At 40.6% G+C, this 144,179-nt stretch overlaps 2 protein-coding genes across 5 annotated transcripts; one reads left to right on the top strand and one right to left on the bottom strand.

Moving 5' to 3' along the window:
• Positions 1-40,272: 40,272 nt before the first annotated feature.
• PLEKHA8 (pleckstrin homology domain containing A8) lies at positions 40,273-120,184 on the bottom strand. 2 transcript variants are annotated; one of them, XM_049894044.1, is made up of 14 exons: positions 120,107-120,184; positions 95,244-95,360; positions 93,998-94,153; positions 92,292-92,416; positions 90,099-90,257; positions 88,916-88,956; positions 87,064-87,218; positions 85,491-85,647; positions 85,002-85,087; positions 80,748-80,806; positions 79,615-79,745; positions 78,802-78,872; positions 53,708-53,769; positions 40,273-46,324 (listed from the first exon to the last, which is right to left on the bottom strand). In XM_049894044.1, exons 1-14 carry the CDS (start codon positions 120,144-120,146, stop codon positions 46,127-46,129), a joined length of 1,557 nt encoding a protein of 518 aa, XP_049750001.1. In that variant the 5' UTR covers positions 120,147-120,184; the 3' UTR covers positions 40,273-46,126. The 2 variants fall into 2 exon arrangements, with proteins under 2 accessions (XP_049750001.1, XP_049750002.1); XM_049894045.1 differs by having other exon boundaries at positions 46,244-46,320.
• Positions 120,185-122,272: 2,088 nt separating this feature from the next.
• Positions 122,273-142,515, top strand: FKBP14 (FKBP prolyl isomerase 14). Of its 3 annotated transcripts, none has more exons than XM_049894052.1 (5): positions 122,273-122,426; positions 122,580-122,799; positions 126,140-126,291; positions 131,495-131,622; positions 137,824-140,759. In XM_049894052.1, the coding sequence occupies exons 2-5, from the start codon at positions 122,603-122,605 to the stop codon at positions 137,980-137,982; spliced, it is 636 nt and encodes a 211-aa protein (XP_049750009.1). In that variant the 5' UTR covers positions 122,273-122,426; positions 122,580-122,602; the 3' UTR covers positions 137,983-140,759. The 3 variants fall into 3 exon arrangements, 2 of the variants coding, with proteins under 2 accessions (XP_049750009.1, XP_049750008.1); XR_007518453.1 differs by lacking the exon at positions 122,273-122,426 and adding an exon at positions 142,117-142,515 and having other exon boundaries at positions 122,435-122,799; positions 137,824-139,318; XM_049894051.1 differs by lacking the exon at positions 122,273-122,426 and having other exon boundaries at positions 122,435-122,799.
• Positions 142,516-144,179: the final 1,664 nt, after the last annotated feature.

Genomic DNA, 144,179 nt, shown 5'->3' with positions numbered 1-144,179 from the left:
TTCTGAAATGGTTGAACATCAACCAATTCTTTTTGGTACAGTGACACTATATATTCCTTCCATTTTCTTTGATGCTTCCTGTGTCATTTAATACTTTCCCTGTAGAATCCTTTGATATTGCAACTTGAGGCTTGAATTTTCAGTTCTTTCGGCTTGAGAAATCCAGAGCATGTTCTTCCCTTTTGGTTTTCTAACTCTAGGTCTTTGCACATTTCATTTATAATACTTTACTTTGTCTTCCTGAGCCACCCTTTGAAATCTTCTATTCAGCTCTTTTACTTCACCATTTCTTCCTTTCACTTTAGCTACTCTATGTTCAAGAGCAACTCAGGGTCTCTTCTGACATTCATTTTGGTCTTTTCTTTCTTTCCTGACTTTTTAATGACCTCTTGCTTTCTTCATGTATGTCCTTGATGTCAGTCCACAACCCGTCTGCTCTCCAATCCTTAGTGTTTAATGAGTCAAATCTAATCTTGAAATAGTCTCTAAACTCAGGTGGAATATATTCAAGGTCGAATTTTGGCTCTGTGGACTTGTTCTAATTTTCTTCAGCTTCACCTTGCACTTGCATATGAGCAATTGATGGCCCCTGGCCTTGTTCTGACTGATGATATTGAGCTTTTCCACTGTCTCTTTCCACGGATGTAGCCAGTTTGATTGCTGTGTATTCCATCCGGCAAAGTCCATGTGTATATCACCATTTATGTTGGTGAAAAAAGTATTTACAATGAAGAAGTCATCGGTTGTGCAAAATTCTATCATGTGATCTCTGGTGTTGTTTCTATCGCCAAGATCATATTTTCTAACTACTGTTCCTTCTTTGTTTCCAACTTTCACATTCCAATCACCAGTAATTATCAATGCATCTTGATGCATTGTTTGATCAATTTCTGACTTTAGAAGTTCGTAAATATCTTCAGTTTCCTCACCTTTGGCATTAGTGGTTGATAGGTAAATTTGAAGTATTAACTGGTCTTCCTTGTAGTCGTATGGATATTATCTTATCACTGACAGCTTTGTACTTCAAGAGAGATCTTGAAATGTTCTTTTTGATGATGAATGTGATGCTATTCCTCTTCAATTTGTCATTTCTGCATAGTAGACCATATGGTTGTCCAATTCAGAATGGCCAATACTAGTCCATTTCAGCTCACCAATGCCTAGGATATCAATGTTTATGCATTCCATTTCATTTTTGACAACTTCCAATTTTCCTGGATTCATACTTCATACATTCCATGTTCTGATTATTAATGGATGTTTGCAGCTGTTTCTTCTCATTTTGAGTCATGACACATCATCAAATGAAGGCCCCAAAAGCTTGACTCCATCCACGTCATTAAGGTTGACTCTATTTGAGGAGGCATCTCTTCCCCAGTCATATTTTGAGTACCTCCCAACCTAAGGGGCTCATCTTATGGCACTATATCAGACAATATTTTGCTGCTATTCATAAGGTTTTCACTGGCTAATTTTATCAGAAGTAGACTGCCAGGCCCTTCTTCCTAGCCTGTCTTAGTCTGGAAGCTCTGCTGAAACCTGTCCGCCATGGTGACCTTGCTGGTATTTGAAATACTGGTGGCATAGCTTCTAGCATCACAGCAATGTGCAAGCCACCACAGAACAACAAACTGACAGATGCGTGGGGTAAGTATATATCTATTAAAAAAAAAAACAAAAACCCATTGCTGTCGAGTCGATTTTGTCTCATAGCAATCCTGTAGGACAGAGTCAAACTGCCCTATAGGGTTTCCAAGGAATGCCTGGTAGACACATGAACTGCTGACCTTTTGGTTAGCAGCTGAACTCTTAACCATTATGCCACCAGAGTTTCCCAATATATATATGTATGTTTTTATGTGTGTATGTGTGTGTGTACATATATGTATATATGTACTCAGACACCTGCTTCTGGAGAGTCCTGTGAGGCACCCCTTACAGGGATGTATTCAGGCCCCAGGTATAGGACAATGGTCATTTCAGAGTTTCAGCCAGGTATTTGTGTAGCCGAATATGAAGGAATATCAGGGGCTCCTGAACCCCATTTCTAAGCCTTTTTCCATGGTTTGGAAATAAAAGGAAAATTCAAATGTTATCCCCATTTGTGGGCAGAGAGTTGTGCAGTCTTTACTGCTTAGAGAATTGTTTCTCTTCCTTTATAGAGTCTAGACTTTTCCCTCTCTGAGGGCCATTGTTTGTCCTTGGCAGATGTGTGTTGGGAAGAAGAGAAAATATGTCTAAACCCCACAGTGGAAGAAAGATCTCAGGAGCCCACCCTACACTCTGCTGCAAGCTGACTCACCCACCCACCCTTCTTCCCAAAGTTCTCTGTGGTTTTCATTCTAGCCTGAATAATGTTGACTTTAACATGTAATTTTACCTTTTATTCACTCCTACACTGTAAGTTCATTTAATTAGCCCTGCCTTTTGGTAAATCGGCTTCATCCACACAGCCTTGTGGTTATATGGTATGAGGAATTAGGCAGAAAGGAAGTGTGGCTGGTTCCACGTTTATCCTTCAGCAGAGCCTGAGGAGTAGCATTGTATCAAGGGGGACTGTAGACCCCAAGATCTAGGAGGTGGTGGTTAGTAGAGAAGTATATGGTTTGTCGTAGTGGTTCTAGGGAAGGTGTAAGGACAACAGGACATAGAGAAACAACACCCAAGAGAACAACATAGGAAGGATAAGAGCCACTTCTCAACACACTCAAGAGGGGTGACACCTCAGAAGTGGGGTGGGGAAGATAGTATGGGGGATAGTACAGGGCAGACTTGTGAGTTAAGCTTATGCCAAAGTTTATGTTTTCATTGTACCTGGAGTTTGAAAAGAAAAATGAAATTGCAAAAACCCAAAAACCGACATAAATGAGTTGTGTGATTTACCCCAAATGCCCGATAAAGCTCAGGAGAAGGATTTCCTGCCCTGTGGCCAGGAAAATTCATTTTGAATTTTGTTTCTGAATCTGTCAACCTTAGTTTTTTGTTTTTTTTTAAGTATTTATTTGTTATCCCTCTAAAAGGCTTCTATAATTTCAGGGAGCTTATGGGTTACATGGTTTGGCTACATTTGCCTTCAAAACATGTCTATCTGATTAAATTCATCTGGTGAACATTTTTCTTTTATATATGTCAAAGAAATTCAGTTATGATTTGGTTTTTTATTTCTTTTTATTCATTTAAACATTTCAATATTCTTTGTCTTTCCATCGTTCCTCCTCTAGCCCTTATTTTCAACTCAGATAGTTTCTTAGGCTTCCTATTTCTAAACATTTTCCTTGCCTTTCTTCAAAAAAGTACAACACATAAAACTTTCTTTTCAGCAATATCTCATGGGTGGTGCTGAGAGGCAAACACAGACTTTAGGGGGAAGAAACAGTTGTTTTAACAGTTTTCCCTTTCTGGTAATAGTTATAGTTCTGCCTCTATTCTGTTTGTCTGCTGAGGCATGTTGGGAGTATGGTAGCACTGAAAAAGGACCCAGTTCTATTAGCTCATCCTCTAGAGAGGTGTCCCCAGAGAATACTTCAGTACTCTTATGAGGATGTGGAATTTCCTCTAGGAAAAGGCATGTATCCAGGTAATTTGCAAAAAAAGGAGTTGCTGTCATTGTATTAGCAACGAATCTCTTTTGACACAGCCACTCAATAAGATCAGATGACCTGAGTGAAAGCACAGTGTGCTTCCCCTTAGCCTCTCCTGAGCGTGTGTAATCAGCATTGTGGGGAAAGGAGCTGACAGAAGTGTTGCAGCTGAGAGTTGTGATGCAGTGTGAAGGGTTTTGGTGTTAGAAAGATTTCAGATCATGACTTTTCCACTTATTAATTGTGTGACCTTGGATAACCCCTTATCTAACCCCTGTGAACCCCAGTTTTCTTATCTGTGAAAATGAAATAGTAGTATATATCTTGATGAACTTGTTATGAAGATTTGAGAAAATAACTATGCGAATATATATCCATGGCTCCTGCATTTGCAGTTTCTTCCTCTTGGAGGAAAACTCAGAAAAGTAGTTTTTCAGCAAGGCATGTTTTCCAGAGTTTTGTTACTAAAGAATAAATTGCCTGGTGCAATCCTTGTGTTGTAGGCGGAAAAATTAATCAGTAAACCAAAGCAACAGCCCATCAAAATTAGGCAAACTTTGCTAAGACTTTAACACACTACATAGCTACTTTTCAGGCTCAAGTATTATAAACCAATCCAAATGAAGTTCATTTCCCAAGTTTTGCCCTCCATTATACTCTTTCATATTTATTTTTACTTTACTAATATTTTACGTTAGAACGCATCTCAGGGGGTCTGCAAGGTCAAATCTAATTTTATAATACTACTAAGATGTTATTTATGTTAACATGCACTGTATTCATCATTGCTACTTCAAATGAATCAGTAAGATTTTTCGCAGTCTCTATTTTTAATACAGTAAATATTAGTAGTTATAAACCACATAAACAAAAGTTCTTTGGGGTCCTCAGTAAATCCTAAGAGTGTAAAAGGGGTCCAAAAACTAAAAAACAAAAAAAGTCTGAGAACTACTGCTTTAGGACAAAACTACACTTTTTCCTCAAAGAACAAGAACACATTTCTTTGTCATTGTTGCTCCTAATGTAGTCTCAGCAACTCATACTAGTTATAACTATTAATCAAAATAACTAACCTATTTGAAATCATTTTACCTGAACACTTTAGCAGATAAGCCAAGCTTATAAAACAGCTTTCTTTAGTCACATATCCATTTTGTACTTTTTAAGGTGGAAAAATGAGCCTAGTCATTACCATGACCCAAAGCTATAGTCTCTCTGTAGCATATAAACAGAAGCCTAAATATATAAACTTAAAATTATGGTTAATAATGAATGTTCTGGAATTCTACCTTAATTGGTTTTATATACTAGGAACCCAACTCAAACTAGCCTAATTAACCAAAAAAAAAGAAAGAAAAGGAAAAGAAAATGCACTGGGTCAGAAAACTAAGAGGTTTAGAAATTGGATAACTTCAGGGATGGTTGAATCTAGGTGCTCAAATAAAGTTGACAGGCATCTGTCTCTGTGTCTCTTGGTTCTGTTTACTCTGTGCTAGTCCTGTTCTTCAGCAGGGTGTCTTATGCTAGAAAGACAACGCCTAGCAGTTCCAGGCTCACATGGTCCTTAGTGTCTCAGAACTCAGAAAATGAAGGATTCATATTGAACCTACCTGCCTACCTATCTAACTACCTAGGGCTCTGGTGGTACAGTGGTTAGGCATTTGGCTGCTAACCAAAAGACTGGCAGTTCTTTAGGTGAAGGGAAAGAAAACACACAATATAGGTGAGGTCAGCACAACTGGACTAAACCAAAAGCAGAGAAGTTTCCTGAATAAACTGAATGCTTCGAAGTCCAGCGTAGCAGGGGCAGGGGTTTGGGAACCATGGTTTCAGGGGACATCTAAGTCAATTGGCATAATAAAATCTATTAAGAAAATATTCTGCATCCCACTTTGGAGGGTGGTGTCTGGGGTCTTAAATGCTAGCAAGAGGCCATCTAAGATGCATCAATTGGTCTCAACCCACCTGGACCAAACGAGAATGAAGAACAGCAAGGACACAAGGTAATTACAAGCCCAAGAGACAGAAAGAGCCACATAAACCAGAGACTACATCAGCCTGAGACCAGAAGAACTAGATGGTGCCCAGCTACAACTGATGACTGCCCTGACAGGGAACACAATAGAGAACCCCTGAAGGAGCAGGAAAGCAGTGGGCTGCAGACCCCAAAATCTCATAGAAAGACCAGACTTAATGATCTGACTGAGACTAGAAGGACCCTGGTGGTCATGGCCCCCAGACCTTCTGTTAGCTCAGGACAGGAACCATTCCCCAAGCTAACTCCTCAGACAGGGATTGGACTGGACAATGGGATAGAAAAACATGCTGGTGAAGAACGAGCTTCTTGGATCAGGTGGACACTTGAGACTATGTTGGCATCTCCTATCTGGAGGGGAGATGAGAGGGCAGAGGGGGTTAGAAGCTGGAGGAATGGACACAAAATGAGAGAGTGGAGGGAAGGAGTAGGCTGTCTCATTAGGGGGAGAGCAATTAGGAGTATATAGCAAGGCGTATATGAATTTTTGTATGAGAGACTGACTTGATTTGTAAACTTTCACTTAAAGCACAATAAAAAAAAAATCGGCAGTTCGAATTCAACAGTCACTCCTGAGAAACCGTATGGGGCAGTTCTACTTGTCCTATACACTCACTATGAGTTGGAATCAACTCGATGGCAACTTTTTTTTTTTTTTTTTAAATCTATCTATGAATCATTTATCTAACTAATTCCCTAAAAAAAAATCCTTAAACAGCTCTTCTTGGAGCCAAACCCATCCGTGGGCCAATCTCTGCCACCAGAGCTCTGGGATACTCTAGATGGCCAACTTGGATCACCTATTGCACCCTTGTGTTTGGCGAACAGGGCTGGCTCCTTGATGGCCAGGCCTGCCACATCATTCAGAATAGGGAGTAGGTGTTCTCTGCACCAAGAGTGATGCTAAATATTTTCATGAGAAGGCAGTCTTGTTTAGTGGGAAGGCCATCAGACTGGCATTCAAAAGTCCCAAGTTTTAGTTCTGACTCTGCCACCTCCTGTGTAACCTTTGACAAATCATTTCACTTCCTTGGACACCATTGTTTCATCTACAAAATGAATGGGCTGGATTAGATGATTCCAGATGTAAACGTATATAACAGTGATTTATTAATTCAGAAAGAATCAAGATTAATTCTTCTGCATGTTTGTGATTTACGACCCAGCTCTCCTAGCCAGGAATGGACACCTGGCCCAAGATGTGCCAGGCAGATCCAAGTTGAGATTCAGAGCCGATAGAATTGCCCTATTAGTGGGAATGAGTGTTATGGAAGCTGATGAACCAAAGCCACCATCTTGAAAAATCATTCTCATCCATGTGCCTGGAGAAGCAGAGGAAGCATACATTTAAGGAGAGGAATGGAGCTGATGTGCAAAGTAAAGGAAAGATTAATAATAATAAATAATAATAATACTATGGCCAGAGAGAGAGAGAGGAGGAGAGATAAATCAGGACCAAATCAAAGCCATAGCCATAGAGTGGATTCCCACTCATAGTAACCCTATTAAAAAAAAAAACAAAACCATCCCCCCGCCCCCCTTCCCGTTGAGAGGATTCCAACTCATAGCGGCACTGTAAGACAGAGAACTGCCCTATAGGGTTTCCAGGGAGTGGCTGGTGGATTCAGACTGCCAACCTTTTGGTTAGCAGCTGTAGCTCTTAACCACTATGACACCAGGGCTCCTTTGGGCCCAATAAGGTGGAGAAATAGGCTTTAGTCATCTTAGTCAATGGTCATCTGATTGTAAATAACAGAAGCCCGTTCAAGCTAGCTTAGGCCTGGAAGAAAAAAAAAAAAGGCCGTGAGAAACAACCTAAATGTCCATCAACAGATGAATGGATAAACAAAAGGTGGTATAGACAGACAATGGAATGTTATCTATCGTAAAGAGAAATGAGGTCCTGATACATCTGACAACGTGGATGAAACTTGAAAACATTATGGTCACCCACAAAAGAACAAATATTGTAAAAATCTCACACATATGAAATAGGCAAATGTATAGAGACCAAAGCTTATGGGGGGGGCAGTGCTTAGGAAACATTGAGTTTCTGTTAAAAGTGGTTGAATAATTTGGAAAGGAATAGTGGCTCTGACTGCACAATACGATGAACATAATCAACATCATTGAATTGTACATGTAAAAATTGTTGACCTGGCAAAAGTTAAAAGCTATTTAAAAAAAAAAAAAAAAGCCAGGCAACTTTGTGTAAAAATCCAGATTGTCTCACAGAGCCCAAGTACAAGTGTGAGCCTCATGAGAACTTAGAACCAGGAACTTCTTTTCTTCTATCTTTCCTCCTCTGTCTCTGGCCATATTATTATTATTTTAATCTTTACTTTTTACATCAGCTCCATTCTTCTCCTTAAATGTACACTTCCTCTGCTTCTCCAGGCGGATGGATGAGAATGGTTTTTCAAGACGGCAGTTTTGGTTTATCAGTTTCCCTAACCCTCATTCCCCCTAACAGGGAACGTCTATTAGCTCTGAGTCCCAACACCAACCTGATTCGCTCATCTTGGGCCACGTGTCCATTCCTGGCCAAGAGAGCCTGGTCCTCAGTCACAAACATGGCTGCCCTATGCAGATGGAAATTCTCAATGGAGGGCATATTGAGCTGGGAAGACACCCCAAAAGTTATATATTTCAATAGTTTGGGTAATTTTTCTATGCAGATAAGTGCAAGGTACTACCGTAAATAAAGAACTTTACAATTATATGGTTCTTAGACAAAAACAAGCCAAAAACCAAACCCACTGCCACCAAGTTGATTCTAACTCGTAGAACTGCCCCATAGGGTTTCCAAGGCTGTAATCATTACAGAGGCAGACTGCTACATCTTTTTCCCTTGGAGCAGCTGGTGAGTTAGAACCACTGACCTTTTAGATTAGCAGCCAAGTGCTTAACCACAGCACCACCAGGCTCCTCTTAGGAAGATGAGCATGATAAAAATAAAACAAAACAAAAAAACCTCCTTGGAAGGGGGTAAGTTGATAGAGTACAGGAAGCTGAAGATGAGTCATAGTAACACTGTTTTAAAAACACAATGGGAAGTGTATCCAAAAGTAAAACACATAAACAGTTTTAGTGTCTCATCATACAATCCATGTATATTTGGCAGTGAGGACACTGAGAGCTCCATATGTGGATGACATGGTGTTTCTTTTTGGAATCCAACGAGAATAGCCAGATGGACCAACTTCCAACAGCAGCTCCTAGGATAAAGTGTTTTGACTCCACCTCTTAGAAGAAAGGCCCTTTGATGGAGGCCCAGGGAGAATCATGAGGAGTTTCATATTGGAGCTTTCATCTTTTTGATCATAACTCTTATGTTCTTTATATTTAAAAAATCCTAGGCCTATTGCCTTCCTTTATAGGTCTGTAAGGCCCACCTGGAATCCCTGGGTGGTACAAATGGCTAACATGCTCGGTTGCTAACCAAAAAGGTTGGAGGTTTGAGTCCACCCAGAGGCACCTCACAACGAAGGCCTGGTGATCTACTTTTGAAAAATCTTGAAAACCCTATGGTGCACAGTTCTACTTTGACGCACATGGGATTACCATGAGTAGGAATTGACACAATGGCAACTAGTTTTTTGGTTTTAAGGCCCACCTATTTGGGGCCTTCCTCAAAAATCCTTGGGGCCTTCCTCAAAAATCCTTTGTGGCAATCATTCCAAGCTAGATGGATGGAACTTCATCTGTAGAATAACTCCAAACTCTAGACCTGAGAAGGAAAAGTGAAACACCCTGGTACATGGAGGGAAGAGTGATGTTAACAAGGCCAACTTATTTTCCTGAAATTGTTACAGACTAGTTTGGTATCTTTGACCCTGTTTACTTATTGATTTGGCATTTTAAATAGCATCCTCTTGAAAATGTATCTCTGGGCAAAGATACAAAGATTAAAAGTCACAAATGAATGCAGCCACTCATTTTCCATAGAAAGCAAGGGTAAGGAAGTTAATAAAAAGTTTTGTAAGCTCTTTATCCCTTTGGCTGCCCCTCTTTTACCAAGGTGGCCCAAGTCCCTCCCTTGGTCTGTTTCTGACATCCTTCCTGACTTTTTGACTAACCTCTTATGGAAGGAAATGGCAGCATGTTATCGGTAAGAGAAAACACAGGCCTAAAAAAGACGAAAAGATATATGTATTTTTATGTTGTTGTTGTTGTTGTTAGGTGCCGTCGAGTCAGTTCTGACTCACAGTGACCCTATGCACAACAATGAAACACTGCCCGGTCCTGAGCCATCCTTACAGTCGTTGTTATGCTTGAGCTCATCGTTGCAGCCTCTGTGTCAATCCACCTCATTGAGGGTCTTCCTCTTTTCCGCTGACCCTGTACTCTGTCAAGCATGATTTCTGTCTCCAGGGACTGATCCCTCCTGACAACATGTTCAAAGTATGTAAGACGCAGTCTCGCCATCCTTGCTTCTAAGGAGCATTCTGGTTGTACTTCTTCTAAGACAGATTTGTTCGTTCTTTTGGCAGTCCATGGTATATTCAATATTCTTTGCCAACACCGCAATTCAAAGGTGTCAATTCTTCTTCGGTTTTCCTTATCCGTTGTCCAGCTTTCACATGCATATGATGCGATTGAAAATACCATGGCTTGGGTCAGGTGCACCTTAGTCTTCAAGTTGACATCTTCGCTCTTCAACATTTTGAAGAGGTCCTTTGCAGCAGATTTACCCAATGCAATGTGTCTTTTGATTTCTTGACTGCTGCTTCCGTGGCTGTTGATTGTGGATCCAAGTAAAATGAAATCCTTGACAACTTCAAACTTTTCTCCGTTTATCATGATGTTCCTCATTGGTCCGGTTGTGAGGATTTTTGTTTTCTTTATGTTGAGGTGCAACCAATACTGAAGGCTGTGGTCTTTGATCTTCATTAGTAGTAAGTGCTTCAAGTCCTCTTCACTTTCAGCAAGCAAGGTTGTGTCATCTGCATAACACACATTGTTAAAGAGTCTTCCTCCAATCCTGATGCCCCGTTCTTCTTCATATAGTCCAGCTTCTTGGATTATTTGCTCAGCATACACATTGAATAGATATGGTGAAAGGATACAACCCCGATGCACACCTTTCCTGACTTTAAACCAATCAGTAGCCCATTGTTCTGTCCGAACAATTGCCTTTTGATCTATGTAAAGGTTCCTCATGAGCACAATTAAGTGTTCTGGAATTCCCATTCTTTGCAATGTTATCCATAGTTTGTTATGATCCACACAGTCGAATGTCTTTGCATAGTCAATAAAACACAGGTAAACGTCCTTCTGGTATTCTCTGCTTTCAGCCAGGATCCATCTGACATCAGCAATGATGTCCCTGGTTCCACGTCCTCTTCTGAAACTGGCCTGAATTTCTGGCAGTTCCCCGTCAATATACTCCTGCAGCGGTTTTTTGAAAGATCTTCAGCAAAATTTTGCTTGCATGTGATATTAATGATTTTGTTCTATAATTTCCACATTCAGTTGGATCATCTTTCTTGGGAATAGGCATAAATATGGATCTCTTTCAGTCAGTTGGCCAGGAAGCTGTCTTCCATATTTCTTGGCATAGACAAGTGAGCACCTCCAGTGCTGCATCCGTTTGTTGGAACATCTCAATTTGATATTACATCAATTCCTGGAGCCTTGTTTTTTGCCAGTGCCTTCAGAGCAGCTTGGACTTCTTCCTTCAGTACCATCGGTTCCTGATCATATGCCACCTCTTGAAATGGTTGAACATCGACTAATTCTTTTTGGTATAATGACTCTGTGAATTCCTTCCATCTTCTTTTGATGTTTCCTGCATCATTTAATATTTTCTCCATGGAATCCTTCACTATTGCAACTCGATGCTTGAATTTTTTCTTCAATTCTTTCAGCTTGAGAAACACTGAGCGTGTTTTTCCCTTTTGGTTTTCCATCTCCAGCTCTTTGCACATGTCGTTATAATACTTTGTCTTCTTGGGACACCCTTTGAAATCTTCTGTTCAGTTCTTTTACTTCATGAATTCTTCCTTTTGCTTTAGCTGCTTGATGTTCTAGAGCAAGTTTCAGAGTCTCCTCTGACATCCATCTTGGTCTTTTCTTTCTTTCCTGTCTTTTCAGTGACCTTTTGCTTTCTTCATGTATGATGTCCATGATGTCATTCCGCAACTCATCTGGTCTTCAGTCACTAGTGTTCAATGCATCAAATCTATTCTTCAGATGGTCTCTAAATTCAGATGGGATGTACTCAAGGTCATATTTTGGCTCTTGTGGACTTGCTATGATTTTCTTCAGTTTCAGTCTGAACTTGCATATGAGCAATTGATGGTCTATTCCACAGTCGGCCCCGGCCTTGTTCTGACTGATGATATTGAGCTTTTCCATCATCTCTTTCTACAGATGTAGTCAATGTGATTTCTGTGTGTTCCATCTGGCGAGGTCCATGTGTATAGTCACTGTTTCTATTGGTGAAAGAAGGTATTTGCAATGAAGAAGTCGTTGGTCTTGCAAAATTCTATCATTCCATCTCCGGCATTATTTCTATCACCAAGGCCATATTTTCCAACTACTGATCCTTCTTCTTTGTTTCCAACTTTCACATTCCGATCGCCAGTAATTATCAATGCATCTTGATTGCATGTTCGATCAATTTCAAACTGCAGCAGCAGATAAAAATCTATTTCTCCATCTTCGGCTCTAGTGGTTAGTGGGTAAATTTGAAGAATAGTCGTATTAACTGGTCTTCCTTGTAGGCTTATGGATATTATCCTATCACTGACAGCATTGTACTTCAGGATAGATCTTGAAACATTCTTTTTGATGATGAATGCAATACCATTCCTCTTCAAGTTGTCATTCCCAGCATAGTAGACTATATGATTGTCCAATTCAAAATGGCCAATACCAGTCCATTTCAGCTCACTAATTCCTAGGATATTGATGTTTATGCATTCCACTTCATTTTTGACAATTTCCCATTTTCCTAGATTCATACTTCATACATTCCATGTTCTGATTGTCAATGGATTTGCAGCTGTTTCTTCTCATTTTGAGTCGTGCCACATCAGCAAATGAAGGTCTAGAAAGCTTGACTCCATCCATGCCATTAAGGTTGACTCTACTTTGAGGAGGCAGTTCTTCCCCAATCGTCTTTTGAGTGCCTTCCAACCTGGGGGGCTCATCTTCTGGCACTATTTCAGACAATGTTCTGCTGCTATTCGTAAGGTTTTCACTGGCTAATTTTTTTCAGAAGTAGACTGCCAGGTCCTTCTTCCTAGTCTGTCTTAATCTGTAAGCTCAGCTGAAACCTGTCCTCCATGGGTGACCCTGCTGGTATCTGAATACCAGTGGCATAGCTTCTAGCATCATAGCAACATACACTCCCCCACAGCCTGACAAACTGACAGACATGTGGGGGATTTTTTAAGTTACATATATATAATTCAATCATATACTGAGGAAAAAGAAAACCGCTGGTGATGATTTTTTCAGTGAGTCTTAGTCCCAAACCTGCCATGAACTTTTGAGGGATAGTTCTCTGGCTGCCAATTTCTCACTCAGTGTTCCCCTGGCAACTGCGACCATGGCCATAGGAATAGTTGGGCCCGTTGTCCTGGCTTATGCCTACTATCTGGTATCCTTTCTGTTTAGCGTTTGACTTGGATAAAAACTGTTCAAGTTTGGATGATCAATTACATGATCACCGTACCTGTGCTACTAATGTTGGAGAAATAGTAGATTGGAAACCCACTAACATTGTGTTGGAAGTCACTTATTTGATCCTATTATCTTTAACCAAAGCAAGTCTGCTACCAACCAAGCCGGTCTGGATTGTAGGAGAGGTTTCAACTAATGTCCTCAAGTGAACATGATTAATTTCACCCAAGCTAGACTTGACTGGTGATTTTAAAGTCAATCCTTAGGTGTTTTATTTGTTTATTTTAATTGTGGTAAAATACACATAACATAAAATTTGTCATTAGTGACATTTCATACATCTACAATGTTGTGCAGCCATCAGCACTATCTAGTTCTGGAACATTCTCATCGGTCCGTACCTATTAAACACTCATTCTCCATACCCTCCTCTACTCCCCAGCCTTTGGTAAACACTAAGCTTCTTTCTATCTCTATGGATTATCAATACTGGATATTTCATATAAATGGAATCATAACAATATGTGACCTTTTGTGTCTGGCTTCTTTCACTTAGCATAATGTTTTCCAGGTTCATTCATGTTACAGCATGCATCAATACTTCATTCCTTTTATGGCTGAATAATATTTCATTGTATGGATATACCATATCTTATAATCCATTCATCAGATGACGGACATTTGGGTTGTTTCCACCTTTTGGTTGTTGTGAATAATGCTGCAATGAATAGTTGTTATGAGTTTTGTTTGAACACCTATCCTCAGTTCTTTTGGATATATGCCCAGGAGTGGAATTGCTGGGCCATATGGTAATTCTATGTTTAACTTATTAAGGAACTGTCAGCCGCTTCACATCCTTGCCAACACTTGTTATTTTCTTTCTTTCTCTCTGTTTTTATTATTATTATTACAGCCATCCTAGTGGGTGTAAAGTGGTATCATGTGGTCTTGATTTGCATTTCCCTAATGTCTAGGTTCTCAGGATTTGGATGGCACAGAAAAGACTGTTTGCTCTCAGAGGCATGGATTGTGTCTTAGAGGTATTTTGTCTCAGGGCTGAGATACGGTAGGTGATTAATCATTACCCGTTGACAAATAACTCATTTGTCTAACACTTGTAGACAGAGTCTGAGATTTGTGTATCAGCTCAGTACCAACCAAAAACAGTTACATTTAGCTTCAGGAGGTCAGCAGATCAGAGCACATATATACATTCTAAAAGACTGTAACAACATCTCAGCTCCTGAGCTGGCAAATCGACACCTCTGCATGAAGCAGGATGGAAGCTTTGGAAACTCCCTAATCCATTGCACCAATGGTGGCTGAAGGTCAGTTACCTTTAAAACTGGCATTGGCTGCTGTTTTCATCTCCCCCTCTCCACTTTTCATTTTTAATAAAACGTATCTTGGCAAAAACCTCTTGAGGAAGATGTGTGCCAACTTCTAGGAGGTGTTTGGTGGATTAATGTGAGCAAAACACTCTGTGATGATAAGACTTCTGCTGTAATTGAAGGGTGAGGTGCTTTTATTAATAAGACTTTCAATTCTGAGCATTTACTACATGCAAGATACTGTCCCAGGCAATTTATTAATAGCTGAGTATGTAATGCACAGCTCTCAGACATTATCTCAATCTTAATAATAGCTCTTTCCCCTGCTGTAGCACCAAGTTCTGTCTGGGTTCAGATCTGAGTTCTGCCACTTACTAGCTATGAGATTTTATCTCCGTGAGCATCAATTTCCTCATCTATAAAGATGGAAATTAATATGCCCACCTCTTAGGGTTGTTTTCAGCATGAGCTAAAATAAGATAACCTGGTTAACTTTCTACAATGCCTGGTGCATAGAGAGAAGCCAATCTATGTTAGTTTCCTTTTATTGTTGTTGTTAGCTGCCATTGAGTCGATTGTTGTTGTTGGGTGCCATGGTGTTGGTTCCGGCTCATAGAGACCCTATGTAAAACAGAACAAAATGCTGCCTGACCCTGGGCCATGCTCACAATCATTGTTATGCTTAAGCCCATTGTTGCAGCCACTGTGTCAGTTCATCTTGTTGAGGGTCTTCCTCTTTTTCACTGACCCTGTACTTTACCAAGCATGATGTTCTTCTCCAGGGACTGGTCCCTCCTGGTAACATGTCCAAAGTACATGAAACAAAGTCTCACCATCCTTTCTTCTAAGGAGCATCCTGGCTGTACTTCTTCCAAGACAGATTTGTTTGTTCTTTTGGCAGTCCATGGTATGTTCAATATTCTTCCACCAGCACAATAATTCGAAGGCTTCAATTCCTCTTTGGTCTTCTGTATTCATTGTCCAGCTCTTGCATGCATATGTGAGGCAATTGAAAATATCATGGCTTGGGTCAGGCGCACCTTAGTGCCACCTTTCCTTTTCAACACTTTAAAGAGGTCCTTTGCAGCAGATTTGCCCAGTGCAACATGTCATTTGATTTCCTGACCACTGCTCCCATGAGCATTGATTGAGGACCCAAGTAAAATGAAATCCTTGACAACTTCAATCTTTTCACCGTTTATCATGTTGTTGCTTATTGGTCCAGTTGTGATGACTTTTGTTTATGTTGAAGTGCAATCCATACTAAAGGCTGTAGTCTTTCATCTTCATCAGTAAGTGCTTCAAGTCCTCTTCAGTTTAACTTTCCCTTTAACTTCCCTTAAAGGTAGGGAAATTATAGATATTATTCCTCCTGCTTTGTAGGTAGGAAAAGTGAGGCACAAGCTCCACAGTGAATTAGGATTCAAACTTTTGGTGTGTCTTCCCAGCTCAAGACCATTTCCAATTCCCTGTGAATTGCACTGGTCCAAGGTGATGGGCCTACAGCAGCCATGTCTGTACCACGTGCCACTGTCCTCAGGCTACCTGTCTTAGTCATCTAGTGCTGCTGTAACAGAAATACCACAAGTGGATGGCTTTAACAAAGAGAAATTTATTCTCTCATGAAATAGTAGGCTAGAAGTCCAAATTGAGGGCACTGGCTCCAGGGGAAGGCTTTCTCTCTCTGTCGGTTCTGGAGGAAGGTCCTTGTCATTGGTCTTCCCTTGGTCTGGGAGCATCTCAGTGTGGGAACTTCAGGTCCAAAGGACATTCTCTGCTCCCGGCACTGCTTTCTTGGTGGTATGAGGTCCCCAACTCTCTGCTTGCTTCCCTTTCTTTTATCTCTTGTAACATAAAAGGTGGTGCAGGCCACACCCCAGGGAAACTACCTTTACATTGGATTGGGGATATAACCTTAGAAAGGGTGTTACAATCCCACCCTAATCCTCTATAACATAAAATTACAATCACAAAATGGAGGACAACCAAACAATACTGGGAATCATGGCCCAGCCAAATTGATACACACATTTTTGGGGGGACATAATCCAGGACACCACATTTGCTTGAATGGAGAGAGACAGACATGTGACTAATGTGGGCCAATCAGATTCTTGCCCAAGGATTTGGAATTGAAACCAAGAAATAGAAAGTTAGAATCTGTAGGTGGCTACATTATGCCAGGTAATTTAGGATCTTGATGACATTATATTCTGGTATCTGGATGCGGAAAGTGGAAAAAGGCTGGTCCTCAGTGAAGAAGGAAGCATATATGCAGAGAGAAGCAGCAGTGAGAGCTGAGATCCCAGTGGCTTTCCAGTTCTTGGTTATAGCCTTTTCTAAGCTGAGTCTACACTTTTTCCCTTGGATTCTGTGAGATACCCGACTTGTGCTCTTATAATAAATCCCCTCCTTTTTCCTTTTGTTAGTTTGTTAGGCAAGATTTTCATAAACTACAGATTCAAGTGGGCAAGCAATTGAACTTTAGTTCCCTGCAACAGAATTTAATTTCTCCTTGGAGTGTCCATTTCACCTACTGACAGAAGAACAACCAAGAGTAAGCTCCAAGTAAAGGCAGTCATTTCAGCATTTGCTTAGGCATTTTAGGTTTCCCTCAATTCAGGATATTCTCACATGCTTCTTTTTCTTCAGGCTGGCATTTTGGGGCTTGCCGGGTATCCTGGCCTCAGGGACGTATTTCGTCCATGCTCATTCCCTGGATAGAGGTTGCGTCCTGTTTGGTCTCAGGTCCCCATGTCCTTATGGACACTCTCCACCTATTGTATTCTGAGTTAGAGCCCTCCACAGACCTCTGGCCGTTCCCAGGCATTTTTGTGCCCCTTTAGAAAAAATTTTTTTTTTTTAGAAACTCACCAGACTCTTAATTTTTTTTTTAATAAAAAGGTTTATTCTTTTCATTTTCTTCAGTGGAAAAAAATAGTCTTTCAACAAATGGTGTTGAAACAATAGGACATCTACAGGCAAACAAATGAATCTAGACACAGAGCTTACATCTTTCACAAAAACTAACTCAAAGTGGATCACAGACCTAAATGTAAAATGCAAAACCATACAATTGCTAGAAAATAACATAGGAGAAAATCTAGGTGACGTTGGCTTTGGCAATGACTTTTTAGATACCATCCATAAAAGAAAAAAAATGACAAGCTGGACTTTATTAAAATTAAAAACTTATGCTTTGTGAAAGGCATTTTTGTGATAAGGAAAAGACAAGCCACAGTCTGGGAGAAAATACTTGCAAAACATATATTTGATAAAGGACTTGCACCCAAAATATACAATGAACTCTTAAAGCTTGACAATAAGAAAAAAAACAACCCAATGGCAAAATGGGCAAAAGATCTGAACAGACAGCTCACCATAAAGGATATAAAGACAGCAAATAAGCATATGAGAAGATGCTCAAAATCATATGTCATTCTCATTGCCATCAAGTCAGTTCGGCCTCATACCAACCCTATGGGACAGAGTAGAACTGCCCCACGAGGTTTTCTAGGCTGTAATCTTTATTGCAGCAGATTGACAGGTCTTTTCTCCTGCAGAGTAGCTGGTGGGTTTGAACCTCTGACCTTTCAGTTAGCAGCTGAAAGCTTAACCACGGCACCACCAGGGCTCCTTCATATGGCATTAGGGAATTGCAAATTCAAACAACAATGAGATGCCACTACACGCTTATTAGAATAGCTAAAATCCAAAACACTGGCAACATCAAATGCTAGTGAGGATGTGGAGCAACATGGTAAGAAACTGCCAAAGCTAAACATAGACTTACCATAGGATCAGTCATCGTGCTCCTAGGTATTTATCCGGATGAGTTGAAAACATATGTCCACATAAAAGCCTGCACACAGATGTTTACAGCAGCTTTAGTCATTATTGCCAAAAGATGTTCTTCAAACAAACTGTGGTATATCCATATAAAGCAGCTGAACTTTAGTTCCCTGCATCACTAAACATCCACGATACGTTCTGTGAACCAACATGAGATTGGATGTTCTGCCTACAAGTCGAAGCATACACTGTTATATGGAAAACTTTTATTTGTAAATAGGGAAAGTTCACATTAAAATAACTATAGAAAGTACAGTACAGTGAATACATAAGCCAGTAACATAGGTGTTTATTATGACTATGCAGACATACGTATTATAGGTTATATATGCACTGTACCATTATACGCCTGACAGTGCAATCGCTCTGTATACCAAGAGACATGAGATACATGTGTCGCGTGCAGGAAGCTGTTGCGTTTGCTACATCTGCTACCTCCCATTCTCTGATCAAGATTTCTGAACTCTGTTATAACCTTATGGGACCACAAATGTACACGTAGTCAGATATTGCCCAAATGGACGTTATGCAGCTCATGACTGTATTTATTATTCAATGATAAAAAGAAATGAGCTGTCAAGCTGTGAGAAGACATGGAGGAGCCTTACATGTATATTGCTAAGTGAAAGAAGTCAGTCTGAAAAAGCTACATGCTGTATGATTCCGACTATATGACATTCTGGAAAAGACAATACTATACCAAAACAAACAAACAAAACCCATTGCCACCCAGTTGATTCCGATTCATAGTGAGCCTCCAGGACAGAGTAGAACTGCTCCCCAGTGTTTCCAAGGCTATAAATCTTTACAGAAGCAGACTGCCCCATCTTTCTTCTGTGGCGCAGCTGGTGGGTTCAAAACGCTGACCTTTTGATTAGCAGCTACCACTCTGCCACCAGGGCTCCTTGGCTATACTCTAGAGACAGTAAAAGAATGGTAACCAAGGGTTTAGGAGAAGGGGAGGGGTGAATATATGGAACTCAGGATTTTTAGGGCAGTGAAACTATTCTGTATGATACTGTCATAGACACATGACTTTATGCATTTGTTAAAACTCATAGGACTGTACAACACAAATTGTGAACCTCAGTGGGGCCCTGGTGGTGCAACAGTTAAGCGCTCTTCTGCTAACTGAAAAGTCAGCTGTTTGAACCCGCCAGTTGCTCTGAGGATGAAAAGACCTGGCAATCTGCTCTTGTAAAGATTTCAGCCTAGGAAACATTATGGGGTGGTTCAACTCTATCCTATGAGTCAAAATGACTTCAGGGCACACAACAACAACAAGATAAACTATGGACTTTAGTTAATGTATCAATGTTGGTTCATCAATTAAATGTACCACAGGGATGTAAGATGTTAATAATGGGGGAAACAGCATGTAGGGGGGAAGGGACATATGGGAACACTGTACTTTCTGTACAATTTTTCTGTAAATCTAAAACATCTCTAAAAAATAGTCCATTAAAAAAAGGTATTTGAATAAAAGTTGAGTAACCTTTAACTACTAATCTGCAAGAAGTAGAATTGTCTAATTCTTCTAATTTCTGGTTTACAACTTAAAATTTGTGCATTGATTCTTTTAAGGTGCAGCCTTTGAAACGAAAAATTACTTTTTCTCTCCTAAATCCTGGCTGTTGTAAATCAAAAGTGTTGGATTTCTGCCATAAATTTCAAGCCCTGATGTATAACTAATTTAAGTCTCAAACACCTAATTTGGAACGTGGGGGCAGTGGTGGTTCGGTGCTTGGATTCTTGTCTTCCATGTGAGAGACCCAGGTTTGATTTCCAGCCAGTACACTTGATGTGCAGTCAACACCTGTCTGTCAGTAGAGGCTTGTGTGTTGCTATGACGCTAAATGGGCTTCAGTGGAGCTTCCAGAGTAAGACAGACTAGGAAGAAAGGCCTGATGATCTACTTTCAAGAAATCAGCCAATGAAAACCCTATAGATTACAATGGGGTTGCCATGAGTCAGGGGCCAACTGGATGGCAGCTAACAACAAGAACAATAATTTGGAACTCAAATCCACATGACTGTGTAGGGCCTGTCTGAGGCATCGCATAGTGCTGATTTAACAGGGGAGAGACGTGGAGTAACTTACAGAAAACACACAGGCACAATATCACAATGCTGCATGTGTTTGAGTTGATTTCTTGGTTCCTGGGAGCTGAGAACCCAAGTCTCCCAAGCATACTTTTCATCTTTCAGCCCTGCCTGCCCCTTGCAATTTCGAGGAGTCCCTGGGTAATGTAAACAGTTAAGCGCTCAACTACTAGTCAAAACGTTGGCAGTTCAAACCCACCCAGAGGCTCCTCAGAAGACAGGATGGGCGATCCCTATGGAGCAGTTCTACTCAGCACACATGGGATCACCACAAGCTAGAATCGGCTTGTTGGCAAATTACAACCCCTCTCTAATGTCCAATCTGTCTTCTCCAAGCCTTATGCCCATTGGGGCGTGGATGCTGGAGAACAGATGGAAAGAAGGACTGTGCCAAAAATGACATTTGCAAGACCAAGTAAAATGCAACACTCATTCTTTTGAAGCCAAGCTGCTTTTAGAAGGCAAGAGGGGAGTGCCATCCTGTCAGGCATACTTGTCATTCCCAAGCTTGATTTCAGATCATCTTTATACTCTGTCCAGTGGAGAGAATTGCTATTACATTCTGTTCCTTCACAGCCCTTACATAGCAACTGTGTTGGGGGATAACTCAGACATATCAGCTTCACCAAGAGAGCAGTGTTCAACAAGAAAGCTAGAATTGGGCGTATCTAAGATTTGGTTGCAGCAAATGGGATCAAATTATTCAGAATAGTTGATGAAAATTAGATGTGTGGGAGGCATACAACTTTATCCTTCTTTAAACATAAGGCATCTGTCAGCGGCCCAAATTACTTAGTGTACTTCAAATGGCACCATCAAGAAAGTGAAAAAACAACCCACAGGATGGGAGAAAATATTGCAAATCATATAACTGATAAGGGACTTGTATCCAGAACATATAAAGAACTCCTACAACTCAATAGTAAGACAAATAACTGAGTTTAAAAGTGAGCAAGGGGTTTGAATAGACCTTTCTCTAACAATGATATACATATTGCCAATAAGCCCATGAAAAGATGCTTAACATCATTAGTCATAGGGAAAGGCAAATCAAAACTACACGGAGATACCATGTCACACCTACCAAGATGGCTCTCCTAGTTATCTAGTGTGGCTACAACAGAAATACCACAAATGGGTGGCTTTAACAAACAGAAATTTATTTTCTCACAGTTTAGGAGGCTAGAAGTCTAAATTCAGAATGCCAGTTTTAGGCAAAGGCTTTCTCTGTCAGCTCTGGAGGAAGGTCCTTATCTCTTCAGCTTCTGCTTCCTGGTTCCTTGGAGATCTCCATGTTTCTTGGCATCTATCTTACCCCATCTTAGCTTCTCTCACTTGCTTGTTTAACCTCTTTTATATCTAAAAAGAGATTGACTCAAGATATACCTTACACTTAATCCTGTCTCATTAACATAACAAAGACAACCATTCCCAAATGGCATTATAACTACAGGCAAAGAGGCTAGGATTTACAGCACATATTTTTCAGGGACACAATTCAATCCATAGTAAGGGCAAGGATGTAGAGAATTTTGAACCCTCAAACATTGCTAGTACATTGTAAAACGGTGTAGTCACTTTAGAAAACTGTTTGGCAGTTCCACAAAATGTTAAACATAGTTACCATATGACCAAGCACTTCTACTCCTATGTATATACCGAAAACATATGTCCACACAAAGACTTGTATACATTCATAAAGTGCTATTCATAATAACCCGAAAATGGAAACAATCCAAATGCCCATCAACTAGTGAATGGCTAACCAAAATGTGGTGTATCCATATAATGGAATACCGTTTCACAATCAAAGGAATGAAGTATTGATACATACTACAGATGAAACTTGAAAGCATGCTAAGTGAAAGAAGTCAGTCATAATAGACATATCTAGTATGATTTCATTTATATGAAATGCCAAAAATAGACAAGTATATAGAGAAAGAAAGCAGATTAGTGGTGGCCTAGGGCTGGAGGAGGAAGGAGTGGGAAGTGACTGCTAATGGGTATGGGGTTTCTTTCTGGAGTGATGAAGAGTCTAAGATTAGATTATGGTAAGAACTGTGCAACTCTGTAAATATTGCAAAAACCATTGAATGGTACACTTTACAAAGGGTGAATTTTGTGGTATGTAAATTTCACTCAACAAAGCTGTTTTGAAAAAATAAATTAAAATGACATTAAATGCAATGCAGTATCCTGGATTGGATCCTAGAACAGAAAAAGGACGTTAGTGACAGAACTGCTGACATCCGAATGGTGTTTGTAGCTTAGTTAATAGTATTGTACTAATGTTAATGTCTTACTTTTAACGAATGTACACGGTTATGTAAGATTAGGGTAAGCTGGGTGTGGTAATACTGAAATTCTGTACTATCCCTGCAGTTTTACTATGAATCTAAAATTATTCCAAACTAAAACTTAATAAAAACACACATGACAAACCTTTAGTATCCTTGATCAACAGAAGAGAGAGAGGGCACAAATAAATGATTAACCAAAAAAAAAAAAAAAAAAAGTTACCGTCGAGTCAATTTCAACTCACAGTGACCCTATAGGACACAGTAGAACTGCCCCTATAGGGTTTCTGGGGAGCAGCTGGTGGATTCGAACTGCGGACATTTTGGTTAGCAGTCGAGCTCTTAACCACTGTGTCACCAGGGCCCCAAATAAATGATTAGGAATGACAAATGGGAAATAAACTACAAAACAGTGGAGACATAATCGTAATATTAAGAATAAGTATACATCAGTGTTGTGCGAGATAGTTTCCTTCATTGTTCCACCTGTCAGGGCTCAGGATGAATTCCACAATGTGACACGGTTTGAGAAAAGGAAAAGGCTCTCTTGGTGGAAACTTACGACACAGGATCAGCCAGAAGGGAAAAGGTAGGTGATCCACTGTCCTTCCATCACTGCATGGAGATTCAGGTCAGGACCTGGGCGATGAGCTGGACGTTCGGCGGGTTTGCATTTTATGGGAAGTCATTAGGCCCTGGCTACTCTATCTTCTTACAGTGCAAGTACAGAGTTAACCTTGTCAGCGGGGAGCAAACAGACTGCTCTGGATGTAAGTGCTTGCTGCTTGTAGGAGTTGCTGAGAAAGCCAGTTGCCCAACATCTAGAGACCTGGGGGACTGTGGGGAGCCACAGGCTTTCCTGTGGAGCTACTGGTCCTATGGGGAGCTGAGTTTGGGTGCAGCTCGTCCCTCTAGGAGAAGGGGCCAGTCCTAGCTGGCTTCTTATCCAGACTACAAGAGTAAGCTCTCAGGGTCATTTGTGCATAGTTCTACTTGCCCAAACCAGTTAATTCAAAACATAGACAAAACATACAATATCTTAGAAAAACATAACAAAATGACTCAAGAAGAAAGAGAATTTTTTAAACCAGATTTATAACTTCAATCAGGAGTTAAAAAATCTACCTTCCTCGCCCTTCAAATAGGAAACAAAACCATTCGTTAGGCCCGAGAGGTTTTACCAGTTAGACCCAACTTCAAAGAACAGATTCTCATTATCTTAGACAAACTGTTCTAGTGAAAATAAGGTGAGGGAACACTGCCCACCCCGTTTCATCAGGTATGATAATTCTGATGGCCCAACCAGATAAGGAGAGCATGAAAAAGTAAAAATTAAAGACCAATCTTCTAAATATAGATGCTACATTCCTAAAGAAAACTTCAGTCAGCTGAATCCAGACATGCCTGTTAAAAATAAAATATATCATTACCAAGTTGGAGTCATCCTAGGAATGCATGCAGGCTAAAATGAGAAAATGTATGAACGAAATTTACCTTATTAATTGGTTAAAGGAGAAAATCACACAATCATCTCAATTAAGGTAGAAAAACATTTGATAATATTCAACATTGTTTCATAACTAATATTCCTAGCAAACTAGAAACAGAAAGCAACTCCCTTAGTCTGGTAAGTGGTACCAGTACCAGTTGCCGTCAAGTCAATTCTGACCCACGGGGTCGCCCTGCTAAACGGTAGCTACTAAAAAAGCCTATAGCAGAAATTACACTTAACAGTGAAATACTGAAAGCGTTCCCTTTAAGATCGGGAACACAATGAGAATGCTTCTGTCATCACTTCCATTCAACATTGTACTGGAACTTTTATAAGTGTAATAAGACAAGAAAAAGAAATAAAAGTTATAAAGATTGGAAAGAAACAAAATAAGAAATATAGAGGAATCTACAAACTATTTGAAATAAGAGTTTATTAAGGTTGTTGAATGCAAAACAAACACATAAAAGCAATAGCACTGCTATTCACCAGCAGCAAAAATCAGAAAACATAATTTAAAAAAGATATCTTTTTCAATGTAAAGAATAAAATATAAGGTGCCTAGGAATAAATCTAAAAAAGATGCACAAGACTTTCACTGATAAAAAAAAATATTCATTGATGGGAAGATGAAATATTGTTGAGACAGCAGTTTTCCCAAAATTAGTCTATAAATTCCATATAATTCCAATAAAAATTCTAACAGAATATTTTTCAGAATGTGACAAGGCGATCCTTAAATTCATATAGAAGACTAAAGGGTCAAGAATAGGCAAAACAATTTTTAAGAGGAAAAGTAAAATATGTGTGTGTCTCAACTCAAACCTCACTGCTGTTAAGTCAAATTCCGTCATATATCAAGAGTTTCTTTAAAAATAGTGCAGTGTTGGCCCAGAGATAGACAATTAGGCAAATGAATAGAACAGAAAACCTAGAATTAACCCATTTATATGATAGTACCTCAGAAGAAAGATCTGGCAATCTATGTCCAAAAGATAGCCAAAAAAAAAAAAAAAAGAAAAAAAGATAGCAGCTATTGAAAACTCTATGGAGTGCAGTTCTACTCTGATGCACATGGGGTGACCATGAGTCAGAATCTACCTGATGGCAACTGGTTTGGTTTTGATTTTTATACATGTTAGTGGTGGCATTTAAAATCATTGGAAAACGACAGCCCCAATGGTGCTGAGAAAAGTGGCTATCCCTAAGGGAAAAGAGAAAATTATATTCAAACTACACTTGATACACAAATAATTTCCAGGTGGTTTAAAGACTTAGCTCATTGCAACCTTCTAGGACAGAGTAGAACTGCCCTCATAGGGTTTCCAAGGATGTAAATCTTACAGAAGAAGACTGCCACACCTTTCTCCCGAGGAGTGGTTGGTGGGTTCGAACCGCTGACCTTCCGGTTAGCAGCTGAGTGCTTAACCACTGCACCACCAGGGCTGCTATGAGTTGGAATCAACTGGATAGCAATGGATTTAAAGACCTAAAGGTAAAAAAAAAAAAATTTAAAGAAAAAAGTGTTATGTGAGATTTTAATAAAAAACTTTTTTTTCTTAAACCCAACAAAGGAAAAATATTGATGTATTTGGCTATATTAAAATTCAAAATTTCTGTGTAACAAAAGACATGAGATACAAAGTGAAGAGACAAGCCAGCATTTAAGAGATGATGTTTGCTACTCATATAACTGTTGTTGTTAGGTGCCCTTGAGTTGATTTCGACCTATAGCGACCCCAAGCGACAAAGTAGAGCTGCTGCATAGATTTTTCTAGGCTGTGATCTTTACCCGAGCAGACTGCCAGGTCCTTCTCCCGCGGAGTCATTGAGTGGGTTCAAACTGCCAATCTTTCGGTTAACAGCCAAGAGCTTCACTGTTGCACCACCAGGGCTCCTATACATGTAACTGGAATTTTTTAAAAAGATAAGCAACCAAGAGAAAAATGTTAATATATACATATATACATGAACAAGCAAATCCCAGAGGAAGAATTCTGAATAGCCAGTAAACATACGAAACAATGCTCAAACCCTCGCCCTTTTTTGTAGCCATTTGTATTTCTTTGTGAGTTTAGTCATATCCTTTGTATGTTTTTCTGTCGTGTTTTGTGTATTTTCTAACCAGGGTTTTTGAACAGGTTCCCTCTGTTGGAACCTCTCCTGGGAATCAGAATTTCTAACCAGTTCCCAGGCGATGCTAATGCTGCTGGTTAGGGACCAATTCTGAGAACCACTAGTAGAGCAGTGGTTCTCAAACTTTATTACACATAAGAATCACCTGGAGATCTTGTGAAATGGAGATTCTGAGTCTGGGGTTGGAAACCCTGTTTCTAACTTACCAGTTGCTTTGGCTCGTGGTGACCCCATGTGTGTCAGAGTAGAACTGTGTTCCACAGGGCTTTCAATGGCTGATTTTTCAGAAGTAGATCACCAAGCTTTCTTTCTAAAGCACCTTTGGGTGGACTGGAACCTCCAACCTTTTGGTTAATGGCCAAGGGAATTAACCATTTGCCCCACCTGGAGACTCCATTTCCTAATTGATTTGTAGGAATTCTTTATGTTTAGAACTTACTGTCTGATCTGGTTATTCTGACCTTGAAATATTGACCTTGTGTTAACCACACTGTTCTTGGGAATGTGTTTTTTTACTTAATGTTTTAAATTCAGATATAATTTACATAGAGGGAAGTGAGCAGATCTTAAGTGGGCAGTTTGATAAGTTTTAACAAATGCCCGTATCCATGTAACCCACATCACTAGCAAGATATAGAACGTTCCCATCATCCCAGAAAGAACCTTGGTGCCTCTCCTCACGCAACACCCCACCCTTATCACCCAGACAACCATTGTTCTGATGTCTTTTACTGTGGATTAGTCTTGTCTCTTCTGGAATTTCACATAAACGGAATGACATAACACTTACTCTATTGTGCCTGGTTTCTTTGCTCGGGATAATGCTTCTGAGGTCCATCCACGTCGTTGCATATGTCAGTAGTTTGCTTCTTCTTATTGCTGAATAGTATTTCACTGTTTGGCTACATCAAAATTTGTCTACTCACTAACGAACTGAAGAGAAAAGCCAAGATCTAGGAGAAGATGGATCATTTTGGGGCTATTTTTTTAAGAAAGTTTTTATGAACATAAAAATGAAAATGAAACAAGGGTGTCATTTATCCTGCCTAAATACCTAGTGGTGTTATTGCTGAGTCATAAGGTAGGTGCTGTAGTCTTTGATCTTTGTCAGTAAGTGCTTCAAGTCCTCTTCTCCTTCAGCAAGCAAGGTGTTGTCAACTGCATAGCACAGGTTGTTAATGAGTCTTCCTCCAATCCTGATGCTGAGCTCTTCATATAGTCCAGCTTCTCAGGTTACTTGCTCAGCATACAGATTGAATAAACATGGTGAAAGGATACAACCCTGACACACACTTTGCCTGCTTTTAAACCAAATCATTCTAGGTAAAGTAGGGGGTCAGAGGAAAAAGAGAAAGACTCTCAGTGAGATGGATTGACACAGTGGCTGCAACAATAGGTTCAAACACGGCAAAGATGGTAAGGATGGCGCAGGACCAGGCAGTGTTTCATTCTCTCACACGTAGGGCTGCCATGATTCAGAACTGACTCAATGGAGCCTGACAACAACAAACGCGGTAGGTAGGTGTGTGTGTTTAACTTTGTGAGAAACTGCCAAACGGAAACAGCCAGACTGATTTCCGAAGTGGTTATACCATTTCATACTCAGACTAGCAATGTGTGAGCATTTCAGTTGCCAATATTTGGTGGTTTTTGTCTTTTTAATGTGAATCATGCTAGTGGATGAGTAGTGGTATCTCAGTGTCAATTTGCATTTCTCTGATGACTAATGATGCTGAGTCCTGTTTCATATTCACTGGCATTTGTATGTAATCCTTTGTAAAATACCTGCTCAAATCTGCTGTGCATTTAAAATTGCTTTTTGTCCGCTTTTTATTATTGAGTTGTAGACATTGTTTATATATTCCGGATACAGTCTTTTGTCAGAAATATACTACATATATTTTCTGTAAATATTTTATTCCATCTATGGCTTGCCTAAAAGTGTATTTCTTATGAGCAAAAGTGCTTTGATGAAGTCCAATATATATTTTTTTCTTTTATAGTTAGTGCTTTTTGTGTCCTGTCTAAAAAATGTACCCCAAGTTCACAATTGAATTTGCCTGATGTTTTCTTGTAGGAGCCTTGGAGTTCTCACTTTTACATTAGCTATGATTCATCTCAAATAATTGTGTGTGGTGTCGGGTATGTTTCGAGGTTTTTTTTTTTCCATAGAGATAGTTGCTCCTGTACCATTCGTTGAAAAGGTCTCCCTCTCCCCATTGAATTCTTTTAAGATGTTGATCAAAAATCAATTGACCTTTTAAGTGTGTCTATCTCAAAATTGTTTTGGCTCTTTTAGGTCTTTTACATTTCCATATGAATTTTGGAATTAACTTAATCAGTTTATACGAAAAAGCCAACTGGTATTTTGATTAGGATTGCACTGAATGCCTAGATCAATTTGGGAAGAATTCACATCTTATCACATTGGATCTTCTAATCCATGAACATCATATATGTCTTCATTTATTTTAGCTTTTCTTTAACCTGTTGCAGACATGTTTTATAGTTTTTAGTGTAGGGATTTTGTACTTATTTTATTAAATTTATTCCTGATTAAAGGCAGTTTTATTTCTTCCTTTTCAATCTGTATACCTTTTATTTCCTTTTCTTGACTTACGGCACTGGCTAGGAGCTCAAGTTCAATCATGAATAAAAGTGGTGTGTTGAGAGCAGACATCTTTACCTTGTTCCTGATCTTGATAGGGAAATATTCATTATAATATTGTTAAGTATAATGCTACCTTGTTTTGTACTAAATGCTGTTCATAAGTGTTTGGTTTTGCTATCAAGTTGCCCTGTTTTTATCCAGAAATTGGCAAAGACTGAAAAATTATGCTGCTGCTGCTGCCATCTTCTCAGAACCCTTCTTCAGATTAATGATTTTAAGCTTGGAAAAAAAAAAAAATTTTTTTTTTTTTTTTATGGTCTAGCCTATGACTTAATTTGGTGAATGTTCCCTGTATACTTGAAGAGAATGTATATTCTGCAAATGATGTAGTGTTCTATAAATGTCAGTTAGGTTAGGTTGGTTGACAGTGTTGCTCAGGTCTTCGATCACTTGCAACCAAAAGAGTCGTAATTGGTACACCATTTCTTATGCCCAAGGTTCATTACCACCCCCTCCAGGGTGCCTTTGTCCTATGCCCTCAACTAAAAGGACATACTCCCTACTCTGGGTTCCCAAAGCATTTTGTTTATACTTGTAGAGTTTGTATTACATTCTGTTTTATAGCACAATTATTCAAGAACGTGTCTTATCTCCCTTGCTAGATTGCAAATTCCTGGAGAGCATGGAGTGTATCTGATTCATTCTGTGTCTGCAAGGCCCCCAGCATAATGCCTTGCATAGTTGTTTTCATTTGTTTGTAGTGTTTTGTTTCTCGCCTGGTTGTGAGGCACTTATGCTAACAGAACTCAGTCTTATAATGTTAGAAACTAGCAAGCAATTAGGTAGATAGTACTCTGCTTTAGTGTTTGATTGAGCATCTTATTTTCTGAAATTTGAGAGGTTTTAAATAATTTTCTTTTAATAGAAACTTGCTTTCCTATCAATCCTGACTATTTAGCAGACTCAATGAAATAACTAAATTGAAGTTGAAAGAAAAACCCTTACGTCTAATATAAGTGATGACATGTAGGCTCTGAGGAGCCAAGGGAAGGCAGGTTGCAGATGCTTCATTCTGATGCCATCCCAATTTGGTAACCCTAGAGGAAAGGGTCACCCTCTCTCCGTGTCCAAACACGCAGTCCCAGGGAAGGCTTATAATGGCCCTTTCTGGGTCGCATGCCCACTGCTGTGGCCAAAGGGCTAGTTGCTGTGATTGGCAGCCTAGCCAGAACTCAAGAAGTGGGGAAGGGGTAGTTCACTCAAGGAAATGAGAGTGTGTTCCAGAATAAGGGGAGAGAGAGGGACAGGAAAAGATATCAGGTGTTCTGTGGATTGGACGTTAGGGAGGGGTCCTATGGAAAGTGCCGGATCGACCCCAATGCCCAATTAGCCATTCCTTTGGAACCCACTAACTGGGATATGGCTGTGAAGCATCATAGCCGGCAAGAAAGAGGAAGTGCCGCAGTCCACCTGGAGAAACGATTAGCTGAGGGTCTCTTCCTTGAAGGTAGTGGGGCATTTAGCACAGAGGGAGGAGACCTGTGCTGATGGCAGCAGTGAACCCTCTTTAAGAGCTGGGGCAACTGGTCCAAATAAGAAAAGACTTACTCAGCCAGGAAAACTCCAAGCATGATGAAGCCACACTTCCTTTTAAAATAATAACTATTACTATTACCATCACCATTTATGGAGCTCTTGCTCTGTGCTAGGAGTCCGTGGGTGGTGCAAACAGTTAATGTGCTCCGCTGTTAACTGAAAGGCTGGAGGGCTGAGTCCACATGGAGGCACGCTGGAAGAAAAGGTTGGAGATCTTTTTCTGAAAAATCAGCCATTGAAAACCCTGTGGAGCACAGTTCAGCTCTGATACACCTAGGGTGGCCATGAGTCAGAATCAACTCAATGGTAACTGATTTTGCTCTGTGCTGGGCTCTATGCTATTTATGTGCTTTATGCACAGTTCCCTATTTGATCCGTAACAATCTTTTGCCATAGCTATGATCACCCCCGCTTTACAGGTGAAGGAGCCTTCCAGCTCTGTGATCCTGTGATCATTTTTTCATACTAATCAACTTAAGAATGTGGGATTTTATAAAACTCTTTGTATGATGCAGAGGGAGAGAGAGAGGGTCTAGAGTTGTTCTCACGCATGCCACCATAGAACATAAGGTTTCCACAAACATAATGCCAAATGGTCCTTAAAACAAGCTCTTACTGAATAAAGCTTACTGCTCCATTCTCTCATCAGCCACCACTGGCTGGCTGAGTTTGATCAGCATAAGCTAACACTGCCCAGCAATTTCACTAGGGCCGAGAAAGGGTTGACATTTCATTTTCAAACTCACACAAGCACAAAGAAAGAAAACCTTTCAGTTCCTCCGGTGGACTGCAGCCAATTCATGTGCAAAATTCCCATATTGCTAAGAGTCTTTCTGGCTTCTTCCTGTAAGATGACTTGTCAGCTACTCCCAATGGCTTCTTTTTCCATTTTTTCATTTGCTTTTGATGTACTGGGCAAATCCTTAGGTATCACGCTGGTGTTCAGTTTTTTCCTTTACCCCTGAAAGAGTGTCACGACACTTACATTTGTATAAAATGGGATATTTAGATGAGTAACAATGTTTGTGGCAACCACAGTGGCGTAGTGGTTAAGAGCTATGGCTGCTAACCAAAACGTCGGCAGCTCAAATTCACCAGGCGCTCCTTGGAAATCCTGTGGGGCAGTTCTACTCTGTCCTATAGGGTCGCTATGAATCACAATTAACTCGGTGGTAACGGGTTTTTGGAACATTATTTGTGTTGGTAAAGGGATTGCAGCTTATGAGTAAAAAATAACCGGTGGAAAAAAAGACGTGTGGTGAGATAAAGTTAGAATTTTCAAGTATTTTGATAGGGGTTATAAAGCAAACGTCCTAAGTAGCAGCATTTACCAAGATTCTGCCCAAAATATGTTGTTGTTGTTAGGTGCCGTCCAGTCGGTTCCGACTCATAGCGACCCTATGCACAACAGAACAAAACACTGCCCGGTCCTGCGCCATCCTAACGATCGTTGTTAGCTTGAGCTCATTGTTGCAGCCACTGTGTCAATCCACTTTGTTGAGGGTCCTCCTCTTTTCCGCTCACCCTGTACTTTACCAAGCATGATATCCTTCTCCAGGGACTGATCCCTCCTGACAACATGTCCAAAGTATGTGAGACGCAGTCTCGCCATCCTTGCTTCTAAGGGGCATTCTGGTTGTACTTCTTCTAAGACAAATTTGTTCGTTCTTTTGGCAGTCCATGGTATATTCAATATTCTTCGCCAACTCCACAATTGAAAGGCATCAATTCTTCTTCGGTCTTCCTTATTCATGGTCCAGCTTTCACATGTATATGATGCAATTGAAAATAGCATGGCTTGGGTTAGGTACACCTTAGTCTTCGAGGTGACATCTTTGCTTTTCAACACTTTAAAAGAGGTCCTTTGCAGCAGATTTACCCAATGCAATGCATCGTTTGATTTCTTGACTGCTGCTTCCATGGCTGTTGATTGTGGATCCAAGTAAAAATGAAATCCTTGACAACTTCAATCTTTTCCCTGTTTATCACGATGTCACTTATTGGCCCAGTTGTGAGGATTTTTGTTTTCTTTATGCTGAGGTGCAATCCATACTGAAGGCTGTAGTCTTTGATCTTCATTAGTAAGTGCTTCAAGTCCTCTTCACTTTCAGCAAGTGAAATTGTGTCATCTGCATAACACAGGTTGTTAATGAGTCTTCCTCCAATCCTGACGCCCCATTCTTCTTCATATAGTCTAGCTTCTTGGATTATTTGCTCAGCATACAGATTGAACAGGTATGGTGAAAGGATACAACCCCGACTCACACCTTTCCTGACTTTAAGCCAATCAGTAGCCCATTGTTCTGTCCGAACAATTGCCTTTTGATCTATGTAAAGGTTCCTCATGAGCACAATTAAGTGTTCTGGAATTCCCGTTCTTTGCAATGTTATCCATAGTTTGTTATGATCCACACAGTCGAATGCCTTTGCATAGTCAATAAAACACAGGTAAACATCCTTCTGGTATTCTCTGCTTTCAGCCAGGATCCATCTGACATCAGCAATGATATCCCTGGTTCCACGTCCTCTTCTGTAACCAGCCTGAATTTCTGGCAGTTCCCCGTCGATGTACTGCTGCAGCCGTTTTTGAATGATGAACAGAAAAATTTTGCTTGCGTGTGATATTAATGATATTGTTCTATAACTTTTGCATCACCTTTCTTGGGAGTAGGCATAAATATGCATAAATATGGATCTTTTCCAGTCAGTTTATGCCCACAATATATGATGCTTTAATTCTCTGTTTTTACAGTAATTCCTGGCCCCCTCCCTGTAAAATAAAATAGTAGCATGGTTATCAAGGAAAAGTCAAGCAATATAGTAGAGTACAAAGAAAAGAGTAAAACAAAATCAAAACAAAATCAATACCCACCTAATAATAACCATGACATCATTCACTTTAGGAGAATATCATTCCTTACTTTCACTTTTTTCCACAAGGATACAGATAGAAGGATAGATGTTTTTGTTTTTTCATGTTCTTTTGTATTAACAAACATTTATATGTTTCCAGATACCTATGCTTATTTCTTATAAACATAGAATCATACTTTCATTTATCATAATTATTTGTCATATTTATTTGTAAATAAATAGCATTAAGTTTAATTTCCTTGTATTTAAGGTAAGAAACTAAACAGAAGCAATTGCTGAACTTTAAATATTTCTTTATCTTAACAAGTATTTCTTTAAAAATCCAAGTTTATTTAAAGATTAAAGATTACAGATTACCAAAAAACATTGAGGTTAGTCATGTGTTTTTTCTTTCAGTTTTAGAGAGTATCAACTCCCTGCTATGAAAATAAGAGATTAACACTCTCATATTTATTCTATCTCTCTTCTTCTATTCCTGATTTATTATATTACTAAGGTTTATATTTGCCATCTGTATCTACAATGTAACTATAATTTCTGGTTGGGTCCTGGTTCTTTATATAAATTCAATGCCCACTTTCAGTCCTTTTACTATAAACCCCTCTCTTATTGAGTTACTTGATTCATCTCACCTATGAAGTAGTTTCCTTAAGAAAGGCTCATGGCGTTGTGTGCCCTGAGTTCTTGTATGCTTAAGAGTACCTGACATTATGTTTGACAACCTGGCTGGGTATAATATAGATAAGTCACTCTTTTTTTTCCCCCTACTCAGAACTTTGGAAATACTCCTTCATTTTCTCCTGTCATTGGATGTTGTGGTAAAGAAGTTTGAGACCCTTTGGTGACTTGCTTTTTCTGCCTGAGTGGTAAAGAATTCTTTCTTAATTCTTGAAGGTCAGTGACTTAATCAGGATTGGTTTTGGTGTCAAGTGTTTTCTGTCAGATATCCTAGAACATGTTTCAGTCATTCCGTCTGCAGATTTATTCTTTTATTTCAAGAAAAAGTTTTCTGTGTTATATCTTTCAATACTTTTTTAGTTCCATCTTTTTTGGGTCACCAAGTACCCTCAAAGAGCCCTGGTGGTGCAATGGTTAAGCACTAAGCTGATAACTGAAAAATTTGCATTTTGAACCCACCAGCTCTCCACAGGAGAAAAGACCTGGCAATCTGCTCCCATAAAGATTTAACCTGTTGCCTTGGAGTTGATTCTGACTCACAGTGATCCTATAGGACAGCAGAGCCACCCCACAGGGCTCAGAAGGCTGTAATCTTTATGGAAGGAGACTGCCACACCTTTTGGTTAGCACTTAATCACTGTGCCACTAGTTTGCTGACAGATTTGCAGCCTAGGAAACCCTGTGAGGCAATTTTACCCTCTCCTGTAGGATCACTAGAAGTCATAATTGACTCCATAGTACACAATAATTACCCTTATGGTAGAATAACTTTATCCTCCTACAATTCTCTAATGTTTTTTTTTTTTTGGTTTAAAAATATTTTGCCAAAAATATTTGCCAATTCAGCATTTTTCATATGTACAATTTAGTGATATCAATTACATTAATCATATTGTGCAATCACCGTCCACAATCATTGCCAAGTTTCCCGTCACCATAAACAAATACTGTTTCCTAAACAATGTCCCCCCCACTGCCCGCCCCCAGTAAACCAAAACCAAATCTGTTGCAGTTGAGTCAAACCACTAATAAGCTTTGGTCTGTATACACTTGCCTATTCTTGTTAGTCCACATAAGTGAGATCATACAGCACTAGTCCTTTTGTGATAGGCTTTCACTGAGCATAAAGTTTTCTGGGTCTAAATAATGTTTTAATCTTTGTTTAAACCCTTCATTCACTGCCATCATCTCAAGCCTTTTCTTGTTACCAATTCAGTTTACAATCATGTTTCTTGCTATTTCTAATTTATTTATTTGTTCTGTAATAGTGTTATTTTTGTCAAGTTTCCTTCGCTCTGCAATCTTTTTTTTTCTTTTAATCTCCTGTGTTTCCTCACCTCACATTCAAATGTGTTTTATTGAATTCATGTTTTTTTTTTTTTTTTTAAGCTCTTTTACAGTACAATACACTTGGAGGAACTTGTGTTTCTTAGATTATCTTTTCTTCCAAATTGGTGTTATCTGCTCCCCACCCCATTGCCCTTTCTGGCTGTGGTATATTTTGCATAGTTGCCAGGTCATTTCAATTTGCTTGTGCTTAAGGTGAGCAGCTCTGTTCAGACCATCCTTTTGCTTTGATATAGTGTCACCGTGTTCTCCTAGACGTACCTGCCATCTTATCTGATAGCTATTTCTCTTCCCCTCTGAGCTTGTATTCTATGTGCTTCCCTGCATGGGTGATATTCAAAATATTCAACAACCAACATGATACACTGAACGAGCAGAACAAAGGTTGGCCATGGCTCTGGAGCAGGGGCCTGAAGGTTTGTTGCTGAGCCATATGTTACTCCTTTAGTTGCTGGGTTGTGGGGCGATCCAGGGGGGAGTTCTTGGGTGTCAGAGCAGCATGGGACGCTTCAAATAATGGTTATTTACTTTCTGGTATGGACATGTTTCATCATTTTAATAACCAACACAGCCATACCAGTATGCATCAGCCAAATATCAGCCCTGCTTATTTGTGTCTTTGTATGGGGGAGGGAGGAACTGGCCTCTGCTTTGTCTTCCCATACTAGCATCAAATCCTGCACTGGGGTTAATTCCAAATGAGGAGACACCCTTGGGATGTGGATTTTTCCTCTTAATTTAGGGATGAACCAGTTGTTTCTATCCCTCGTTTCATCCATCTCTCCCTATCAACACTCTTCCCTCCAACCCCACTCAGATGAAGTAAGAGACAGAGCTACCCACCCTGACCTAACCCACTGATCAATTTTTTTCCAAAATCTGAGATTTTAATGAGATTCTAGATTTTGCAAGTTTCTCAGTGGTGGTGGGATTAGGAGCTCTTCTCATTCTGCCCAGAAAATCTGGTCTCTTTCTTTGGCAATCATCTGTTGAAGTTTATGGCACAAGGACAAAGTTAGGCTTGCAATTGCTGGTGATATTTTTTGAAATTGGTTTTTACTTTTTTAACTTCTTTTTTGGTAGTTTTTTTTTTTTTTTTTTTTAGCCTTTAGGGTATAGAGGTTCTGTGACCTGGCCGTATTTATCCTGAGATCCTAAAGTTCAATTTTTAAAGGACTAACCCAGTAGCTCTGGGGTTCTCAATCTGGGCTGCATATTAGAATCACTGGGGAGATTTTTACAATACAGGTAGTCCCCGATTTATGATGTATTCAAGTTACAACAAATTGCACTTACAACTGTCAGGTTTTTTTTTTTTTTTTTTTGGGTACATCTTACCGTTAGCAATATGTTGCAGCATGTAATCTGCTGTTATCATTCTCAGATGTTCACTTGCAGATGTCCAATTTTAAGATATACTGTTCAAAACACTGCTGGATTTATAAAGTTACTGACAATAAAAGGCAATCATAATGAAAATTAAAAAAAAAAAAATGACGTATTTGACTTAAGCCAGAATCGACTTAGGATGGAGTCATTGGAATAGAACCCCTTCTTAAGTTGGGGACTAACTGTACCCATAACACTCCCCATCCCAGAGACTTTTTTTGTGCATTAGGTGAAAGTTTATAGAACAAAGTAGTTTCCCATTCAATAGTTTGTACTTAAAGTGTTCCTTGACTTTGGTTTCATTCCCTACAATGTATCAGCACTCCCCCCATTCCCATCCTCGTCTCCCTGTTTCCTTCTGTCCTTGTATTCTATTCCTTTCTTCCTGCCTTCTCATCTGAGCTTTTGGTTAAATGTTGTCCTTTTGATCTTGTATAATTGATTGTTCTAAGGAGCACGTTCCTCTTAACTGTTACTGTTTATTTTACGGGCCTGTCTATGGCTGGCCTGAAAGGTGGTCTCCAGGAATGGCTTCAGTTCCAGGTCAGAAGGGTGTCTTAGGGCCATAGTCTCAGGAGTTCTTCCAGTCCCTGTTAGACCAGCAGATCTGGTCTTTTTTGTGAATTCGATTTTTTTGTTCTGTAATTTTTCTCTTGCTCTGTCTGGGACCCACTGTTGTGATCCCAGTCAGAGTGGTCAATAGTGGTAGCGACCACTCTTGTTCTAGACAGAGTTCTAGCTTGTTCTTCGGGTCTCAGGGTTCCCAGAGACTCTTGATTGGCCTGGGTGAAGCCCAGGCATCAGTGGTTTTTAAGGCCTCCAGTGATTTGCAAGTGCGAACAGGGCCGAGAACCATAAACTGGACTTTGCTCTCTAATTGTTCATAGTTTAGATACATTATAAGTATCTGTGATACAAAGATTTTATACTTGCACTGACAAAGCCAAAATATAAAAGAACACATACATTATTTATACTGAGTAGTCAGTCACTCAATTTCTTGTGTAGCCACGGAAGTAGGAGGGAATATAAAAGATATGTATGGTTTTGCTTCGAAAATATTTTTCGTAGCTCGGTAACAGAACCCACTCATCTGCAAGAAGCAAGGACTGCCACCTGAGGTAACACCCAGCTCCTGAGACAGGTATGGAACTTCTACTGTGCACAAGGCAGGCACTGCCAGGTGCTGGGTGCACTGACTTGAATAAAGTGAAGTTAATGATTTAGTGAGGGAGGCGGCTAGCCAATAACTAAACACCAATACTAATACACCAAATAATTTGTCTATTCACCTTGGAATCATGCTTCTACTCTCGAATTCTAAGTAACATGGTATAGTCTAGAAATGTAGTAGGTGTTTAGAAATGAAAGAGATGGCTTGGATTTACTGTATCTGATTTGAGGAGAGACTCAATCAAGGCAGATTTCCAAACATGCTCTCTTTCTGAGTGATCTCAGTTCATCCTCCAGGAAGCTTATTTTTTCACGGTCCTCAGTACCCCAGAGGGCAGAGCAGAAAGACAGAAACTGACTCCCTTCACACAACTTCCTCCAGAGCATACTGGCATGGAGACGGCAGTACTGATGTTTATGATTTAAAAGAAAAGAGCAATTACACAAAGGATCCTGGTGTTTAGTGGGGGGAATTGTCCATAACTTAGAATAAGCAAAGCTCACCCAGGCAGACTCCGGGTCTGAATAGATACTCGCATTTTACACCATGAGGATGACAGTTGTGGTGACTCTTCAAGGTAGGCCATTTTGGTTTTTCTTTCAGGTTTGCCCAAATTCAGTGTGGAACAATGATGCAGGTACTTGTCATAGTGATAGCTTCAAGGGGCAGATGTTCACTAAAACTAATGTAAGGAAAAGGTCAGGGCAGGGTATTGTAAAGGTACAGATATCTCAAGAAAACAAATCCTAGGGCATAAAACAAGACTTCCTGAGATCTGGAACTAGGAAACGGGAAGTCAGCATACAAGGAAACTGCTGGGGCACCCCTGGCGACTACCCGATCGACCCATCCTTGCTTCTTTGTGCCTGCATCCTTTCTCTCTCACCAGCTTTCTCTTCTTCCTCCTCTTGGCCCACACTTGGCCACTCCAGCTGGACTCCACATGACCCTTTTGTTCAAGCACCTAGCATACTTGACTCCAGTTTCTCTCTCTTCCTTCCAATTTCCCAGAAATCCTAATAGGCCCAGCTCATGTGCTTAAAAGGCTGGAAAGGAGGGGTCAAGAGGGCAATAGGTGGGAAGAGTCTCTGAGACGGGGGTGTACACGGGGTAGCATCCCAATACAAGTTATACATATCTATACTTCTACATATATCTTAACATCCACTGTGAGGACTGAATTGTATCTATCTCCTAAAAATATGTGTTGTAAATCCTAAGCCCCTGTACCTGTGGATGCAATCCCATTTGGGAATAGGACTTTCTTTGTTATGTTAATGAGATCATATCAGTGTAGGGTGTGTTTTAAGCCCATCACTTTTGAGCTCTAAAAGAGTAAATTAGGCAGAGAAGCAACCACAGATGGGGAAAGACAGATGCCACACCACCTGAAGATCACCAAGAAATTGAGGAACAATTTCTGTTATTGCAGCACTAGATACCTAAGACATCCATGAAGTATATTAAGAGAGAAAACCTGACAAGTTCAACCTACTCTGGTATCCCATGACAGGCAAAAAGTATCTGCTATTGAATGTAAACTGACGTAGCACACAGCCAGGCAAACATACTATTCTCAGCAAATCTATCTCCCACCTGTTCAGCAAATGTTTTCTTTGAAAACAAGGAAACCAGGCCAAAGAGGAGCACGTCACCTGTGGAAGAAGCTAGTCTCCCTAGAGTCCTTACAACACCCAGAGTAGGGCAATTACATAGGTTGTTTGATGCTTCAAAATTAACTTTTGTTTAGGTTTTAAAAAGGTTCTGTAAGGATTTTGGAGCTTGGCTGCCTGGGTTTGTAGCCTGGCTCTACTCTTCTTTAGCTATGGGACCTTGGGTGAGAGGCATGCCCTTTCCGTGCCTCAGTTTTCTCCTTCGTAACATGAGGATAACAATAGCTCCCACCCTACAGAGGTATTAGGATCAAACATGCTAATACTGGTGAAGGCTTAGAACCGTGCCTGGCAGATAGCACTCGTTCCATAAATTATACTTATTATTGACATATTTCATTAAGCAGAAACATACACACACATACACTTGACAAAATACTTGAAAAATAAGTTTATTATAACGAACAAATATAAAATCTGACAGATGTCTGCAGACATTTTTGCAAAAAAAGTAAAGCCCTCCCCGGTTACCCTCCCCACAAAATACAGAGTAAGAACCTTGACAGAGAAACAATGCAAACCTAAACATGAAATTATCATTCATTGCTTGGTCCTGAAAGGTTCCAACATTATATTCTAAGTAAAGGTCCATTATAATTAAGAAATCGACAAGCCACTTGACATTTCTGTAGTTTAACTTGCCTTCTACTGTCATTATGATGCTCATTCGAAACGCTGAAGGACGACAACAGGTAAGACCGTGTGACAGATACTCAAAGTGCATGGATCTATGAAACCACAAACATTTGAGGTAAGAACACTGGGTGTGGAATTAAATGCTGACTTAAAAAAATTAATCCAATGACATCTTTCTATGTACATTTTAGCCTTTGGCATCTGGTCTCACATATTCCTTCTCTATATAGACTTCATTTTGCTCAATCTCTAATCAGGTTAAATTTATCTTAACACATTTCTCATCTCACACAGATTGTCCACAGCCAATTCATATGAGGTAGTTGGGCTGTTTAATGACATTCTTCTGCAATTCTCATGACACATGGGAATCATACATTAAACATGTCATGGAACTATCTTGTTAACCTATTAGGAAGCAAAAGAATTACTTCTAGATCCCCTTCTTAGCGTCACTGATTCCACATACATCTATAAACAGACACACCTACGCAGGAGTCTGCGTGGATGAGATCGGCTTTGCAAGGGGTACTGACCATGCCAGGGTGCTTTCTTTTATAATGTATCAGGAAGAAATACTGACCACATGTTAAAATATGCAAATATTTAAAACAAGCAGGATTTCCTTCTTACATTCTTATATAGATCAGCTGAAAACATTGGTTCACTCTGAAAAAGTAATTATTAAGGGTAACCAAAGACTTCTTTAAACTTTCATATTACAGAGTAGTAGTGTTTTTTCCTTTCAATTAAGGGCTCTGAAAAAGCAGCGGAGGAAAAAGATCGACACATGCTTCCACTGTTCCCGAGAGGTACTGTCAATGATCATTTCAGTCATGCTCTGGAGTGCCTTGATGCAGCGGTGCAACGAGAACCCATGCAAATGACCACCGTACACAGGACTACAGATGGGGACAGGATGGGAGCTGCGAGTGTTTACAGGGAAAGTCTAGTGAACAGTATGCTTATGGACTTGTTGAAAGGTCTCCTAACGATTTTGTAATAGAAGCAGTCTTAAAATACCATTAGACAGCTAAGTGAATTTTTTTTTATATCATTACTATGAAACCCCTGAGTAAGCAACTGCAGATTACAAAGGGACACACAGAAGCAGAACATATTTCTAAATAAAGCATTCTATGTGCATTTCACAGGGATACAGGCTTATTGTGTACAGGCTACACAAGACCACAAAGAGCATCTGATATCAGGCCCTCTAAGACCAAACACATGAGCTCCGCTAACAGAAAAATGGCTTAAAATAGATTGTATTTACTTAGAAATTCTAAATCTAAAAAATTTTAAATTTAAAAAAGGTTGATGGGTCACTTTTTAAAAAGAAACATTACGGTGGGTCAGCTAGTTTTAAAACCTCTGACTAAAATCAGGAGCAGCTGATTTTAATCGATGATTCAGAAATGCACCATTATGTAACCAACTTCTTGTAGGACATGGTAATTTACTAGGAAAAAAAGTAAAAAGAGTTTTCCTCCAGAAAGTTTCCAAAATGCCTCACAGCATTGTACATCGCTCACGACCCTCTGGCTTTCTCTAGTGCCTCACCTAAGATTTCTCTACACGTATGATTTTCACAATCAGGTGAAATTTCCTGAATAAGAATTCTCTTACCGTAGTGGTTTCCTTCACCTCAGGGCGAATGAAATGTACTTTATGTATTGGTCCCCTACCACATATTTTTCATAATTAAAGACACTGTTCTGAAAATATAAACTTGAAAGCATTAACCTTTTGGACATATATGTGCAATTAGTAATCCAAGAGAAGACGGCCAAGGTTTGAGCAGCTCTCATTTCCTCACGAACCGCCGTTCTCACCTTGTGACGCTCCCCTACTTTACAACTACAGATGGGAACAGGACTCTCTAAGATGCTCTTGCAATCTGACATGGGAGGGGAGTGCAATCCCTAACCCTGGGCTAGGTGTGGACCACATGCTCTCTGTATGTGTAGAAGACGCTGCTGAGGAACGAGGCAGAAAGAACAGCTAAAAGGGGGCTAGATCTGGTGCTCTGATGGGGGCAGTGCCGGCAATCTTCAGTGGCAGAGGGGAGGAAGAGAGAGGAGCAAGGCTGAACTATGGAGTTACCCAGAACCCTGTATCCCTTCTTGTAGAGTTTGGAATCCACCAGGCACTCCTTGGAAACCCCATGGGGCAGTTTTACTCTGTCCTATAGGGCTGCTATGATTTGGAATCGACTCAACGGCAACGGGTTTGGTTTGGTTTTGCTTATTGTGGAATATTATATTTGGGAAGCTTCACGTTCAGAATGGCACACAAATAATGGTGACGGGGCTTCTTGAACCACTACTTACATCCTAATGAGTACTGCCCTTCAAGGTAGATTTCCTGGGGACTGACACTCTCCGCTTCGTGACAGCCCCTCTTCTGGAACTCGTTTAGAAGTTGTATCAAGAGCTGATGAGAAAATCATCTCTGCTTGATAGTTAAAAGTTGGTTTTGCAACAGGTGTCCCTCCAACTTAACATTTTCCCCCAGGATTACGTTTAATAAATCAAATGTGCCTTCAAATGACAAAAGACTTGCCATCATCGAAAGGACTTTGTTCAGTTCAACAAACAACTAGTATGTGTGAGGCCTTGCTTCTACCAGGGGAGACATGCAAGCATGATGAAGTAATGTGCGTGAAGCACTCTGTAAGGAGTCATCTACATGTTGCTTATTGCCTTCTTCTAATACATAGAAGACACATTACCTTTTTCTTCAGGTATTCTCTAAAGGTTACTCTAGAAAAGGAATCCTAAAAATATTTTCAGCAATGAGAGCAAAGTGATTACTCAGGCAACAAACATACTAGCTTTTTCTTATCTCCTCTTAATGTCAGGGTAAAAGAAAGCTTAGGTGTCCCAGAAACCTTGGAGGATTATGGAGAAAAAACTTCAAGTATCTTTTCTCATTGCCCCCTTCTTAGAAAGTAACTGCAAATTAGCACAAATTACTACCTTAACTAAAATGGGGAAGCAAATAACGCAGATTCAGGCGGAAGCTCTGACTCTGCCAAGCTTCATTCAGGTCAAGTTGAATTTAGAGTAGAGTATTAGACTCAATTTCTAATTATTTTGTTTTAAGAGCTTCATGTATCTTAGGTAAAGCAAACAGGATCTAGTGAGGAAAATGCCTATCAAAAAATATTATCCCTTTTGATTAGAAAATATAAACTTAATCGGGTTAGTCAATTATTCTGATCTGGGTTTCCAATGATCTGAGGTAATATCAAATGCTTCTTTCCCAGAAAGCGGAGTCGAATACATCTAGGCAGTACCTACACTGCGAAGTGGCCAGGCGGAGCAGCTTTCTTTTTGGCTGCAGTCAGAGCAGCAGCTGCAAATCTGAGGAATTTTCAGTGTGCCCACCTCCTCTCCCAGAGATTCCATGAGTTCAGCTGAGGTGACTGGGAGAACCAACAGTTTCTAGAACTGTCATGTTTCAGAACACTTATAATCTCCTGCTATCATACCCTCCAAAGGGCACGATACCTAAAGTACCTTCATTCAAAGTACAAGAAAAAGACTAGCTGCTTTCTCTTTTCCCCCACAGGAGGCTATGTCAAATGCAGAAGTCTCAATTATCCCCTCATCCCACCATCATACACATGAGCCAGAGAAGGAGCACCACAATAGATACTCAAGGGAGTGGGGAGAAAAACAACACACAACACACACATATCAGCAGCTGCCAACAGCAAATGGTAAAATACAAAATAATCGACATCATTCTAGCACCCCAGTCTTAAAACATTTGATGTTGCTTTTCTAAATTTAAGTATTTTCCAGAAGACCTTATGTGGGCAGAGTACCTGCTTCATTAATTTGAGTGAAATAAATGCCTATTTGTTTAGAGACAGACAAAAGACAAAATCTGCACCCCTCCCTACAAGAGCCTCTCTGCCTAAGAGGGGGGACTCTCTTTGCCCCCCAGGGATTTGCAGCCTAACAGCTGCCTCAGGAGCTGCTCAGGTGGCCTCCACCTGTGCCCCCTGGAGAACTCACCTGCCTGGGGAACACTCTCAAGCTGGAACCTCCATCCTGTGGCTAGAAGGAAGTCGTGTCTAATGGGGGAAGGCACCCGTGGCTCTTCTCCTATGAGCACTCCTGGCAGAGTGGCCTGCTACAGAGCAGGGCCACGATTTTGGCATCGCACTTTTGAAGACACTGCCTATTCAAGGTTGTTTGATGAAATATTCAAGTCCCATCTTTAAACTCTGACACTGTCCTAAAGCTTTCTGAGATTGCTAAGCAGCTGCATTTCATTTGCTTTGCTCTGGTACTGAGTCGAAGCCAAGATTTATCAGAGTGCACACTCAGAACCGTGGTCCCTGATGCAGTGCCAAGCTTGCTGGCTGGGCCCGATGCTGCGTCAATTAAAAATGCTGCCAAGTCAACTCGCACCCCTTCTCGTTCTCCTTTCGATTATTTTATTTAAAGGACAGCCTTTGGAACAAAAGGGCACATAATTTAGTTCCTGCAGAAGACTGGGGAGTCTGTACACTAGAATTTAATCTAGTGGTTCTTCAACTCTGGTTGTGGAAGAATCACCTGGGAAGTTTGTTAAAATGCAGATTCCTGAGTTCTACCCCTAAGGTCCTGGTTCTTCAGGTCAGGGTAAGGCCTGGGAATCTACTTTTTAAACAAGCACTCCATATGATTTTGATGCAGAGGTGGTCCACAGACCACAATGAGAAAAACACACAACATTAAAAAAAAACAAACAAACAAACACTGGCTTTCCTGAAATTTCTTTCCACTTTGAAATCTTTGGAGACATGTGTTTAAGTCCTGGTTCCTCTATTTAGAGGCTGTGTGACTGAGCAAATCACTTAGCCTCTAAGCCTTACTTCTGAAATAGGGTAATGGTCCCTTTGGATGTCACATTTTTGCTGTGATGCCCAAATGAGCTCATGCGTGAGAAAGCACTAGATGTGTGTCATCTCAGATTGTGTGCCCCACCTCTCCTGGCCTGGTGTGAGGGCATGCCAGTCATCTCTAGGGAGTCACAGTCTCCCAGTTGGAAACAGGGATGGCACTCCTTGTCACTGTCTTATTCACCTCCCACAATCACATGATCACACCTGTGACTGTGATCTCAACACCTTGACTACACAGGCTCTACTCGCCAACAGAACCCTAGAGAAGAGAACCCACTGAAGAACCAAGAATAACAGCAAACTCTACCTTTCAATAGTTTCAACAAAAGGGCTTACACTCCCTCTGAGTGTTGAGTCTAAGCTGGTTTAAACACTGGCTATAAATTATACTCACTGATAGAGAATTTGTTCATTTTCAGCTTGGGTTTGGGTGGCCCATTAAAAATAAAACAAAACACAATGTTAACAAATTCATTTGTCAAATCTGCTCCTGTAACTTGCTGTTGAAGTCTGTAATAGCAAAACAGAGCTTAGCTATACGATTTTGGTTTCCAGTTGGCCCTTTGAACTGAAATATATAGCACCTTGATTTTTAAACACACAAAACACATACGCATTTTTAAAAATTATATATAAAAGCACTGAGTTTTGCCTCCTGCTCTCCATCCCCCAAAGGAAGGGGTTGGAGAGGATAGAAGGTGTTGCTGAAAATTAAGTGGGGCAACAAAACACTTTAGCAAACTTTATTCCCTGAAGTTAGGAGGAGGCGCTGTCCTGCAGACATCATACCACCTCGTCAGACTCCAGTCCATGGACCTCGTATAAAGTGTCCAGTATTGCCAGCTGCTTTTCCATGGCAGGGAGGTAAAGGCTGAGGTCCCTCTGCATCCCAATACTGAAGGCTTCTTTCTGGTGGTCACCTTCCTTTATGGTTAATGCAGCCACAAAATCTTCATAAGATGGAGCTGCCCTCAGAGCTAACTGCAAAAGAACTGCCCGTGAGAATCTGCAGCGTTTGTGTCTCTCTTGCACACTCATTCTTGAGTGTGTACAAACACACACACACACACAGACGCAATGCTAAGGGTGAAGAAATAGGAATATACTCCTCTAATTGCTAGACTCTAAAATTATGTGTCTAGCACCAAGTCAAACACCTTTAAGGCCAGAAGAGGCAAGTGCGCACTAGGGCCATTTTAAAGAATAACGCCCTCAAGTCAAGGAATGCTGAGAGAGAGCTTGAGCAAAGTTCCCTTCTTATTTACAGTATAATCTTGGACCCTTAAGTTCATCTACATGCGTGCTGCTATCACAATCTTTGTTCCCACACGGCCAGCCTCCTAGGGCACCTAGTTCTCCAATCTGCATCTCATCTCTACATATGCTTCTCTGTACATCTCCTACTTCCCTCTGCACCGATAATACTTTCTTTGTACCCCTGAATATTTTCTAAAAGGGAAGGGAGCTAACATTTGTTGTTTGCTTGTGTACTGTTTTTTTTTTTTTTTTTTTTTTTTAACATTATATAGATTATATAAAAACCCTGAAAAATAGATGTTATTACATCTCCATTTTACAGATAAGGTCACCCAGCTTATGAGTGCCAGAACTGGGATCTGAATTTGGAATCATTTCTGTGCATTTTCAGCTTGACTATGTTTCTTCCCTGATGGAGGATTTCCTAGGCTCCTTATACTCCTCTTCCCTCTACTGGCCAACTGTTATTCCCTAACCTTGCTAAATCCTGCTTTCTGACATTCACCAGTTTGGCTCTGCTGAGATCTCTGGATGCTTTTTGGATTATCTTGAATTATCATTTCCAGTTGCTTCCCTGAGCTTTCTTATGCTTTGGAAGGCTTTGAGAATCAGTCTAACTCTTCTTGCAGTAAGAGAGTGATGGTGTTATCATACACCGGCTAAAGTACAGGCTTAAGTCAAGCAGACCTAGATTCAGATCCCAAAATTTTCATGTATTTTTTTGAGAAATATGAGCAAAGTACTTAAACACCTAAAACCTCAGTTTCTTCATGGGTAGACAAGGACTAACATCACTTTCCTTATTTTAAGGATTAATGGAAAATGTATAGTGTCTAGCCTATTGCCTGATGCATAATAAAATATTCAAATAATGTTTGGTACTCAAGACAGAGAGAGAACAAAAAATGAAGGGATGACAATTATCTAAGAACATAACGTGAGAAAATCTCTCAGAACTGAAGGATGTGAATCTCTAGGTTTAAAGACCTAACCAAGAGCTCAGCACGATGATTGATAAGACCAAAAGGGTACATCATGAAATTTTAGAACACGGGGATAAAGCAAAAATCATTAAAGCATCCAGAACTGGGGGTGAGGAACAGTTTATGTACAATGGAGCAGGAAATTGAATGACACTGGATTTTATAATTGTATTACTGGAAGCTGGAAGACAGTGGAGTAATGACTTCAAAACTGTGAGGGAAAATTATTATTAACCTAGAATTCTATACACAACTGAACTATCACTATAGAAAAAGAGGCAGAATACAGACATTTTCAAATGTGCAGGAACTAAAAAATCTAGTTCCCTTGAACCTTTTCTTAGGAAGTTACTGCAGGATGGACGTCACTGAAATGAAGAGTTAAGTCAAAATAGTAAGTTGTAGAACCTGGGAAATGATATTGGGATTGGGTAGGGAATCTAATGTAGAGTAAGTTGTGAAGGAGAGTCCTAGGCCAATAGCAGTACATCAGGCCAGAAGAACAATTAATTCAGAGTAGACTAAAAGTGTAGAACTTTCTGGAAGGGATATTGGGGAGGGGGGAAAGGGAGGAAGAACAGATAATCTGATATATTTGCAAGTTCTGAATGATGGTCATTTTAGAGATCTGATAGTAAGGGGGAAAATATAAAAACTGTGTAAGAAAAAAAATCATAGAATTTTGGCGCATCATAAGAACGTTAACACTGACAACTGACTGAACCAAAATTTGTGATACACCTGTACTGGGAAGGTGGGACAGGGGACGTGGGCTAGGGGCAGGGAGGTCTAAGAGGGCTAAATTCTAATCTATTGTAACAGAAAGTCAACATTAGTGACTAAAATTAACAAAGCTACCAAGAACAGGGAACAGTTTTAGAAATGCAGAAGCAAATACTGGAAGAAATAGCTATGTTGTTGAAAGTGGTAGCATTTGTGGAGTAAGTCTGGGAAGTAGGGATGCTGTTTTTGTTAAAAACCTTTTTTGCACTTTTATTTTGAAAAAAATCCCATGTATATGTGTTTAAGGAGAATAAAACATTTTTAAGTTTCTCCAGAGTGGGGCCCAGAACTTCTCAAAGGCGCCTAGGGGACTGTGACACAGCCAAGTCCACTTGGGAACCAATGACAGAACTCAACTCTCTGGTTTGACTGAAGAGGAAAGTAAAGGCCAAAAGGGTCACATGAGGGCTGGTTAGAGACCAGGCTGGAGGCAGAGCCTGGACCAGGTGTCAGTTCAGTAGATTACAACTGCTTCAAGATAAAAGTTCATTATTTGGCTGGCAAGTAAGTCAAATTTCCTTGTGCAACTTAGATCAGCTGAACTGAATTTGGCTCAGCTAACTGGCACATGTTGGGACACCCAAAAGAACCTTCCAAAGTAGCGATTATTTGTAGAATAATAGTAGAGAAGCTGAAAGGGCCAATCTAACTACAGATTTAACTCCTTATTCATAACTCTGTTGCCAAATGCCTGACGTAATCTATCTTCTTAAAAAGCAGCAACCATGGCCAAAATGGCAGAATAGACAGACACTTCTGGAGAGCCCTCTTACAACAAAGACCTGAAAAAACAAGTGAAACCAGTATATTTATGTCAAGCTTGGAGCCGTGAACATCAAAGGCCAGGCCAGAAAATGAACTGAGGGGCAGGGGGAAGAAGAGACGGTTCAGAGGCAGAGAGGAGTTACCGGACCTGAATCGCAGGGAGCCCTCAGGCACCATCCCCAGGAGCAGCGGCAGGCTGGAACTAGCCTTCAGCTGCAGTTTCATCAGGGAGAAGCAGCCAGCCACACAGCCTACTCACATGCCTCCGGAACCTGAGTGCTCTCGGCAAAAGCTAAGGGCTTGCGTATATCTTCCCGTGCCTCCCCCCCACAAGCAGGCTTCAGCGGCTGATTTCCCTGGGCCTAAGATAGGTCCTGTTGAGCACCTAGAGCCATCTTCCCGGCCTTGGAGAAGGAATAAATTTGCAATTTGGGGAAAAGATAATTTGCCAGCTCCACTAACTGGGGGAGCTCAGGACAAGCGGCTCCTGTCCAGGCACAAATGGACTTTGAGTACCTTTCCCCTCTGTATGGACCTGTGTGGGCCTATTTCAGAACAATAGGCCCTTGTTGGTAGACTACAACTGTTTTAGCTGTGTGGTGGAGAGGTGGGTGTTTGATGTTTGACATTGTTTTGCCTATTAAACAGGGTCCTCACCTACCCACACCAGGGGCCTAAGGGCTGGTGGCTCCATTCAGGTCACCCAGCCACCTGCGACAGGGGTCCAAAGATAACTGGTACCTCCTAGTCCTTATAACCAAAAACACTGGGTGCCCATGGTCTGTCTGCAGAACCCACCCACCTGTACGCTGTAGGGAACAGGGACACGCTTTCCTCAGAGACACGTGAGGGACAATTCTCAGCTCCCTGCCTTGTTCAGATTGTGACCCCCTGCTGCAACCAGATACTGGTACATACACCAATCACCCCTGCCCCTCTAAGACTGTAGGACAGAGCCTGTACCACACTCTTGGTGATCAGCTACCTGGAAACCTGAGCTGAAGTCATACAAGAAAAGTGAATGGACTCCTAGACTGATACACCTGGTAACAGGTCTAGCCATCTGGGGACAGGACGTCAGAGCTCCAAAGGCAAAAATAATCAAGCTAGCTCACTCAAGCAACCCATTTGGGCATACCAAAACAAAGCAAAGCAAGAAGCTACGACACAGTAAGCAACCATAAACTAATACAGTAACTTATAGATGGCTTGGCGACAACAGTCAATATCAAGTCACATAAAGAAACAGAACATGATCACCTCAACAAGCTCTCAAAACAAAGAATCAAGGGATCTTCTCGATGAAAGTGCTTCCTGGAATTACCAGAGGCAGAATACAAAACATTAATATACAGACTTAATTGTCTGACTGAGACTAGAAGGACCCCAGTGGTCACGACCCCCAGACCTTCTGTTGGCCCAGGACAGGAACCATTCCCACAGCCAAATCTTCAGACAGAGATTGGACTGGACAAAGGGATGGAGAGGGATGCTGGTGAGGAGTGAGCATCTTGGTCAGGTGGACATTTGAGACTATGCTGGCATCTTCTGTCTGAAGGGTAGAGGGGGTTAGAAGTTGGGAGAATGGACACAAAAGGAGAGAGTGGAGGGAGGGAACGGGCTGTCTCATTTGAGGGAGAGCAATTGGGAGTATGTAGGTTTTCCTGTGAGAGACCGAAACTTGATTTGTAAACTTTCACTTAAAGCACAATAAAAGAAAAAAAAAGCAGCAACCTAAAAACAGTTATTGGCAATACTATCAAGAGTCTTCAAAACGTGCTTACTCTATAACCTTGAGTATATTACCTCATCTCTGTGTCTCAGATTTTTTCATCTATATACAGAGAAAATAAGAGAATCCATCTCAGAGTTATGAGATCAATAACTTTATGCATATAAAGTGCTTAACACAATGTCTAGTAATGGAAAAATATATAAAAAATTATATATGTATGTTTTTTTATAAATTACTCAAAAATACAAGTTGTTGTGGCTTTTGGTATCAGACACAGCAATTCTTTTAGGAATTTATTTTGGGGAAATAAAAATTTTAGTCAAAGATGCATATAAACAAATGCTGTTCTATTTGTAATAACCAATTTAGAAGCGGCTTAAACTTCCAACACAGATTAGGCAAGGAGTCCCTGGGTGACAGAAACCGTTAAGTGTTTGATGACTAGCTGAAAGGTTGGTGGTTCAAACCCACCCCCATCCAACAATAATCAATCGTTATGAAAATCTAGGATCGTTTTCATTGGGGTGAGAGTCTAGGTCTGTGCTGAGTCCCTGGGTGGTGCAACTGGTTAAGCACTCAACTACCAGCCAAATGACTGGCGGTTTGAATCCACCCATAGGTACCTCAGAAATCAGGCCTGACGATCTACTTCTGTAAGGTCACAGCCCTGAAAACCCTATGGAGCAGTCCTACCCTGCACACGTGGGGGTTGCTACGAGTCAGAATTAGCTTGACAGCAACTAAGAACAACAGATTAGGCAAATAAATTATGGTACCTCAATATTAGGGAAGTATTATGCAGCCACTAAAAAATAATGATTTTCAAAGACTCTCATGGCATTTTAAAAATGGTCATGATGTATTAAGTGGGCGGGGAAGAACGTAAAATTATACCACAAGGTAAATGTGGGAGAAAACGTGGAAATCACATATATACAGTGTACATATGCAGATATATACAATAAACATGTGTATAGATAGATGGAAACCCTGGTGGCGCAGTGGTTAATAGGGTCGCTGTGAGTCAGGATTGACTCGGTGGCAATGGGTTTTTTTAATAGGCAGATGTTCACGTAAATACATCAAATCAAACAGATCAACATTTAAAAGACTTCATAAATAAAAAAAATATAGATATAAAAGCTAAGAAGGTAAAACACAAAAAAGTTAAAAATGGTTATTCCTGGGTGGTAAACATCTGGACAGTTTTAATTTTTTCCTTTTCTATTCTTCCATGATTTCCAAAACATTTCGCAGTGAGTCTAAAAATCACTATAAATCTGGGATGCCGTAATTAAAAAATTCTTCTTAAAGACTCACGCCAATGGTAACTTCCCTACTAAGCTGCGTTTCTGTTGGCAGCATCTCTTGGATCAGCAATATTTCAGGATTAAACTTTGCCTTCTATACTGAAAAAACACATTACACTTTTTTTAAACAGGGCAACTCAATGTCTGTACTTGGTCATCTCGCCGAGGGAACTCGGGCATCAGCACGTGCAAACAAGCACGCCATTCACTCAGAGACCTCAACAAATGTAGCAAGCTTCCATTCCACTGCCAAACAACTCACCATCGACTTCTCAATTATTCTATTTTCACTGCAGAGAGCTGAGATGTGGGGGGATATGCACTAGCCTGGGAGACAAAAGATCTGGGTTCAGATCTGGGCTTTGCCATAGTCTCTCTCAGGGACTTCAGGAAAGTGAATGAATGAACCTTTCTGAACCTATAAAATGGTGGGAGGTTAATCCTGAGGATTAACACAGACAGTGAACATGAAGCATCTGGTACACAACAGGTGTCCAATAGCTATGTGGCAGCTATTATGTATTATGGTTATTAAATATGCACTAAAGCTGAATGTGCACAGGTATTAGCCCCAGTTGGTCTGGCTCCTATTCCACTGCACAGGTGGATTAGGAGATAGTCATCTTCATGCTTTCAAATATTTGATTTCTTGAACTATAAATTCTTTTCACTTTCTTAACTTCCTAATATATCATGACCTAAAGAGCTCTTACCACCTTAGGCAAATGATGTCTCCTATCCTTTAAATTAGTAGAAGATATTACCTGCAAGGCTATCTTTATCCCCCAACCTTTGAAAGAACGCTCACATTCTATGACGTTTCCTAGTGCGCCACTACATTTGACTAACACTGACCTTTCCCCTGACGGAAAGAACCACAGAATATTACCGCTAACCCTAAAGGGGCCATGTACTCCTTCTGCTATTTCACAAAACAGGCTAAGTGATCTGTCCCAGAGACTTCACTCCCAGACTCGTTTCTTCCTAGTTCAACATGCTGGAGAGGAGGGGGTGGTGGGTAACAAGCACTCAAACACATAAAGACAAACACCCTCACAATGAAAATAACCGGGTAAGAAAAGATTTCTAGCCCTAGCTGCTGGCACAGTCAATTTAGTTAATATTCCAACAGAAAATCCAAGTAAGATCTGAGCATTACCTAGACTGAATGCCACGGTCAGCAGAGGGAGCTATTGGCTTAAAGGCATCACTGGTTTCCATCAAGGGCAAGTATTTGGGCCCACTGCTTCCTGTCTGCCTCTGCCCTGATACTACTTTCTAGGCAACCGTTTCTGGGTACATCTCAACAAGGTCACTGGAATTAGAAGAGGGCAAAGCACACTCTTTAACGGAGTTTCTAGACACTTTCTATTATTGACATTTCCACACACCAAAGGCCTACAGACTTAAAGGAAAGAAGCAATATTTTGTTTTTTTTTTTCTTAAAAATAAACCACACACACACACACACACACAAAACAAAAACATGCTTGTAACCAGGAAAACTTCAGGAAGCTGACAGGTTACTTACCGCAAAAACCCCTCGCACTACCCAGCCGTGGTGTTGCCGTAAAGTCTTACCATAGGCGTTATCTTGAAAAGAAGAAAGGAAAACTCCATGAGGAGCAATTTCATCAAAATTTGAAGTATCATTTGTATTAGGAACTATGAAGATTTTGTACCCAAAAAGACTTAAACTGGGAAAAATGCCCATATAGAATTTTTTCTTTTTAAGAATAATAGACACTACTGCAATAGACAGCTGCAAACATCCACTAATAATTGGAACATGGAATGTATGAAGTACAAATCTAGGAAAATCGAAGTCAGCAAAAATGAAATGGAATGCAAAGATTGATATCCTAGGCATTTAAAAAACAAGCAAACCCACTGCCGTCGAGTTGATTCTAACTCATAACGACCCCATAGGGTTTCCAAGGCTATAAATCTCTAGGAAGCTGACTACCACGTCTTTCTCCCTCAGAGCTGCTGGTGGTTTTGAATCGCCAACCTCTCTGTTAGCAGTGCAGCTGAAATGGACTGGTATAGGCCAGGAATGACAAATTGAAGAGGAATGGCATCACATTCATCGTCAAGAAGAACATTTCAAGATATATCCCAAAGTACAACACTGTTAGTGATAGAATAATACCCATATGCCTATAAGGAAGACCAGTTAATACGACTAGTATTCAAATTTATGCACCAACCACTAATGCCAAAGATGAAGAAATTGAAGCTTTTTACCAACTTCTGCAGTCTGAAATTGATCAAACAGGCAATCAACATGCATTGATAATTACTGAGTATTGGAATGTGAAATTTGGAAACAAAGAACAATCGGTAGTTGGTAAATGTGGCCTTGGTGACAGAAATGACACCAGAGAGTGCATGACAGAATTTTGCAAGACTGATGACTTATTTATTGCAAATTCATTTTCTCAACAACATATACAGTGACTATACACATGGATCTTGCCAGATGGAATACACAAGAATCAAATCAACTACATCTGTGGAAAGAGATGCTGGAGAAGCTCAATATCATCAGTCAGAACAATGCCAGGGGCTGTCTGTGGAACACATCAGTTGAGCATATGCAAGTTCAAGTTGAAGTTGAAGAAAATTAAAACAAGTCCACAAAAGACCCTGAGTATCTCCCACCTGAATTGGGACCATCTCAAGAATAGATTTGACACATTGAACACTAATGGCTGAACACCAGAGGAGTTGTGGGATGACATCAAGGACATCACACATGACGAAATCAAAAGGTCATTAAAAAGACAGAAAAGAAAGACCAAAATAGATGTCAGAAGAGATGCTGAAACCTGCTCTTGAACGTAGAGTAGCTAAAGGGAATGGAACAGATGATGAAGTGAAACAGCTGAATGGAAGATTTCAAAGGGCGGCTTGAGAAGACAAAGTAAAGTATTACAATGGGATGTACAAAGACCTGGAGTTAGAAATCCGAAAGGGAAGAACACACCTGGCATTTCTCAAACTGAAAGAACTGAAGAAAAAATTCAAGCCTTGAGTTGTGACACTGAAGGGGATTCTATGGGCAAAATATTGAATGACATAGGAAGCATCAGAAGAAGATGGAAGGAATACACAGTCACTCTAGCAAAAAGAACTGGTCAACATTCAACCATTTCAGGAGGGAGTGTATGATCAAGAAACGATGGTACTGAAATAAGAAGTCCAAGCTGCACTGAAGGCACTGGCAAATAAAAAAAAGGCTTCAGGAATTGACCGAATACCATTTGAGATGTTTCAACAAACAGGTGCAGCACTGCAGGTGCTCACTTGTCTATACCAAAAAATCTGGAAGACAGCTACCTGGCCAACCAACTGGAAAAGATCCATATTTGTGCCCATTCCAAAAAACAGGTGATCCAACAGAATGTGGAAATTATCGAACCTCATTAATATCACACACAACTAAAATTTTGCTGAAGATAATTCAAAAACGGTTCCAGTAGTACATCAACAGGTAACTGCTAGAAATTCAAGCTGGATTCAGAAGAGGACCTGGAATGAGGGATATATCATTCCTGATGTCAGATGGATCTTGGCTGAAAGCAAAGAATACCAGAAAGATGTTTACCTGTGTTTTACTGACTATGCAGAGGCATTCTACTGTGTGGATCATAACAAATTATGGATAACATTGCGAAGAATGGGAATTTCAGGACAATTAAATTTAAAAAAAAAAAAAAATTTTTTTATATTTAATTGTGCTCATGTGAAACCTGTACCAAGACCAAGAGGCAGTCATTCAAATAGAACATGGGAATGAGTGGTTTAAAGTCAGAAAAATGTGTGTAGGGTTGTATCCTTTCACCATACTTATTCAACCTGTATGCTGAGCAAATAATCGAAGAAGCTGGAGTATATGAAGAAGAATAGGGGCATTAGGATTGGAGGAAGACACATTAACAACCTGCATTATGCAGATGACACAACCTTGCTTGCTGAAAGTGAAGAGGACTTAAAGCACTTACTGATGAAGATCAAAGATTATAGCCCCAGTATGGATTACACCTCAACATAAAACAAAAATCCTCACAACTGGACCAATAAGCAACATCATGATAAATGGAGAAAATACTGAAGTTGTCAAGGATTTCATTTTATGTGGATCCACAATCAACATCCATGGAAGCAGCAGTCAAGAAATCAAACGACGTACTGCATTGTGAAAATCTGCAAAAGACCTCTTCAAAGTAAAATGGACTATGGTATGCCCGATCCAAGCCATGATATTTTCAAATGACTCAAATGTATGCGAAAGTTGGACAATGAATAAGGAAGACTGAAGAACTGATGCAACTGAATTATGGTGTTGGTGAAGAATATTGATATACCATGGACCGCCAGAAGAACAAACAAATCTGTCCTGGAAAAAGTACAGCCAGAATGCTCCTTAGAAGTGAGGATGGTGAGGCTTCATCTCATGTACTTTGGACATGTTATCAGGAGATGCCAGTCCCTGGAGAAGGACATCCTGCTTGGTAAACTAGAGTGTCAGAGAAAAAGAGGAAGACCCTTGATGAGACAGATTAACACAGTGGCTGCAACAGTGACTTCAAACATAGGAAGGACTGTGAGGATGGCCTGGGACCAGGCAGTATTTAGTTTTGTTGTACAAAGGGTCTCTATGAGTTGGAACAAACTAGATAGCACCTAACAACAACAGATACTTCTACCCCTTACCCGGTGTCAATGGATCTGAACTTCAGCTATTTTCATTGTAATAAAAGTTCAATACATATAAGGTAATAAAGACAGAGGAAAGGATATTGCAAAATTGAAATGAAATACACTATAAAATATAAAACTGCAGTTGAAATTTGCATGCCCCTGAGCTGGTCACTTACCTGCCCTTTCCAACTAACCGCTTTTTCTCCCTTTGTAAAATGATCTCTAAGGTGCTTTCTAATTCTGACATTCTATTCTGGAATGTAAAATGTTTGTCCTAAATGTCTCTATGACCTTGAATATACAGCATTAAAGCTAGAAACCTTTAAAAAAAAATTCTGGGAAGAATGGCCTGAAGTTAAGCTGGTTGTAAAGTAACAGGTGAGGCCTATTCATAAACATCACTCATATTGTATAGTTTAAAGACCACAACCTATTATTTCGGTCTCCAAGTGCTCTGTTTTGTTGGCCCCAAAGTATTTTAAAATGAGATTTTAAAACTGGTATATGATAATTTTATTTACAAACACAAACTCCCCAAATGCCCCAAGAATAAGACGGTTGCATGTTATGCAACGGATGTGGCCACAAAGACTTTCAATAATTCAATATCCGCAAAAGTCAAAACTAATTTTCCTATAGGAATAAATACATTCTCAGGGGGCACAGATCTGTATCACCGACCACAGTGGATTTTTATTTCAATGCTCCATTTTATTTTCTAGGTATTATCTCTGGTAGTTTCCAGAGTTCTCACTCTTAAATGAACAGCACAGTATATTTGGGGGTTTTATCTTCATCATGTTTTATCACATCTAAATTCCATTCCAAACTTATTTATTTTCATGTGCTACCTTCTGTATTGACCCTGTACTCTGCCAAGCATGATGTCCTTCTCCAGGGCAGAGTACAGGGTCAGCGGAAAAGAAGACGACCCTCAAAGAGGTGGACTGACACAGTGGCTGCAACAATGAGCTCAAGCATAACCACGATTTTAAGGATGGCGCAGGACCGGGCAGCGTTTCGCTCTGTTGTGCACAGGGTCGCTATGAGTCAGAACCGACTCGACGGCACCTAACAACAACAACAACAACCACCTTCTGTACTACTCCAAGTACCGTCACCATTTAATGACTGCTTGGGTGATATTATAATAGGATACAAAAGATACTTTAAATTATAAAAATGCAGATATTAAAATAACAGAAAAACAAGACACCAAAACCACAAGCTTAAGTTCCTACGCAGTAAAGAGCAATGGTGGCCACAGAAAATGCCCAAGGATGTTGGGTACCTGTGTTCACTGACAAAATGGCACTGCCATGAGGCTGCAGCTTAAAAACAGTTTACTTATTCAAGCCCTCCAACTTTGAAATGATGCAATTCTTCTCGACTTTTCTTTGAAAAGTTAGGGTGAGGCTTTATTAATACTGTTAATATATCCTACTATTTTAATTTTACAAAATTCAAATCAGCATTAAAAAAAACCCATATTTTGTATAAAAGAATGCTGTACAATCGAAACACAACAGATTTCCTTCACTATTTAAAGTTTGGGGAACAGGGTGAAAATGTCAGCTTCCAGTGTGGTAAAACTAAAGCAGAAATGGTAAAGAATTAGTGTATTCCAATACAGAGAATTTAATTTTTTTCTTAGGGGAACAGTCTGAGTAGACTAGGATATGCTCAAAGATATAAGTCTATAGTGTAAGCCACATCTAAAATCTAGCTGGTTCTCTGTAAGGGGACATCATGGTATCAGGGAAATTTTAGATGGTATATGAGGCCTTTGTGAAGATATGTTGAGAAACATGAAGAAAAGGGTTCCTGGCTCCCAAAGTGTGTAGCACAAAAAGATGGCCAGAGAATGCTACGCACAGTCTCTGAGGTAAACTGTAAAGACAACCAAATTTTCAACCATGTAAGGAGCTATCTGGGCTGACAAAATCTGGTACAGGTCCACAGAAAACATCCTGAGGTGAGTTACTGAGGTAAAATAGTTAAGATGCTTTCTTTTTTATGACCCTAACCCAAGCAGGGCAGGGGCTATTTAATACTGTTAAAATCTGCTGGTAGAACTCAGGACTAAAACCATTCCTGAAGCCCACTCTTCAGACAAAGATTAGACTGGACTATAAAAGATAAAATAATACTTGTGAAGAGCATACTTCTTAGTTCAAGCAGATACATGACACCAAATGGGCAGCTCCTGTCCAGAGGCAGGATGAGGAGGCAGGAAGGGACTGGAACTGACTGAATGGACACGAGATACCTGGGGTGGAAAGGGGGACTGTGCTGTCACATTACAGGCATTGCAACTACTGTCACATAACAATATGTGTATAAATTTTTGTATGAGAAATTAACTTGACCTATAAACTTTTACCTAAAGCACGAAAAAAAAAAAAAAACAAAAACAAAACTCTGCTGATGGACAGCACAGTAGAACTACTGCTCCATTCAATAAGATTCACTAAGAGCCAACTATACTCCCATATACTGTGCGAGGCAGTGGAGGCCTTCTGGTAATTGACCTCAGTCCCCTGCCTCAAGAAGTTTATGGTTTGATAGGGGAGCAAGCCATTTAAGAAATCGTTACTATACAAATCACTCACTGCTACATAGAGATTTGTGCACAGTGCTCCAGAAAAAGAAAGGAGAGAGAGTCTCATCCAGCCTTGGGGGAGTATGGGCAGAGAGAATTCTCAGGAGTCCTGAAGGCTGGGTAGGGCAGACAGAAGGGCAGTGGATGGTGCTCCATGCAGAGAAGAACCACGGAGTTGTGAAAGATCGTGGCATGTTTGGCAATGGGGAGAAATTCACTAGGGCTGAAAAACACTGAGGCCAAATTTTGAAGGCCTTTCTGCCCACGGATTCTGAACTTTCACGTGAGGAAGAGCAGCAGGCTTTCTTTTGTTGGTTAAATTTTTAATTATACAAGTGATACACAATTTTATTTTTAAAAATCCATGCAATACCTCCTTCCCATTACTACCTCTCCCCGGCCTTCTCCTGGTGGTAACTACAGTTAGGGGTTTGGTGTGGACCCTTATAGACTGCCTTCTTATGCATTTTACAAACAGAAAAATGTAGGGTCTTTTGTCTGTTTTTTTAAAATAAATGATAAAATATGGTATATATGGCTTACACTTTGCACTTTGCACTTTATAGTATAAATTGGAGAGATTTCAATTTTACTACCTATAGATCTACCTCATTTTTCACTGCTAAACAATATTCCATGATGTATATAAGAATGCGTGTGTGTGTACACACATATATATGTTTAACCGTTTTCCTTTCTTGGACATCTGGGTTGATTACATTTTTTTGCTGTTGCAAACAACATAAAAAACAATTTCATCCAAGCTTTTCTGTACAATTACATGAGTGTTTCTCTAGGAAACATACCTAGAAGTGACATTCCTGGCTCAAGGGTAGGCACGTATTTGATTTGAATAAATACTGCTTTGCCAATTTATATTCCCAAAAGCAGTGCTTGAGACTTCTCCCATTTCCCCAATACCCCCTTGAACAATGGATATCATCACTATTTAAATTTTTTGTCACAATAAATTATTTTATATGAATTTCCCTGATTTCTAGTAAGCATTTTATATATGTCCACTGCTCATTTATATTTCCTCTTCTATGAACTGAGTGCCAATGGGCTCAAACGTAGCAACAATTGTGAGGATGGCACAGGACTGGGCAACATTTCCTTCTGTTATACAAAAGGTGGCTATGAGTCGGAACTGACTCGATACACCTAACAACAATGTGAATTACTTGTTCAATTTTTTTGCCTATTCTTATCATTTTGATATTTATACATATAAAATATGACACTTTTTTTCTGATTTCTCAAGTAGGGTATGTTCAGTCAAATATACAGAAAATATAAAAAAGGAGGAAACTAAGGAAACCCAATCATGCCTCCCATTATTATTTTCTTCTGATATATCAGAATGTAATCAGAACATTCTATTACATGGGAGCAGGATCATTCTGATACGGAATTGTGGAAGGGAAGGAACATGCTGAGAGTCCCATCTCTTTACAATATGCAGCAGATGTAGCTGGCCTGGCCCCTGAGCCTTCAAGCCCAAAGCCCACAGTCAGCCAGGCAAACTGTCTGTATTAAAGGGCCTGGATTCAGTGCTAAGCCAACCTCAGAGACCTTATACCTTTCCCACATTTTACTGTTCAAGGCAATATTCATAAAACCCTACAAACCCTTCTCCATAACCTCCTTCTACAGGACAGCAAGAAGACAAGGTTTCCATGAGGCCTAGGCCAAATAACATGGATAGCATGGCTAGTGGACGGGTGAGGGGAAGTTTGTACAGCAGCATAATCTGTGCCCTCGTACCTGTCCTACTAGAGGAGGCAGCTCTTCCCTGCTGCACTGCACCTTGCCAGAGGAAAGTCCCACCCAGCAAAATGTGGGCCAGTCTACTGGGAGGAGGGGGAGGCAGAGAATTTTGACTGGGTCCTGATTCAGTCCCAGGAAGACCACTGCTGCAATTTAAAAACAATGAATGAAATAAAACTTATTAAAAAAAAAACAAAAACAGACCTGCCAGAAGTCCTTAGCTGACTTCTGGGGCTACAAATATCCCTGCCATGTGAGGCTGCATTAAAATAAGATGAAGTCTAAGCCTGACCTATTTTAGTTACCTAGAGAAGATTAGATAATGAGATACATTAATCTTCACTGTAATACCCATTCATTATCATAATGCATGTTCTATAATCTGAGAGTATTTTTGGTCCCTGAAAGACATAAATGATACCCTTCTTCCAGTTCTTTGAGATGTCAGTTCCCCAGAGAGAATGAGTCAAAATTTCCAAGTAGGACGACCTGACAATTATTTTGTCCCATTCTCTTCCTTTTACAAAAATGAAGAAACAGATGACCCCAGTAGGCAGTGACTTGCCCAAAGTCACAAAGCTAAAAGCAATAAAAACTCATAAAACTCTCTGCCAAGAATTTAACGTTGATTTTTTTGTGAAACAAAATAATGAAAATGAAAGCTGTGCCTCTTCCAGCCATCTCCTGAATGAATCAGCACCTTATCATGATTATGGTAACAGCACAGATCTGAATTATTTACTAGTAACATCAGACACTTGCTATGAAGTATTTAGAGACTATGCCTAAACCTTTTATAGCACCTGAGAGACAATAACTTTTCCATTACTATTGAGGGGCAACTATTCTGTCCAGCAACTGTATATATGAATGCTTTTCTACTGTAATGTAATTGGTAAGAATTTGTTTGGATCGTGGAGAGTACACCAGAGAAAGGTGAGTCCAAGTCTTAAGAGGCAGCCGGAGAAGTAGATAACAAAAGTCAGGAAAGGTGGAACCACTCTCTGAGCTCAGGAAATGACAATCATTTCATCTCTGCAAATGAGCTAAACTAGACACTCCTTAGGCAAGAATCAGGAAGTAGGAGAGGCTCACATGAGGTAGTTAAGTTTGGCAGGAGGCTGGTGGGAAACATATAGGCATTAAGGAAGTGTACCTGCTCTGAGGTCCTATGACTACTAGAGAGATTAAGTCCAGTTGTTCACTTCGAGCAGTAAGAACCTTTGCCCTATGAGAAATCATGTCTTATTATAAAGCACTGGAATAGACAAATAAACCAATGGATCTGAACATGGCACCCAGAAACAGATCCATACGTATGTAAGTCAAAGGTGGTATTACATACAAGTGGGGGAAATGATGGATGATCCAATAAATACTGCTAATGCTAAAGGGTTTTCTGAACAGAAAAAATAAAATTATATCCCTCCCCTACAATATTCTCAGAGCCCTGGTGGTACAGTGGTTAAGAGCTCGGCACTGTTGGCAGTTCAAATCTACCAGTTGCTTCTTGGAAACCCTTTGGGGCAGTTCTACTCTGTCCTATAGAGTAGCTATGAGTAGGAATCGACTCCACAGCAAAGGGTTTGGTTTTTGGCTAAGCCATTTTTTCATTCCCAAAAATAAATTCCAGGAGGGTTAAAGGCATGAACATGAGAAGCATACCTATAAAACTTAGAGAAGAAAACATCAGAGAATATCTTTGTGACCTAAAGGTAGAAAGGATTTTTTAAACAAGATACAAAAAGCACAAACTACAAAGGAAAAGAATGACATGACTGACTAAAAACTGAAACTTCCATTTACCAAAAGGCAACATAAATAGAAGAGAAATAAATTAAAAAAAAAACAGCATTAAGATATTTATAACCCATCATTGAAAAATAAACTTAACATCCAGAATGTATAAAGAACTCTAGTGAATTGAAAAAAAAAAAAAAAAAAAACTAACAGAAAAATAGTTAAAGAACAGAACAGGAAATCCAAATTCCAGTAAGAATAGGAATCTAAGAACGTAGACTATGGCAATATTATATCATTTCACAACCATCAGAAAGGCAAAAATTAAAAAGTCTGACAATGACAAGTGCCAGCAAAGGAGGTGGAACATTGGGAACTCTCCCTACTCTGCTGGTAATTACACACTTTGAAGAACAATTTGACAATATGGGAATACATCCAAGATATTGCAGGTTCGGTTCCAGACCACTGCAATAAAGTGAGTTACAAAAATATTTTGGTTTCCCAGTACATATAAAAGTTATGTTTATACTATACTGTAGTCTATTAGGAAACCCTGGTGGCATAACGGTTAAGTGCTACAGGGGCTAACCAAAAGGTCAGCAGTTCGAATCTGCCAGGCGCTCCTTGGAAACTCTATGGGGCAGTTCTACCCTGCCCTATAGGGTCACTATGAGTCGGAATCAACTCGATGACAGTGGGTTTGGTGGTTTTTTGGGTAGTCTATTAAAAGAGCAATGGCACTATATGTATTAAAAAAAAATGTACATACCTTGATTAAAAAATACTTTATTGCTAAAAAATGTTAGCCATCATCTAGGCCTTTTCAGAGTTATAATCGTTTTTGCTGGTGGAGGGTGTTATCTCACTGTTGATGGCTGCCGATTGATCAGGGTGGTGGCTGCTGAAGGCTGGGGTGGCTGTGGCGATTTCTTAAAATAAGACAATGAAGTCTGCCGCATCGAGTGACTCTTCCTTTCACAAAAGATTTCTCTGTAGCATGTGATGCTGTCTGGTAGCATTTTATCCACAGCAGAACTTCTTTCGAAATTGGGATCAATTCTCTCAAACCCTGCCGCTGCTTTGTCAACTAAGTTTATGTAATATTCTAAACCTTTTGTTGTCATTTCAACAATGTTCACAGCATCTTCACCAGGAGTAGATACCATCTCAAGAAACTACTATCTTTGCTCACCTATGAGAAGCAACTCCTCATCCATTAGTTTTATCATGAGATAGAAGCAATTCAGTCATATCTTCAGGCTCCACGTCTAATTCTAGTTCTCTTGCTATTTCCCCCACATCTGCAGTTACTTCCGCTACTGAACTCCTGAACTCCTCAAACTCATCCGTGAGGGTTGGAATCAACTTTTTCCAAACTCCAGTTAGTGCTGATACTTTGATCTCCTCCATGCATCACAAATGTTCTTAATGGCATCTAGAATGTAGAATTCTTTCCAGAAGGTTTTGATTTACTTTGTCCAGATCCATCAGAGGAATCACTGTCTATGGCAGCTATAGCCTTACAGGGAGTATTTCTTCAATAGTAAGATTTGAAAGTTGAAATTATTACTTGATCCATGGGCTGCAGAATGAGTGTCATGTTAGCAGGCATGAAAACAACATTAATCTCCTTGTACATCTCCATCGGAGCTCTGGGGTAACCAGGTACATTGTCAATGAGCAGTAATCTTTTCAAAGGAATCTTTTTTTATCTGAGCAGTAGGTCTCAACAGTGGGCTTAAAATAGTCAGTTAACCAAGTTGTCAACAGATGCGCTGTCATCCAGGCTTTGTTGTTCCATTTATGCACAGGCAGAGTGGATTTAAGAGAATTCTTAAAGGCCCTAGGATTTTCAGAACGGTAAACGAGCACTGGCTTCAGCCTACCATCACCAGCTGCGTTAGCCCCTAACGAGAGAGTCCTTTGAGGCTTTGAAGCCAGGCACTGACTTTTCTCCAGCTATCAAAGCCCTAGGTGGCATCTTCTTTCAATATAAGGTTGTTTAGTCCAAGCTGAAAGTCTGTGTTTAGTGTGGCCGCCTTCATCAGTTATCTGGCTGGAGCTTCTGCATCATTTCCTGCAGCTTCTACATCAGCACTTACCGCTTCACCTTGTACTTTTATGTTACAGAGACAGCTTCTTTCCTTCATCCTCATTAACCAACCTCTGCCGGCTTCAGACTTTTCTTCTGCAGCCTCCTCACCTCTCTCAGCCTTCACAGAATTGAAGAGAGTTAGGGCCTTGCTCTGGATTAGGCTTTGGTTTAAGGGAATGCTGTGGCTGGTTTGATGTTCTATCCAGACCATTAAAACTTTCTCCGTGTCAGCAATAAGGCTGTTTAACTTTCTTATCATTCGTGTGTTCACACTGGAGGAGCACTTTTAATTTCCTTCACAAACTTTTTCTTTGCATTCACAACTTGGCTAACTGGCGCAAGAGGCCTAGCTTTTGGCACACCTTCTTCACTAGGCTTAATCAGTTCTAGCTTTTGATTTAAAGTGAGAGACATGCAGAGGCTCTTCCTTTCACTTGAACACTTAGAAACCACTGTGGGTTATTAATTGGCCTAATTTCAATACTGTCATGTCTCAGGGAATAGGGGGGCCTGAGGGGAGGGAGAGAGATGGGGAACGGCAGGTTGGTGGAGCAGCCAGAACATACATACACAATGTTTATCAATTAAGTTTCCCCATCTTACATGGGTAGGGTTCGTGGTGCCCCAAAGGAATTACAATAATAGCACCAAAGATCACCGGTCACTGGTCACCATGACAGATAAAATAATAATGAAAAAGCTTGAAACACTGCAAGAATTACCAAAATGTGACACAGAGACATGAAGTGAGCACATGCTGTGAGAAAAATGACGCCAATAGACTTGCTCGATGCAGGATTGCCACAAACCTTCAATTTGTAAAACACACAGTATTTGCGAAGCACAATAAAGCAAAGCGCAATAAAACAAAGTACGCCAGTAACTAGTAATGTGACTTCTTGTTGTGTGCTGTCAAGTTGATTTTTGACTCACTGCAACCCTGTCTGGCAAGAGTATAAATGCCCCATGGGGTTGTAATCTTTACAGGATCCACCAGGCTCCTTGTAAACTCTATGGGGCAGTTCTACTCTAGCCTATAAGGTCGCTATGAGTTGGAATTGACTCGACAGCAATGGGTTTTTGGGTTTAATCTTTACAGGAGAAGATCACCAGGTCTTTCTCCTTCAGGGCTGCTAAGTGGGTTTGAATCACCAGCCTTTGGGTTAGCAGCTGAGCACGTAACCACTGCACCAGCAAAGCTCTTATGTGACTTAGCCATTCCAATTCTATTATATACTAGAGCAGTGGTTCTAAAAGTGTGATTCCCAGACCAGCAGTCTCAGCATCACCTGGGAACTTGTTAGAAGTGCAAATTATTGGATCCCATCTCAAACCTTCTGAGCAATCTATGTTTTAAGAAGCCTTCCAGGTAATCTGATAAAGACTACAGTTTGAAAACCACTGCTGTGGTACAGCTTCCCAACTAGTGAGTCCCAATGAATTACAGGTGTAACGTTCAAGTATTACCATTTTCTACATCACAAAGGTGTGTAAAAGGAACATGTACACTGTAGAAGTGTTCTTAACAGTGAACATTTGGAATTAACTTGGGTGTCCATTGACAGCTTATTAGCTTTAAAAAAAAAATATCTATTTCTAAAAAAACCGGCCAGTGAAGATCTTATGAATATAGCGGAACTTGTCTCATATAGTGCCGGAGGATGAGCCCCTCAGGTTGGAAGGCACTCAAAATATGATTGGGAAACAGCTGCCTCCTCAAAGTAGAGTTGACATTAATGACGTGGGTAGAGTAAAGCTTAAGGGAACTTCATCTGCTGATATGGCACGACTCAAATTGAGAACAAACAGTTGCAAACATACATTAATAATCAGAATGCGGAATGTACAAAGTATGAATCCAGGAAATTTGTAAATTATAAAAAATGAAATGGAATGCTTAAAGATAGATGTCCTAGGCATTGGTGAGGTGAAATGGCCTGGTGTTGTACATTTTGAATTCGACAATGAGATGGTCTACTACGCCCGGAATGACAAACTGAAGAGGAACGGCACCACATTCATTGCCAAAAAGCACATTTCAAGATCTATCCTGAAGTACAACGCTGTCAGTGATAGGATAATATTCTGCGCTTACAAGAAAGACCAGTACGACTACTATTCAACTTTATGCACTAACCCCAGTGCCAAAACTGAAGAAACTGAAGATTTTTGTCAATTTCTATAGTCTGAAATTGATCCAACATGTGAGGATGGTGCAGGACTGGGCAGCGTTTCATTTCTTTGCACACAGGTCCAATATGAGTTAGAACTGACTCCATGGCACCTCACAACAACAATCCATACGACAGAATGCTAAACAGCAGGGGAAATGAATGAGCTAGAACTAGGAGCTGCAACAGTGGATAAATCTGAAAAATACAATACTGAATGTGATAGGAAGAAGGTGTACAACGTGACATCGTCTACGTGAGTTCAAGGTTCCCTGCACAGTGGTTAAGAGCTGTGTATGGCTGCTAATTAATGTGCTGGCCGTTCAAATCCACCAGCCGCTCCTTGGAAATCCTATGCACCAGTGCTACTCTGTCCTATAGGATCGCTGTGAGTCAAAATCGACTTGATGGCAACAGGTTTGTTTTTTTTTTTGCTTGGGGCTGTACAAAGTTTGCGCTCAACTATTAACCTAAAGGGCTGCGGTTTGAAGTCACCCAGCAGTACCACAGAAGAAAGGTCCAATGATCTGCTTCTGCAAAGATTATGGCCAAGGAAATCCTATGGAGCAGTTCTACTCTGTAAAACATTGCACCACCATGAGTTGGAACTGACTTGATGGCAATGGGCTTGGTTTGGTTTTTATACAAATTTAAAATATGCAATACGATGCTAGGTGTTTTATATGGATGCATAAGTATATAGTAAAAGTATCAAAACATGCATCATATAGTGATAAATAGCAAATTCAGAACAATAATTTCCTCTGGAAAACAAAGAGGATAATGGGATTAAAGAGTGATACATGGGGCACTTCAACTGTACTGAACATATTTATATATATTTGGCCACATGATGGCTATCTGTTGAATGTTTAAAATATTTATAATAAGTAACTTAGCTACTAGGAAAGTACCTTCTGAATTCTTTACATTGGCTATGCTTCAGGCAAAAGAAACTGTACGTGGAAAAGCCACAGGCATAACCAGTGGACAAGCTGAAACAAGTGCCCAGAGATAACCTGTTACCTTCAGGCACCATCCAGACTAGGACTTGTACTGTAAGCCAACCCTGCCAGTAGAGGCACACGCTGTGAGTGGTTTTGGAGAAAGCAGGGCTTGATTCATGTTCCATAGTATTTTTTAAATAAATGAGTCAAGTTATAATTCGATGCTAAATTTCTGGTTATGAGTTCTGGCTTTATTCCTCTCACATAGCTCTCCTGTCTATGAAAACCCTTCATATTAAATACATGACAGAACATCTTTTTTCATTTTTTCTATCCTGTACCAGGAATCTTTGCTGGGTTAATGTTTACCTGACATTTATGGAATCATTCTGAGGTGAGGGATGAGGCAATATGCTCCCCTGCTGAGGGAACAGTGCAGAGCATGTAACATTTAACACAGTGGTGCGTGAAATGCCAGGGCAACTCTTCTCCCTTCCTCTTACACAGGTGTTTTCTAAAAGCTCTTCTGATGTGACATCTGTGAATGGAGAGACTCATCTCTTGGGCGGGCGGGGGGATCATTAAGCGTACTGGCTTCATGGATCCAACAGTTTCCTCAGAATGACCTCTAGAGAATGTCATAGGACACTATGGGTACAGAGCAGCTCTTCAAAAGAGACCACCCAAAATGTTCCAATCTGATCATCATTATGGGGAATAGAAGTAATGGTTTAAGTACAAGCAGAGGCAATATAAAGCCTAAGGTCTCCTTCCAGATGCTGGAAACTATTCTGGGTCACAGAATGGCAGCAAAATAATGACTATAGATGACTGTGCCAAAGAATTAATAGATATGAAGGCTTCTATTGCATCATTTGGAATTTTTACACACCGTCTGCCGTCTCCAAGGCCACTAAGACTGTACAAATTTTATGAACTTTTACCTTAAACCTTTCCTAGGCAGTGTTTTAAAATTTGGGCATGCCATCCAAAGTTTATCCTTAATTTTATCTCATCTATGCCAAGAAGTTTGGAAGACAGCTATCTGGCCAACCAACCGGAAGAGATCCATATTATACCTATTCCAAAGAAAGGCAATCCAACAGAATGTGGACATTATTGAACAATATCACACGCAAGTAAAATTTTGCAGAAGATTATTCAAAAGCAGTTGCAGCAGTATATTGACAGGGAACTGCCAGAAATTCAAGCTGGATTCAGAAGAAGATGTGGAATGAGGGATATCACTACTAATGTCAGATGGATTCTGGCTGAAAGCAGAGAATACCAGAAAGATGTTTACCTGTGTTTTATTGACTATGCAAAGGTATTCCACTGTGTGCATCATGACAAATTATGGATAACACTGCAAAGAATGGGACTTCCAGGACACTTAATTGTGCTCATGAGGAACCTGTACATAGACCAACAAGCAGTTGTTCGAAGAGAACAAGGGGATACTGCGTAGTTTAAAATCAGGAAAAGCGTGTGTCAGGGTTGTATTCTTTCATCATACTTATTCAATCTGCATGCTGAGCAAATAATCTGAGAAGCTAGAGTATATGAAGAAGAACAGGGCATCAGGATTGGAGGAAGACCATTAACAACCTGAGATATGCAGATGACACAACCTTGCTTGCTGAAAGTGAACAGAACTTACGGATGAAGATCAAAGACCACAGCCTTCAGTATGGATTACACCTCAACATAAAGAAAACAAAAATCCTCACAACTGGACCAATGAGTGACATCATGATAAATGGAGAAAAGCTTTAAGTTGTCAAGGATTTCATTTTACTTGGATCCACAATCAGTGCCCACAGAAACAGCAGTTACAAAATCAAATGACGCATTGCATTGGGCAAATTCGCTGCAAAAGACCTCTTTTAAGTGTTACAAAGCAAAGATGTTTCTGTAAGGACTAAGGTCCACCTGATCCAAGCCAAGGTGTTTTTAATCACCTTATATGCATGCGAAAGCTGGACAATGAATAAGGAAGACCAAAGAAGGATTAATGCCTTTGAATTACGGTGTTGGCGAAGAATACTGAATATACCATGGACTCCAAAAGAATGAACAAATCTGTCTTGGAAGAAGTATAGCCAAAATGTTCCGTAGAAGCAAGGATGGCAAAACTTCATCTCACATACTTTGGACATTTATCAGGAGGGACCAGTCCCTGGAAAAGGACATCATGCTTGGTAAAGTAGAGGGTCAGCAAAAGAAAGGATGACTCTCAACAAGATGGACTGACACAGTGGCTGCAACAACGGGCTTAAGCATAACAATGATTATAAGGATGGCACAGGACCGGCAGTTCTGTTGTACACAGAGTTCCTATGAGTCAGAACTGACTTGACAGCACCTAACAACAACATTATCTTGCTGATGCTAGGCCATAAAAAAATTTTCAGTGCTTGGAATATTATCTAATTATGGTGAAAAGGAGGCAAAATAAAATTGGCTTATGCTGATGGTTGACTAACTTCAGCACTTTCGTTCCTGCTTACTTAACAATTCCTCAGATGCAGTAAAAGTTCCCAAACAATCAAGAGGTAGCCTAGTGACAGGACAGCTTCAATGTCTTCTTCTAGAGAGCAGTTCTCAAACTTTAACATGGATTAAGATCACCTGGATGACTCATTAAAACATAGGCTGCTGGGCCCCGTCCCTGGAGTTTCTGATTCAGCAGACTTTGGGGTAGGGCCTTATAGTCTGCATGTCTAATAAGTTTCCTGGTGATAAAGATACCGTAGTCCTTGGACCACTTTGAGAATCACTGATTTAGATTTTGAGACTTTTGGTGGCTAATGTGGGTAGGCCATGATTTTCAGTGGTTTGGCAGACATTATGTACTCGTCCTCCATTTTGTAATCTGATGTGAGCAGCCAATCAGTTGAAAGGCCGATCAGTTGAGAGCCAGTTTCTGTGGGGGTGTGGCCTGCATCCAATATATGTGGATGTTCTGGCAAAACTATCTCTGGATCCCACAACTAACTGATCATCCTCTGACCTCTGGTTCTTGGGACGTGAGCCAGCAGCCTGCCTGCAGATCTTGGGATTTGCCAGCTCCTGCAACCCCATAAGCCAGTAGCCTTCCACCTGACCTGCCAATTTGGGGCTAGTTCATCAGCCCCTGCAATGCCATGAGTCAGGAGAAGCCTCCAGGCTGATACCTGACCCATGGACTTCCCAGCCCCCACAACTGTGTGAACCAGTTCTTGAGATAAATCTCCATGTGTGTGTCTGTGTTTGCCTGTGTGTAAGCTTTACTGCTTTTGCTCCTCTACAGAATCCAAACTAAGGTATTTGGTACTGAGAGTGGGTCTAGAAGAACAAAATCATAAGGATGAGTTTTCTGAATTGGTTCTCAAGTCTGGCTAGTCTGAAAGGTGCTGATGACTGTGCTTCCAGGAATAAAGAGGGTACTGCTAATCCATGGTTTGAAGTGGCAATAGAAAGACACAAAATATCACTACCAATAGATTAAATATTTGTGAGAAACAAGGCCCTAGGTGATTGCATATTCGACACTTTTCTACAATTTTGTCAGAGACGAATAGGGAGGCTGGTTGGTTGGTCTTGCTTTCACTAGATAAAGTGGTAAAAGAAAGAGATGAGTTCAGAATTACGGCTGAAGTACCACATGAAAGACCTGACAGTAGCCACTTGTGCCCTGAAAGAAAGCCTTATTTGTAGTAGTAACAGAACTGATATTGCCAAAAACCAAACCCTAAGTCTTTTCATAAGAGTGGCTGAGTTACAACACCAACTGAATCCCTTACATGTTAACTAATGGCTATTATGGTAGGAAGGGCCAAGTGGAGGCCATCAGAACTGACCCCACCTAGGAAAATAGTAAACCAACAGCAATACTGTGTTGCTGGAGGAATTGCAGAGATTACTGCCACCATCGAGAACTTGAAGGATGCAGGGCTGGTGATTCCCACCACATCCCCATTCAACTCACCTATTTGGGCTGTGTGAAAAACAGATGGATCTTGGCGAGTTTAACAGTGGGTTATCGTAAACTTAACCAATGGTGACTCCAAGCTGCTATTCCAGATGTGGTTTCATTGCTTGAATAAATTAATACATCTACTGGTACCTCGTATGCAGCTATTGATCTAGCTAATGCCTTTTTCTCCACACCAGTTTGAAAGGACCACCAGAAGCAGTTTGCCTTCAGTTGGCAAGGCCAGCAAAACATCTTCACTGTCCTACCTCAGAGGTGTATCAACTCTCCAGCCCTATGTCATAATTTTGTCCACAAGACCTTGATCACCTTTCCCTTCCACGAGATATCACACTGGTCCATTACACTGATCACAGTATGCTGATTGGATCCAGTTAAAAAAGAAGTACCAATGACTCTAGACTTATTGGTAAGACATTTGTATGCTAGAGGGTGAAAAATTAACCTGACAAAAATCCAGGTACCGTCCAACTCAGTGAAATTTCTAGGGGTACAGTGGTGTGGAGCATGTTGAGACTTTCCTTCTAAAGTAAGAATAAGTTATTGCACTTGGCCCCTCCCACAACTAAAAAGGAGGCACAATGCCTGGTGGGCCTCTTTGGATTTTGGAGGCAACATATCCCTCATTTGGGTGTGCTATTCCAGCCTATTTCTCATGTGACTTAAAAAACTGCAAGTTTTGAGTGGGGCCTAAGAGAAGGCTCTGCAACAGGTTCAGGCTACCATGCAAGCCACTCTGCCACTTAGGCCATGTGATGCAGCTGATCCAATGGTGTTATGAAGTGTCAGAGTCAGATAGAGACGCTATTTGGAGTCTTTGGCATTCCGGTATTAGTGAATCACAGTACAGACACTTAAGATTTTGGAACAAAGCTCTGCCATCCTCAGCAGATGAAAACAGCTTCTGGCTTGCTACTGGGCCTAGTAGAGACTGGACACTTAACCAGGGGCCACCAAATCACCATGCGGCCTGAGCTCCCCATCATGAACTCAGGGTTGTCTGATTCACAAAGAGTCATAAAGTTAGATGTGCACAGTAGCATTCCATCATTAAATGGAAGTGGTATATATGAGATTGGGCCTGAGCAGAACCTGAAGGCACAAGTAAATTACATGAAGAAGTTGCCCAAATGCCCATGGTCTCCACTCCTGTCACATAACCTTCTCTCTCCCAGTCTATACCTATGGCCTCATGGGGAATTCCTTATGATCAGCTGACTGAGGAAGAGAAAATTCATGCCTGGTTTACAGATGGTTCTGTGTGATATGCAGGCACCAGCTGAGAGTGGACAGTGAAGGCCCTATAGCCCCTTTCTGGGACCTCCCTGAAGCATAGTGCTAAAGGGAAATCCTCTCAAAAGGCAGAACTTCAAGCAGTACACCTGGTTGTTCACTTTGCCTGTAAGAATAAATAAATGGCCAGATGTGTGACTATATACTGATTCATAGGCCGTGGCCAATGGTTTGGCTGGATGGTCAGGGATTTGGAAGAAACGTGATTGGAAAATTAATGACAAGGAGGCATGGAGAATAGGTATGTGGATAGACCTCTTTGAATGGGTCAAATAAATGAAGATATTTGTGTCTCACGTGATTGCCCACCAAAGGGTGACTTTGGCGGGGGAGGATTTTAACAATCAAGTGGATAGAATGATGTGTTCTGTAGAAACCAGTCATCTTTTTTCCCCAGCCATTCTTGTCATTGTCCGGTGGGCTCATGAACAAAGTGGCTATGGTGGCAGGGATGGAGGTTATGCATGGGCTCAGCAACATGGACTTCCTCTCAGGCCAACTTAGCTACAGCCACTGCTGAGTGCTCAATCTGTCAGCAGCAGAGACCAACACTGAGTTCTTCATATGGCACCATTCCTCGAAGTGATCAGTCAGCAACTTGGTGCCATGTTGATTACATTGGACCCCTTCCATCATGGAAAAGGCAGCATTTTGTTTGCACTGGGATAGATACTTACTCTGGATATTGATTTGCCTTCCCTGCACACAAGGCTTCTGCCAAAACCACCATCCATGGACTTACAGAATGCCTTATCCACTGTCATGGTGTTCCACAAAGCAGCACCTTAAATCAAGGGACCTACTTCACAGCAAATGAAGCAAGGCAATGGGCCCATGTTCATGGCATTTACTGGTCCTACTATGTTCCCCATCATCCAGAAGGAGCTGGCTTGACAGAACGATGGAATGGTCTTCTAAAGACACAGTTACAATGCCAGGTAGGTAGTAATGCCTTGCAGGATTGGGGCAATGTTCTCCAGAAGGCTGTATATGCTCTAAACCAATGTCCAGTACATGGTGCTGTTTCTCCCACAGCCAGGATTCGTGGGTCCAGGAATCAAGGGGTGGAAATGTGAATGGTACCATTCACTATTACCCCTTGTGACCTACTTGTGAAATTTTTGCTTCATGTCCCTATGCTCTATGGGTCTAGAGGTCTTAGTCCCAAAGGGAGGAATGCTCCCACCAAGAGGCACAAAACTGATTCCACTGAAATGAAGTTAAGAATGCCACCCAGCCACTTTGGGCTCCTTATGCCTCTGGATCAAGAGGCAACGAAAGGAGTTACTGTATCAGCTGGTGTGATTAATCCTGATTACCAAGGGGAAATTGGATTGATATTACATAATGCAGGTAGAGAAGAGTATGTCTGGATTGGAGGAGATCCCTTAGGACGTCTCTTAGTACTACCATGTCCTGTGATTAAAGTCAATGTAAAACTACAGCAACCCAATTCCTACATGACTACTAATGGCTCAAAACCCTTCAGGAATGAAGGTTTGGGTCACCCCACTAGGCAAAGAACCATGACCAGCTGAGGTACTTGCTGAGGGTGAAGGGAATATGCAATGGGTGGCAAGAGAAGGTAGTTCTAAATACCAGCTGCAACCACATGACCGTTGCAGAAATGAGGACCATAATTTTTAGTATTTCTTACTTGTTTTGTTATACCTCTATTTGTGAATACATATATATGTTTGTGTGTATGTGTGTGTGTGTATGGTAAATACCTTTGTTTTCTTCCCTCCCTTATTCCATTATTTATTATAAAGTATAAAATGTAAATGGGGCTAGTGTGTTTTCAACTGTATGTGTGTTAGTTGTATCATCTTAGATGCAAGTATGAATTTATAATTGTCTTTATTTAAAGGTTATGCATGGTTTAAGGGGATAGGCATGGACCGTGATGGTTAAGGTTGTGTGTCAACTTGGCTAGGCCATGATTCTTGATCACTTGTCAGATACTATGTACTTGTCCTTCGTTTTGTGATCTGATGTGAGCAGCCAATCAGTTTCCTCAGAGGTGTGGTCTGCATCCAATATATATTTGCCAATATATATTGACAAAGCTCTCTCTGGATCCTGCATCCGACTTGTCATCCTCTGACTTCCAGTTCTTGGGACATGAGCCAGCAGCCTGTCAACTGACCTGCCGATCTTGGGATTTGCCAGCTCCTGCAGTCCTGTAAGCCAGCAGCCTTCTGCCAGACTTGCCAATTTTGGTTTGTCAACCTTTACAACCATGTGTGTCAGGAGGTGCCTCCAGCCTGATGCCTGATCCACGTATTTGGTTCTTGCCAGCCTCCACAACTTCATAAGACATTTCCTTAAGATAAATCTCTCTCTACACAGACACAGGCACAGACACAGACACAGACACTTCACTGGTTTTGCTCCTCTACAGAATGCAACCTAAGACAAGACCCTAGGGAAGTTATTTATCCTCTCTAAACCTCAGGTTACTCACTGCAAAAGGGGAGTGCTGGGTGCTCTATAAATGGTAGTTGTTATTATAGTAACTCAACATCAATTCTAGAATAAAAAAAAAGGGGGAAGCTAATCTGCATATGGTATTAATTTGCACACACTTTTTAATGTATATACCCACCCTCCCTCATTTCAGATATCAGTTCCACTTACAAAGCCTATGACTTTGGAATGAGAAAACAGAAGCTCTTATCTGGGAGAAATATGCATCAGGGAGCCTAGGGGTTATGAATAGCTATTATGTAACCATTCCTCATAAAACTGTACTTTGCAGAGTGTATAGTGTCTTTATCTGGGGGAGGGGAGGGAGGAAGTTCACTTAGAGAATGGTCATCTCCCTACATTGAACAACAGCAGGAAACTAGGGACTGCTGCAAGCAAAGATTTGATTTAAATCATGAAAATTTTCTTCAAAATTGTCCTGAACATCAGGGTGAAAATCTCAAACATATAGCCCCCTTTTCCTTGCCAATGAAAATAGCACTAAAGGGGAACAGGGGGAAAGAAAAGCTGAGATCGGCTGTGATCACTTCAGCTGCAGAACAGAATTTGCCCTTCAAGTCTCCTCTCTCTTCACAAGGTCAACATCTTCACAGACCCTTGGGGCCCAGTCTCCAAATCAAGTAAAAAACACCAGATAGGGGAGGAAAAAAGAACCTGATGATATAATGGTCAAAAAAAAAAAAGCACTTGGCTATTTACCAAAAAGTTGTTGATTTGAACCAACCAGCCACTCCACAGGAGAAAGATGTGGCAGTCTGCTTCTGTAAAAATTTCAGTCTTGGAAACCCTATGGGACATTTTTCGACTTAATGTCAATGGCTTGGGTAGAGGAGGAAAAGCAGCAGAATGGGGGTAAGTGAAGAAAGGGCAGAAAGCTTATATCCTCAACTTCTTCTCCACCCCCTGGGATCAAGGCACTTCTTTTCACTTGTTAGTGTCCTTTAAGTACCTGGGTTCTAGTTCCTCTCAGTTTCAGCAGTGGAGTAAACAGAATTAGCATTCCTGTCCTCCCCTTACACAGACAGCCATAATAAAGCATTAGCATCATGTGACATGTGGACTCCACCAGGCACACAGTGCTGAAGTCCACATTTCTGCATTTCCTGTAGGTGAAGGAGTCTTCCTCCCAGTGGGAAATACCCATACTAAGAAGTTAGCCTGGGGGGAGGTTTCTGGTTTGGGATTTGAGATTTATATGGGACAAATAAGCCTCATATTCTGGCAGGTCATCAACTTCATATGCCACGATGATGATGATAAAAATATAAACAATAATAGAAGCTAACCTCTGTTGAGCACTTGTTATGTGCCAAATACTTTCTAATTTTTTCATGTGTGTGAACCTATTTAATCTTTACAACGACCTTACAGATGAGGAAATTGAGTCACAGAGAGGTTAAGTAACTTGCCTAAGGGCACAATGCTATCCCATGGTGGGACTCATAGAGTCAGTCCAGAGCCCATGATCCTAACCGTTCTACACTCCCTGAAGTTTGATAGATACTGGTTAGGGGGTATGAATAAATATGGTGAACATATTTTTAGTACTTGAAATCAGGACACACAGGGGAAAATATAACTGAGATTGTTCTGGAAATTCAGGGACATATGGGGAACCAAAAACTGCAGCTTGCCCAGTGATGGTGGAGAAGACGCTCTGTGGGAGAAATGAGTGTGGACTTTGGAGGCAGAGGCTCTGAAGTGATCCTGCATGAGATGCTGGGTGTCCTTAAGAAAATACCTTAATGTCAGAATTTCAGTTCCCAAGCCTGTAAAAATGGGCTGATGTGAGGATTAAGTTGTCTAAGTTATTCATAAGGCGCTACACAAAAGTCAGCTCTTACTGTTTCATGGCATGTTGACAAGCTTCCTGACAGGGCGGACTGGGGAAATCACATGGGGGTCAAATCCCTCAAGACCTGTGCCCCAGAGGGAGGACCAACATAAGGAAGCAGGATTTACTCCTGATACTGACAAAATGCTGCAGTAAACACTGGCACCCTACCCCCCACCCCCGCCAACAGAAACACCCAGTTAATACATTTCACTGTTTATAATCATGGCTACTTAGAACTTGACCGTGTAGATCTCTACATTATAATAATACAGGGCTTCAAAATAACATGGAATTCCCTGACACATTCCTCAAGGCTCATGCTGGAAGAATTTCCTATAGGCCAATGGGGAGAGTTCAGGCACTCTGATAAGAACACTGGGAGAATGCTTCCATCCATCGCTCTACCCACCCATCGTTTATTAAGTAGCAGCAATGTTGGAATCACTGCATTAAGACCCTGGAAACAGGACAATCTCCTCTGACCAAGGCCTGCACCCCAGTCTCAGCTCTACCACTACAAAATGGGACGTACAGCGCATTTGAGGAGTACGCATGATGACTAACCTTAATCTCCCTCCCATGCAAATCCCCAAGCTTCCCCACACCCTCCCTTTTCATGGTCTCCAAAACTAAGTAAAAGTTTATCTTTGGGTATTGATTTTGGAGGACTGCATTGTACTTGAAAATTAATTTAGGAAGAATTAACCACTTAATACCAGGTCTTCCTATATGAGATTAAGGTATAGCTCTTCATTAATTTAGCTCTTTTTAAAAGATATTTTCATTTTTAATAAGTTAGATTTAAATTACCAGGTCATTGTCTCATGGGTTCTTTTTTACCAAAGTACACAGGAAGCAAACAAATAATAATAATGTAATAAGAAAAGAATCGAAATCAAACCTGAAAAGCAGAAACTTTCCCTCTAAGGTGTCTTGTCTTACAAGGGTCTCATTACATAGTCTATTCATCAATCAAGATCAAATGAACACTTACTCAGGGCTGTCTGGATATCCTTTTCTCCGTTTTTCACTTCTGTCAAAAATCCCTTCAAAAATTTGAGACCTCTAAAACAAAAAAGAAGAAGAAACATTACTTTCAAAGTTCACTTATGTTGAATGGGTATAAAGAAATGGTAGATACCAGCTTCTATTTTAATACCTTGTAAACAGCGGTAAACAAGCCAAGTCACATGGCAGTCCTTTCTGAGTTTCTTGGTATTTCCCTTTATCTGACTCAGGACCTTTCCCTTCTCCCATCTGATATATTTAAAGCAGTGTTTTTCCAAGTATGATTCCAGGACCAGCAGCTTCAGCATCACCTGGGAACTTGCTGGAAATGCAAATTCTCAGGCCGAATAAGAAAATCTGGGGATGTGGCTCCCAGCAATCTGTGTTTTTAGCAAGCCCTCCACTGAAATTTGAGAACCACTGACTTAAATAAAAACTGGTTGATTTTACCATCTTTTAAGAGTTCTTAAATACACTATTAGTTGAGGCCTATTTATTAATACTATTAATCGCCATCAAGAGGGAAACAAACAAACGTTGGTGCTACATGCATTGGGCCTTCTAGGAAGGCCTATGTAATGAGTATACGTAATGAGGATAGCTCTTCACTGACAAGTCATCTCCTCTGTTCAACGAAGTTTTTTCTGGTGGCATTTCCACTGAGTTGGATTTTAACTGCTGCTGCCCACTCTATGGGGGCAGTTCTACTCTGTCCTGTAGGGTCGCTATGAGTCGGAATCGACTCGATGGCACTGGGTTTGGTTTTGGTTTTTGGTTTGCCCCAACTCAGCTGCCTCACCTCTTCAGCCACAAGAGGGCTTCTGTTGCCGAGTTCCTGATCTGGGCTACATCCGCCTCCACTTCATGCAGCACTATCTTCTGGAGGGTGGTAAACTTTTCCTTGTTGGTTATATACTTCTGATTTACTTTCTGAAGGAAAAGCAGGGGAAGAGTCTAAGTTAAGAACTGTAATGCTATCAAGCAAATTAGTACAGTGGTGAGATTTATAATGCTGGCAAACAGGCCTCTAAGAAATCAAAATAAATTAAGCCTCTATTACCTTTTTCCTTATGTTTCCAAGGCAATATGTTTTTGTTTGAGAGTTCTTATGAGGTTTAAATGGGAATTAAATAAAGTTAGTCTCTTAGGGTTTTAAGGCATTGTTCTTTATTTTTTTCCCTCTCAGAACCTCTCTCACAGCTGTCCTTGGAGATACTTCTTATGCTGAGCATTATGCTCAACAATCACCTATTCCTGAATAAGGAATTACCTCCAAGTATACAGTTTCTAAAGAAGCTAATTCTAATCACCTGTCCAGACAGGAATTCCTTAAACTGCTCACTTAAAGAATAGTATCTATTGACAAGGACAAAAGATTTTCACTGGCTACTGTATTCTCAAGAAGGTAATGTTCAATCTACACTTAAAATGGGACACAAACTTTAGCGGAAGTTATGCATACAACTCCCTCATTTTACAGGGGAAGAAATAGGCTCAGAGAATCAGTGAGTTGCTGACGGTTCCACAGGTGCACCTCAAACTCTGGTCTTCTGAGTCCTGAGCCCTGGATGGCTATTTCACTACCCATGCTCTTTGGAAAAATGTGACTTGTTATCGTTTAAGCTTAAAAAGCACAGTATCAGTGTTGACATAAGGGTAAAATCTCACTCATTCATGCTCTGGGGCATGAAAAGGAAACCCTGGTCTCAGGTTTCAAATGAATATTCCACCTCCAAAAGAGTTCGCCTCTAGCTCACAATAAGGGCTTAGTTACTAATTCCCTTATCGAGGGTTCAAAATATGGTAAGATATTTGCTCTCTTAAAGAGCTTCGGTACATTTTTCACTCTTTTATTCTTGTCAAACATAAAAGCTTTAAGAAACTTTTCCCCTTTATTTAAAAATTTCCACAGAGACAAACCAGTATACTCACCCTAATGTTTCCAACAAGATCCATTTTAACAGGAGCAAACACTGTAGGGCCAAGTTTGTCTACAGAAAAGATTGAAAACACCTTTGGAAAAAATTTTTTTTACGGTAACAACAATTTGGCAGATCTTTTCCCCAATTACTTTTATTTTTGCTTCTAAATCATTTTTGAAACAGAAGTTTAAAAGGATTCCAGGACACTGTCATCATCTTTTTATATTACAGTACTCTGAGTAACTATAATGGGTCATAAGTGGCTTATTCACTGTAATGCTTAGGGCTACATTGCCCAATACGGGAGCCACCTGACCCTGGTTACTGAGCACGTGCACTGTGGCTGGGGTAAACTGAGATGCATGGCAAGTGTAAAATACGCACCCTATTTTGAAGACTTAGTTCCAAAAAAAGAATGCAAAATATCTCATTAGTGATTCTTTTATATTGATTACATGTTGAAATGATAGCATTTTTGATATATTAGGTTAAATGAAATAAATAATTAAAATTAATTTTATATGTTTTACTTTCCTATTTTATTGTGCCTAATACAAAATTTTAAATTACATATGTGGTTCAAATATTTCTTCTGGACAAGATCAACTACTAAAAAATAAAACAAAGGTGAGAACAGAGAAATGTAGCTAAAATGACAAAAGAGGAAATAAAATAGAATGCTCAAAAAGTACTCAATTCATTTGCTAGAAATCAGGAAAAGAGTTAAAAAAAAAAAAAAAGAACAAAGAATAGATGGGAAAAATAGAAAGTAAATATCAAGATGGTAAGCTTAAATTCAACCAAACAATGTAATTCACTACATTACCAAAATATAGGAAAAAACATGATCACCACAATATATGCAGAGATGGCATTTTATGTTAACTCATGATTTAAAAAAAATAAATTGTATCTATATGCTATCAATGAACAACTGAAAAATGAAATAAAATACTTTTTACAGCAGCATCAAAAGCATAAAATTTTAAAATTTATACCTAACAAAAGATATGTAAGACTTCTACACTAGAAGCGATACAAAACATGGTTGAGAGAAAAGAAAGACAACCTTAATAAATGAAAAGATATAGCACATTCACGAATCAGAAGACTCACTGTTGTTTAAGATGCCAACTTTCCCCTAACTGATTTATATTCAATGCCATCTTAATCAAAATCCCAATATGCTCTGCAATAGAAATGAAAAGCTAGAATTTTATACGGACATGCAAAGAACTCAGAATTGCCAAAATATTCTTGAAAAAGAAGAACAAAATTGGAAGACCTACATTATCTGATTTTAAGCCGTACTATAAAGGTACAGTAAGTAAGCCATTGTAGTATTGGCATAAGGAAAGCCAAAGAGATCACTGGACCAGAAGAGAAAGTCCAGAAATAGACCTACACTTATAGAAGATTAACTGCTTTCAACAAAGCTGCAAAGCAATGTAAAGAGGAAAGGAGATTTTTGCAACAAATGGCTCTTAACAGACAGGTATCAAAAGGAAAACCAAAAACATTAACTTCAACACCCTACCTCACACCACATACTAAAACTAATTCTAAGATGCATTAAAGGTAGGACTTAAAAACGAAATCTAGAGTCTTAAGGAAAACAAAGGAGAAGATCTTTATGACCTTGGCGTAGACAATGATTTCTTAGGACCCTGAAAGCACTAACTATAAAAGAAAGAAAAGACATAAATTAGAATACTGAACTTCATCCAAATTAAGAACTTCTGGAGCCCTGGTGGCGTAGTGGTTATGTGCTTGGCTGCTAACCAAAAAGTGGCAGTTCGAATCCACCAGCTGCTCCTTGGAAGCCCTATGGGGCAGTTCTACTCTGTCCTATCGGGTCGCTATGAGTCGCAACTGACTATATGGCCACAGGCTCAGTTTTTTGGTGCTCTTCAAAAGACGTCTATAAGAAAAGAAATAAGCAAGCCACAGTCTAGGAGAAAATATTCACGATGCATATACCTAAAATGGAATTTTATTCAGAATTTGTAAAGAACTTTTACAACTCAATAATAAGACAAACAACCAACTAATAAAAATGGGTTAAAGATCTGAACACACTCTTCATAAAGGAAGATATAGTAATGACCAAATCACATGAAAAAGTGTTCAATATCATTAGCCATCAGGTAAATGCAAATTAAAGCCACAATGAGACACTAACACCACCGAATGCTGGGGAAGATGTGAAGCAACTAGAACATTCGTACATTGCTGGTGAAAGCGTACAACTGCGTAACCACTCTGTAAAACTATTCAGCAGCGTCTTATAAAGTTAAACATGTATCTACCCTATGAACCAGCAATTCCACTCCTAAGTATTCACTCAAGAGAAATGAAAACACAGATCCACAAACAGATACAAAAATGTTCATAGCAGCTTTACTTGTAATAGCCCTGAATTAGAAACCACTTGTATAGTAAAGAATTTGGCCCTGCCCAAAGACAGGTCTGATCTTTGTCCCTGGCTCCTGGGAGGTAACCTCTAAACCCCTGGAATTTCCTGAGTGACAGAAGTGTCTCTGTTCATGGTGGGTTCCTCAGAACAAACCTAATAGTTTACGGTGGTAAGGGGACTCATGGTAGGCTCCTCGGGCCACGTGATATCAGCTCAACCTCTGGGTTCAAGGGTGCTGGAGACTGAATTCAACCACACAGGTAATCAATTATCAATCATGACTATATAATTTGTTGTTATTAGCTGCCATCTAGTCGTCTCTTACTCATGGTGACCTCATATATAACAGAATGAAACGTCGTCTGGTCCTGTGCCAACTCCATGTAATAAAGCACCAATAAAGACTCTAAACACTAAAGCCTGCATAAGCTTCCCTAGCTGGCAATGCTCTGTGCCTATTTTTTACACATCGATGGCGGGGAGAGTAACACGTCCTGAGGACAATGGAAGCTTCGTATCTGGAACCCATCCAGACTTTGTCCTAGGTATCTCTTTCTTTGGTGGACTTTTGTTTTGTTTTTTACCTGTATCATTTATGCATAACAAACAGTTAACTGTGAGTGTAACAGCTTTTGGTGAGTTCTTTGAACTCTTCCAGGGAATTATTAAACTTGAGGATGACTTTGGGAACCTCCCAAACTTGCTGTTGGTATCAGAAATGAGGGCAGTCTTAGGGGCTGTGCCCTCAGGCTTTGCAGTTTAGCTAACTTTGGGTACTACTCAAATATCCATTAATAGGATAATGAGTAAACAAACTGTGATACAGTCATTCAATAAAATACACCTCAGCAATAAAAAGGTATTAACAACCATAGCAAAGATGAATCTCAAAAACACACTAAAAGAGAAAAGCTAGACACAAAAGACTATATACTACATGATTCCACTTATGTAGCTTTTAGAAGAAACAAAACTAATCTATGGTGACAGAAATCAGAAAAATGGCTTCCTCTGGGTGGGTGGTCAGCTGGGAAGCAACTGGCACAGGGAACTTTCTAAGGTGATGGGAATATTCTACGTCTTGCCAGGGATATGAATTATACAGGTAGATGCACTTGTCAAAATTCATTTAATTATAACGCTTAAGTTCTATGCATTTCACTGTAAGCAAGTTATACCTCAATTAAAAAAAAAAAACAGATGCATAGTTAAACGGGTCATATAGCAATTTCACTACATTAATGATCCCTGGTACTACTAACTTTATATTAAGTAAATTCAAGTTTGAACTTAAAATAAATTTATATTTTTTTAAATGTGTAAAAAAATTTTTTTTTTAACTTGTAAATTTTTCACAGTATCAATGGATAAAAGAGCCCTGGTCGCGCAGTGGTTAAGCGCTCGGCTGCTAACCAAAAGGTCAGCAGTTCCAACACACCAGCAGCTCTGTTGGAGAAAGGCATGGCAGTCTGCTTCCATAAAGCTTACAGTCTCGGAAACCCTATGGGGCAATTCTACTGTGTCATAGAGGGTTGCTATAGCAGGAATCAATTCGACAGCACACAAAAACCACCACACTACCAGTGGATATAAAGGTCTATTTTTCAAATACTTTCATTTTTGTTTTTATGTGAAAATCTTCTCTTCTCATTACACTATTCTGAGGTCAATGTTAACTATAATTAGAAATGAGATGGAAATATGCAATAATGCTTAAGGTCATATAGTTTTAACTGTATGGGGCTGGTGATATGAAGAGGTAGCTAAGAAGACCATCTTGCCGTACACATAGTTCAGGGAAACAGACGTCAGAGAGTAATGAATGACACGCAACTGCAGCAATCTTACCTAATACTGGAACCACAGCATAACATGACGCCAAGAATGCTTCTGTGGGAATGCCACTGTCTTCCAGAAGTTCAATGTCACTAAAGCTAAACAATTTGATGATATAGAGGAGGAAAGGTTGAAAATACAAAATCAGCACTCTGCAGTTCAGAGGCAGTCATGGGAACAGCTGCCCCTCTGTAGGGCAAATCACTTGGCCTGATTTCACAGATATGCCCACTGATTGTTTTTCCATTATAAGGTCTAATAAAATCAGTTTTCAAAGACAATCCCCCAAAACAAGTCAAAATCTGTTCACAGAGTGTACCCTCACATTCCAATTCCTTCTCATCCACTGCTTCGGACAAGGTAAACAGTAAAGCTGATACTTGGCATAGCATGTTCTTTATTCTCTTAGGACATGCCATCACATGAAAGGAGTACCAGGACTGATTTTCCAGAAGGGAAGCTAGTTTTCAACTGTCAGTGCCTTTAGAAGGTATAGACTACCTGGTGTTCATGGTACTAAAGAAAGTCGGGATAACTTCGTTGCCTTCTTCCCAGTGGGATTCTGAGCTGTTGGAGGAGGAGTTTGATTCAGGCTGTGCCAAGCTGTCATGATTTCCTAGGTTTTCCTCTCCATCTTCCTTCATTATTTCACCTTGGACTGCAAAGCAGAAGATATGTGTTACTAACCTATCATATACTTATTGCAAAAATTAGCATACGGTCATTGCTGAAAATTTCTAAAACACAGAGAAGTATAAAACCCGCTGCCGTCGAGTCAATTACGATTCATAGTGACCCTATAGGACAGAGTAGACCTGCTCCATAGAGTTTCCAAGAAGCGCCTGGCAGATTTGAACTGCTGACCCTTTGGTCAGCAGCCATATACTTAACCACTACGCCACCAGGGTTTCCACAGAAAAGTATACAGAAATAAAAATCTGTGAAACATTATACATATACGTATACATACAAATACACATGTAAACAAAACTGGTTTAAAGTATACGGAGATTTACATCCTGCTTGTCTTCACTGAACAGTGTATCATGAATACTTTTAAATCATTCAATACTCTGCAAATCATGATTTTAATGACTGTGCAAGATTGCATCATACTCATATGGGGGGCATTTAGGTGGTTTACAAAATTTTACCTGTATAAATAATATCATAAGGAATATCCCTGTCCACAGATCTCTGGCTTTAAATCTAACTATTCTCTGAGAACAAATTTCTAGAAATGAAATTATAGGGTCAAATAAATGAAAGTACTTTTTTGATGAAAATTTTTTGGTCTGTATTATTTACTCAGTGACTAGGAAAAGAGATGTGTGGACTGCCTGTCTGAGATTAACAACTAAGAAAACGAACCTTCTTTTCCCCCCAACTCACCTATAAAAACAGGGTCTCTTATTTCAGGGGAAATAAAGGGAGAATCTTCTTTAAAAATTTTAATTTCAAAATACTTAAGTACCTACAACACAGTTAAAAGCTCTTGAACTGACTGGAAGTGGGTTTTAGTGATAAGCAATGCTTCAGTGCCAAGGGAATCAGCAAATTCAAAAGGGCAGCACTCTCAACTACAGGCTTGTTACCTAAAATGTGGGATTTGGTTTGATGAACACAAAGAAGGTAGGTGAAGAACGGTGGCTGGTAAATTCTGACAGCCCGGAGCCCCATCAGAAACCAGGATGAGAAACTGAATTGCTCTAATTTTACATTCTTATGGCTGACTTTATACTCTAAGTTCAAAGGATTTTGAGATTCAGGGTGGAAGGCCAATGAAGTAGCCACACCTTCAAAAATGAGCACAAGCAGCTACTGCTGACTATATAACTCATCATGGCAGGGAACACTGACAGGGAATTTTCTCTTCATTGTGCCTCCTAAACACAGGGTCAGATGGGATGGCAGAAAATTGTTTAGTCAAGCAACCTGCTGTTAGCAAGCCAACATCCTAATACACTGTTTTGAGGTCACTCCCTATCCAGTGTTGGGTAACACTTAATGAATCTAACCCCAAGATCCTATTATTCAAAGGCTTGCTTCAGACATCCAACACTTTTGTTTTTACCTGTTATATTATCGATATTTTCTTCACTTGATATACTGCAGTCTCTCTCCGCAGATTTCAGACATAAGGGCCTCTTGTTTTTCATTAGGATTTCTTCATCATCATTTATTTCCATATTTAAAGATCCATTTTCACAGCTGTTCATCTCCATTTGTCTGAAAATTTTTTAAAAAGGAAAAAAGCCAAAAAGTCTAATTATTTGGTTATAAATAGACTGCTCAGGTAGATCTTATTCTGAGGGTTGGGGGAAGGGATCACAGTCTCCAACTTCCTTTAACATCAATTAAAAGACGGAGTTGTTGAAGACAGGCCTTCTCACTCTCCTGCCTCCCAAGATAGGCTTCTGCCTATGACAGGGGTGGGTCTGTCTCAAGGCTGCAGTTCAGAAATCAAAGAGCCATTAATGGTTCTTCCTGCACCCTCAGTTGACCCAATCTTCTTGCTTCCACTAGTATCAGGAAATAGTCATTGACGGTTCTTTGGTTTTCAATCAGCTTTCTCCAGGTGCCACACTGAACAATTCTCTCACTTTCCTCAACTTCTTCCTAGGTGGTGTTTTTCTGCCTCAGCTCTCAAAAACACTGGGCCACTTTCATGTGTTTGCCTAGCAGTTAACTGTCTAGAAGCCACATGTGGTGGTCAGGGGAGAGTACTCCCTGCAAAGTTTCTGACAGAAAAAAACAAACAAATACAACATATCTGGAAGGACCTGCCGCTCTTTGGGGTAACTGAAAAGGCTATTCAATACACAAGAAGAAAAGCCGATTCTATTTGTTAAAGGAAAAATCATATCTTATTTTAGGTGATTATATCCAAGCAAATTAAATAAAAATATTTTCTTCTAATAAAAATAAGGGACCAAGCTACATGTTGATTTCAAGGAAAACATTTGTTATTTTCTAAGGAAATACCATAGATCAACCTAGCAATTCAAAATTTAAGACTATACCCAGGGAATACCTCAAAAGAAAAAAAAACTATAAAGATATTCCTAGAATATTGAGGAGAAAACTAGAAACGACCAGAGTACAATCCTTGTAACAAAGAATTAACTAGTCAAACAATAGTGTATAAAGGAGATGAAATATTAAAAAATATTTGAGATGACCAACATATAGACTATGTCAATACATGGGAATGTTTACATGAATAACTGAATAAACACCCCAAAATAACATGAATACAACTATATAAATGTACACTTTATTTTTAATCAAAGGTACATCTAGAGGAATAGAAATAATTTAGACTTTCTTTAAATTCTTTTTTCAACCTGAAAAATACCTAAGATTCCTTTTTTTAAACAAAGAAAACAGCATTTCCTTTTCTGGATAAAAGCATGCGTAAATCAACCATCAACTCCTCCACAACAGAAGTACACTCCAAAAACCAAATCCGTTGCCATCAAATTGATTTTGATTCACAGAGACCCTATATGACAGAGTAGAACTGCCCCATAGGCTTTCCAAGGCTATAATCTCTATGGAAGTAGACTGTCACATCTTTCTCCCACAGAGCGGCTAGTGGGTTCAAACAGCTGACCTCCCGGTTAGCCAATGAGTGTTTAACCACTGCACCACCAGGGCTCACTTATCACACCACACTAGGTGCGACAAGATCCATACCCTAGAGGAAATGCAAACATCCTCTTCATTAGACAGTGCTGAGTGAAGGGGTCTCCACTGCTTTGGGCTCACTGAGAAGAACTCAAGATGCTGTTTCCTCCTGGTATATCTCAAATCATGACAAAAACCACCATACCATCAAAATATCCTTATTTTCTTTAAACAAGGAGTAATAATATCCTTATTTATTTTTAGAAATAAGAACAAACAAAAAAAAGTTACTGTACCTTTCCAATGAATTATGAATTGGTACAATAGGATGTTTCATCTTTAAAAGAAGCAAAAGAAAGTTTATATGTTAAACTTCCAGTAGAGCATATTTAGAATTTTATCACACATGACAAGCAGTAAATATGACTATAACCTACACTGCCTCACTCAACAGGGACAGTTTTAGATCCTCCCAAAAGAAGAGAGTCATTGATCCAACAAGCTTTCTTATTTATTCATATAAGGGTAACCAAATTTCTGAGGAAACGGATGTTAGTCTTTTTTTTTTTTAATTGTGGTAAAATATATATAAAACAAAATAGTCGCCAATTTAACAATTTTTCCATGTACAATTCAGTGGCATTGATTCTATTCACCATGTTGAGGAAGGTGGTCTTTTGAAGGACCTAAACTACCCTTGGGGATTGACTTTCTTTGTATTTCAGTTATGCTCACTAAACATTAATAAATAGCAAACTATGACCCAGCATTGTATCAAACACTGGAGGTATAAATACCATGGGTTCCTGACCTTAAGATAATTACAAAACAGAGTAAGGCTAAAATAGGGGTATGTATAAGAGGAGCCCTTAGCCCAACTTAAAGATTCAAGAAAGAGGAGGTTAAATTTTGAAAGATGAGTTAGAGCTAACCAAGGAAAGACAGGTGAGAAGGCCACTCTTGGCACTGGGAAATGGCACAAAGATGTGGGGGCAACCACAAGCAGTTAATACTAATAAGTCTCCTTCAAGCCAGGTAATGACAGGGAAACAGGCTGTCGATACAAAGTTTTGACTTCAACCTGTAGGCAATGGGAAAGTCACTGAAAGGTTTAAGTAAAGTGCTCCAATTTATATGGTATTAATAGAAATACTGTAAATTGACTGACAAGGCTGCAGGCAACTAGTTAGAAGTTACCACAAGTCTGGGCAAGACTCAATCGGAGAAAGGAGGTTAGAAAGAAGATGCTATGTTAGAGCCATGTTCAGGTGGTAAAATTGCCAAAAGTGGCTGACCGGATTTGGGAAATAAGTAATTCTCACATTTCTGTCTTGAGTCACTGAGGCCAGACATAAAAGTGCAATCCATTAAAAAATGTCTATAAATCACCAAAGGGTGATGGCGATCATAGTCAGTGTAATAACTTTCTTGACTTTTCAGCTTTTCATTGTGTCCTGTTGCAGCCAAGCTGGACTTTACCTTGCTGGGCTTGAGCATGGCCAGCTGCGGTGACCCCGGGGGAGTGCGATAGAGGAGCTCCGAGGTGAAGGCTGCGTTTGCAATCTGCATGCATTCTTCCAGGGTCTTCAGAAAAGTGCTGCAGGTTGATTTCAGCAGAGTTCCCACATCTATTCCCTCCTACGAAACAACCAGAGTGGAAGACTCCTTTACCTTGCCAAAAAGAAAAAGCCCAATTGTGGAATGTCCTTGGAGGTTTTTATCCACAAAATAATAACAATGTACACACCCGTTTTGCTGGACAAATATGTACATCAGGTCATTAAAAACTAACAAACAAAAGATTAAGTGAGTCCAATGTATCTATCAACTTTATACTAGCCTTGCCCTCAATCTCCTTGGAAACTCTGTCCTATAGGGTCGCTATGAATCGGAATCGACTCGACAGCGCTGGGTCTGGTTTTTTTTTTTTTTTTTTTGCCCTCAGTCTGACCCTTCACACTAATCCACTACTCTAGGTTAACGTAACAACTCAACAATATTAAATGCCTGCACTGTGCCAGGAGCTGGGCACTGAGCCCCCACAGAAGTGCAGTCTCCAAGCGGTGACACACATGAAATGGAATCACAAGCAGTGGGACCAATGGAAAAATGGCTCTGACTGCCTGAGTAAAAACGAGGTTCTCGTGGTTGTGAGAAGTCAGAAATCACCCATCGTTTGCTTTCAGAATGGTTTTCTGGCTTTCAGCACTGATGAGCCCAAGTGGTTTCAGCAACTGGGACTCGGTATCATATTGGAACACTTAAATCGATTTTTTTCCTCCACGTTATTTTCCTCTGGATATTGATAATTGTTCAGGAAACCGAGCCACACCTCAACTACAGAGTGCAGAGGCCACATCTCAGTGGCCTGTTTTCCTCAGTTCTGTATTTCTAACAAGCTACCAGGTGACATTGCTCATCACGCACCACACTTTAATCAGCAAGTTCCCAAGGCACGTACTGCTAGCACTTCCTTCCTTGAATTACAAATTGCTGGGCTCACGTTTCCCTTCCCTCTATACCAGGGCTTCTCAACCTCGGCACCACTGACATTTTGGGCTGGCTGATTTTGGGGGGTGTGTATATGGGGGCAGGTTCTCCTGTGCATTGCAGGATGTTTAGCAGCACCTCTGTCTCTACTCACTAGATGTCATAGCACTCCCTCGGTTACAACAATGAAAAATGTCTCCAACAATGCAAACATCCCCTGGGGGGCAAACTGTCCTGTTTGAGAAACACTGCTCTGGACTATAAACTCTCCATGAGCAGGACTAAAATGATTATTAGGTATCCTCCCTCTCCCACCCCCCAGCACAGTGTCTTATACACAACAGGCAGTTGTTGAGTGAATAAAAGAGCCCAAAAAGAAGAGAATGGAAGTGAGTTAAATCACCTTTATTAGAAAAACTCAAAGGATATACCCTAGTAATAGCATAGTGCACCGTATGCCTAAGAAGAGTAGCTATTAAAACCATTCATTATAATCTGCAGGTTCTTCATTTTAGAAGCATTGTTTGTCAGGCGATAACGTTCTGAGAGCAGACCAGAAAACCTCTCTGGTTAGCATGATTCATTCAACGTGTTGCTTAATACCAGGCAGGTTCTTTAATACACATTTGTAGGATGAGTGGACAATAACTTTATTAATGTTAAAATTTTCAATCCTTGCTGATGGTGGAAAGAAAAAAGCAGTGTCTCTATCTTTGAAAGTACCAAACTATTCCAATGCATGACAATTACAACAGTGAAATAAAATTCTGTGAGTCTCTTCAAAGGTGACAGACACATTATTCACAGGTCCTACGCTGGCATCTTAGTAGCCACACAAATTGAAATGGCTCTGCAAGACAGATAACACTGTACTAAAGAAAGTGATGCAAAATGGGGTAGAAATGTTATCTTAGTAAGTCAGCACTAAAGTTAAAAGTTCCAAGTATTATCACTTAATTAACCTAAAATGGAAAGAAGGAAGGGAGGGAGGGCGGGAGGAAAAAAGGGAGCCTGTATGCTTCCATATGTGGGAATGCACACATTACTTCTCTTTGTTGAATTCTGTTACTTTTTCTGTAAAAAATTATACATTCCAAGATAGTCAGGGATTATGTGGGAGTAAGCACCACCTGTGTGTTAATCTGGTGCTATTTTCATGTAGCCAAGACAATAATATTTTACCTCAGAATTGGACACACCAGTTGTAGTCACTTCTTTTGTTTTATCTACTTGCTGAACAAGAAGGTCACAGTAGAGTCTCAGTTCCGACATTTTGGTTTTCAAGTTTTCAGTGTTTTCAGCAAACTCTAAATAACAAAATATGACAATAAAGTTTCTTAAATGCATAAATTATTTGTAGTTAGTATACTACAGACAGTGGAAAATGTAACTCATACCCAAAGTCATATGTTCATAGTATGAGTTATAGATGTGATACTGTTGAAGATATGGGTATAAGAAAAGCAGAAAAACAAGATTTCCAGTCTTTTGAAGTAATCTACATTATTTCATGAACCAACATGCTGAATAACCACCAGTACAGGACGTAGACAACATACCATCTGACCCACTCATGTGAGGGATTAATACAACTCCAAGCAAAATCAAGGATTCAGAATTTGGGGTCCAGTTCTGCCACAGACACTTTTTCCCATCTGTAAAATGGGGTCATGGCTATTTATCTAACACAGTGCTCTGCTCCTACCTCAGTAACAGTGTTCTGTACTGTTCAATTATCACTAACAATACACTTGTTATTTCGGCAAAGGGCTGGCTCAGCACACTGCCTGTTGAGGCTAATGGTACCCTCGTGCACCTGCTGTTCCCTCATTAGCAAGGCATTTCAGCCACCCTGGCGCTGAGGTCTCACTACAATTATTACCACCCCTGTTTTCTTCTCCATGAAAAAGCTGCACATTACCACCTGCTCTGAGTCAAAACCAAGAGTCTAGAATTCGTTCCTGATTTAGCATTAAAGGGAGCCCTGGTGGCATAGTAGTTAAGAGCTCAGCTGCTAACCAAAAAGTCAGCAGTTCAAATCCACCATGCTGCTCCTTGGAAACCCTGTGGGCAGTTCTACCCTGTCCTACAGGGTAGCTGTGAGTCAGAATCAACTTGAGGGCAATGGATTTTTTGTTGTTGTTGTTAGCCTAAAAAAACACCAAGGAGGGGGGTCTTTTCACACATCTACTTGATGAGTGAGCATACCAGGCACACCTGTCATAGGAAAGACACTTTCCTCAGAGCTCCCTCCCCTCTGTAATCTCTTTAGGTATACATATGGGGCTGGGAGGCTGACTGGGCTCAGGCAATAGGTCCTGGCACTCTTTTCCCAGTCCAAGGAGAAAGCTGTGCCATGGTTCCCAGGGGGCCCAGTGACGTTGAGTTAATGAGCAGCAACCTGACAATTAGGCATCCATCTCACCCCTGGGAAAGGGAGGGGCAGGCAGCGTGTTCCTGCACAAAACACTCTGATTCAAGGCTTCTCCGGCACAGTTACTCTTTGTTAAAGGTCACATCTGTGCCAGACAACGTGCTAGGCAGTTTGCGTATCACCACAATCCTCATGGCAATCCTATGTAGGTACTATTATCTCCTTTCAAAAGATGAAGAAAATGAGGCTCACAGAGGTTACCCATGCCAAAGTCACACAGCTACCAGGATTTGAACCCAGCTGACTGGCTCCAAAACCTGTATTCTTTCCACTATGATATGCTAAGGAAGAAGAATTAGAAATAGGTCCTGGTTTAAATTCCACTGACGTATACAACTTGTATGCAACAAAAAGCTGGCTAGGCAATCAGAGACAAGATAAGCAAATAACGGAACCCAGAGATGCCAATGAGGGGTTCCCAAGGTTCCCAGACCAGAGGACAATCGCCACTTGCCTTTCTCCTTCTGGGTCCTACTGTCAGTCAGGCAGGCCTTGGCTGACCCTAGGGCCACCAGCCACCGCTGTCTCTCAGCCACACTTCTGGCCTTCAGGTAGAAATACTGTTCCCCGGGGATTATCAGGTCCATGCGTGTGTTATCTACAGAATGAACTGGGAGCAAGGCACAGGGAGGTGAAAGACTAGAAGAGCCTTATCTGGAATAGCCTCCAGTCAACCCAACTTCTTGATCTCAACAGTACCAATTACTGTGGGCTTCTCCCAAGACAGGATGCCAGCCCTCGTAACGTCTCCTGGTTTACACAAAGCCCCTTTTATTTATCTCTTCCTAGATGTATCCAGTGATCTAGAGGAAAAACCTCACAGTTGGTTTCAAAGCATCACCAAGATGTTGGTTTAAAAAGGAAATCATCTAGTCCTCCTTACAATCCTTTATCAAAATAGAGAAGGAATCTCTCCGTTGGCTGGTGTGTATGTAAAGTATGCTGATCAGAGGCCAAAAAGGCTTGTATGTCAACAAACAAGGTGATGTTATTTGTCCCTTTAGGTTTATTGAAAAGCAATCGAGAGTGCAATATTTATCCTTTTCTACTTCCCTGACAAGTCAACCAAAAATGTGAACATTCCCTCAGAGGCCTTCAGGAGAAGAAACAAGCATACTACACCCTTCCTCCTCTACCTACCCAACCCTAAATTCCCTAGGCCTAACCTGTCTCACTTCTGAGTCTCACATCTTCTCAGCATGTCTCAAAATTCCCAAAACCAAGAAAACTATTGTTTGCTTGTTTTGAGTGTGTGGTGGTGGTGGCATACGTCATGATTAAATACAGAAGTTCAGTCACTGCAGTAAAAAGACTTAAATTAGTTTTGCACATAGACACCCGCCCCAGAGAAGCAGGCGACTAACGAATGAGCACCAGAGGAGTGGTAGAGTACACCACCCTTACTTATTTTGACTACGTCTTAACTAACTTTCTTGTAAAAACTGGCTGCAATTTTAGGTTTTATTTGCAAGGCTCTCTTTCAGAACATGGGGCAGTTCTACTCTGTACTATAGGGTCGCTGTGAGTTGGAATCGACTCAACGCTGATGGGTTTGGTTTTTGGTTTTTCTTTTGTAATGTGCACTGTGCATCTTGATCTGTACCATGGGAACAGCAGACAAGGGCGTGCAGAGGCTAGCACTTTTTTTAGTTGGTTAGGGAGACAGAAAAATAAAGCCTGCAAGTCTTCTGGTTCCTCACCTTGAATTTCACAGACCGCCATTTGGATGCTCCCTTTGCAGCCCTTCCAAGCATCTTCAGGAGAATCATAATAGGATAATATTCCCCCACAGAGAAGGAACCATCGGGGCTGCCAACCTGAAAACAGAAGACAGAGCATTGTCTCAGTTACTGCCTGTACGTAATGTTCCTCCCAGGATGTGGGAATAGGACCTAACATCGGACTCTGAGTCCCAGTTCCCAAGGAGCTTACATTGTAAGGAAATTCTATGAGGTAGAAGCAAGTTACAAAAGACTTATATGTTTGATTTCATTTTTATAAAATGAAATACACCCCTATTTTTTAGTTATACAATGCACGGAAGATGGCATATTTTTTAGTTACACAATGCAAAAAAGTCTGGAAGGATCAGCAACAAGTACAATGATGATTCTCTAGGTAGCAGGACTGCCGATGTTAGGTGCCATCAAGTCAGTGCTGACTCATGACAATCTTATGCATAACAGGATGAAATGTAGGTGATTTTTAGTCTCTTTCCCTAATACAGTACTAGTAAACCATGATTTTTAATTTTTCTAAAATAAATGATTATTGTGTTCTGAATGGAACGTTATCACACACCCGCCTTCCCTAGTTCCAGTTAAGAAAATTTATCTAAAACTTAGAATTAAGGCAAAAAAAAAAAAAAATTACAATGCCCTTCCAACGTTATACTACAGTGCTGTTTAATAAGCCTTAGATCATATGACCTCTAGGAAAAGGTAAACTTTTGACTTACTACTTAATGTTGATTCACTGTAATAAAGTAATCTCAGGACATTTAAGAACTTTTACTTCAATATCAGAAAATCTCATGAGACAAACTGTACCCAGCAGTAGTATCCATCTCATCCAGTCCTTTTACACACCCTACATTCTACTCAAACCAAACTTCTTTGTTGTATTCCTGCCTTTGGGCCTTTGCTCAAGCTAGACCCTCTGCCTAAAATACCATCTCTGATTATCTCTGCATGTCTAAATGCTACCATTTTCTCCATGAGCCTTGTCAGGTCTCCTTAGGTAGGTGTAGTTTTTTTCCCTTTCTCTGAAATGCCATAGCCCTTTAGGGATACATTTCTCACACAGGACTCTGCTGTGGCTGAGGGAGCCAGAAAGAGGGCCAGTGGTGGCTTTGGCTGAGCCCTAGGGCTGCTCAGGTACAGAAGTCTGATGGGTCCTCGGTCACTGATTCATACAAACCAAGTGTATACACACCAAGTAATGTCAAAATGGTATGCATTTATTACGTTATGGCAGGACATTAGCATACTTTCTGGAGTCCCTCCAGCCGAGGACTATGGTATAGGCAAACAGAATTTGTAATTGGGCAGCTGAATAAAACTGACAAACCCATTGCCGTTGAGCTGATTCCAACTCAAAGCAACCCTGTAGAACAGAGTAAAACTGCTCCATAGGGTTTCGAAGAAGCGGGTGATGGATTTGAACTGCTAACCTTTCAGTTAGCAGCCGAACACTTAACCACTGTGCCACCAGGGCTCCAGAGGTTGAATGGTCAGCACTAAATCTGAGCACAAACTAGGTGGGCGGGCGAGATGTTTTATTCACTGTTTACTTCAGTGTCTGCTTTTCTAGGGATCAGAACATTCAGGCCTGCCAGGTACTATGTCTCTCACCTTCTTAAACAAAATTAGGTAAACACTAATTTTCTGCATCCACCCTGGTGGTGTAGTGGTTAAGTGCTATGGCTGCTAACCAAAGGGTCAGCAGTTTGAATCCGCCAGGAGCTCCTTGGAAACTCTATGGGGCAGTTCTACTCCGTCCTATAGGGTCGCTATGAGTCGGAATCGACTCGACGGGCACTGGGTTTGGTTTTTGTTTTGACCCTCCAATAACGCACTGCAACCACTGGCATACCCTGTGATCAACATTTTCTTGCCAAGGATTTAAGTAATCTTTCTCTAAAACTACAGCTTATTTTCTCCCGCTTACATTTTATACAGGATGCTTACTTCCCAGGGAGGCAGCCTGACCCTATATTGGATGTCAGGAGCCAGCCTCATGGCCTTATCTCCACACTGGCACAAATCAACCCCTGGCTGGTAAATTTCTTGGGATGAGATTGTAAATTTTTATTTCAGAAGCTGACGTTTCCCGATCCTGGTTTCATAGTCTACAGAAACTCCCAACTTGAAGGCTGCCGTTCTTTGCATAAACGTTAAAACAACAACAAAAAACCAGTTGCCATGGAGTTGATTCCGACTCCCGGCAACCATATATGTGTCAGAGTAGAGCTGTACTCTGCTCTTTTCAACAGCTGAGTTTTCAGAAATAGATCACCAGGCCTTTCTTCTGAGGTGCCTCTGGGTGGACTGAAACCTTGAACCAACTTTTCAGTTAGCAGCTGAGCACACTAACCACGCGTATCACCCAGGGACTTCGCATAAACATTATTACTAGGAAACCAAACCAATCACCAGATGATGGCTTGCTGAGCAAAGAATTAGTGCTCCTGAAATTAGACATTACTGATGATGTTTTAAGCCCTTTTCAAGGGAGTCTGAAGATCTGCCTTAGGCCATCCCCCTTTTCTGAAACAAAAGAATCAATTCCTGAGAACCTGAGAAATGGAAGCGCTTTTGAAATCACCTTAGTCCAACCAGTTAAGGAAATTAAAATCAGGCAGATTAAGTGACCTACTTAAGGTCAGACAGGAAGCACACAGCAGAGCTGAGAAGAAAGCCATATCTTCCTACACTGTCCCTCCTGGCAGAGTAACCCCCAAACTTTGGCTCCTCACTTCTAGAAATCTACCCAGGTATAGAACAGTAGCAACTTCTCACTTAGCGCTCAACTCCCATTACTCTGGTTGGTGTTAACATTCCCCAAAACCACCATGACTTTTGGGTAGAAGGCATTCAAGACATCCTCAATTACACTTTATCAAATTTGGGACCCCATGAATTTTTAGACACACATTTTTTTACATAACATAAAAAAGAAAAATATCTGCCAATTAAACAATGACATGGCCCTGACTGTAAGATGCTTCCTGATTTCAGAGTTGCTGAAATATGAAACAATGTGTCTTAAACTGGAAAAAATGTGGTACTAAACTAGTCTTAGCCTACAGGGATCTGAAAAATGTTAACCACACACATGCACACATGACACTGCATAGCTTCAGTTAAGTTTTGAAAGTGGCTGGTAAACTATAATAGTAACTGAAACAATATGTTTCCTATAACAGGTTCTGTATTTATCTGGGGGAAGTTCAATACACCACTATTTTTACTTTATAGAGTTTGGAAGTACAGAAACTATAACCAAGAGAAACTTCTCTTTATAAGCACAAAGTTCCTGGAGTTTCAGAAGCCACATGAAGAGTCTCACTTCCATTACACGCTATTTAAATGCAGACTGATGGACAGTCCAGATTAGTACAGGGACACACTGCTCTTTCACCATGTCCACTGCGAGGATGCTGGAGTACAGCTCAGGAGTGATGAATTGTATAAGGAATGAGGCATGGAGGATGAAGGGGCCATTAATCTGCTTTCTGTATTAAATTAATCTGCAGTTTCTTCAGAAATCATAAGACATTCAAAGTAAGAAAAGGGCAGGTGAAAACTGTGGGGCTGTACTAGTCCCTGTTCCCTTAGATTGCTCTTAGACTATCCTTCTGTTCCTCCCCTCCCTCTCCATCTTCTCTCCTTTTTTTTTTGGTCATCCTCTACTTGAGACAGAATGAAAAGGTTAAATGAGAGACTTCAATGAGCAGGAAAAAGTTTTATCCTAGCTACCAATGCCAAGGATGGAATAGGTGGAAAAAAAGAATATTTAAATGCTGGTTTCCTACAATATGTATTATCCTGGATTATTTTACTGTAGAAGCTATACTGGACACTTATTTTTGGCAACCATGCCTCTAACCCCCACACTTCCACTGCTGAAACCTCCCTTATCCACACTTCATCCATTTAGTCTGGGTGTGGCTGACCCACCCCTAGCACCAGGATGGGTACCTGATTCAGGACTGACTGGAATTTCACAACCCCTTAACAATTATTAACAATAAGCTTCCAGGACAAGCAAGTGATCCAAAGATAATTCTGGGACTTTTGCTGAGACTAGGGAAAAGCAGAAGGAAATAGAAACCAGTCTCTTTTCTTGTTGGTCTTGTGGATGTATGCCTGGAATAGCAATCTCCACCAGAATCTCAGCTGACTTCTTTGTAGAAATTGACAAGCTGATCCTACAACTCATATGGAAACTCAAGGGACCCAAAATAGGCAAAACAATCTTGAGAAAGAAAAATGTTAGAGTTTCACACTTCCCAATTTCAAACTTACTGCAGAGCCACAGTAATCAAGACAGTGTGGTACTAGCATAAGGACAGATATATAGGTCAATGGAATAGAATTATGATTCCAGAAACAAATCTTTGTATTTACAGTCAATTGATTTTCAACAAGAGTACCAAGACAATTCAATGTGGGAAAGAATAATCTTCTCAACAAATGGTGCTGGGACAACAGGATAAGTCACATGCAAAAGAATGAAGCTGGATCGCTACCACACACCACATAAACAAAATTAACTCAGAATAGGTCAAACAGATAAATGTAAGAGCTAAAACTCTTAGAAGAAAATATAGGAGTAAATCTTCCTGACCTTGGATTTGGCAATAGTTTCCTAGATACGACATCAAAAGTGAAAGTAACAAATGAAAAAATAAATTGGACTTCATCAAAATTAAAAACTTGTGTGTGTAAAAGAATACTGCCGTAAAAGTGAAAAGATAACCCACAGAACAGGGGAAAATATTTGTAAATCATACATCCAGTAAGAGGCTTGTTTCAGGAATATATACAGAATTCTAACAAGTCAATAATAAAAGGACAATCCAATTTTAAAATGGGTAAAGGATTGGAATAGACATTTCTCAAAAGAAGATATACAAATGGTCAATATGTATAAGAAAAGATGCTCAACATAATTAATTATAAGGAAATTCCACTCCCAGGAATATACCTAAGAAAAAACACGTATCTACAAAAACACTTGTACATGGATGTTCACAGCCTCATTACTCATGACAGCCAAGCTGTGGAAACAACCCAAATCTATCAATTACTGAGTGAATAAACAAAAAGTGATATATCCATACAATGGAAAGCTATTTTGTCGTCAAAAGGAATGAAATACTGATATATGCTTCAACATGGATGAATCTGGAAAATATTATGCGAAGTTAAAGAAACCAGTCAAAAAGACCACACATTGCATGGATCCATTTACATGAAATGACCAGAATAGGCAAATTGATAAAGACAGAGAATAGATCAGTGTGGGAATGCAGGGATTGGAGGGTGATAACTAAAGGGTATGGAGCTTCTTTCTGGGGTGATGAAAATGTTCTAAAGTTGACTGTGGTGCTTGTTGCACAACTCTATGAATATACTAAAACCCACTGAATTGTACACTTCAAATGGCAAATTGTGCGGTATGTAGATTATATCTCAATAAACTTGTAACACAGGGGCTGGGGGAAGGTGGGAACGGGAAGTTATTGCTTAATGGGTTTGGGGTTTCAGTTTGAGGTGATGGAAAGGTTTTGGAAACAGATACCTAGTGGTGATGTTTGTACAATATTGTCAAAGTGGCTGTTGTTGTTTAAAAAAAAAAACCCAAACCCCGTGCCGTTGAGTTGATTCCAACTCATAGCAACCCTACAGGACAGAGTAGAACTGCCCCATAGAGTTTCCAAGGAGTGCCTGGTGGATTCAAACTGCCGACCCTTTGGTTAGCAGCCGTAGCACTTAAGAACTACGCCACCAGGGTTTCCCTGTTGTTGTTAGGTGCCATCAAATCACTTCCAACTCATAGTGACCCTATGCACAACAGAACAAGCCAAGCATGATGTCCTTCTCTAGGGACTGGTCCCTCTTGATAACGTCCAAAGTATGTAAGATGAAGTCTCACCATCCTCACTTCTAAGAAGCATTCTGGCTATATTTCTTCCAAGATAGATGTGTTCGTTCTTCTGGCAATCCACAGTACATTCAATATTGTTCACCAACATCATAATTCAAATGTACCAATTCTTTTTAGGCCTTCCTTATTGACTGTTCAGCTTTCACATGCATATGAGGTGACTGAAAATACCATGGCTCACAGCCTCCGCCAGACTAGAATCCAGTACAACTAGATGGTGCCTGGCTACCACCACCACTGACTGCTCTGACAGCGATCACAATAGAGGGTCCTGGTTAGAGCTGGAGAAAAATCCAGAACAAAATTCAAACTCATAAAAAAAAAAAAAGAATAGACTTGCTGGTCTGACAGAATGGAGAAATCCCAAGAGTATGGCTCCCAGACATCCTTTTAACTCAGTACTGAAGTTACTCCTGAGGTTCACTCTTCAGCCAAAGATTAGAAAGGCCCATAAAACAAACAATAATACATGCAGCTCTACCTTGTATATAAGACTAAACGGGCATTCCAGCCCAGGGACAAGGACAAGAAGGCAGGAGGGAATAGCAAAGTTGGATGAATGGAAATGGGTAACCCGAAGTCAAGAAGGGGAGAGTGTTGACACATCGTGGGGTTGGCAACCAATGTCACAAAACAATATGTGTATTAATTGTTTAATGAGAAATTAATTTGCTCTGTAAACTTTTATCTAAAGCACAATAAAAAAACATATGCACATACACAAAAATAAGACTGAGAAAAAAAGGAGCTTCATATGATCTTTTATGAGATATTTATACCTATTTCATGAAGAAAAGCAAATACACCCCACTTTTGTCTTCGAAAGTCTAATACAGAGACTTCTAATCGCTAACAAGTACTTAAAATTCTTCAGCTCTGTGAAATTCAACATTTCAGAATAAAGTTCAATATTTACATGCAAATTTTTTTTTTTTTTAATAGGACAGAGTAAAACTGCTCCATAGCGTTTCCGAGGCTGTAAATATAGGAGTGGACTGCCACATCTTTTTCCCACAGAGCAACTGGTAGTTCAAACCGCCAACCTTTCAGTTAGCAGCCAAGCTCTTTAGCAACTGTGCCACTAGGGCTCCTTGAAAATTACCACAGCTACAGGTAAGTCATGGTTCCTCCCTTTCCTTACTCACAGCAGACATCATTCTTCAATCACATTACTCTTTCCCCTCCAGCTAGGAAGCAGCCTAACAGTGCCTCCAGCACCCACTTTAACTGGCACTGACATGGCTGGTGTCATTTGTTTGACATTGTTCCCAGGGATCCACAAAGTTCCATGTTCTGAAGATCATTATTCTAGAACTGCTACCAGCTAGTTCTTTTCCCACTTACCACAAATGCCTTTCTATACTTAATTAATGGAGTCCTTAGATGGCTGCCTGTGAGTCTTCTCCAACACATGGGGTTACTGAGTCGGAATCGGCTTGAGGGCAATGAGCAGATGGTGCAAACGGTTAAGAGCTCAACTACTAGCCAAAAGGTTGGCAATTCCAACTCATCTGGAGGTGCCTTGGAAAACAGGCCTGAGGATCTACTTCCGAAAAGGTCATTGCCTTAAAAACCCAAGGTAGCTGTTCCACTCTGCACGCATGAGTTAGAGTCAACTGGATGGCAATAACAACAATAACAACTTCATTGATAAGCAATTGTTTGCAAAATTCATTTTATCTTTAGCCAAAAGGTTTTCCAGCTCAACTAATATTGAACTATATTATTTTTTCAATTAGTATAATTTTCTTGTCAAAAAAAAAAAAAAGCATACTTATTATATTCGGATCTATTCTGGCACCAAAACCCAAACCAAACCCACTGCCGTCGAGTCAATTCCGACTCACAGCGACCCTACAGGACAGAGTAGAACTGCCCCATAGAGTTCCCAAGGAGCGCCTGGCGGATTCGAACTGCCGACCTCTTGGGTAGCAGCCGTAGCACTTAACCACTACACCACCAGGGTTTCCATAAATTCTTCATTTTTTAGTTTACAACAGCAGCCACCATTTTTAAATCAAAATTTCTAAAAGGAGATATTCCTTTTCCTTTAAAAATCCAAACCAAACCAAAAACATGATTCCTTGTGAGTCATACTCACATCTGAAGAAAAAATACTGTAGCTTCCCTTTTTAAGCAGCCTCATGACAAATAGCTCATCTAAACACATTCCTATAAAAAACTGCACTCCATTAAACAGATACTTTTAAAACTTTCTAAAAATTACTTTTAATTTACAATGACATTCCTTCTTTGGTGAACAGTTCTGAATTTTTATAACCGCATAGTCCTCTAACCACCACCACAATAATCAAGATACAGAAAAATTCCATTGCCTTTCTATCTCAATTCCCTTGTGCTACCACTTTGTAGTCAAACCCTCCCCGAGCCTTCACCCCTGGACAATCACTGTTGAGTTTTCATTTTCCTTAAGTTCAAAATATTTTCCAATTTTCCTGGAGACTTCCTCTTTGACTCGTGGGTTACTCTGAGGTGTATTATTTAATTTCTTAACATTCTGTTATTGGTTTTTAGCTTAATTCCACTTAGACACAGAACATTCTTTTAAATTTGCTAAGGTTTCTATATGGCCCAGTATGTGGTCTATCTTGGAGAATGTTCCATGTGCTTCTGAAAAAAAAGTGCAATGTTCTGCTCTTGTCTGGTGGATTGTTCTATAAATTTCAGTTAGGTCAAGTTGGCTGATAGTGTACAACATCTTCTATATCCTTGCTGATTTACTGCCTACTGTTCTATGGATTAAGAAGACCTGCTTGCCAGGTGGTTAAAGCAAATGACTGCTAACTGAAAGGTCGGCGGTTCGAAACGACTAGCAGCTCCGCAAGAGAAAGATGTAGCAGTCTGCTTCTGTAGAGATTTACAGCCTTAGAAATGCCACGGGGTCATTATGAGTTGGAATCGACTTGACGGCAGTGGGTTTGATTCTATGGATAACAGAAAGGATGTTGAAGTTTTCAAGTGTGACTGTGGATTTGTCTATTTCTGCTTTTACTTTTATCAGTTTTTGCTTCATATATATGAATATTTTGATGGCTTTTTCTATGCTTAAACACGATTGCTATTTTTTTTAACTTTAGATTCATATCAGGTATGCAAAGATGGTTCAACTTTAGAAAATCAATCAACATAATCCACCACATAAATAAAAGGAAAGAAAAGAATCACATGATCATCTCAATCGACGTAGAAAAGGCATTTAACAAAGTCCAATACCCATTCCTGATAAAAACTCTCAATAACATAGGTATAGGAGGGAAATTTCTCAACATAATAAAGAATATCTATGCAAAACCAATGGCCAACATCGTTCTCAATGGAGAGAGGCTGAAAACATTCCCCATGAGAACAGGAACAAGACAAGGATGCCCTTTATCACCATTTCTATTTAACACTGCGTTGGCAGTCTTAGCTAGAGCAATAAGGCAAGAAACAGAAATAAAGGGCATCCAAATTGGTAATGAAGAATTTAAACTGTCCCTATTTGCAGATGAAAATCTAAAAGACTCCATGAGAAAACTACTGGACTAATACAAAGATTCAGCAGAGCAGCAGGATACAAGATAAACATACAAAAATCAGTTGGATTCCTATACACCAAGAAAGGGAATGATGAAAAGGAAATCAGGAGAACAATACCATTTATAATAGCTCCTAAAAAAAAAAAAAAAAAAAAGCTTGGGAATAAATCTAACCAGAGATATAAAAGACCTATACAAAGAAAACTACAAAACACTACTGCAAGAAACCAAAAGAGACCTAAATAAATGGAAAAACATACAATATTCATGGATAGGTAGACTCAACATTGTGAAAATGACAATTCTACCAAAGCGATTTACAAATACAATGCAATTCCGATCCAAATACCAACAACATTCTTTAAAAAGATGAAAAAAAAAACTCATCATTAACTTTATATGGAAAGGGAAGAAGCCCTGGATAAGTAAAGCACTAGTGAAGAAGAAGAAAGTAGGAGGACTCGCACTGCCTGACCTCATAGCCTACTTTACAGCTATGGTAGTCAAAAGAGCCTGGTACTGGTACGACAACAATGACGACAACTGACCTTGATAGCCTTGGCGTTTTCCAATGCCCAGCTCTGGGTGCTCAGCCACACCCACCCCATCCGATCCCTCCCCTGGGGGAGCTCCAGACAGGACAATGGATAGCCAAGCCTTAGGTTCCTATGCCAGGTCAGCCAGTAAGATCCTTGCTGTGGATGGGGAAGAGGAAAAAAGGAAAAAGAAGAAGAGACACCCCTTGTGGTAATGGATAATAACCAAGTATTAGCTAAATTACAATCTTGTTTATTCACCATTAACTAATTCACAGAGAGTTTCTGAGCAGTTATACTTTGCCAGGCTTGGAGATATAGAGAAAAGAAGATCCCAGACCTCAAGGAGTGCCAGTCTAGTGGGGAGTCAGGCATGCAGATGCTGACGAGACTAACCACAAGTATAATGCATTACATCAAATTCTCTTTAGAATCTTCTGTTACAGCCTGCTGTGAGTCACTTCTCCTGTGGGCTTTGGGCTGGCGAGCTGCATACTTATTTGTTCTGGACAGTGCCTCCTATATGTCCTACCATCACCTTACTCAACAGAATAGTCAGGAAACCTTGGTGCACATCCAAACTCATAACACCCAGATATGTCATCTCGAACATGTCACTTAATTCCTCTGGGCATTATTTTCCAATTTATAAAGTTCCTTCCAGGTTTAACACATCACCTTTCTCCTGATTTTGATGTCTCTCTCAAGTCTCAGCTTCCTTTCACCGTCCAAGTGCCAAAACCTAAGGATTACTTCTGCCCCACCCCTTCAGGTTAGTCATCAGGTCCTTCCAAGACATCCTCATTTCTTAATGGTCTCAACGTTTCATTACGCTCACCCTGGGGCACAGAGTGTCAAGCTATGAAAAGGGCATGAAGTCAGGCCCTTTCCATATGCTGTATACCTCTAGTTATTTATCTTATGAGCCTCCATTTATTAATCTGTGAAATGGGGGATAATAACTTCCTCCTCCCCTTCCCTCATATCTTGCCCTTTTATTTCAGTTCTCCCACCTCCCTTATCATGTTTCAACCAGTTTAATCTTCCTTAAGTACTGCTTTTACCAGTTCTTCCCCTATTCAGAAAGGTGGAATGACTCCCTACCACACCAATTCTAAACTCTCAGACTTGGCTTAACAATCTAATCCCACCCAATAATAACACCTCGGTATTTCCTCCTACTCCCAGAAACAAACCCTCCTTTTTAGTCCTACTGGTTTCTTCAATGAGTAGTCCCCTCAATCCTCCTCCCTCTTTCTAGGCCAATTCTACCCACCCTTCAGTTTCACCTCCTCCATGAAGTTTTCCCTGACCACTCCTGAAAAGTGGTTCTCTCTACTTTTTTTTTTTTGACCAAGGTATGCCTGTCTCCTTTGGTCAATTTTATATCTACTTCTCTTTACCTTCTTCCCACTAAATTTCTGGCTGCTTAAACTGGCCTCAAGAAGCCCTTGTGACACCAGTTAAGTGCTTGGCTGCTAACCAAAAGGCTGGCAGTTGGAACTCACCCTGCAGCTCCATGGAAGAAAGACCTGGCAATCTGCTTCCATAAAGATCACAGCCTAGGAAACCCTATGGGGTAGTTCTACTCTGTCAAATAGGGTTGCTATGAGTCGCAAATTGACTCAATGGCACCTAGCAACAATCAACACTGGCCTTAGAAGTGGAAAAGCTAGTCTCCGTTCAAGTCATGTATACTGGCCAAAGCAGCAGGACATTAGCGGTGGCAACCTGGGATGACAAAGATCTAATGTTCCAGCCTGTTAAAGGTGCCCCCAAATTGCCTTAACCAATAAAGACACCAGAGGATGATAAGTAACACCTAACCACCTTTAGGGACCATCTATACGTAATGTGGTCCCTCTAAGCCTTGTCAGGCCACAGCTTTGGGGCAATCACCTGAAAGGTTAAAGGTCAAAATAACTAATTTAGCTGGAAGGGAATTTTCATGGTTGAGAAGCATTTCTACTAGACTACGATCTTCCCTTTTACTTGGACCCACAATCAACACCCATGGAAGCGGCAGTCAAGGAATCAAACAATGCACTGCACGGGGAAAACCAGCTGCAAAAGACCTCTTTAAGATGTTAAAAAGCAAAGATGTCACTTTGAGAACTAAGGTGCACCTGACCCAAGCCACGGTGTTTTCAGTCGCTTCATATGCTTGTGAAAGCTGGACAATGAATAAGGAAGACCAAGGAAGAATTGATGCCTTTGAATTATGGTCTTGGTGAAGAATACTGAATATACCATGGACTGCCAGAACTAACAAATCTGTCTTAGAAGTACAGCCAGAATGCTCATTAGAAGCAAGGATGGTGAAACTTTGTCTCAAATACTTTGAACATGTTATCAGGAGGGACTAGTCCCTGGAGAAAGACAACATGCTTGGTAAAGTAGTCTTGCCAAACCAAACCCACTGCCGTCAAGTCGATTCCAACTCATTAACGACCCTATAGGACAGAGTAGAACTGCCTTGTATAGTTTCCAAGGAGCACCTGGTAGATTTGAACTGCCGACCATTTGGTTAGCAGCCATAGCACTTAACCACTACACCACCAGGGTTTCCTGGTCAAGTACAGGGTCAGCGGAAGAAAAGGAAGACGTCAATGAGATGGATTGACACAGTGGCTACAACAATGAGCTCAAGTATACCAGAGTGTGAGGATGGCGCAGGACTGGGCAGCTCTTCATTCTGTTGTACATAGGGTCGGTATGAGTCAAAATCAACTCGATGGCACCTAACAACAATGACCTCCTTGAGAACAAGGATCACGTTTTACTCAATACAGTTTCCCCAATACCCACACAGGATCTGATAAGAAGATGGTGCCCCTTAAGCATTTCTTGAATGGATGAAAAATGAGTGGGGGCTATTAAAGTGTTGAAGGTGGATTGCTGAAACCATTCCCCTGGAATTTAAAAATCAAGACAAAGTCATCCTCGTCTTGGTCTACCATATTTTTTGCAAATAACACACCCACGTGAATAATGCGCCCACGTATAATGTGTAGAGATGATGACATTAAGTAAAAACAGTTCTAGCATAGTGCGTCCATGCATATACTGCATTATGTCTCATGACATTTCCAGAAGTGAATTTTGATCTTTCACTGGTCCTCCCATATGACAGGTAAATCTTTTCATTCTGTTCACTTTCTTTAATCTCCTGCTTACGTGTATAGAAATAGTCCAAAAATGTTACTTTTGGTCCTAATCATGTTTCAGTTTGAGATGTATGACAGTGATAAAATACACACAAATTTTGTTCTTTTAGTTTTAGGCCTATGATCGCTTCTTACTTACTAATTTTGTAGTTCTTCATGCATTCATTCTCTTTGGTTTCAACATAGTATCCCACTGTTCCATTCATGAGAATGATGATGATATTTTATCAGGAAATTACAAAAGTTAAATTTTGTATGTGAACTTTTGATCTACCGGTAAAAACTTTTGGCTTAAATTTCAAGTAATATAAAATCAATACCTACTTTAAGTGAAGTTTCCATGCGATCAGAAATAGAAATTGAAGGCAACAATGTGTTAAAAAAAAAAAAAATTGACATAGTGTGCTTACAAAAATAATGTGGGGGGTGAACGACTGGCAAAAAAAAAAGTATAACACACATTTGCAAAAAAAAAAAAAATACCATACACAGAAACAATTCCATCTGAAGTAAAAGAAGTAGATTCTCAAGCAAATGATATTTTGCTTCATGTGATACGAATACTGAAAAAAGACCAGCCCTCTCTCTGGCTAACTCTATAAGCATTATCCATTTCTCCATTTCTCCTTGTACTGTCACACACCCCACAAGCCAACCTGAAAATGAATCCAGGGAGAGAAATGTCCTAGTACATTACCATGGTGTTTTTTGAACATCCCTGTTGTCTCCTTCCTCTGTCTTGTGCTCAACAGTAACTAGCCTGTTTTACTGTCTGTCTCAAATCTGTTTCTAATAGAATTTCACTGGCTTTTCTTCAATCTACACAAGATGAAATTAATGGCAACACGAAGTGGTTAAGACTAAACACTGAGAGTGCAGTCCAAAAACAATGGTTCTCAGGCTTCTTCAACGCACAGACCACTTCAATGACGTAAAAGGCTCCATGGATCATTCCTGGTATCTCCAAACACATCACACGTTGGAATCAATGGGAAAGCTAGTACTGCTTTTGATGGGGTGCCAATGAGGAAATGGTCCAAGATCTCTTTAAGTTTCTTAAATTATTAATTTTTGCTGGAAGCAAAAGTACAGACCAGTGGTACACAGAATTAAACTACATGATCTATAATCATCATTCATCCAAAAGGGGGCCACATGACTGTCATAGACCTGTAGAGTCAACTTCAAAATTCTGATACTGAGTTTATCTGAGCCTTTTCCTGTATAATTTACACCCCTCTCATCTCCAAAAGAGGGATTTAAGGAATTCTGGGTATATACATCCTCAGAAACCACAGGAGCCATGATTCGCACCCAGGAAGGTTAAACACAGACAAACTGAATTTTCCTGGCATCATTAATCTAAACAGCTACTCAGGCATGTTCATATATGCTTCATCCTCACAACATACCTAGGTATGCCCATTGGCTCAAGGTGTCAGCACTATTAAGCAGTAGAGCAAAGGTTTGCATTCAAGGCTTTCTGACTCAAACCTTTTGCACTTAGCCACTCAAATACAGCACTGGCCCAGGACCCTGTCAATGAAACCATGAACTGCATAAATAAATGGTTGACCACATGTAAAAGAATGTTGTACCTCACGTGATATGCAAAATTTAATTAAAAATGAGTCAAAGACCTAGATGTGAGAGCTAAATCTATAAAACACCTTGAGAAAAATAGGCGTAACTCTTTGACCTTGGGTTAAGCAGTGGTTTCTTAGATGTAATACCAAGAGTACACGCAATAAAAGAAAAATTGACAAAATGGACTACATCAAAATTAAAAACTTTTTTGTTGCAATAAAGTGAAAACACAACCTAGAGGATAAGAGAAAATATTTGTACATAATACACCTGATAAAGGACTTGTATCTAGATACATAAAGGACACTTAAAACTCAATAATGAAAAGAAAAATAGCCCAATTAAAAAATGGGCAGTTTGTGTTCGTCTACCAACTGAAAGGTTGGTGGTTCAAACTCATTCGAAGAAAAGCCTGGTGATCTGTTTCTGTAAAGATTATAGCCAAGAAAACCCTACAGAACTTACTTCCATTCTGTAACACGCGGGGTCACCACGAGTCAGAACTTACTCAACAGCGATGGGTTTGTTTGTTTTTAATAAAATCCACCACCATTGAGTCAATTCTGCCATAGCGACCCTATAAGACAGGGTGAAACTACTCCATAAGGTTTCCAAGGCTGTAAATCTTTATGGAAGCAGAGTGCCACATCTTTCATCCATGGAGCGGCTGGTGGATTTGAACCGCAAACCTTTCGGTTAGCAGCCAAGCTCTTAACAACTGTGCCAGCAGAGTTCCTTTCAGAGTTGTTGGAGGGGGGTATTTGCCCCCAGGGGCACAAGTTCAAGGGGCACCAGTGGCTTCACTTGGGAAATGCGGGGGGTGCAGACAGCACTGGGTCACACTGTCAGAGGAGGTGACACTACATGGTCCAGAGATACATCCAAGACCAAACTATGCAGGACTTGAGCTGCCCCAGAAAGGCCGTGCCTGCTTCAGCCATGTTTTGGCACTGGTCTCTGCTGCTATGGCTCTTGGTGTCTGTGTCTGCCAGGAAGATTCACCTGCCTGGAGGCGTCACTTGTGCCACTGCCATTACCATGGCCTAGGCGTCCCTCAGAGCCTGCCTGTCAGCCCACCTGCCGCCAGGGCTGTGGGCATGGTGGGAAATTGTGTGTGGCTGTGGGTGCTCAACTTCTCCTTTTTGTTGTTGCAATCAATGTCTATTCATCTTGAATTTGTGCGGGGGGGCACAACTCAGAGATTGCCCCGGGCTGCTCGTTACCCTTGCTATGCCCGTGGCTCCTTTCTTTAGTCCTTAAACCAAATCAAACGCAGTACCGTTGACTCGATTCCGACTCATAGCAACCCTACGGAACAGAGTAGAACTGCCCCGTAGGGTTTCCAAGGGAGTGGCTAAGGTGGACTTGAACTGCCGATTTTTCGATTAGCAGTCAAATGCTTAACCACTGCGCCATCAGGGTTCTACTCATTAGTCCTTAGGGAAATATAAATCAAAACTACCAAAAGATACCACTTCACACCCACCAGGACGGCTATATTAAAAAATACAGACAATGACAAGTATTGGCAAGGATGTGGAAAAATGAGAACCCTCATTCTCTGCTGATGAGAATGTGCAATGGTGCTACGCTTTGGAAAACAGTTGGCAATTCTTCAAACCGTTAAACAAAGAGTTACCATATGACCCAACAACTCCACTCTTAGGTATATATCCAAGAGAAATGAAAACATACGTTTACCCAACAACTTGTACACGAATGTTCATAGCAGCATTATTCATAATAGTCAAAAAATGGAAACAACTCGAATGTCCATCAACACACGAATAAACAAAAGTGGTATATCAATACAATGGAATATTATGTAGCCACAAAAAGAAACGAAGTATAAATACAAACTGCAACATGGATGAACCAAAAAAAGCATGCTTAGTAAAATAAGCCATCACAAAAGATCACATATTGTATGGTTCCATTTTTATGACATGCCCAATATAAGCAAATCTTTACAGACAGAAGACTAGTAGTTGCCTAGGGTAGGGTGATGGGTTGGGGGATGAGCAGTGCTGTGCAGTGGGTTTCCCATATATATGGCCTTTCTGGTCCTGAGTTTACAATTCTGCTAAAAATGATTGGTTGGGCCACAGCTTGCCCTGTGATTGGTCTATTTTACACAACTTGCAGCAACTAGTCAGTTTACTATGCAAATAAGGTGCTAAACCACCCAACAGGATTAAGTGACCTTACAGGGATTGGTCAGTTTGTGGCCTGGCTGGGAAGGCCATGCCCTGAAATTGACAAGGAGCTTGCTTATATAAGCAGGCAACTGGACAGAGGTTTTTAAAGAGAGACAATAGGAGAGAGGGAACCTCCTAAAAGAACAGGTCAAGAGCTGTAGCACTGAAGACAGCATGAGATGGCAGCAGCAGTACAAGCGTGGCAGGAATCATGAGTGGGGAGACAGCTGCAGTGATTCTTGCCAGCCATGGAAACAGAGAGAGCTGAGTGCCCAGGAGGCCTGCTGGCGCAACAGGGTGTTTCTGGGCACTTGTTGGTGGAACCAAGCAGGACAGAGGCAGGGAATGGCCCAGTGGCAAAGGTGAGGCCCAAAGGTTGAGCAAAGGGCCACCGTCTTGGTGGAGAAGAAGCCGAGAGCTATCTTGGTTGGAAGCTGTCCTGATTGACGAATTGTCTTCTGTGTTGTATCTTGTTACTTCCATGTTGATCCTGATCCTAAGTTGTAGCTTGTTACTTTCCTAAATCACACAATTTTGAGTATGGTCTGTGAGTTCTGTGTGGCCACTGCAACAAATTATCAAACCCAGCAGAGAAGTAGAGTGCTGTGCAGGGTATGGCTGGTGTCAGAAACGGTGAAAAAGTTGGAGCTTTGTACTGATTCTGATTCTTGTCCCTCAGGAATCTAGGTGATTCCTGATGCTAGGTTACAGATTGTTGTATTTAGGTGCCGTAGAGTCAGTTCCTACTCACAGTGACCCTATAGGACAGAGGAGAATTGCCCCATAGGGTTTCCAAGGAGCAACTGGTGGATTCGAACCACCAACCTTTTGGTTAGCAGCTGAGCTCTTAAGCACTATGCCACCAGGGCTCCAGATTACAGGTAGTGACTGCTCATGGCTGCTGGGTTTCTTTTTGGAGGGATGAAGATGTTCTAAAATTGACTGGGGTGATGGCTGTGCAACTGTAAATACACTAAACAACTATTATCTTGCACATGTTCAATGGGCAAATTTTATGGTATGTGAATTATCTCAATAAAGACATTAAAAAAAAAAAAAAGTTGACCAGTGGCTGCGACACTATGAGAGTTCTGCTCTGGATCACTGGCATCCCAGATGTCGTCCTGGTGCTGCTTATACAGCACAAACATATGGGGTAAGAGTCACCAGTCTCCACTTACAGGGAAGCAAAATTATAGGATCTTCTCAATGACAACCATCTGCCCAGTATAAGACAAGTTTTTGTTAGTTTTGGAATGAAGTGCCACAGTTGGCTTCTGCCCTGACCTGCTGGAGGGGCCCGTGAAGCCTGCAGCTGGCCAGAGCTCACAGCCCTCCTGTCTTCTGAGGAGGCACGAAAGAGAGGTAGAAGTGCAAAGCAGAAAACTCAAAGCACAACTCACAACACTTCCTTGTGCCAAAACATGCAAACGGCACAATATTGGGCGCTCAAACTTTCTTCACTCCAGACTTCCTCCCTACCTCTCACCCCCAAATACTCTGCTATTCTGGGTTAAACATGTAAATATAGGCATATTAAGAATCAGCTAAATTATATAATGAGCAAGCACGAAGGATCTTTAAAAGCATCATGTGTGATGTAGCACTGAACCTGGAGCCAGACACCAGGAAGCCAATTCCCAGCTCTGTCACTGACTGAATTTATGAGTTACTCTACCTTTCTATGCCTCAATGTCTTCATGGGGAAAATGAGGATAATAAATGCAACTGCTTCTCAAAATTGTTAAAAAGATTAAATAAACTAATCCATGTGAAATGTTTAGAATAGTGCCCGACACACTGTGTTAGTAAGGTTTTTACTATTCTTACAACTGATAAATGCCATCATTTTTATGGAGAAAGAGACGAAAGCTGAGAATGGTAAAGTGACTCTGTGGCTGGCAGTGACACAGCTGGGATCAGAATTTAGGTCTCTTTGCCCCTGAACCAGTGTTCTACCACACAGTATCAATATCCAACCTTGCATGTATAATGGCCCTTGGCTGACCTACAGGGCTGGAAAGATGAACGTATTAAGAGCATGGTGCCTAGCACTATGTCTCACACAACATGGGTGTCTGTAAAATATTTAATGGATTCGCTTTTCATCCCAGTTTTAATATTCTAACCTCTAAAGAGATGGTTTTCTGGATCAAAGGAGAATGAAGAACACCAAGGTCACACGATAACTAAGAGCCCAAGAGACAGAAAGGGGCACATGAACCAGAGACCTACATCATCCTGAGACTAGAAGAACTAGTTGGTGTCTGGCCACAACCGATGACTGCCCTGACAGGGAGCACAACAGAGAACCCCTGAGGGAGCAGGAGATCAGTGGGATGCAGACCCCAAATTCGCATAAAAAGACCATACTTAATGGTCTGACTGAGACTAGAGGAATCCCGGCAGTCATGGTCCCCAAACCTTCTGTTGGCCCAGGACAGGAACCATTCCCGAAGACAACTCATCAGACATGAAAGGGACTGGACAGTGGGTAGGAGAGAGATGCTGATGAAGAGTGAGCTCATTATATCAGGTGGACACTTGAGACTGTGTTGGCATCTCCTGTCTGGAGGGGGAATGGGAGGATAGAGAGAGTTGGAAGCTGGCAAAATTGTCATGAGAGGAGAGACTGGAAGGGCTGACTCATTAGGGGGAGAGCAAGTGGGAGTACGGAGTAAGGTGTATATAAACTTATATGTGACAGTCTGACTTGATTTGTAAACATTCACTTGAAGCTCAATAAAAGTTAATAAAAAAAAAATTAAAGAGATGGTTTGACACTAAATCCCAGAATTTCAAACATTCTGCTGCTCAAAATGACAGCTCGGGACTACTGAAGAAAACACACATAAGCTTTTTTTTTTTTTTTCCACTGAAGAAACACAAAGCACAAGAGTACCTGAGTGTGCTAGCCTTTTAGGAAAAAGATACTTTTGTTCCTTTCTCATCCAGTATCCTAGGAGTACACTCAAGCAAGCAATTTAGATGCTATTCTCAGGGCTTAATAACATTTTCAACTTTCAATAATTAACACTTTAAAGAGGGAAGAGAAGTTTACAAAATAACTATAACACCTGGCAAAATACAATAAATGTAGTGGAAGAGATACAAACATGTAGTCAGAAACTCTCTATACTACATAGTAAGCTTTTAAAGAATCTCATCATTTCTTTCTCTCTTTCACACACACACACACACACACACAATCACTCCACAGTGTTTGAACCAGCCCAAGGCCGTGCCGTACCAAGCTTCTCTTCCACCCACCCACTCCTGTATCCTTGTCAGAGCCTCACTCTCATCAGGATGCCAGCCAGGTAGACTTTATGTCCTTTCCTCCAATTCACCAATCTTTATATCCCGCTTTAGGGGGCTTCATGTTAGCGTTCCCTGGGCCTGGAAAGTTCTTCCTTCCAGCCCCCAACAGCAATTCTGCCTTGGCCTCCCCATTTAGCTAGCTTCTATTTATCCTCCAGTCTCTGCTTAAGGGTTTCCCTCAGAGAAGTCTTCCCCAACAACCCAGACCATATTAGTCTCGCCTTCCTTCAATTACACACACCTGGAAAATGCTACTAACCACTTACAAATGAATGCCTGCCTTCCCCACCAGGCTGCAGGCTCAAGGAGAGCATAGTCTGTGCTGCCTTGTTCAACGTTGCCTCTCCTGTGCCTAGCACGGCACCCAGCACGCAGTAGTTGGCAAATGAGATGAACATCATCTTCAAAGGACTGAACAGGTCAACTGATAACTAATTTCCTAACTTCTCCTCTCAAATTTGATACAAGCATCCCATATGAAGCTGCCAGCATGAAAGGAATATACAAAAGCATTGGCTATACACTCTTTTGAAGAAAATTCAGAACAAACAAGAACTCTGATTGGGATTACATGTATTTTAAAGTCATCGTGCAAAACCACAAGGAAAAAAATGTTACTTTTAAAAACAAACTTCAGAAGAAGGGAAAATAGTGATGTCTCCATCAAACCTTGTCATTAACACAACACATAGTCTTTTAGGAGACCATTCACACAGAAGGGTGGAGGAAACAAGAAAGCATTTGTTCCTCTTTGGCATTTACTGCTCCTTAATTTATCTCCTAATGAAAGAGAATGTGCTGAACCACAGTTTTAAGGATATCCAGGAAAAGTGCCCAGCGGTGTGATGGGCTTCTATGAACAGTATGTCCAGCAGGAGGTGGGCCCATGCTGAGGGAATAAGCAGCAGGATGTAAAGACAGCTGCCTTTGGCAATGGCTCCAGCCAGTTCCCCTCTTCTTTAGAGCCTCCAGCCTGGCACCACTCACAGGACTAACTTCTTACTTAGGAAGAAAAGATAGAATCTTCCAACAGAACAGATGGTACAGGTTGATCACATGACAAAGATTCCAAAGGATCCTCCTAGGGAAATTTTGCTTTACTGAAAGATACACAAGTACAGACAGCAGAAAAAAAGAACCTCGCTACCGGGAAATAATGTACTAGAGCAAACCAAAAAAACAAAACCCACTGCCGTCAAGTCGATTCCGACTCATAGCGACCCTACAGGACAGAGTAGAACTGCCCCATAGAGTTTCCAAGGAAGAGACTAAAATTCCCATATAGAAGACAGAATGAAAAGAGGAAAAGCAAAAGGTTAAAAAAAAAAAAAAAAAAGTGGGGGTGGGGGGAATCATTGAGGATGAAAGAAAAGAAAAAGTGTGTGTGATAGAAATGGGTGAAGGACCAGCAACTAAATATTACTCAAGGACATAATATCCATACATCTCAGAGCTTAAGAGAAGAGACCTCAAAAGGAAAATCATCCAGTCAAGCCCTCTCTAAGTGAACAGAGTGTTAATTAGCCTTTGGCCGTTCACTAAAGCCCAACCTTTAGTTACCCACATCTAATCTAATCAATGGGTTTAATCTAATCACTGACAGTCCTTGAAACAAAAGCAGTCTTCTAAACCCCTCCCCTTACCTAGTCTCTACTAACCAGTACAGGAAAAATAAACAGGAACTCACAGCTAACCACACTGCACAGGGAAGTAAATCTGGGCACACCCAACAGGTGCACTTTTTGGCTATGCCGGGTAACCTCTTCAAAGTCACAATGCCAAGTTGTAAAACTGACGTGGCAGTGCCGTCTTCTCACCTCCTCCCACTTTACGAGGGGGAAGGAGAATCAAGATCAACAGGCCAAGGCTGACTCCTTTAAGGCGGAGGTCAGATATACCTCCTCTCTCCACCATCTTTACAAATTCTGACACCAACCATCCCTCGCATGGCGTCTTCTACTTCTCTGCTGAGTTTGATCGTTGCAATGGCCACACAGAACTCACAGACAATATCCATGATTATGGGGTTATTACCTGCCAGTCTCTTCTGCCACCATTTCTTGCCATCTTCAGTGTTACAGCTCACCCTCTCTCTGTCTCCTGGTTCCAGGAGCTTCTCAGCACAGGGATCCCAGGTCCAAAGGACATGCATTCCGCTCTTGGCTCTTCTTGATGGTGAGATCCTCTCTTCCCACCCCTGGGATGGCTCATTTTAAGCCTAGCACGGCAGCAAAACTGACCAATCCCTTTGGTGGGCCACAATTATCTTATTTGCACAGTTTTTAATCAGCAAGGCCACACAAAAGCAAACCACCACACTGCACAAGTGATCCTTCCAGACACACCCATTCTTAAAACATTCCAGAGCATCGTACACTTTAGAATGCTGCCCCATCAAAGGAAGGATGGGACAAATGTATATCCTGACTCTGAGAGATACTAGAAATATTTGTGGTTTCAAAGTAACTGCTATTAAATTTAAAAGTGCCTAGCTCATTTTTCATAATAAAATTTTTTTTTTTCCCAATTCCAAAACAGTGCTGAGCAGTTTCCAGCACATAACCAAAAACTCCCACTTGCGGCAACCCTGTGTGTTTCAGCATAGAACTACTGCACAGGGTTTTCAACGGCTGATTTTTCAGAAGTAGGTCGCCAGACTTTCTTCTGAGGCAACTTTGGGTGGACTTGAACCTCCAACCTTAAGGTCAGTAGCTGATGGTGTTATGTTACCTGTTTGTACCACCCATGGACTTGTTCCAGTACTCTGCTGTTGTTGTCAGCTGCCATCAAGTCAGCCCCAACTCATGGCAACCCCACATGTTATGGAGTAGAACTGCTCCACAGGGTTTTCTAGCTGTAATTTTTATGGATTGCCAGGCCTCTCTTCCTCAAAGTTGCTGGGTGGATTCTAACTGCCACCCTTTAGGTTAGCAGCTAATCAGAAAGTGCTTGTGCCACCCAAGCTCCTTGTTCCAGCACACAGTTTTTTTCCTACATTTTATTTTGTTATTGAGAATACACACAGCAAAGCATATGCCAATTTGTGTCTACATGTAGAACTTAGGGATACTGACTACATTCTTCAAGTTGTGCAATCATTCTCACCCTCCTTTTCTGAGTTGTTCCTCCCTCATTAATATAAACTCACTTTCCCCTTAGGTTCCTACCTAATCTTTCGAGATGCTGTTGTCAGCTTGATCCCAAACAGGTAGTTCTTGAAAAGAGCAACATGCTCAAGGCAGGCCTTTTTCTACTAGTTAAGCTAAACTATTGTTTGGTTTTAAGAAGACTCCAAGGGATGGTTTCATGTTTAAAGATTATCTCAGGGCAATAGTTTCAAGTGTTCATCCACCCTCCATGGCTCCAGAAAGTCAAGTCCATGAGAATTTGAAATTCTGTTCTGCATTTTTCCCCTTTTAATCAGGATTCTTCTATGGAATCTTTGATCAAAATGTTCAATAATGGTAGCCGGGCACCATCCAGTTCTTCTGGTCTCATGGCAAAGGAGACAGTTGTTCACAGAAGCAATCAGGCACACATTCCATATCCTCCTATTCCTGACTCTTCTTCTTCTATTGCTCTAGGTGACACAGTAGGCTTTTATTAAACACTGATTGCACAAGTGGGGGGAAAAAATCCTGAATCATCTTCACAGTTGAAGAATAGTTGTGTTATAACCTTCTCAGGATATAAAATACATTCACAAGTTGAAATGGGGAGTGGGTACTATTTTCAAGCCGTTCTGCACATTAAGGCAAGGAAGTATGTACTACTATTTGCATTCATTTTAAGGCAATTTTTGAGTCTGTAAAACAAAAAGAACACTGCGTGAGAAAACCAAAAAACCTTAGGGCTTTGAAACTGTTGAGGTGGAACTCTGATATCTTGGTCTGCTCGCAGTTAAAACTGAAGGAGACAAAGGAAAAGTGTTCCATTGGGGACTTTTTTTTTTTTTTTAATACAAGATCTTGTCAACTCTGCAATTCCAGGTTACTGATGGCACTTGCTTGAAACCTTTTAACCTATCTGCGAGCCAGGCGAGACCACGAGACCAGCTCCTTCAGCAAAATTCCAGACACTCCCAGAAGACCCGAATGAGGGGCGTAAGCGTCTTCCTCCCGCTCACACGGAGGTCATCGTGCCATTCGAGTCACCCCAAATCTCAGCTTTTCCTTTTTGTAGCTTTCCTTGAAGTGAGTGGGCAGCTACTGCTCTCACCCAGCCCCGAGAGGGCTATACCGATACAGCAGGGGTGTCAGTGCTGTGAGAGAACGGCTTTTGAGAAATATTCCCGGTCCGGGCAGGCCTCTGTGGCCTTAGAAGGGACCCCGACCCCGACCCCGACCCCCGGGAGGCGCGTCCGGACGCCGCCCACAGAGACACCGCCCTCGGGCCGCTCAGACAAAGGACCCGGCCCCCGGCGCGCCCCCGGCCCCCGGCGCGCCCCCGGCCCCCGGCGCGCCCCCGGCCCCCGGCGCGCCCCCGGCCCCCGGCGCGCCCCCGGCCCCCGGCGCGCCCCCCGGCCGGGCCGGGCCACTCACCGCTCAGATAGTTGGTCCATTTGTACAGCACCCCCTCCATGGCACTCGCAGCCCCTTCTTCCCCGCAGCGCCGGGGCCGCTTCCTCACGCCCGCCCGCCCGCCCGCCCCGTCACTGCCCCAGGCCCCAGAAGGCGAGGCGCACCGGCAGCAGGGCCATCGCCCGGCGCTGCCGAGAGTCCCAGTGCCGGTACCCGGGCTCGGTTCAGGGACGCCCAGCCGGCCTCACATCCTCGGCCCGGGGGCGGGGTCACTGGGGCGGCCTCGGCACGTGAGGACGCGGCCGGCTGGCAGACCCGAGCGGCAGCCTCCTCCACAAGGAGGCCAAGGCACCGGCTTGGTCCGAGGGGCGCCTACGCCCCCAAAGCGCGGCAACTGAGGGAGCCGACCGCTGCCAGCGCCACGGCCGCGCTCCCTGGCCCTTTCCGCGGCCGGGCCCGGGGCACGCTCGCGCATGCCCAGAGCGCCGCACGCGCGCTCGTTCCCCAAATCCAGTCCGTGGTTTCGCTGCAGCGGCGGCTAACCTGACGTAGCGGGCTGAGCCCGCAGGGAAACTGAGTCCTGGGGAAGCGCTAAGACGCGGGCTAGAGTGTCCGCTCTGGGTGAGAAAGAGGGGTGTCCCTGAGGAAAGGTTATGGGACACAGCTTTGACTCTTAATGGTGCCATAGATGGGTCAGACCCCATTTCCCGATGTTTGGCACCCACTGGGCTCTAGTCCTCAGCATTCAATACTTATTTCAATGCTATTTGATCCCACACCCTCCAGGTATCCAACCACAAGACCTACGGAGATGCTGGGAATTTCATGATGGGCTACTGTGTGGCCGGTGTAAATACATGTTGTCTAAACTCTGGCACAGTGGTCAAAATCTATGGCTGCTAACCAAAAGGTCAGCAGTTCGAATCCACCAGCTGCTCCTTGGAAACCCTTTGGGGCAGTTCTACTGTGTCCTATAGGGTCGCTATGAGTCGGAATCACTTCACGGCATCGGGTTTGCTTTGGTAAATCCTAAGTCTTTCTTAGTCGAGGTCCCAGAACCAGCACCATTGGCGTCACTTGGGAGTTTGTTAGGAGTGCAGAATCTCGCCCCCAGCCCAGACCTGCTGAATCGGAATCTGCATTTTAACAAGATCCCAAGGGAATTTCTATGCACGTGAAAGTGTGAGAAGCACTGTGCTAAGAATATTTGACCAGGGAAAATGTCAACTATAGATTTAAGTGGAAAAATCAGATTACGAAACAAAAGTGTACAATATGATCCAAATTGCTTTAGTCATAAGGCACAGAACAGCATGTACCAAAATGTTAAGATGACTATTTTGGATGTGGGTATTATAGACGATCTTTTTCTTTTGCTCGTTCCTTTTTTTTCCCCCAAAGTAAATTTGCCAGATTTATAAAATAAAAATGCAGGACAATTACTCGCTGTTTGTCTGAAATTCAGATTTAACTGGGCTCCTGTATTTTATCTGGAAACCCTACTTTAGTGCTTTTCAGTTTCTTTCAAGTTGACTATAATGAACACGTTTGCTTTTGAAATTAGGCGAAAAATGTAAAACTAAAATTTAAAAATTAGGAGGAGCATATATAATTGATGACAGTGATTACCATTTCCTCTTTAAAACGAAAGTCTGCAAGACTTTAATGCAGCCGTGTCTATATTATTTGCCCGGTACAGTACTCAAGTCACCCTGGTGATAAATTATTAGAAGCAATAAAGTTAAGTCGTGGAATGAATCAGAAGACTTGGTTTGAAGTCGGAGCTCAAATGAATACCTCCCCTAGCCTAAATTTACTTATCTTTAGAATGGGATTAGAAAAGCAAAACAAGACAAAAACCTACTTTGCTAGCTAGAAAGAGGTCCATGCACGGGGACGCGCTTTGTAAACCCTAAGGCACTATGAAATTAAATAAGGAATAGCAGGAGCCTTGATGTGGAATCCTGGGGGGAGGTGATGCTCACCAAGGGAGAGAGTAAACGAGCCTTTCCTGAAACCCATACCGTTTCACTTGGCCTAGGACGCTTCCTAACCTCGCCCTTTCCAGGTTCTTAACAGAAGTCAATCGGCTGGAGGCGTTTCCGGTTAGCTCCTCCCCTCGCATAAAGTCCAGGGACCGCCGAGCTCTAGGACCACTCGGTGTTATCCTCCGCCGGGCTGGCTGCCCAACCTTTGCCAGACTGCCAAGTACAACGTTGCGGCGCCATTGGCTCGAGAGGCACCTGAGGGACAAGACCGCGGGCCAATGGGAGGACGCTCTGTCCAGGCGGCCGCAGTATAAGAGCCATTCAGGCCTTGGTTTGGATTTAACTCTTTAGAGGTGAGTTTGCAGTGCCTGGGAAAGTTGTTGGTAGTAAAAGTGCCACGTCTGCGAAGAAGGGAGACTCATGAACTTGCCAGGAGCTGTTACCCCTAAGCCTAAAACTACATTCTTAACTCTTTGAAGTCAGGGGCCCTTTCTGTGTTTTTTTAGAGACTCTTTCCTGTTCTACTAACATGAGGCTTTTCTCGTGGAACGCTGTCCTGACACTGTTAGTCACTTCTTTGAGTGGGGCTCTGATCCCTGAGCCAGAAGTGAAGATTGAAGTTCTCCAGAAGCCATTCATCTGCCATCGCAAGACCAAAGGGGGAGACTTAATGTTGGTCCATTATGAAGGCTACTTAGAAAAGGATGGCTCGTTATTTCACTCCACGTAAGTAATTTTTTTTTTAAGTAATTATGCCCCACAGGTGAAATAATAAAAAATCCACCCTCCTAATTTCTCAAGCAGGCAAGATTGCAGATACCTGGTTTTACCAGTCTTAAAAATATCCTGTTTACTTCGTTGGAAGAATGAAATTGTTTAAAGGCAATCTTATGTGACAAGGCCTGTAAAGGTCTTATTGGAAACGTGTGGTCTGGATAAAGCTGTTAATTTTTTTTATTATAAAAATTAGAACTAGAAGCTTTTAAATACTGCAGAAATATCAGGTTATAATTAGGCAATAAGTAGCAAAAGCATAAAAGAATTCTCGTATTTCAAACTCCTTTCCTTAGGAAAAATTACTTAATTCGTTTTTATTTGACATAGATATTTACTTAAAACTTTTCACAGCAACTTTACGAGAAAAATGCACAATCAGTTATTTGCCTCTTGAAGGATATGTTAATGCTACTCAATGACCTATTAACTTTTATTCTGACAGACAATATTTAGATCATGTACCAAGATTTTGAGTAGTGATTTACTTCTTTCTAGAATTCAAAGACTTAATTGATGGGTGTGGGTGTGGTTATGGAAGTTAAATCCAATACCTACAGTGAGAAATTTTCAGGTGGTTACATTATCATTATTTCTATTCTAAAATTGCAACATGGAAAAGTTTTACAAGTGTAATGAATTTCCATCAGGCATTACTTCAATTCATTCCATTCTGAAAGTATTTATTGAGCATTTTCTTCATGTTAGGCTCTTTGCTGGGTACTAAGCAGATTCAGAGATTTCGCTGCTGTTTATCCTCATCCATTTATTTATCCATCCATCTTTCAAACTTTTATTGAGTGGCTACAAGTCAGGCCTTGAGGAGACAAAGGTGACTAAGAGTAGCCCCTTGTCATCTAGCAGCATACAGTCCAGAGGGGGAGAGAGGAAGACAAGTAATTAACTCATGATATAGAGCTAGCAAAGCATATTGGAGCCTACAATTAGTTGTGCTCTGGGAAGTGAGGAAGGAGACAGACTTTCGAAGACCATAATTGAATTGGGCCTTGAAAGATGGGTGGGGGTTCCCAGGTTAGTGACGCGGGAGGGAAGATTTGCTAGGCAGAGGACTGGCATGAGCTAAAGCAGTGGCCCATCCTAGACCTCATTTTCTGATCGACTACCTTTACCGGCATTGAGACCTGGTCTGTCCTGGGGTTTTAGGGAAGTGAATGGCACTCCTCTCTGAATTCTGTTAATAGCAGGAGTATAAAGCAGCCCTGGCAAATGTTTCAGAAAGAACTGCCACGGAACTCTCAACACTCCTTTGAAATTTTCTTCTTGTCACCAAGGCCAGTGCCACAATGATTTGCATATGAAACAATATCATGATTTGCATTTCTAATTTTCACTTACATTCTTATTCCAGTCTGATCTCTTTAAACCCAGCCTGATTTCTTCGAAGTCTCATAATCAAAATTTGTGCCAACTTTGGTGGTCACCATGGGACATTATTTAGCAGTTCGCTACTAAATTTCTAGTACCGGATGAGGTGACTGCTGTCGTGGAGACTGTCAGAAGCTGATAACTCTGAGTATTATGAAGAAGTACCATCAAATGATTGGTTTATAAAGTCTTTGTCACCTCATTTGGCATTTCTAGAACCATAGTCTATATCACCTCCAGCTTAAATCCTTTAGCCTTGACAAGAGATGTATAGAAACTGTAGTCAGTGCTGGGTGGCAGATTGTTTTATCCTGCTTTGTTTTTTACCAGATTTGTTACTTTGTTCATGGGGGAAAATTAACACCTGCTCCAAAAAAAAAAAAAAGAAAGGAAATGTCACTTACCTAGATTTAGTAACTGTGATACCCATGAAGTCCAGTAGAGTGATTGCCCTTTCACACCTACAAGACAGGTATTGCACCAGAAGAGAGCTAACTGGGGCTCAGACAGCACTCAGCCTCAGGCATCTGTTATAGATTGAATTGTGACCCCCCAAAATATGTGTTGGAATCCTAACCCCTACACGAGTGAATGGATGTAATCCCATTTGGGAATAGGGTTTTCTTTCTTATATTAATGAGGCCATAATAATGTAGTGTGTATCCAAAACCTGATCACTTCTAAGTGACATAAAGAGCAGATTAGACACAGAGACAAGCAAGCACCAGGAGAAAATGTAGATGCCACATGGAAATGACCAAGGAGAAGCTAAGGCAAGGATTTTCCCCCACGGTGGACAGAGAGCCTTCCTCTAGAAATGGTACACTGAAATTGGACTTCTAGCCTCCTAAACTTTGAAAAAATTAATTTCTGTGGTATTTCTGTTATACCAAAACCAAAAACCAAACCCAGTGCCATCGATTCGATTCCGACTTACAGCGACCCTATAGGACAGAGTAGAACTGCCCCATAGAGTTTCCAAGGAGCGCCTGGCGGATTCAAACTGCTGACCCTTTGGTTAGCAGCCATAGCACTTAACCACTATGCCACCAGGGTTTCCAGAAGCGCTAAAAAAAACTAAGACATCACCCAGTAGCTCAGCAGATTGGTTTTCTTAGGTTGGCCTCTCTTCAGCTCATGAGCCAGGGTACCTTAACCGTTCCCTTCCTCCCTAGTCCTTGAGGGGCCACTTCTCCAGGCTTCCCTGCAGAGCCCCATGGTAAAGACCTGGGGAAAGAAGTAGAGACCTGGGGATTCAAGGGTGAAGAGCAGCCCTTTTCACCTGTTGGAGCTGTGGGGAGGCTATAAACCAGGAAAGCTTGTAGGTGGGACATAAGACATTGTGCCCTGACTCCCTGACATCCATGTGAATATGCATCCATGTGTGTTGGCCGTAAGTTCTCTTCAGGCTCTCATTCTTCTTCCCAGAGTAACAATTTTCCATTATTTTTTGCCTGTTCTGTACCATGGTGGTTTTCCTGGTATAGCATCACTTTGTGGTTACAACGTTGGGCTTTGGAGTTAGGCACACTTAACCTCAGTTTCTTCTTCTGTACAATGGAGTAATCATGGCATTTACCTCATAGAATCATTGTAGCATTAAAAGAGGCAAAGCACTTAGGATAATACCTGGTATATAGTAAATGTTAAAACAGTTGTTAATTGTTTTCATCACTATTCCCTCTGCCCTTCTCTGAGTCAGCTGTGTGAAATTTGCATCAGGAAAGATGGACAATCAATGGAATTAGTATAAAGTTGCACACTTGTATGTGTGCAAATAAAGAATAGCTGTTTTTTAAATTAACTTTCAAGCTAATAACTTAACCACTTATGAGTAGAAAAATGTACCATATCAATAAAAAATAAAATTACAGAAGAGTTCCAATATGTTTTCTTTCTACCATAGTCACAAACATAACAATGGTCAGCCCGTTTGGTTTACCCTGGGCATTCTGGAGGCTCTCAAAGGTTGGGACCAGGGCTTGAAGGGAATGTGTGTGGGGGAGAAGAGAAAGCTCATCATTCCACCTGCCCTTGGTTATGGAAAAGAAGGAAAAGGTAAGAATACTTCCATGTTTCTTACCTTGGCACTCTGGTTCTTCTCCGGATTAGGTAACAGTGTGACTACTAACTTCTTCCATTCCTTTGGGAAACGTGTCTTGGTTATCATTTAAAAAGGCCGGTTAACGTAAAATAATATCTAAACTGGCAACTGAGCTAGCATAGAAGAAAAGTTCTGGAACCCTGAACTCTATTAATGTTCAACCACTTGTTTTAATAGTATAAAAAGAAACATTAATTCAACATTAGTATCTTAAATTGAACGTTTGAAACACAGACAATTAAGGCATTAAATGCAGTGTTAGATCTCTGCTTTGCAGGACTGACTTGCAACTATAGGCTCCAATAGCAAAATTTTTCTTGGGGGTTCTTTTCACTTTTATTTTAAAGATTATTTATAAAGCTTTAGATGATTAAAAAAAAAAAAATGGGTGACATAAGATGGTTTAGTTTCCCATGTGCCACAAAGCAAAAGAAAGCCAGCTAGCTGGTCTGGGGAGTCTCCGGCTGTGCCAGTTCCAGGGCAGGCTCAGGAACCTGATGTTTGATTGAGAACCCATGCAACTTTCCAAAGGGCTGTTTGACGATATGTATCAAGAGGCTTAAAAATGTTTGTATACCTTTATCTTATAGTTCCTTTATTGAATTCTAACCTAGGGAAACAATTCAGATGTGAGGAGAAAGATTTGTGAACAGAAATGTCCATCACTGCATTGTTTCCAATAGCAAAAAAATTGGAACCAAGCTACTACATGTATAATGATAAAGGTTTAGCTAAATAAAATATGGCCCAGTTACTAAGAACAGAATCTTCAAAGATTTTAAAAATTGTCTCTAAAATGCATGATACAATCTTGTGTATACAAGTAGAAAATAAAGCTATACTGTATCTACTGTGGTACTAAGTATTAGAAAAAAATATATATATACACACAGAAAGTGAATCACAAGGAAATAAAGTAGAATATTTATTGGATTGTGGGACTGGGCATTATTTTGATTTCCGGTTCTGTCTCTTCCATATCTTTTTTATAATGAGCATGTATTGCTTACATAATGAAGAAAAAGGTGTGTGTGTGTGTGTGTGTGTGTGTTTTAAGTAGTCATCAGAGCAGCACAAAGAACCACACTGATGTAGTATAAATATTAGGTCTAACCTTAGCATTTATGACTGTGGATCAGGATTCCTAGCCTCAGTTTCCTAAGAATGAAAAAGAAGGTGCCATACGTGAAGCCCTGTATATTCTAATGTGGAACTTGTCATATTAATCTTATGCATAGAAAAGGATTTACTAACCAACTTCCATTCTTATATTAATTATCATCTTTAGAGAAGAAAATCAAAGATCTAGAAAATGTTTCTCTAGTGCTTAAAAGTATTCTTTGACTTTCCTGTATCTTCATTGTCTCATCTTTCATATCTATGTATAATACTGTTCATTACTCTTTCTCTATACTATAATTAACTCAATTTTATTATGTAACAAGTAGAGATCTAAGTTTGGATCATTTCCTTCAAACTAAGTGCCATGAAACTAATTCTACTGTGTACTTAACACTAATTTTGTAGTTTTTTAGTACCATGCTTGCATGCCTTCTTTGGAAAGATACCAGTGTTAACGACGGCCTAGTGCATGCCCCTTCTCTGTCTGAATGTGGAATGGTAAGCTCCAGCACACAGTGTAAGTGTTCTTCTCTTTGAGACTTACAAATGCTCTTTCATGGAAATACTTGGAAATATTTAGAAATGTTTATTCCAAATCTGCATGTTAAATATGGTATAAGGAAAAAATTTTGAAACAAATTATTTGTACTTCCCAGAAAGTTTTTTTTTTAGGTCCTTGGGACTTTAACAAAGCTCTTTTCACTTTCAAAGACTTTTATCTCCCTTCTCAGAAATTCATTTTAATTTCTTCCATTCAAGTCCCATGAAATTTCTTTAACATATAATGTTCTACATCAAAGGAGATGTTAACTTTTTAAGATTCCTGCATTGTTTTTAAAGCGTGTAAGAGAATTATTATATCTAAGTAACATTTATCAAAAACTTACTGTGTATCATGCATAATGCTAAGTATTTGTCTTAGTTATCTAGTGCTGCTATAACAGAAATACCAGAAGTGGATGGTTTTAGAAAACAGAAATTTGTTCTCTCACAGTTTAGGAGGCTAGAAGTCTGAAATCAGGACACTGGCTCTGGGGGAAGGCTTTCCCTCTCTGTCAGCTCTGGGGGACAATCCTTATCTCCTTTTTACAACTGTGGGCCCAGAGTTCCTTGTAGATCTCTATGTGTTTTGGCATCAATTATCCCCTGGGTCTAGGAGGTTCTCAGCACAGGGACCCCAGATCCAAATGATGTGCTATGCTCTCAGCTCATCTTTCTTGGTGGTAGTGAGGTGCCTCCTTCTCTGTTTGCTTCTCTCAGCTTTTATCTCTTGTAAGATAAAAGGTGATGCAGGCCATACCCCATAGAAACTTCCCTTACATCAGATCAGGGCTATAACCTGAGTAAGGGTTTTGCATCTCACCCTAGTCGGTATTAACATGACCTAATCCTGCCTCAATGATATAACAGAAGGCTCGCTCACAAATGGGACTGTATTCATAGGCATACCAAAACCAAGCCTACTGCCATGAAGTCAAATCCAACTCACAGCGACCCTATAGGACAAAGTAGAACTACCCCATAGGGCTTCCAAGGCTGTAAGTCTTTTATGGAAGCAGACTGTCACATCTCTCTCTTACACAGTGGGTTCAAACCACTGACATTTCAGTTACCAGCTCAGTGCTTTAACCACCATGCCACCAGGACTTCTCCTAACCACTGGTAGAGAGGCTAGGATTTACAACATATGGCAAAAATGGAGGATAATCAGATCACAAAACTGACAACCACACAATACTGGGAATCATGGCCTAGCCAAGTCGATACATTTTTGGGGGACATAATTTAATCCATGACATTCTACCCTTTGGCCCCCCAAAATTCATGTCCTTGACACACGTAAAACACTTTTACCCCATCGTATCATTCTAAGTCTTAAATCAACTCCAAGCCCAAATTCCATCCTGGGGCAAAATTCCTCCCATCTGTGGACCTGTGAAATCTGAAATACAGGTTATCTGCTTCCATGTACAATGATTTATGGGACATGTACAAGGTAGATATTTCCATTACAAATGGGAGAAATTGGAGGGAAAGAAGGAATAACGGGCACCAAGCAAGTAAAACACCCAGGAGAACAATTTACATTAACTCTCAAGGCTTGAAAATAATCCCATTCTCTGATTCTCTGAGACCATCTATTCAGTGGCCCTGCCCTCCAGACTCTGACTGCTGGCCATGCCCTCTGGATTCTGGGTGGAGGCCCCTTGGTCTTGGGCTTCAGCTCTACATTCCAGGCTCACTGGGATGGTAACTCTTTTCCCTTGGTTTGGGGCAGCACCATCCTCCTAGTCCATCTGAGTGGTGACCCTACCCCTGCTGCCCCCTGCAGGTCCTGTTCTTCTGCCCCTTGGGCATGGCAGCCCTGCCTCCTCAGCTTTGGGCAGTGGATCCAGCCCCATGCCCCTGGCACTTGTGAACGGCAGTCCCACACTCCAAACCCAGTTGGTGAAGACCTGACTCTTTGAAACCTAAGAGGCTGTGGCCCCAGTCTTTGAAACTCCAGAGGCCATGATCCCACCCTTCGAGGCCCCAGAGGCCATGGCCCTATCCTTTGAGATTGAGGTAGCTCTGCTTCCCATGCTCCTTGTCTCTTCAGCGTCTGCTTTCTGGTTCCTTGGCTTCTCGGCCCCTTGGGCCTCTTGTGTCGGCCGGCCTCTGCCCTGCTCAGGCAAGTGTTACAAAGCTCTTTAGCCCTGCCCTTTGTCCTCCCAACAGTCTCATGAGATGGGGCAATATTATCTGTATTTTGCAGATGAGGAAATTGAGACTTAGAGAGGAGCAGATACAAGCTTCACTCCCAGACAGTCTGTGACTTGAGCTGACTTAATTATATACCACCTCCCAGTGCTAGAAATGGCAATTCTGTATGTGCTTCCAGGTCAGGACTTGCTGACTCAAAAGTTAGTAAATCATTTGTAATATGATTCTGAATTACCTAAGCACTTTAAGTCAATCTTAACAGGTAATATCTTTTGCTTTTTTTGGTGAAAATATACACAACAAAACATACACCACTTCAGCAATTTTTACATGGGTAGCATTCTTTAAGTTGTGCTACTTTTCCCGACCTTTTCCAAATGATTTCACCATCATTAACACAAACTCACTGCCCCCCATGCTTCCCATCTATCCTTTCGAATTGCTATTGTCAATTTCATGATATATAGATAATTCCTTAAAAGAGTATAATGCTTAACGCAGATATCTTTTTCTAATTATGCTAAGCTATTTTTTCTTTTTTATTAGTTCAGAGATGACTTCAGGGGATGGTTTTGGTTCAGGTGTAGAGACTTCCTCCGGGTAATAGTTTTGGGGGTCATCTGGCCCAGTGGCTCCAGAAAGTCTGAATTCCATGAGAATTTGAAATTCTTAACAGGTAGTATTAAGGAGCCCTGGTGGCACAATGGATAAGTGCTTGGCTGTTAACTGAAAGGTTAGTGATTCGAACCCACCAGCCACTCTGTGGGAGAAAGATGTGGCAATCTGCTTCTGTAAAGATTTACAGTCTTGGAAACCCTATGAGGCAGTTCTACATTGTCTTCGAGGGTTGCCATGAGTTGGTATTGACTTGACGGCTACAGGTTTTGTTTTGGAATATCTTAACTATATTTTAAATTTAATACCTAGGCCATTAGGCACATCTGTGTCTATATATTTTTTAATTGCAAAGCCAAAAATAGATTGTTTTTAATTTACTGGACTGCATTATTCCTTCTTTTTGCATTTCGACTCATGGCAACCCCATGTGTGTCAGAGTAGAAATGTGTTCCATACGGCTTTCAATGGCTGATTTTTGAGAAGGAGATCGACAAGCCTTTCTTCCAAGGTACCTCTTGGTGGACTTGAACCCCCAACTATTTATTTGAGTAAAATACAATTATACTACAAATGATTTCCTTATATGTGACAATCTTGGGAAGGCTCTTCACTGAATACAATTAAAAGAATACTTTGTCCGGTATCATAAGTTTCATAATCATTAAAACTTTTGGCTCTTTTTAATATAACTTTCCTCCCCTCTCCTCATGTCAGGTAAAATTCCCCCAGAGAGTACATTGATATTCAACATCGATCTCCTGGAGATTCGAAATGGACCGAGATCCCATGAATCATTCCAAGAAATGGATCTTAATGATGACTGGAAACTCTCGAAAGATGAGGTGACCTTCCTTCTCCTCTTTTCTTGTAGCTTAATTTTTAGAAATATATTTTTAAAGAAAATTTACTTTTATTTAGGTAAAATGCTATTTTTATGTTTTCTTAAAACACTGATGCTTTGAAGGTTGATGTTTTCATAGGAAATCATTATTTTGTAGACTTTTAAAAATCAGCCTTTTGATTTTTTTCTCTTTCTTCCCAATGCTTCTTGTTGCTTTCATTGTTGTTAGGTGCCATCAAGTCAATTTTTAATTCACAGTGACCCCATGTGGCAGAGTAGAACTGCCCCATAGGGTTTTCTAGGCTGTAATATTTATGGAGCAGATTGCCAGGTCTTTTTCCTGTAGAGCCTCTGGGTGGGTTTGAATTGCCAACCTTTAAGTTAGCAGCTGAGGGCTTAGCCATTGTGCCAACAGGGCTCTTTTCCTAATGCTTAAAATCAAAAACTCATTGCCGTCAAGTCAGTTCTGACTCATAGCCACCCTGTAGGAGTAGAACTGCCCCGCAGGATTTCCAAGGGGTGCCTGGTAGATTTGAACTGCCAACCTTTTGGTTAGCAGCCAAACTCTTAACTACTACGCCACCGCGGTTTCCGTCCCCATGCTTAGGGATGGCTATATCTTGCCCTTGCTCTGGGTTTTTGAAAGATCCACTTTGCCAAGACAATTCCCATTTGGAGCTAGTGTATAAGGAACATGGATGTCCTGAAAAGTATGTTACATGGACAGTTTCTGATTAAAACTGTAGACTGGCTGTTAGATGCATGTCTTAGTGACTTCCTAGCAACTGACAGGAATCAACTCACTTGTTCAGTTTCGTTCAGGTTAACACGCGGGGAAAGGAGACGCCAGCCTGGATTTTCCATAGCAGAAGACCTTTCCCAGTCCCCTCAAAGTCCTGGGGTTTGAGTAAACAGAAAGGAAGAAGTTGTTTCTCCCTACAGCTTACGTTTCCACAGCCATTGCTGCACATACCTGTGTAGCTGATTGCTATGGGGAAAGAAGTGAGGCAGATATTTATCCCTGTTTTCGTGTACCCACACTCTCCATTCTGGCCTGGCTGGTCACAAATCAAGACCCCTTGATCACAAAGCTACTTCGCTGTATCACAAACATTGCTTCTTCCCAGCACAGCCCACAGAGGAATACAGTCTTAAGTGTGCTTCGGAGGCACCTGTTAAAACACAGACTACCAGGTTTCTTCCCACCCCTGCCCCTGAATCTTGCCACCAAAGTTTCTGATTTAGTAGTTCTGAGGTGAAGTCCAAGAATTGCATTTCTAACATGTTCACACTGTCCTCGCTAATATAGTGGTGAGTATCCCTGCCTGTCACTGGGGAGACCAGGGTTCAATTCCCCAATGGAGAGGCAGATGCCTGTTATGGAGCCCTGGTGGCACACTGGTTAAGAGCTCGGCTGCTAGCCAAAAGGTTGGCAGTTCAAATCCACCAGCCGCTCCGGAAACCCTATGAGGCTGTTCTACTCTGTCCTATAGGGTCACCATGAGCTGAAATCAACTCAACAGCAACCATTTTTGTTTGTTTGTTTGTTTGTTTTTGGAACATGTTCCCAGGTAGTGCTGGTCAGGAGACCATGCTTTGAGAATCGCGGGAGTAGAATAAAAAACTACAATTGCTGCGGAGTCAGTTCCAACACCTGGCAATCCCATGTGCGTCAGAGTAGAACTGTGCTCTATAGGGCTTTCAATGGCTGATTTTTTCAGAAGCATATCTCCAGGCCTTTATTCTAAGGTACTTCTGGGTGGGCTCGAACCTCCAACCTTTCAGTTACCAGCTGAGCACTTTGACCATTTGCACCACCTAGGGACTCACTGGCAGAGAATAGACTATGGTGTGTCCTTCTTTTTCAAATCAAAAGAAAACACTCCCCCCTGTGGTTTAGAGATGGAGTTACAGTGAAGTGAAGGGCTCGCCAGACCTTTCAGGGATGTTGGGGTGCCTGTGATTTTGTACACACTGCTGGGAAAATAGGGAGCATGCCTCTCAGGGCTGAGGAATAAGAACAGCACCTTTCATTGAAAAAAAAAAAAAAACAGGTTGCCGTCTATTCCAACTCATAGTGACCCTACAGGTCAGGGCAGGACTGTCCCATAGAGCTTGCAAGGAGCACTTGGTGGATTTTAGCTGCCAGCCTTTTGATTAGCAGCTGTTGCACTTAACCACTACGCCACCAGGGTTTCCATTCATTGAGGAGTTACCAAATCAGAAAAGGAGATAGAAACTAAACAATTAAGTATCCTACGGAACATAGATTGGTACTCCTGCTTTAGGGAGGAGAGGATAAATGATTAACTGAGTGGTCAGAGGAGGACTGATGCATAAACAGGTTATCGCAGCATGGAGCCTTGGGAGCATCATCCTCACCGTAGTAAGGTTTTGTTCAAGATAGCTCTTTCTTTTGGACCTAACTATAGGGTTGCTATGAGTCGGAATTGACTCGACGGCAACAGGTAACTATATTTCATCAAGTCACATCTAATTTTTTGGTATAAAAAAAAATAAGACTAACTGTCAACCTGCCCAAAATTTAAATTATGTGTTATATGTAGCAGTTGGCTCTAAACGTTTGTGATTATTTACCCTCACTGGAAGTAAATACTTGTCTAATTTGTAAATAAATATGCTTGCATACTACTGTTATTTACATTAATAAAAATCAACAAAAGTAGAAAAATTTAAATGAGGAAAATCAATACAAATTAAAGGCCTATTATTTCCTTTTCTCCTCATAAGAGATCAACATTCTGTAATATAGGACAGATAGAACTGGCCCATAGGGTTTCGTAGGCTGTAGTATTTTTAGGCAAATAATGCGCACGCCTCATACATTTGTTTTTTGCTAACCAGACCCTGTGCCCACCTCCCCGTATTTTCCTAAGCGCACTATGCTTATTTTTTTACAGCAACATGTAAAAAAAATTGGTGTAGCAGTGCTTATGAAAATGCCTCCTGGGGGAGGGTGGAGTTGGCAAACACACATAGAAGATGACTGTTATTTGCATAAAACATGCTAATTTTTATGGGAGCAGATCTCTAGGTCTTTTCTGCCAAGGAGCTGATGGACAGTTTGAATGCTTAACCACTGGGCAACCAGGGCTCCTTAGTTTAATTCTAATGACCAGGAAATGATTAAGCCTTGAATAAGCTAAGTTGTTATGAACCATGGGGTCACAATCCACAGCCAATAAATTTGTAACATCTCATAGTGTTACCAGTTATAGGACCTTTTTCCTAAGATAAATTTTAATTCTCTTTATTTAGAAATCTTAGCATATAAAATAGATTTACAAAAACCATCCCTGAAGCCAGCTCTTCAGACAAAGATTAGACTGGACTATAAGACATAAAATGGTGCTTGTGAAGAGTGTGCTCCTTAGCTCAAGTAGATACATGAGACTAAATGGGCAGCTCTTGTCCGGAGGTGAGATGAGAAGGCAGAGAGGGACAAGGGCTGGTTGAATGGGCATGGGAAATATAGTGTGGAAAGGAGGAGTGTGCTGTCACATTACAGGGAGAGCAACTAGGGTCACATAACAATGTGTGTGTAAGTTTTCATATGAGAAACTAACTTGAACTGTAAACTTTCACTTAAAGCACAATAAAAAAAATGCATTCACATCGTCCAAAAACACTATATAAAAAGTCTTATTTATTAAGAAGTCTTCCTCCACCCTGTTGCCCCCCTCCCCCCAAAAAAACCACACACCATATTTTATTAGTTTCTAATGTATCCTTCGGAGCCTTGGTGGCAAATGGTTAAGAGCTCAGCTGCTAAAAGGCTGGCAGTACCAGTCTGCCACCTGCTCCTTGGAAACCCTGTGAGGCTGTTCTACTCTGTCCTTTAGGGCCACTATGAGTCAGAATTGACTTGAAGGCAACGGGTTTGGTTCTTTTGGTTTTAATGTATCCTTCTAGTGTTTATGCAAATTCAAGGAAATATGAATACAGATTCTTCTCTCCTTTACACCAAAGGTAGCATACTATATTAACACAAACAAACATTCCAACCGAGTGTGGAAATTATAGAACAATATCGTTAATATCATTCAAAAACGGCTGCAGCAGTATATCGACAGGGAACTGGCAGAAATTCAGGCTGGTTTCAGACGAGGACGTGGAACCAGGGATATCATTGCTGATGTCAGATGGATCCTGGCTGAAAGCAGAGAATACCAGAAGGATGTTTACCTGTGTTTTATTGACTATGCAAAGGCATTCGACTGTGTGGATCATAACAAACTATGGATAACATTGCAAAGAATGGGAATTCCAGAACACTTAATTGTGCTTATGACGAACCTTCACATGGATCAAGAGGGAGTTGTTCGGACAGAACAAGCAGATACCAATTGGTTTAAAGTCAGGAAAGGTGTGCGTCAGGGTTGTATTCTTTCACCATACCTATTTAATCTGTATGCTGACCAAATAATCCGAGAAGCTGGACTATATGAAGAAGAACGGGGCATCAGGATTGGAGGAAGACTCATTAACAACCTTTGTTATGCAGATGATACAACCTTGCTTGCTGAAAGTGAAGAGGACTTGAAGATCAAAGACCACAGCCTTCAGTATAGATTACACCTCAACATAAAGAAAACAAAAATCCTCACAACTGGACCAATGAGCAACATCATGATAAATGGAGAAAAGATTGAAGTTGTCAAGGATTTCATTTTACTTGGATCCACAATCAACAGCCATGGAAGCAGCAGTCAAGAAATCAAGAGATGCATTGCATTGGGCAAATGTGCTGCAAGGGAACTCTTCAAAGTGTTGAAGAACAAAGATGTCACCCTGAAGACTAAGGTGCGCCTGACCCAAGCCATGGTATTTTCAATTGCATCATATGCATGTGAAAGCTGGACAATGAATAAGGAAGACCGAAGAAGAGTTGACGACTTTGAATTGTGGTGTTGGCGAAGAATATTGAATATACCATGGACTGCCAAAAGAACAAACAAATCTGTCTTGGAAGAAGTGCAGCCAGAATGCTCCTTAGAGGCAAGGATGGTGAGACTGCATCTTACATACTTTGGACATGTTGACAGGAGGGATGAGTCCCTGGAGAAGGACATCATGCTTGGCAGAGTACAGGGTCAGCGGAAAAGAGGAAGACCCTCAACAAGGTAGATTGACACAGTGGCTGCAACAATGAGTTCAAGCATAAAAACGATTTAAGGATGGCGCAGGACCAGGCAGTGTCTCGTTCTGTTGTGCATAGGGTCCCTATGAGTCGGAACCAACTCGACGGCACCTAACAACAGCAACAACATACAAACACAAAAATACTGTTTGGCATCTTGCTTTATTCACACAGTGATATGTCCTTGACATATATTTATACATCAATCCATAGAGAATTTCATCGTCTTTGTTTTCTCTTTTAAACAACTGCATCACCTCACTTTAATCTTAGAAATAAGTATATGCTCTGTGGTTGCATGTTGAGGGACAGGTGTGAAAAGAAGGTTTGAAATTGCTGTTCTAACAGAAGGAGTGAGAATTGCACTGTAGTGTATCCAGTGGGTAATTGGCGGCAGTATTTTATTTTTGTTTTTAAACATCTGAATGAAAAGGGAAGTTTTAGGCCAAGCATTCATCAGACTAGACTTTGCTTTGATTTCTGAGATTGCATGCAATCATTGTGAATAGGTGTGGCGTGATCATGGTCAGGCCCACAGACACTGATCAAGTCAAAAATGCAATCATTTAATCTGCTTTTAAGAGAAATATGTGGAATACTGGTGTTTGGTAGGAAAAAAAGATCTGAATAATGCATTGGATTTTGCCATCTTTCAAATACTTGGCTTTATTTAGACTTAGATTAAGAAGGTAATGTACTTTCATTGGGTTTTTTTTTTTTTTTTTTAGGTGATATAAGCCTTATGTTTGATGTAAGGATTATACACATGATACAAGGCTTATGTTTGCCTCTGAGCAATATTCTGAGTCTCTACTGTAGCAACGGTTTTCAAGGGAAAAAATTTCTTCTAATTCTTTTACTATCGTTAGAAACATATAAAGTAGATGTTTAGTAGTTATTTAAATATATATGTAAACAGCTAAATATATATATTTAAATTATATACATATATTTAATTACTACTTCATATGTCTGTGATATTGATTGGCTCAATGAGGGTTTTATGAACCAGAGTCACTAATGAAATCCATTATTTTATAGGTTAAAGTGTATTTAAAGAAGGAATTTGAAAAGCATGGTGCGGTGGTGAATGAAAGTCATCATGATGTTTTGGTGGAGGATATTTTTGATAAAGAAGATGAAGACAAAGATGGATTTATATCTGCCAGAGAATTTACATATAAACATGATGAGTTATAGAGACGTAGCTGCTCGTTTTATACATCAAGAGGGTGACCATCTTTAAAGAAAGTCTTATTTTTTAACAGTGTTCTGTTCTTAGTTTTTTATTTTTATACATTTTTCTAAATATTATTTAAAGAACCCCTTCAGGTTCCTAAGTGCCCATTTCTTTCTGGTTAGTTATTGGGAAGAAAAAATTAATTTGTCTTTGAATGGAAGACTTCTGGACCATTTTCCATTTTCACGTATGAAGCCTTATGTTTTACTTACTTGCTTGTAATTTTAAGATATTGCAACTTGGTACATGCCATAACATAAGACTAGGTCAACACGCTATATTTCTCCTTCTCTCTGTTTTCTCCAGATGCTGATGTATTTGAAAAGCCTTTTGCAATAGCCCAAGGCTTACTATTTTCATTTAATAACGAAATAGTTTGGCTTCAATTCCCTTTAAGTCTCTGCTTAAGGAAAATGGCTTTGGACTTTACTAGTTAACAGCTACTGCTTTACTGAGGAGATGTGCAATGCTGATGTGGGTAACAAAGGTAATAACTTATAAATACGTATGCATTCAAACACTCTGCCTAGGACTTAAGTGGCTTGATAAAGTTCATTTCCTAGTGGCTAATGACCTATCCTGATAAATAGGACAAATTATTGATGTGTTTGTTTCTTTGTAATGAATTGTGTCAAAATATTGTAGACAAGGTAAAGAGTTTTATTTATTCACTGTGTTCAAGGCTAGTAGATTTCTCATTTCTTTGATGAATAAAATCTGTAATGAGAATGTTATGCTACAATGGTATTGTATTATAAATTACTAAGCTAATAATGACTTAACCCTGTTCACACTGACCAAATAACATGTTAAGGCAAGTATTTTAGGCCAGAATCGCCATTATGAAAACAAAGGAGCTGAGGTTTCTAGGCTCCTAGCTGTTGGCGTTTTCTAGAACTGTGCTTGTACTGGCAAGATAAAGCCAAGCAGAGATCTTGCCATAGAAATGTTCTTATTTCTGCCTCGTCAAAAGATGAGGCCTACCTATACCAGTTACTGTTGAATAGAGGTATAATCTGGGTAAAAAAATTGATGATTTTATAGTTTCATCTTAAATTGGTTTTTATCCTTAATACTTTTACAACATGACCAAAGCTCCATTTACTAAGAAAAGTCTTTTGTGCTTTACAAAGTGTTATCAAGTGCATTGTTGTCTTTGATTCTTATTGCTCTGAAGTCTTTAAGTGTGGATCTTACTGTACCAATTTTATAGATGAAGAAATAGACGTTCAAAGAGATTGCTTGTTATGCCCCTGGTCAGCAGCTAACCAGTAGAACCAGTTTTTAGTCCTCAAGGTCAGTGTCTTTCTTCTGCCCTCTACTATTGAAAAAGTGAAAATTCTCTTGGAATTCTTTGAGTCTGATTGTCTCTTCCATTTGTTCTTCAAGCAGCCAGATCTGCTGTTTGTCTTTAGGTTCTTACCCATGAAGATGGTATGCTATGTCTCTGGCACTTTAGAATTCTTCTTATGGTACAGGAATGACTGGTTTCATATGATAATCTTGGGGTTAGCACCAAATTGCCTCATAAACCCTATGTGGTGAGAGAGGTTCTAGGTGTGTACCTTATTCCTTTCATTCCTATTTCCCCACAGGTTTTTTGTTTTCTTTCTTTTAATTTTTATTGTGCTTTAAGGGAAATTTACAAATCAAGTCAGTCTCTCATACAAAAATTTATATACACCTTGCTATATACTCCTAGCTGCTCTCCCCCTAATGAGACAGCACACTCCTTCTGTCCATCCTCTATTTCCATGTCTATTCAGCCAGCTTCTGACCCCTTCTGCCGTATCACCTCGCCTCCAGACAGGAGCTGCCCACATAGTCTCATGTGTCTACTTGATCCAAGAAGCTCAATCCTTACCAGTATCATTTTCTATCTTATAGTCTAGCCCAATCCTGCCTGAAGAGTTGGCTTTGGGAATGGTTCCTGTCTTGGGCTAACAGAAGGTCTGGGAACCATGACCTCCAGGGTCCTTCTAGTCTCAATCAGACCATTAAATCTGATCTTTTTACATGAATTTGAGGTCTGCATCCCACTGTTCTCCTGCTCCTTCAGGGGTTCTCTGTTGTGTTCTCTGTCAGGGCACAGGCTGATGTAGTCTGTGATTTACGTGGCCCTTTCTGCTTGTTTTCAAAGAATCATGAGCAATCATTGCATCACATATAGACTACTTTCACAGATTGTATGTTGATATATACCTCGCTAAATTGTAAAGTTCTCAAAAAGAACATACTATACTGCCTTCCCCTGACAAAATCATCTCTACTTGAAAACTCGTATGTCATCAGTGATATTTTCCTTGACCTGGAGGAGTTATAAGCCGTGATACAGAAAGCCTTATACTGTCTTGTGGGAGGAAGGAAAGCAGCTTGTCCTATGGTGCTACTTTGTGTAAATATTACTGATGATGCTATCCATGGTAGAGAAAGTAAAGCAGAAAGAAGTCTGATTATTCAGGCAGCATATTTCTTGATCTTATGAGTTTTTAGCAATTCCTATATTTAATATTTAGATATAAGTATGAAATGAAACCAAATAAATAGCTTATGATTGTTTTTAAATTATCTGCCCTTTTGGTTTAGCTGCAGCTTTGTACCTTTCCATTACAGGGAATAAACAGAAATGGACTGTGACCTCCACTTGTCTCTAATTTGACTCCTTAATATTGCTAAATGTGTCATATTTACATTTATGTGAATATGTTATGGTATTCTTTTCAAAATAAAGTTTATTTGGAAGTAATTTGTTTTGTGAAAAATTCTTAAAAGCATTGATTTCTTTAGCAGCTTTTTCAATTTTCTTAACTGCAATTCTGGGTTTTATGTTGAAATCAAGTGAGAGGAAGATGAACAGGTAGTAAGAGGAGAGAGGTATAGTAACACCCTGAGTGTGCCTCTGATTGTATACCCTGTTTAGATACATTTGTAAGCAAAGCTGTGCCTTGGTGTAAATTGTTTTGAAATAAGCATGAAATCTTAACCATTGAGAGTAATAGTTAACAGAGAATTTTTAGTGCTGGAAAAATTTAGAGGCTTTTTTTTCTATTTTTTAGTGGTGATAGTGATTATCACTATTGTTTTAGTCTGGGGTTTTATTGTGCGTTACGGGTTGACATGATGATGATTACTGCCTACTGAGCAAATTAGTGCTATAAAATGCCTTCTGTGATTAAATGCAATGCTGGGTTGTCAAAAATAATAAGAAATGATGATTCCCAACTCAGATGAAATGATTAGCCATTTTTATCTTTCCGTGTGGAAATGCATATGCACTTTCCATCTTATTCATGATGTAGGATATTGTTTACCTCTATAATATTGTTCGGATATGCCATCATGCTACCTCTTCCCATCAAATGGGTGATTTCTCAGTGCTCAGAAATTGCAAGAGGAGAAAAAGGAGCTTGGTGGAATGCTATGGGAAAAAATTTCTTTTCTCACCTTTTTTTTTTTTTTAATAAAAAATCAAATTAGCATTGTAGGATTTTAATTAAATAAGCCTGGGGAAAAAAAAATAGCAAAGAACCTCCTTTCCAGAAATGCAGAGCACTTGGACACGAGATTTTTGTTTGTTTTTAACCCACTTTAGCTTGAATTAAAATGTCAAACTTGGTTATAAATTCATATTCCCATTTGAAAGCAGTTATAACTATGGTTGTTAATCACCATTGAGTTGACTTTGACTCATGGCAACCTTATAAATATCAGAATGTAACCTACCCTGGTCCTATGCCATCCTCATGATGGTTGGTATGTTTGAGTCTGTTGTGGCTATTGTGTCAATCCATGCCATTGAGGGTCTCCTTAGTTTTTGCTGACCCTCTACTTTACCAAGTATAATGACCTTGTTTAGTAATGGGTCTTTCCTGATGATGTGTCCAAAGTGATTGAGTCAAGGTCTTGTCATCCTTGCTTCTAAGGAACATTCTGGTTGTATTTTTTCTATCAATATCTGTAACATTATTTTATAAAATGATTCTTTTTAGTAGGATTTATATATTCTCTTTAGTACAACAAAAATCTATATTCTTATTTATGAGTTTGGAGTCTTTATTTTCTCTCTTTAAAATATTGTTTTGGTCTCTTTTCAGCCTGGCCTCTACTGCCTCCAGCTCTTCAGTCCAGGGTGACAGCAGGAAGACTCCTTAGGAAACATTAGATTGGTAACTTAGTCCTCAGATTCAATGAGAGTACTCCTTGGTTCTTAAAGGCAAAACGTAGCAGTGATTCGCAAATTTTAGTGCATGCCAGAATTACATGAGGTGTGTGTTACAAGCGAAGATTTCTTTCCCCAGAGATTCTGATTAATTAAGTCTTGGATTGGACCCATTCATCTGCATTTTAACCTACTTGCCAGGTGATACTGAAGTAGTGGTCCAAGACCTTTAATTTGAGAGGCAGTTAACTAATTCTCTACCCTTGAATATGTAGCCTGCTATGCTGAAATCTCCTGTGAACCATCTTTCATGCATTTTGGAAAGCATTGTATATTGGGGTAACTAATTGTGCCTAAAAATGAATTTATAGTCTAAATGACGAACTGTGTGGAGATAGCATTTTCCTCAGGGTTAGAAATTTTTTATAACTCTGAATTCTTACAGCAAAAAGTTTAGGTGGTCAGTAAATATGTTTTTGTGAACATCTTACTAAAAAAGGGAAATGAACTTCAGACTTTCTCAAAATTACTCTTCTATATTATTTTTTCAGAATTACCTGCAACCTACCCCTTTAGAAGAATATACAGTCAGGAGATTTGGGAGAAAAAAACTATTGCTATTGTCTAAAAAATATATATATGTGTATGTGTGTGCATGCATGCATATATGTAGTGTGTCTATATGTGTATGTGTGTGTATATATAGAGAGAGAAAGAAGAGTTTTGTACCAAAGATATTAATTACTGATATGCTCTCTCTAGTACATGATTCCCCTTCTGAAAACTTGTCTTTACTGTGGAGTTAAGCTTCCTTTTGTCCATTTGGATTCTGCCATTTTATACTTTTCCTACATCTCTGTGTTTCATTTATAATTAACATAAAATTTCATGGTAGTTCTTCATATGAAACTAACAATAATCTTTTTTTCCCCTTCACTTGAGGTTTACCAAAGGGATCAAGAGGGCTCATTTTGATACACTCAGATTATTGTTAAGGAAAGGGATAAAAAGAATTAGGAGATTTGGGGAGCTCTGCAACATGTAGCACACTGTGGATTCTTTTGCTGACAAGTTCTTTATGTTCCTGTACTGCTATGAGTCAGAATCAAATCGATGGCACTGGGATTGCTAATCAAGCCGCTGGTATAAAATGGATGACTTTGGTGAGTATGAGTCAGCCGGTAATCTACAAAGCCAATCTAAGTGCCTGTGAGCCAGGCTAACATCCATTTTGTTTTATGATGATTGAAAAACAAATGACGTGAGAGATGCTTGCTGAGGTTTTACTCTAAAAACCTAGAGTAAGGTGAATGATGGCCCCTTGACGGCTAAATTACCATATATCCCACTTGGGGATTTCTGGGAATTTACAAATTATTGCATCAATTTAAAATTCCAGACTGTAGTAGGATAAAGGTAATTTCCTTTCCAGTAAATGGCTGCAGTAAAAACAATTTTATGTATAATGTAAATCCAAGGATTGAGGGAGAGTTTCATTATTATAAGAATGAAGTAAAGGCAGGGAGACCCTGCGGGGCTTGTTTCCAGTTTCTTACAGCATTTTCTCATTCATTTGTTGGGCTTATTCTGCAGAGTACATTTTGTGTTACTGTGACTCTAAATCTCTGACATCTGGCTAGGAGAGTAGGACGTGATAACACTCAACCACATGTTGGTGGTTCTCTCCAATCATTATGATCATATCTGCTGGAATTGTGTAGCTATTTTTGTGCAGAATACATTTTATTTAAGACATTCTAGATTTTTAAAGTGGTTCTTAATATTAACAGCTAAATTTAATTAAATGGGTGACCTTATATAGGGTAACCAAGAAAAGTGGTAATACAAATAGAAGGAGATTTGCCTTAAAGCAGGAGACAGCTTCTTACTTGCAGGGAAACGGAGAAGACCTTAAAAGGGCTCTTGCTGTAAAACCCCCATTTGGAATTGCCAAATTGCCCCACAGCATAATTGTTCTCTCCCGCTGTCTTTATACCA

The sequence above is a fragment of the Elephas maximus genome, chromosome 8 (genome assembly GCF_024166365.1).
Source record: "Elephas maximus indicus isolate mEleMax1 chromosome 8, mEleMax1 primary haplotype, whole genome shotgun sequence".
NCBI classification, from domain to species: domain Eukaryota; kingdom Metazoa; phylum Chordata; class Mammalia; order Proboscidea; family Elephantidae; genus Elephas; species Elephas maximus.
This window is presented reverse-complemented; position numbering and strand designations above follow the sequence as displayed.

Coding starts and splice junctions, on each gene's coding strand:
- PLEKHA8 (XM_049894044.1), bottom strand. CDS start 120,146: ATGGAGGGGGTGCTGTACAAATGGACCAACTATCTGAGCG. Junction 94,154..95,243: donor GGCGGTCTGTGAAATTCAAG/GTGAGGAACCAG, acceptor CCTTGCTCCCAG/TTCATTCTGTAGATAACACA. Junction 53,770..78,801: donor GGATATCCAGACAGCCCTGA/GTAAGTGTTCAT, acceptor CTTCTTTTCAAG/ATAACGCCTATGGTAAGACT.
- FKBP14 (XM_049894052.1), top strand. CDS start 122,603: ATGAGGCTTTTCTCGTGGAACGCTGTCCTGACACTGTTAGTCACTTCT. Junction 126,292..131,494: donor TTATGGAAAAGAAGGAAAAG/GTAAGAATACTT, acceptor TCCTCATGTCAG/GTAAAATTCCCCCAGAGAGT. Junction 131,623..137,823: donor GGAAACTCTCGAAAGATGAG/GTGACCTTCCTT, acceptor ATTATTTTATAG/GTTAAAGTGTATTTAAAGAA.